The sequence below is a fragment of the Leucoraja erinacea genome, chromosome 3, assembly GCF_028641065.1.
Source record: "Leucoraja erinacea ecotype New England chromosome 3, Leri_hhj_1, whole genome shotgun sequence".
NCBI lineage: Eukaryota > Metazoa > Chordata > Chondrichthyes > Rajiformes > Rajidae > Leucoraja > Leucoraja erinaceus.
In genome coordinates, this window is record NC_073379.1 from 8,799,120 (window position 1) to 8,925,207 (window position 126,088).

At 45.7% G+C, this 126,088-nt stretch overlaps 1 protein-coding gene across 1 annotated transcript; it reads left to right on the plus strand.

The window, feature by feature from the left end:
* Window positions 1-16,176: 16,176 nt before the first annotated feature.
* acsl1a (acyl-CoA synthetase long chain family member 1a) lies at window positions 16,177-121,516 on the plus strand. Its single transcript, XM_055632026.1, has 21 exons — window positions 16,177-16,352; window positions 21,489-21,711; window positions 37,131-37,248; window positions 44,280-44,344; window positions 50,483-50,584; window positions 51,578-51,677; window positions 58,392-58,570; window positions 63,702-63,734; window positions 71,107-71,158; window positions 74,971-75,044; window positions 81,114-81,191; window positions 86,764-86,898; window positions 90,906-91,040; window positions 95,407-95,502; window positions 97,574-97,646; window positions 109,205-109,293; window positions 111,640-111,756; window positions 114,665-114,808; window positions 115,806-115,907; window positions 118,417-118,488; window positions 120,827-121,516. Exons 2-21 carry the CDS (start codon window positions 21,517-21,519, stop codon window positions 120,965-120,967), a joined length of 2,100 nt encoding a protein of 699 aa, XP_055488001.1. The 5' UTR covers window positions 16,177-16,352; window positions 21,489-21,516; the 3' UTR covers window positions 120,968-121,516.
* The last annotated feature ends 4,572 nt before the right edge of the window (window positions 121,517-126,088 follow it).

The following is a 126,088-nucleotide window of genomic DNA, read 5'->3' on the forward strand; positions in this document are numbered from 1 at the left end:
AGAGGGTGGTGGAGGCCGGTTCTCTGGATGCTTTCAAGAGAGAGCTAGATAGGGCTCTTAAAAATAGCGATCAGCGGATATGGGGAGAATGCAGGAAGGGGGTACTGATTGTGGATGATCAGCCATGATCACATTGAATGGCGGTGCTGGCCCGAAGGGCTAAATGGCCTACTCCTGCACCTATTGTCTGTTGATAGTGTTAATGTGCGGGGATCGCTGGTCGGTGAACTGAAAGCCCTGTTTCAGCGCTGTACCTGTAAACTAAACTAAAGCTTCAGACTGGTTGCACGAGTGGTGAGGGAGCTGGGCGAGTGGGAGTGATGGGTAATAGGTGGACACAGGCGTGGGGGGGTGGGGGGGGGGGATTGTTTGAAAGGCAGATGATTGGAACAAATATCAGAAGTTAATGGGCCTGTCCCACTTGGCGATTTTTTTTAGGCAACTGCCGGCGACTGTCATAGTCGTAGCAGGTCACCGAAAAAAAACCAACGTCATCCTGGCGACAACCTACAACAGCACCTATGACAGGGAGAAGTCAAGCTACGCTCATTGGCGTCCCGCAAGCCCCCCACACCCACTGTCGCCAAAAAGAAACGCCGGTTTTCAACATGTTGAAAGTCCCGCGGCCATTAGCCGCGCGGCGACCAGAAATACGCTAGGACTGAAAAGCGGTCTCCCTTTTTTGCGCGACTGAGTCGGGAGACGCTTCTTCCCGACGACAACACCGGCGAACAGGTCGGGTCTGTGGCGGCACACTAGTCGCCATATGTAGACAAAAAATAATTGCCTGCAGAGAAAGTTGCCTACGCAAGCTACGGACCCAAAAGTCGCCACCTAAGTTTGGGACAGGCCCACTTTTTTTAAGACGACTCCCGGAAGGCGTGAGACAGAATGATTAAAGAGTTGCAGAGCCAGAAGCTTTCAACTCATTGTTTAGTCAGTGATGTGCGGTGTACAAGACCCTGGCGGATGTTGGCAAGACGCCATTCTTGAACCTGGAGATCACAATTATATCTGTTCTCCTACATATGTGAAGTAGCACCCTGGCCACTCCCACTTCTCCCCTCTCCCATCAGGCAAAAGGTATAGAAATTGTGAGACGCTGACATCAATTCTAGATGGAGGGAGTACTTTGAAGATCTAAATCACACCGCCTCATTTGATAGGAATGTGATCAACAACATTCCAAAGCAGCCCGCTGACGACTCCCTAAGCAGATTACCATCACTTGAAGAAGTCAAGGAAGCCATCAAAACCTTGAAAAACAACAATGCAGCTGGGCTCGACGCAATACTACCAGCCGAGGTCTACAAAATTGGAGGTAACCTGCCTCATTACCAACTGCACCAACTTCTCATCAAGATCTGGATAAATGGAAGACGTACCAAGAGACTTTAGAGACTCACTAATCGCTACCATCTACAAAAGGAAAGGCGATCAAACTGACTGCGGAAACTATTGTGGAATTTCCTCTTTTATGCCCCTGTCCCACTTAGGAAACCTGAACGGAAACCTCTGGAGACCTTGTGCCCCACCCAAGGTTTCCGTGAGGTTCCCGGAGGCTTTGGTCACTCCCCCTAATGGCCGAAAGTGGTTTCTGCGTCGTCGAGGCTTCTTCTATGTTCCTGCGACTATTTCAATAAAACCAAAACCGGCCTCGACTAAAAATCGGTTGCCGTTTGGTCGGTCAGTGGAGTGCGGTTGCTGTTTACTTACAGGCAGTCGAAGGCAATCTCCTTCGCTGACTGGCCATTTTGATTGGCTCATTGGAGTTTTCAGCAACCATGATCACATTGAATGGCGGTGCTGAAGGGCCGAATGGCCTACTCCTGCACCTATTGCCCATTGTCTATTGTCCATTGTGTGTAGGTTATGTGCGGGGATCGGTGGTCGGTACGGACTCGGTGGGCTTGTTTCGGCGCTGTATCTCTAAACTAAACTAAACTGAATTAAAGCAGTCACTATTTCATATTTCTGTCAGATGAACAATGACATTCTTACTTGCAGCAGCGCAACAGAACAGGACTTGAGGGGCCGAAGGGCCTGTTTCCACGTTGTACCTCTAAATAGACAATAGGTGCCAGGAGTAGGCCAATCGGCCCTTCGAACCAATCAATGTGATCATGGCTGAACATCCACAATCAGTACCTTGTTCCTGACTTCTCTCCATAATCCCTTAACTCTGTTTATCTCTCTAACTCTAAACCAAGCGAAACCAAAGTGGGAGCGCACTTTGTCGGCAGTGTTTACCGGGAGCCATGTGTAAATAGTGCGCGGTGCAATGGCAAACTATTCCAACTCGGTCTATCAGCTCTCTTTGTTTATTCATTCAGCTGTGGCTGTGTCTCCACTGCGCGCACACACGAGCACACAAAACAATGGCCAGGCATCCTCGCTGATCTTTGCCATCGCAGAACGAAGTTCATTGTGAGTTCTTTGGAGCAGAGTGGGAGGAGGCAGCTGCCTGCTTGGCCCGCAGCCAGAGAGACAATTAAGTGGCTGCTTTCAAGGTTACTATAGGGCAGAGGATCTGGTTTCAATTCTTATACTCAAGATGTGTAATGCACCTCGGGGAGTTAACAGCGCCGTCCGCACGTGTCACCAGAACCACACTGTCCAGAAACTATAATCTTCAAGATTTTATTGTTGGGCTGTATGACATCGAGTTAACACAAATAAATTAGCTGGCACCCTGTTTAATATTCTGAATTCATCAGACATATTCTTCCATTGTGTCTTAACCGTGGCTTATGAAAGTGTCTCTTGACACCTGAACGAAACACGTTTCCACCTCCGTCCCGTTAATGTGGATGGGGGTGTGCGTGCCGCCTCCCCCCCCCCCCCCCCCCCCCCCCGTCCTCCCGTAGGCCAGCTCAAGGGATCACCGTTTAATATATTGGATCGAGGAGAAGCAAAGGTGAATTTTATGCACTTTGAAAAAATATATTAATTTTGTCTCTTTCATCGAGGCGTGCAAAATGTCGAAAAAAATATCTGGAAATATGGTTTGAAACTGTGGACATTTTAGCATTTAAATAACAACACTCGGTTACTCTCTGACTTGTTTGGAACATTATTGTGAAGGGCCTGTCCCACTGTACGAGGTAATTCAAGAGTTCTCCCGAGCTCTCCCCTGATTCGAGCTGGTGTAATGTACGTAGCGGGTACGTGGGGGCTCGTACGAGTAAAAAGTAACAATTTTTTTTCATCACGAGTATTTTTTTTTACTCGTGGACATTTCTCACATTGTTGAAAAAAACGTCACGCGTTTACCGGATTTCCCGAGTACCTGCCGTTTCTCGTACGAGCCGCTACGTGACATCCATGAGCTCCTATGTACCCGCTATGTACATTACACCAGCTCGAATCGGGGAGAACTCTTGAATTACCTCGCACAGTGGGACAGGCCCTTTACTTTGTTGGAACTCTGTACAGACAGCACCTGTAGTCAGGATTGAACCTGGGTCTCTGGCGCTGTGAGGCAGCAACTCCACTGCTGTGCCACCTTGCAAGACACTAGTTTTTACTAAGTTGTGTCCGTTCCCCAGTCTTTATATTGAGGAATTATCGTCTCTTTCGAGATTAACATAAAAGTGCTGGAGTAACTCAGCTGGGCAGGCATCACCTCTGGACAAAATGAACAGGTGACGTTTCGGGTTGGGGCTCTTCTTCAGACCATGATCGCTTTGAATCCTGGACTGAGTTACATTCGGTACAGGATCTGACATCATATTAGATAAATATTGATTAAAGGACTGCCGATTAGGAGACAAAGGGAAATGTGTTTTTTTATTTATCTCAAATCCCTGTCCCACGGTTTCGAGTTCATTCTAAGAGCTCTCCCGAGTTTGCCCTGATTCGACCTCGGAGATTTATGGTAATGGCCACTCGTCGGTACTCGGGGCTCTCGTGGACATTTTTCAACATGTTAAAAAATCTTCACGAGACTTCCCGTACTTGCCTGCCGTTAGCGAGTCTTCCCAAGTACCTGCTGTTAGCGTTACGAGCCACTCAGAGACGTCCCCGAGCTCCGACGTACCCGCTACGTTCATTCTCTGTGCTTACCCCGAGTTTGATTTTTTTTAAACTCGGGAGAGCTCTTGAATGAACTCGTACAGTGGGACAGGACTATTAGTTGAATTTGATTTTTCTCAATATAATCTCCTATGTAGGACCTTATCAAATGCTTTCTGAAAGTCCAGATACACTACATCCACTGGCTCTCCCATGTCCATTTTACTTGTTACATACTCAAAAAATTACACCGAAGATAGACACAAAAAGCTGGAGTAACTCGGCGGCTCAGGCTAGCATCTCTGGAGTAAAGGAATAGGTGACATTTCGGATCGAAACCCTTCCACAAACTGAGAGTCAGGGGAGAGGGAAATGGGAGACATGAAAAGATACATAGAAGAAACGAATGAAAGATATGCAAAAAAGCAACGATGAGCAAGGAAAGGTGGAGCCCACAATGGTCCATTGCTGGCTGTGGGGGAGGGGATAATGTGTGAAACTCAGCAAGACGGCAGTGAAACTCGTACGATTACCAGGGTGGGGTAGGGATGGAACAAGTTGGTTCTGGACGTAAATTCTTGTGATCTTGAAACATGAGATAACATGCAGCCTGAACTAAGAGTTTGGCCCGAAGGATATTTGTATGTTAAGCGGAATACACGCAGTTTGTTTTTAAGTTTTAAAGTTATTAAAGAATAATGCAATTAAATTCCTGATTCCTGAAAGGTATTTAGAGTTGGGTGTGGAAAGTAAGTAAGTAAGTAAGTAAGTTTATTGGCCAAGTATTCACATACAAGGAACTTGCCTTGGTGCTCTGCCCACAAGTAACAACATGACATACAGTGACAGTTACGAATGACTCAAAAAACACTAGACATTAATGATAATAAAACATTAATGATAAAACACCATTGATCAAGCATGTGAACCAACAAAATACCAGATCAAAGGGAGGCTACAGATTTTTGGCTGTTGAGTAGAACAACTACTCGTGGCCGATGTTTATGAGTACCTCGCTCGTGAAAGTAACCTTTGTAGGGTCTCACAGACGACGCAAACGAACAAACACATACAAAACAGCAAGGAGCAGTACACCGTGGCTGCCATCGTCAGCAGCCAGCAGCAGCAGCAGCAGCAGCAGCAGCAGCAGCAGCAGCAGCAGCAGCAGCAGCTACACTGCAACTAATGTGAGAGATGTCCCAATAACATTTCAGCTTCTAAAAACCCCGGCCCACTTAGGCAATTTTTTTCGGTGACTACAGGCGACCAGGCTGTCGCCACATGGTCGCGGAGTGACACCTGTATGGCCGTGAGTCGTCTCCTCAAGTCGGCTGAAGAGTCGTAACGTTTTTCTGGTCACCGCTGGATTTTGAAATGTTCAAAACTTTTCACCGACGGTGGGCTTGTCACAGCTTGTCTTCTCCTGACGTAGGTGCTGTCGTAGGTTGTCGCCAGGATGACGTTGGTTGTCGCCAGTTCTGACTTCGATGAATTCCATTGGCGACTACCTACGTCAACCGTCTGACAGCGACAGGCACCGGCGACTGAATCGTCTTCAGTTGTCGCCGACGGGGTCGTTGCTTGTCGCGGGTGGACGTAGGTTGACGTTGGTTGGCGCCTGTGTGGTCGTAGTTTGTCGCTTGTGTGGTTGTAGGTGGACGTCTTAATGGGTCGCCGGTTGTCGGTAGCTTGCCGTCGACTAGGTGGTAGGTTGTTGTAGCTTGTCGTAGACATTGTTGGGGGTGAGTGGGGGGGGGGGGGTCATGTAGCCACCTTTTCGGTGACCTGCTACGACTGTGACAGTCGCTGGCAGTCGCCTCAGTGGGACAGGCCCATAATATTGCTTTTGGGTGCTGTTCAACTTGCCTTCTTTATTATCATTGGCACGGGATGAGATAATTCTCTATTCTCTGTGTGGAGTTTGCATGTTCTCCCTGTGACCGACCGAGTGGATTTTCTCCAGGTGCTCCTCTTTCCTCCCATATCCCAATAATATTCAGTTTGGTGGGATTTTGGCGACACAAATATAACAGCATGAAGAAGAGTGGCAGATTCTGGGGGGAGTTGATGAGAATGTGGGGAAAATTAAACAACAAGATTATCGTAGGATTTGTGTAAATGAGTGGTAGATGGGTGGCCCACCAAGTCCGCGCTGACCATCGATCGCCCATTCACATTAGTTCCATGTAGTCCTGTTTTCTCATCCACTCCCTACACACCAATATACGGATGGCCAATTAACCGACAAACCGGCACAGCCTGTCTGTGGAATTCTCTGCCTCAGAGGGCGGTGGAGGCCGGTTCTCTGGATGCTTTCAAGAGAGAGCTAGATAGGGCTCTTAAAAGTGGCGGAGTCAGGGGATATGGGGAGAAGGGAGGAACGGGGTACTGATTGGGGATGATCAGCCATGATCACGTTGAATGGCGGTGCTGGCTCGAAGGGCCGAATGGCCTCCTCCTGCACATATTGTCTATTGTCCATTGAAACAGGAAGAGACCCACATGGTCACAGGGAGGATGTGCAAATTCACATGGTCAGATCAGCTATGATTCGATGGTACAGTAGACTTGATGGGCCGAATGGCCTACTTCTGTGCCTATGACCTATACAGACAGCACCAGAGGTCAGGATCGAACCTGGGTCTCAGGTGCTGTGAGTCAATGGAGCATTGATGTACAGCATTTAATCTTGGAGTGACTGGTTTTAAGATTCGGCCTTCATCAAACATACAACAGTGAAGCAAAATCCTCTGGCAAAGGAGGCTTTCTGCAAAATGCCTTGTGGCACAGTGGTGCAGTGGCAGAGTTGCCGTCTCACAACGCCAGAGACCCGACTTTGTTCCTGACTACGGGCGTTGTAGTCAGAATCATTTTCTGGTCAGGCCGGGGTGAGTTCCCCCCGCACACGAGTACCATGTAATCAATCCCGTGCTATCTGCTCCATGGTCTGATAGTCGGCGACTAAACCGTCTCCCCCACCTGGTTTGCCGGGTGAGGAGGGGGCTGTGGACCCCCAGCAGGACCAAAACAGCACGGCCATCCACACTTCAGTAGAAGTTGCGATCACTGTCGTACACGGCATTGTAAGGAATGATGATAAAGCACACACACACACAGAGCAGAATCCTATACTTCCAGCGGCGGAAGTCCGCAGGAACTGGAGGGCAGAGATGTGTGGTGCGTCCGTCACCGTTCCTGTAGGAAACCAGCGCCACTGCATCGCTAATGTTTTCAACGATGATGATGATGACGACGGTGCTGTCTGTACGGAGTTTGTACGTTGCCCCCATGACCTGGTGGGTTTTCTCCGGGTGCTCTGGTTTCCTCCCACACTCCAAAGATGTACAAGTTTGTCGGTAAATTGACTTCTGTAAATTGTCCCTTGTGTGTAGCGTTGGTGTGATTGCTGGTTGGCCTGGACCTGGTGGGCCGAAGGGCCTGTTTCCACACCGTATCTCTATAATGTAAAAAAAAACTTTATGGCCTTAAAATTGGAGCTGGATGACAGCAGGTTGTTTGCAACTTTGAGATTGTATCATATAACCATATAACCATATAACCATATAACAATTACAGCACGGAAACAGGCCATCTCGGCACTTCTAGTCCGTGCCGAACACGTATTCTCCCCTAGTCCCATACACCTGCGCTCAGACCATAACCCTCCATTCCTTTCCCGCCCATATAACTATCCAATTTATTTTTAAATGATAAAAACGAACCTGCCTCCACCACCTTCACTGGAAGCTCATTCCACACAGCCACCACTCTCTGAGTAAAGAAGTTCCCCCTAATGTTACCCCTAAACTTCTGTCCCTTAATTCTCAAGTAATGTTCTCTTGTTTGAATCTTCCCTACTCTCAGTGGGAAAAGCTTATCCACGTCAACTCTGTCTATCCCTCTCATCATTTTAAAGACCTCTATCAAGTCCCCCCTTAACCTTCTGCGCTCCAAAGAATAAAGACCTAACTTGTTCAACCTTTCTCTGTAACTTAGTTGCTGAAACCCAGGCAACATTCTAGTAAACCTCCTCTGTACTCTCTCGATTTTGTTGACATCCTTCCTATAATTAGGCGACCAAAATTGTACACCATACTCCAGAATTGGCCTCACCAATGCCTTGTACAATTTTAACATTACATCCCAACTTCTATAATCAATGCTCTGATTTATAAAGCCCAGCACACCAAACGCTGTCTTTACCACCCTATCTACATGAGCTTCCACTTTCAGGGAACTGTGCACAGTTATTCCCAGATCCCTCTGTTCACCTGCATTCTTCAATTCCCTACCATTTACCATGTACGTCCTATTTTGATTTGTCCTGCCAAGGTGTAGCACCTCACACTTATCAGCATTAAACTCCATCTGCCATATTTCAGTCCACTCTTCCAACTGGCATAAATCTCTCTGGAGACTTTGAAAATCTACTTCATTATCCACAACCCCACCTACCTTAGTATCATCTGCATACTTACTAATCCAATTTACCACACCATCATCCAGATCATTGATTACATGACAAACAACAGTGGACCCAACACAGATCCCTGTGGCACCCCACTAGTCACTGGCCTCCAACCTGACAAACAACCATTCACCATTACTCTCTGGCATCTCCCATTCAGCCACTGTTGAATCCATCTTGCTACTCCACCATTATTACCCAACCATTGAACCTTCTTAACCAACCTTCCATGAGGAACCTTGTCAAAGGCCTTACTGAAGTCCATTTATACAACATCCACTGCTTTATCCTCGTCAATTTCCCGAGTAACCTCTTCAAAAAATTCAAGAAGATTTGTCAAACATGACCTTCCAGGCACAAATCCATGTTGACTGTTCCTAATCAGACCCTGTTTATCCAGATGCTTATATATATTATCTCTAAGTATCCTTTCCATTAATTTGCCCACCACTGACGTCAAACTAACAGGTCTATAATTGCTAGGTTCACTCTTAGAACCCTTTTTAAACAATGGAACAACATGCGCAGTACGCCAATCCTCCGGCTCTATTCCCATTTCTAATGACATTTGAAATATTTCTGTCATAGCCCCTGCTATTTCTACACTAACTTCCCTCAATGTCCTAGGGAATATCCTGTCCGGACCTGGAGACTTATCCACTTTTATATTTCTCAAAAGCGTCAGTACTTCCTCTTCTTTGAATCTCATAGTTTCCATAGCTACTCTACTTGTTTCCCTTACCTCACATAATTCAATATCCTTCTCCTTGGTGAATACCGAAGAAAAGAAATTGTTCACTATCTCCCCCATCTCTTTTGGCTCTGCAGATAGCTGTTCTCTGCATATCACTGCTCATCTTTTGTATTAATCAATGTGCTTCCTCTCTTTGTGCTGTTCCATTTTGCTACGCTATCGTGAAACGCCATGTTACTTATCTACCTATTGATTATGTTTCTTGCTCACACGCCGTACATAATGTAAGCTGGAGTCCAACAGATCCTGACACAGAAACATAGAAACCTAGAAACATAGATAATAGGTGCAGGAGTAGGCCATTCAGCCCTTCGAGCCAGCACCGCCATTCATTGTGATCATGGCTGATCATCCTCACTCAATAACCCGTTCCTGCCTTCTCCCCATATCCCCTGACTCCACTATCTTTCAGAGCCCGCTCTAGCTATCTTGAAAGTATCCAGAGAACCGGACTCCACCGCCCTCTGAGGCAGAGAATTCCACAGACTCACAACTCTCTGTGTGAAAAAGTGTTTCCTCATCTCCGTTCTAAATGGCTTACCCCTTATTCTTAAACTGTGGCCCCTGGTTCTGGACTCCCCCAACATCAGGAACATGTTTCCTGCCTCTAGCGTGTCCAAAACCTGAATAATCTTATAAGGGGCCCCAGGCAAATTTTCTATCTCTTTCAGATTTCGAGCACCTGTCATATTTTGCAATGTAGACAAAAATGCTGGAGAAACTCAGTGGGTGCGGCAGCATCTATGGACTAATGGAGCGAAAGAAACCCTTCTTCAGACTTGAACTTTATTTCGCCTTCCATCACAGTGAGGAACGTGTAGGAGTCACTGTGGTGGATGTTCATGTTAAAATGTGTTTTTGAATGATCTGTTGCTTTTAATTGTATGACTGACCTGGCCAACGAAATTCCTCGTATGTTGCAAAACATACTTGGCGAATAAAGTGTGATTCTGAAACTGGAGCATCCGGAAATAACACAATCTCAAAACAGACAAACTAGGGTTGCCAACTGCCCCGTATGCATGCACGTAACAGAGGGTGGTATTCTCTGTCTCAGAGGGCGGTGGAGGCTGGTTCTCTGGATACTTTCAAGAGAGTCCTAGACGAAGCTCTTAAAGATAGCGGAGTCAGGGGATATGGGGAGAAGGCAGGAATGGGGTACTGATTGGGGATGATCAGCCATGATCACATTGAATGGTGGTGCTGACTCGAAGGTCGAAATGGCCTACTCCTGCACCTATTGTCTATTGTATTAGCCGGACATCCTGTATATTGGGCTAAATTGGTTTAGAAACATAGAAACATATATCTGTGCCAATAAACGTGTTAGAAGTGATTTTTAAATGGAAATAGTTTAGTTTAGTCTAGAGATACAGGCCCCCAGGCCCACCAAGTCCACGCCAACCAGTGATCCCTGCACACTAACACTATCCTGGGCGCACTAGGGATAATTTACAACTTTACCAAGCCAATTAACCTACAAACCTGCACGTCTTTGGAGCGTGGGAGGAAACCCTAGCACCCAGAGAAAACCCACGGACTATCCTTGATCAGACAATGCTGGCTTTACCTTGCACTAAACGTTTTTCCCTTATCGTGTATCTATACACTGTAAGCGCCGAGATTGTAATCAAGGGTTGGCTTTCTGTTGGCTGGTTAGTACGCAACAAAAGCTTTTCACTGTACCTGTGACACGTGACAATAAATTAAGCTGTTCAACGCGGGTCACGGGGAGAACGTACAAACTCTGCACAGATAGCACCCATACAGGATCGCACCCGGGTCTCCTGCATTGTAAAGCAGCAACTCTACCGCTGCGCCACCATGCCACCCTTATCTATGTGGAATGATTCTTTAAAATCAATTTTGTTCATCAGGTTTGTAGGCTAAGTGGCTTGGTAAAATTGAAAATTGTGCCAAGTTTGTGCGTAGGATTGGGTTAGTGTGCGGGGATCGCTGGTCGGCGCGGGCTCGGTGGGCCAAAGGGCCTGTTTCCACGCTGTATCTCCAAACTGAATAAACAAAACATTGGGGAAAATGCTGGAAATCTAACAACGAAATTCCGAAGTCAATGACAATCTGGGAAAGTTTGGGAGCGTCATTGGTAAAACAGATACCTGCAATTAAATCTCTGGGTTTCTGGCTAGGACTTCATGAGAACAAGAAAGCAAGCTTTTGATCAGAACTTGAGACTAGCTATTTCTTGCTTTGCTTGTTGTCCAGGAAATAATTGAATAGAGGGCAAGCAAATGTAATAAAATGTAACAAAGCACAATCATGGTCTGTGTCTCCAACTGTGGAAATCGGAGATTCTCCTACAGCACAGTAAATTTTGAGCAAAGATGAAAAAGTGGACTCTGCTTGGAATAACATGGTTAAATGTGACTTGCATAAACATGCGTTGAGATAAGCAGCTTGAAATTTACTGATGTACAGTAAAACGACATGGGCTACATCAGTCTGATGAAGGGTTTCGGCCCGAAACTTTGCCTATTTCCTTTGCTCCATATATGCTGCTGCACCCGCTGAGTTTCTCCAGCACTTTTGTAGCAATGTTACAACATTTTGAGATTTAAAAAATGAAGTCTGCAATTTATCTCATCAGTTAAGCATAAAAAGAAGTTTAATTTGACACCTAATTCACTTTCATACCTTCAGTATTTAAAAAGTTATGGCCATTTTCATACTCAGAAATTAGCATCTTATTCCCTATTGCTTTTCCATTGACTTAACACAAAAGCTGTGATCGAGGACAGTCAAAAGCCCATAACTTTCTTAAAAATTAAGAGAACTGAATGAAATTTGCAGTTATTATAGATTGAAGCATCCTGAAACAAATATGAAACAATCATACTTGTATGACCTAAAATTAAAGCATATAATTAGTTAGTTACCTAATTGTAGCTAATTACAAAATTCAATTACTAGATCTAAACATCTATCCATTTCTTAAGAAAATGTTAACGTTTTTAAATAACCTAAGTGTCCAAATAACGTTCACACAAGAATTCACAATATAACATGATTTTGAAATCTCATTGTCATGAATTTGTAGGCCAAATGGAAGGAATTTAACGTTTAATTCCCATAAATTAATGGGTTTTTAAATCATCTTGCGAGTGGGTTTTTGTGGAACGCGATCGATTGGAGCGTTGCAGTTGCAGTGAATTTGAACCCCATATCAGCAGGAAAAACACTGCCGGTTCTTATGATTCGCCTCCTGTTAGGGTCTGCCATGCTGGACAGGTCGAAGGGTAGAGGCGAGACGAAGAGTGATCCACTGGTCCTCCAGGTTGGAGGTTGAGCGCAGGGCTAACAACCCTGTCTTGTAAAACAAATATGTTACGGAAACAGCAACTGAAGGAATCAACACTACTGAGTGGAGGTCCTTCGTTGCTGCCCTACATGCCAGGACGCATAATAAGCAGTAAGTAAGTTACATTGATGGAGGCGCGGACGCGGAACTCATTGAGGTGGGGACGGAGGTGAGGTCTCTGTTGAGTTACATTGAAGTACTTTGATTTGATAGAGCTGCCGCCTCGTAGCGCCAGAGACCCGGGATCGATCCTGACTACCGGTGCTTTCTGTGCGGAGTTTGCACGTTCACCCCGTGACCACCTGGGTTTTCTCCGGTTTCCTCTCACATTCCAAAGACGTGGAGGTTTTTCAAGGTTAATTGGCTTCAGTAAAGATTGTAAATCGACCCGAGTGTGTAGGATAGTGCTAGTGTGCGCGGATCGCTGGTCGGCGTGGACTCGGTGGGCCGAAGGAACTGTTTCCATGCTGTATCACTAAACTAAACTAAAGTATATTGAAATGCATCAGGCTTAAAAACCTAGCTCCTACATAAAGTTTTTAAATGGTTTTTTTTGTTAGTCATAGTGATACAGCATGGAATCAGGGCCCTTTGCCCAACTCGTCCTTGCTGGCCAAGATGTTCATCCCATTTTCCCTCATTAGATATCTCTTTGAACCTTTCCTATCAAGGTAGCTGTCCAAATATATTGTAAAAGTCGTTATTGTACCTGCCTCAAACCTCAAACAAAAGGAGTAAGCCATTTAGAACGGAGACGAGGAAACACTTTTTCTCACAGAGAGTGGTGAGTGTGGAATTCTCCGTCTCAGAAGGTGGTGGAGGCAGGTTCTCTGGATGCTTTCAAGAGAGAGCTAGATAGGGCTCTTAAAAATAGCGGAGTCAGGGGATATGGGGTGAAGGCAGGAACGGGGTACTGATTGGGGATGATCAGCCATGATCACATAGAATGGCGGTGCTGGCTCGAAGGGCCGAATGGCCTACTCCTGCACCTATTGTCTATTGCCTATTGTCTATTTCTTCTGTCAGCTCATTCCATATTTGTGCCAGCCTCTGAAAATGTCACCCCCTCAGGTTCCTATTAAATCTTTTTCCTCTCACTTTAAACCTATGCCCTCTAGTTACTGATTCCCCTTAAGCCTGGAGAAAAGATTGCGTGCATTCACCTGATGTTGGGGGTGTCTAGAACCAGGGGCCACCGTTTAAGAATAAGGGGTTGGCCATTTAGAACGGCGATGTGGAAACACTTTGTCACACACAAGGTTGTGAGTCTGTGGAATTCTCTGCCTCAGAAGGCGGTGGATGCTTTCAAGAGAGAGTTAGATAGAGCTCTTAAAGATAGCGGAGTCGAGGGGATATGGGGTGAAGGCAGGAACGGGGTACTGTTTGTGCGTGATGAGCCATGATTACATTGAATGGCGGTGCTGGCTCGAACGGTCGAACGGCCTACTCCTGCACCTATTGTCTATTCTCTATTCACCGCCATTCAATGTGATCATGGCTGATCATCCCTAATCAGTGCCCCGTTCCTGCTTTTTCCCCATATCCCCTGACTCCGCTATCTTTAAGAGCCCTATCTAGCTCTCTCTTGAAAGTATCCAGCGAACCGGCCTCCACCGACCTCTGAGGCAGAGAATTCCACAGACTCACCACTCTCTGTGTGAAGAAGTGTTTCCTCGTCTCCGTTCTAAATGGCTTACTCCTTATTCTTAAACTGTGTGGCCCCTGGTTCTGGACTCCCCCCAACATCGGGAACATTTTTCCTGCATCTAGCCTGTCCAATCCTTTAAGAGCTTTATATGTTTCTATATTCCTTTGTCGTGTTGCAATGCAAGCAACTCTTTAACATGCTACAGTGTTACACAATCATCCTCACTCCTGGAGTATTTCTGCCATTATCACGTTTTGTACTCTAACCTTTGCATATCCCACTGTATCTTATCACTCAGACTAGCTTTAACCAACTAAGGGCATGGAATTTTACATCTATTTCACTTGAATTATAACTATTTTTGTGATTCTTGGATACAAGATTCTTAATATACTCTTTATTCTTAATATACCTGTAGAATTTCTTGGCATTTCTCTTTACCTTGCCTGCCAGCTCAATTGCATATCTAGAGGGAAATTGCCAATGATTATTGCAGTACCTTTGTTTACAAGCCCCTTTATTTACCGATTTGTACTTTGTCCAACTTTGTAGCTGCTGTTAAGAGTCAAAACAGTACAGAACAGGAACTGGCCCTTCGGCCCACAATGTCCATGCCGAACTAATCCCTCCGTTCTTGTACATCCATGTGTCTGTCTAAAAGCCTTTTAAACGCCACCAGGGTATCTGCCTCTGCCAGCATTTCTGGCATCACCTTCCATGCGCCCATCAGTCCGTGAAAATACTTGGCCCTCACATAAGGTTGCCAACTGTCCCGTATTAGCCGGGACGTCCCGTATATTGGGCTAAATAGGTTTGTCCCGTACGGGACCGCCCTTGTCCCGTATTTGACTGCAACTATTCGGGTCGAGGGAACTGTTGGGTCGGAGCGCCGCGTCCGGCCCCGACGTAGTGCAGCCCATGGAGTGCAGCAGCAGTAGCGCCTCGCCCGTGGCCCCGTCAGTCGGCAGCCCGGCCAGCTGTCCGACCTTCGGACCTTCGCTCACCGCCGACCACCACGACCCCTCCTTCTCATGGCCGATCATCGATTCATAAGTTGGATGGGGTGCCGGACATTGCGTGCGATATCGCGCGGCCCGGGCCAGAACTCCTCAGCTGGCCCGCCGGCTGGGCTTTGTGTACAGTCCAGCACCCGGGCCAACTCATCATTCACCCAGCCACGGCCGACGGTCAACGAATTGCCGTCGGGAATTTGTCCCGTATTTTGACCGTATGTCCCTTATTTGGGAGTGAGAAAGTTGGCGACCCTAACGAGAAACTCAGCGGGTGCAGCAGCATCTATGGAGCGAAGGAAATAGGCAGCAAGTTTAGTTGCAGTACGCGTCGTGTTCAATAGCCTTCAAGGCGCGGCGCAGCGGACATTTTGATTAGTACGGGTGTCAGGGGTTATGGGGAGAATGGGGTTAAGAGGGAAAGATTGATCAGCCAGGATTGAATGGCGGAGTAGACTTGATGGGCCGAATGGCCTAATTCTGCTCCTATCACTTATGAACATCCATGCGACTTACAATCGAAGGGTGAGAGCTGCCCTGTAATAACTTAATCAAAGATAGTAAACCACTTGAATACTTTCTCCCTACTCATCAGTCACTTCCTTTGTCCTCACAGTGAACCAGGTCTCTAATGAGTAAAGGGTGATTGGGGCCGTTTACTTGAGAGCAACTTGAGCCATCAGTAAACTTTAAAGAGCTGCTCTCCTACGGTGTCTCGTTTCAGCCCTGCCAACTAAGGCTGCAGTTTGAGGACTTTCACCTTTGTCCCAGTGAACTGAGAGTGCGGGGCTCAACGTAACTGATTCTTTTCCTGGATCCTGGCTGCGGAAAACAAAAGCAGCTGATAGAACAGGTTTCGCTGCCCCTGCACTTGAGTAGGGTTTTTGCACGGCAGCGTGGCGTAAGTTTCGGAAGCGTTCCTCTCGTTAGTAAGTGTCCGAGCACTTCTTCCGTTTCTATCTGTTGTTTTTTTTTTTTTTTTTTTAATTCTTTATTCTTAACTTGGAGTTATTGAAGCCACGTGGACGTGAATGCAGAGTTGATCATCTGGAATAGTGCCATTTGTCCACCTGTTAATATTAGCCTCAAGCACACCACGTATTTCAGCGACGTGGAAACAAATTGTCCTGCTACCGACTGGTGTAAGTAACGCCTGGACGTGTGCAATTAGATACATTGAATTGCAGAATCGGTTCCCTTGCATTATCTCCTAATATTAACACACAATAGTTAACCTGCAGAATGACCTTTGTAAATAACAAACCTCACGATGTGACAGCATGGAAAAACTTAGCTGAGTACACAGTGGTCGATTTTTTTTAAAAGATTGTACCTGGTTTTCGGAATCATTGTAAGCTTCGGATAATCTGTTGCTCGGTAGTTTTACAGCGCACAGGTCAGTCTTTCTTCTGCTACTTTTCCGATTGATTAGTGCTGACATGAGCTCTGGTAATTTCAATCTTTTTTATTTTTGACATTGAGCCTGATGTCGACGGACACACCAGACAAAGTTTTTAATTGTGTGAGCGGAGCTGATCTTTGGAATGATTCTTTTTGGTGTTTCAGAAGTTGGCCGTGAAAAGCAGTTTAGTTACAGAGATAAGGGCCTGTCCCACTTGGCGGTGTTTTATTTCCGGCAACTGCCGGCGGCTGTCATAGTGGTAGCGGGTCGCCAAAGAGACCGGCGGCAACCTTCGTCATTCCTGGCGACAACCTACGTCAGGAGAAGGCCAGCCACGCTCATTGGCGTCAAACCCAACGTCGGGGAAAAATTCTCAACATGTTGAAAGTTTAGCGGGAACCAGAAAGACGCTACGACTTTTTGCACGACTGAGGAGATGACTCCCGTCGACCACCGGCGAACATGTGGCGACAAACTAGTCGCCTGTAGTTGCCTAAAAAATCACCTAAGTGGGACAGGCCCATATAGACACTAAAAGCTCTGGGGATCTGCCGGCCGCGGGGTGTGGTCGACCTGTCCGGGCGTTGGCGTTGCGGCCATCCCGACCAGGGTGCTTGACCAGCGGGCCGTCCGTAGCAGCGACTACGGAGGATCAGTGCCCCGACCACGGGTGAACAAGGGAGGAGGAGGGGGGGGAGGACTGAACTGTATTGCCTTCCACCACAGTGAAGAATGCTGTGGTGGATGTCTGTGTTGAATTATGTTGTGTATTGTGTCCTTTTTTAATTGTAACGCTGCATGGTCAATTTCATTTCACTGCACCTTATGGTGCATGTGACAAATACATTTGAACTTGAACTTCAAGCTGGAGTAACTCAGCGGGGATAGGCAGCATCTCTGGAGAGACGGAATGGGTGATGTTTCGGGTCGAGACCCTTCTGCAGACACAGTTACAGAGATGCTGCCTGTCCCACTGAGTTACTCCAGTTTTTTGTGTCTATCTTCGTTACAGAGACTACTGTGGAGCTTACTTTGTAGAAGACTGTGAAAGCCCTGTTCCACTGTAAGAGTTCATTCACGAGTTCTCTGGAGTTTGCCCTGATTCGAACTCGGAGATTTACGGCTCGTAGGTACTCGGGGCTCTCGTGGACATCTTTCAACATGTTGAAAAATCTTCAAGAGTCTTCACGAGCTTACCGCGTTTCCCGAGTACCTGCCGTTAACGTTACGAGCCGCTAAGAGACGTCCCGAGCTCCATGTACCCGCTACGTACATTCTACGTGCTTCCACGAGTTTGATTTTTTTTTTAAACTTTGGAGAGCTCTTGAATGAACTCGTACAGTGGGACAGGGCTTTTAGATGAACTCAAACAGGGATATTATAACAGAACATTTGATGCATTGCACTGATTGCAGATGTTGGGGGCACTTTTAAATAAACTTTATTGAACTCGCTGGTCACATTATCAATGTTTATTTCCACCTCTTATTAGAATAACGCCTTGTATATAATTTATTTCCTTACTCTGGAGTTTAGAAGGATGAGAGGGAATCTTATTGAAACATATAAAATTATTAAGGGTTTGGACACGCTAGAGGCGGGAAACATGTTCCCGATGTTGGGAAGTCCAGAACTAGGGGCCACAGTTTAAATAGGTAAGCTATTTAGAACGGAGAAGAGGAATCACTTTTTCACACAGGGAGTTGTGAGTCTGTGGAATTCTCTGCCTCAGAGAATTCCACGGTGGAGGCTGGTTCTCTGGATACTTTCAAGAGAGAGCTAGATAGGGCTCTTAAAGATAGCGGAGTCAGGGGATATGGGGAGAAGGAACGGAGTACTGATTGGGGATGATCAGCCATGATCACATTGAATGGCGGTGCTGGCTCGAAGGGCTGAATGGCCTACTCCTGCACCTATTGTCTATTGCCCAATTCTCCAGTGACTAGATCAGACTGAAAAAATGCAAACGGTAGGAAGAAACTGCAGATGCGGGTTCATACCGAAGACACACACAAAATGTTGGAGTAACTCAGCGGGTCTGGCAACATCTCTGGAGAGAAGGAATAAGTGACATTTCGGGTCGAGACCTTTCATCAGAGTGGTCACATCAATATACAATCATGTGTCGTTATGTGAATGATATCCCCACACGGAAACTTAAATGCAGAACTATCTTGGTCAAAAAGATCCCTTGTTTTCTTTTGAAAGTCCACATTGATCAGTGTTGCTAGTTGTATCAACAATGGTGGTGGCAATTTAAATTCTACTCTAATCTATGAATATGCAGGCAATGGAGTCACATTTTGGCTCGTGCAGAGTGGTAACAGGCCCTTCAGCCCAACTCGTCCATGCCGACGAAGATGCCCCATCTGCACTAGTCTCACCTGCCTGCGTTTGGTCCATATCCTTCTAAACCTATCCCATTCTTGTACCCGTCGTAATTGTTCCATAAACGTTGCTTCAGCTGCCTCCTCCGACAGCTTGCTCCATACACCCACCACACTTTGCGTGTCAAACTTTACCACTCAGATTCCTATTAAATCTTTCCCCCCCCCCCCCATCACCGTAAACCTATGTCCTCTAGATCTCGATTCCCCTCCTCTGGGCAAGAGATGCAGTGCATCCTATCTGCCCCATCCATGATATTGTACAGCACTTACTCAATTTGCATTACTTCGGAAGTAAGTAAGTAAGTAATTTTTATTTATATAGCACATAGAAATCAAATCATGCCGAAGCCAAAGTGCTTTACAGAGAAAGAAATTTGATCACCATACATCCACAAAAAATAAAAAAATAAAAAAATACACAATACACTGTAGGATTCAACATGAACGTTCCCCCAACAGATTCAACACTTTCCACTGTGATGGAAGGAAGCAAAAAGGCCAGTCCTCCTCCTCCTCCTAGTCCACCCGAGGTCGGGGACTATTTGAAGGTTTTTTTTTGCTGGTAATGGGATATACGTTCCCTTTTCCCAGAGGTAGTTGAGGCAACAATTAAAAATACATTTTTTAGACATGTACATGGGTCAGAAATGTTTAGAGGGACGTGGGCCAATGCCTGTAAGTGGGACTAGTGCAGATGAGGCATGGGCTTATTTGGGCCGAAGGGCCTGAATGTGTGTTTGTGTAACTGTATGTCTCATTGCAAGGTTTTTACAAATTCATTTTCAATTCCTCTAGATATGATCTCAAAGAAAGTAAATTACATTTCTCCTTGATTTTTCTCAATAAGGGCCCCAACCCGAAACGTTACCTCTCCTTGTTCTCCAGAGATGCATAGAAACAGAGAAAAATAGGTGCAGGAGTGGGCCATTCGGCCCTTCATGGCTCATCATCTAAAATCAGTACCCCGTTCCTGCTTGTTTCCAATAACCCTTGATTCCTTTAGTCCTAAGAGCAAACTCTTTCTTGAAAACATCCAGTGAATTGGCCTCCACTGCCTTCTGTAAGTGAAGAATTTTTTCTTCATCTCATTCCTAAATGGCCTACCATTTATTCTTAAACTGTGACCCCTTGTTCTGGACTCCCCCAACATCGGGAACATTTTTCCTGCATCTACCCTGTCCAATCATAGAAACATAGAAAATAGGTGCAGGAGGAGAACATTCGGCCCTTCGAGCCAGCACCGCCATTCATTGTGATCATGGCTGATCATCCGCAATCAATAACCCGTGCCTGCCTTCTCCCCATATCCCTTGATTCCACTAGCCCCTAGAGCTCTATCTAACTCTCTCTTCATTCCATCCAGTTTTTTGGCCTCCATTGCCCTCTGTGGCAGGGAATTCCACAAATTCACAACTCTATGGGTGAAAATGTTTTTTCTCACCTCAGTCTTAAATGGCCTCCCCTTTATTCTAAGACTGTGGCCCCTGGTTCAGGACTCTCCCAACATTGGGAACATTTTTCCTGCATCTAGCTTGTTCAGTCCTTTTATAAATTTTATACATTTCTATAAGATCCCTTAAGAATGTTATGTTTCTATAAGAATCCCTCTCATCCTTCTAAATCCCTTGCATCCAGAGATGCTTCCTGACCCACTGGAGTTACTCCAGCACTTTGTGTCTTTTTTTGTGTATTAACCGGCATCTCCAGTTCGTTGTTTCTACGTGGTAATGCAAACATCGCAGAACAAATCTAGCCTAAGTGTCATCTGAGGACAAACACAAAACGATGGAGTGACTCAGCGGGTCAGGCAGCATCTCTGGAGAGAAGGAATGGGTGACGTTTCAGGTCGAGACCCTTCTTCAGACTGAGAGTCAGGGGACAGGGAAACGAGAGATATCGACGGCGATATAGAACAAAGAAATGAAAGATATGCAAAAAAGTAATGATGATCAAGGAACGGCCCATTGTCAGCTGTGGGTTAAGTGAAAATGAGGTAGAGACAATGAAACTGACCAGGATGCCAGTGAGAGTTATACAATGACTAGGGTAGGGGAGGGTGAGAGAGTCGATATTCATACCGCTGGGTTGTATGTCATCTATGGACACACACAGTAACTCTGCGGGTCAGGTGGATTCTCTGGAGAATAGCGCAACCCGAATCTTCGCCTATCCATGTTCTTTGTTTTGCAAACCAGCATCTGCAGTTCCTTGGTACACAAAAATGCTGGAGAAACTCAGCGGGTGCAGCAGCATCTATGGAACTAAGGAAATAGGCAACGTTACGGGCCGAAACCCTTCTTCAGTCTGAAGAAGGGTTTCGGCCCGAAACGTTTCCTATTTCCTTTGCTCCATAGATGCTGCTGCACCCGCTGATTTTCTCCAGCATTTTTGTGTACCTTCAATTTTCCAGCATCTGCAGTTCCTTCTTAAACAATCTGCAGTAACTTGGTGACTAAACGTGACCTTGTGTCCACTCTGTTTTCCAGGCCACAGAAGTGAAGGACCACTCGGACAATGCAAACTGTGGATCTGATGACGCACCTCCGAATGCCAGAATTAGGGGAGTTCCAGCAGTACTTGCGGGCTGTACCGACGTACTCGATATTAGGGATTGGCACCATTGCAGCCCTGACAATGTACTGGTACACCTCAAAACCCAAGGCACAGATACCACCTTGCGACCTGTCCATGCAGTCCATCGAAGTTGATGTAAGGTTTGAATACTCTGATGCTTTTCACAATCTCGTGAAGGTGGCAATTATCCGAATTGATAACTGATTCTTGTTCGTCAGGAGAATTTGCTTTCAAACCAAACCAAAAGACGAGAGTAGCCTGCAAATACTGGAAATCTCAAATTACAGCAGAAAATGCTGGGAAACCACTGTCTCAGCCTCTATCTTTCTTCTTCCCATCCCCACACCCCCCACATCAGTCTGAAGAAGGGTCTCGACCCAAAACGTTACCTATTCCTTCGCTCCATAGATGCTGCCTCACCCGTTGAGTTTCTCCAGCATTTGTGTCTACCTTCAATTTTTCCAGCATTAATCATTTTGTCCACTCCGCTGCGAAATCTCCTCAAGGTATGCCTGCTTTGAAGAAGTTCTTCTACTCTCTCCGAAGACGGTTTAACAACCCCCTCTCTCACCGCCTCCCCTCTGTGATTCCCCCTTCCCTCCAACTCCACGACCACATCTTAACCCAGACCCGTTACCACAACCACGTTTGCTTTCTCAGGTTTTGCCTGCGCCCAACACCTCCGCTCGGTTCGCAATAACCAACCTGATCTCCCGGTGGCTCACCACTTCAACTCCCCCTCCCATTCCCAATCTGACCTTTCTGTCCTGGGCCTCCTCCATGGCCAGAATGAGTCCCACCATAAATTGGAGGAGCAGCACCTCATATTTCACTTGGGTAGTTTACACCCCAGCGGTATGAACATTGACTTCTCCAATTTCAGGTAGTCCCTTGCTTTCTCCCTCCTTCCCCTCCCCTTCCCTGCTCTCCCACAGCCCACTGTCTCCGCCTCTTCCTTGCTTCTTCCCGCCCCCCCCCACCCCCACATCAGTCTGAAGAAGGGTCTCGACCCGAAACGTCGCCTATTTCCTTCGCTCCATAGATGCTGCCTCACCCTCTGAGTTTCTCTAGCATTTTTGTCTACCTTCGATTTTTCCAGCATCTGCAGTTCGTTCTTGAACAGAAATACTCCAGAGGTCAGTTTTGATGAAAACATTAAACCTGAAGTATTAATTGTTTCCGTCTATTCCACTGCCTGACCTAATGGGTTTTTTCCCCAGCATTTTGTGCTTCTTTTAGTTTAGTTTAGTTTAGTTTAGTTTAGTTTAGTTTAGTTTAGTTTAGTTTAGTTTAGAGATACAAAGCGGAAACAGACCCTTAGGCCCACCGAGTCCGTGCCGACCAGCGATCACCCCGTACACTAGCACTATCCTACACACACTCGGGACAACTTACAATTTTTGCCCCTCACCTTAGAATCCTCTGGTTCATAATTCACCTACTCTGAGTGAAAGACTCTGTGCATCTACCCTCTCTATTCTCCTCATGGTTGTATACACCTCTATAAGATCACCCTTCATCCTCCTGCGTTCCAAGGAATAGAGACCTAGCCTGCTCAACCCCTTCCTATAGCTCAGGCCCTCAAGTCCTGGCAACATCTGAGTAAATCTTCTACGCAAACTTTCCGGTTTAACAACATCGTTCACATACCAGGGGGACCAAAACTGAACAAAATACTCCAAATGTAGCAATCACAATCACAATAAAACTTTATTAGCCAAGTATGTTTTGCAACATACGAGAAATTTCATTTGCCAAGTCAGTCATACAAATAAAAAGCAACGGAACACACAAAACACATTTTAACATAAACATCCACCACAGTGACTCCACCACATTCCTCACTGTGATGGAAGGCGAAGAAAAGTTCAATCTCTTCCCTTTGCTCTCCCGTTGTCGGGGACCTTGAGCCCTCCGTTGACGGGAAGATCTCCGCTGCCCTAGCCGGCGGCGTTTTGGGCCCTCCGCGTCGGGGCGATCAGCTCCTGCACCAGGGGGATATCAGTTCCCCCGCGCACGGGTGATCGGACCCCGCGTCGGGGCTGGTCGAACATCTGCGTTCTCCCGAACTACCGACTAGCCTCTCCCGAGACTGAGAGCTCTTGACGGTAAGTCCGCAGGTTGGAACGATCCCAGGCAAGGGATCGGCTCCGATGTTAAGTCCGCGCCACGCGGTGGGGCCCAAGGTCAGTCCGAGGAGGACTGCAGCTCCGTCGATGATAGGCCGCAGAGCGACTGGAGACACGACCCGTCTCCAGCAAGATAAGAAACTGAAAACAACTTTTCCCCGACCCCCCCCAGCCCCCCCACGTAATAACAAACCGGAGAACATTTACACAGACTTATAAAATGCACTAAAAATTAAAAAATTAAAAAACAAACAGACTGTTGGCGGGGCTGCCAATCGATCAGCACCCCCTGGTGGTGGTAGTGCACAACTATAACATAACATCCCAACTTCTATATTCAGTAGGTTACACAAAAAAGCTGGAGAAACTCAGCGGGTGCAGCATCATCTATGGAGCGAAGGAAATAGGCAACGTTTCGGGCCGAAACCCTCCTTGATTCAGTACGCTGACTGATGAAGGCCAATGTGGCCAAAGTCGTCTTGACCACCGTATCTCCTGTTATGCCACTTTCAAGGAAACTTAAATGACCAGCACCATATTTATTTTCAACATGACCCTACTTTGTGTAACTCTATTCTCTCCATATTATTCCCGTCAGCTGCTTCCAAAGTGTCCTCTGCCAAACTCCATTTCTGATTGTGTAGGAAGGAACTGTAGATGCTGGTTGACACCAAAGATAAACACAAAATGCTGGTGTAACTGCAGAGAAGCAATGGGAGACGTTTCGGGTCGACACCCTTCTTCAGACCCGAAACGTCACCCATTCCTTCTAGCCCGAGTTGCTCCAGCATTTTGTGTCTCTCTGCTTCTGCCGCTACTTTTAATAGTATTGGGAGATCCATTTGCTGGCCACATTTTGCCTAGCGGTATTCTCCGAGTTCCCCTTTTGGAATGTATGAGTCATTAGGCATATTTTGCTTCCTGTCCCGCAGTATTTGGTTTGTGAGTACGAACAAACCCGGGCAGTTCGGTGGGGGGGGGGGGGGGGGGGGGGGGGGGGGGGGGGGTAGGAGTAGGGTGGGTGATCCGGGTTGCGGATGAAATGGCGGGGAGTTATCCCTCCACCTCTTCATCATTGTTCTACTTCATATTCATTTTTCCGCAGAGACCGCTCCCGCCGTAACTCCCTGGTCAACTCGTCCCTTCCCACCCAAACCACTCCCTCCCCTGGTACTTTCCCTTGCATCTGCAGGAAATGCTGCACTTGTCGCTTTACCTCCCCCCCTCGACTCCATCCAAGGACCCAAGCAGTCTTTCCAGGTGAGGCAGAGGTTCACCTGCACCTACCCCCAACCTCATCTATTGCATCCGCTGCTCTAGGTGTCAGCTGCTCTACATCGGTGAGACCAAGTGTAGGCTTGCCGATCGCTTCGCCCAACACCTACCTTCAGTTCGCAATAACCAACCTGATCTCCCGATGGCTCAGCACTTCAATCCCATTCTGAATCCGACCGTTCTGTCCTGGGCCTCCTCCATGGCCAGAGTGAGTCCCACCACAAATTGGAGGAGCAGCATCTCATATTTCGCTTGGGCAGTTTACACCCCAGCGGTATGAACATTGACTTCTCCAATTTCAGGTAGTCCTTGCTTTCTCCCTCCTTCCCCTCCCCTTCCCAGCTCTCCCACCAGACCACTGTCTCCGCCTCTTCCTTTCTTCTTCAATTCAATTCAATTCAATTCAACTTTATTGTCATTGCACAAATACGAGTACATGTATAACGAAATGCAGTTTAGCGTCTGGTCATAGTGCAAGATAGTAGAAATAAAAATACTGGTTAAACAATGTGTGCACTGTGGATGTATTAAACTGGTACATAGGCAAATAAATGTATACAAATGGGAGAGTATAAAAGATAGCTGCTAGCGACGGGGACTGTGAGTTCAGCAGTGTAATGGTGTTATTGAAAAAGCTGTTCCTCAGCCTGCTTGTGCGAGACCCGAGGCTCCTGATGGGAGGAGGGCAAATAGTCCATGGTTAGGGTGAGAGGGGTCCTTGATGATTCCCCCCCCGCTCCCCCCACCCCCACATCAGTCTGAAGAAGGGTCTTGACCCGAAACGTCACCTATTCCTTCGCCCAATAGATGCTGCCTCACCCGCTGAGTTTCTCCAGCATTTTTGTCTACCTTCGATTTTTCCAGCATCTGCTGGAAATTTCTTAAACATTTCTACTTCATTCCAGTCACTCGAGAACTCTAGCATTGGAGAGCAGGAGGATGAGGGGTGCTTTTATAGAGGTGTATACAATCATGAGAGGATTTTATAGGGTCTTCTTCTTTCATGTCCGTCTTCCATGTTCCAAATGTTGACATCGCTGTCATCGTCCGTCCTGAAAAGGACGCGGCCTCGGGCGACAATCAGTGGGAGCCATCACTTGTTGCAATAGATGACGGTGGTGGCAGAATTAGCTCGGGATACTTCTAGTTACCAGCCCCACGACGTGGAAGCTACTGCTCAAGGGGCCGTATTGTAGGGTAACTGCACAGAATCTTTTACCCAGAATCGAGAATCAAGGTTTAAGGTGAGGGGGGAAAAGATTTAACAGGAACTTGAGCGGTAACATTTTCATATGAAGGGTGTTGGGCATGTGGAACGAGCTGCCAGAGGAGGTAGTTGAGGCTGGGACTATGGCAATGTTTAAGAAACATTTAGACAGGTACATGGATAGGACAGGTCTAGGGGGATATCGGCCAAACGCGGGCAGGTGGAACTAGTGCAGATGGGGCATGTTGGTGGGCACGGACAAGTTGGGCACATAGACTTGTTTCCACGCTGTGTGACTGTGAAATCTGAAGTATGCAACAACAAAAAAAAGTGTTAAGAGTATGCCCTCTTTATAGATATGCCTGTTATTTATTAGTCTGCACTAGTCCCACCTGTCTGCGTTTGGCCCATATCCCTCTAAACCTGTCCTATCCTTGTACCTTGGAAGAAAACAGTTCTGATTGTCTACATTTAATCTATCTCTAATCGGACCTTATTTGACTTTACCTTACACTAAACGTGATTCCCTTTATTATGTATTTGTACACCATGGATGACTGCTTAGCGCACAACAAAAGCTTTTCACTGTACCTCGGCACACGTGACAATAAACTAAACAATCCTCTTATGGTATAAGAGGAACTGCTAAAATGAAATGAGACAGGATGTCATGTAAAGATACTTAGACTCAAAACTATGATCTGTTTTTAAAAGCAGTGTTCGTCTCGACTGAGGAAGGGTCTCTACCCGAAACGTTACCTATTCCTTCGTTCCATAGATGCTGCCTCACCAGCTGAGTTATTCCAGCATTTTATGTCTGTCATATTGATCATGTTTAGGAAGGAACTGCAGATGCTGGAAAAATCGAAGGCAGGCAAAAATTCTGGAGAGCTGTTCAAAAGACTCAGCGGGTGAGGCAGCATCTATGGAGCGAAGGAATAGGCGACGTTTCAGGTCAAGACCCTTCTTCAGACTGATGTGGGGATGGGGTGGGGCAGGGGGGGGGGGGTGAGGGGGAGGGCGGGGGAAGAAATAAAAAGAGGCTGAGACAGTGGGCTGTGGGACGGCTGGGATGGGGAGGGGAAGGTGGGGGAAAGCAAGGATTACCTGAAATTGGAGTAGTCAATGTTCATACCGCTGGGGTGTAAACGACCCAAGCGAAATATGAGGTTCTGCTCCTCCAATTTGGGTCGACCCAAAACGTCACCTATTCCTTCGCTCCATGGATGCTGCCTTAAGAGCCTGTCCCACTGTACGAGGTAATTCAAGAGTTCTCCCCGAGTTTCCCCTGATTCGAACTCGGAGAATTACGGTAATAGCCGCTCGTAGGTACTCGGGGCTCTCGTGGACATTTTTCAACATGTTGAAAAAGCTTCACGAGCTTACCGCGTTTCCCGAGTACCTGCCGTTAGCGTTACGAGACGTACCCGCTACGTACATTCTACGTACTTACCACGAGTTTGATTTTTTTTTAAACTCGGGAGAGCTCTTGGGTAAACTCGTACAGTGGGACAGGGGCTGCACCCTCTGAGTTTCTCCAGCATTTTATATCAACCTTCACATTGATCATGATATTTTCCTTTCATGTTAACACTCGTTTACAGTCCAACTTTGTTGTTCCATAGCTTTTACAACTGAATGTGTTTGCACAGCTGAACAATGCATGGCGAGGCTTTGCTTTATTCCGTCATTGTGTTGGTTCAGTTGCTGTTTGTACCGTCCCACTAATTTTAATTTAATCCTCTATCGCACTATGGATTATACCCAACGTCCGCTGATCAGAAAAACAATTGAAAGAAAGGCGCACTGTATAACAAACCTATTAATTATTACTTAAAAAATTGCAATGCAACCGATATTTTTAAATAAGGACCCTTGATGGATCTTATTACGTTGAACTTCAAGTTACCTAACAGTGAAAGATTTCACTGGGATGTATAGGTAAACAAATCCTTAATGATCCATTTATGTGATATACATTTCCAACTCGCAGATCAGCTCTTGGTTTGAATATATATAGATATGAAATACCAGCAAATGTGGGAGTTTCAAAGAGCATGGAGTACAATGCGGACAGTCGGTAATGAGATATTGTATATAGAATAACCACCGACACTTCACCCTGCCTCGGGAAAGCAGCCAACATAATCAAAGCGTAATTCTGGATTAAAACACAAATAGGTAAATGACTCCTTCTCTCCAGAGATGCTGCCTGTCCCGGCTGAGTTACTCCAGCAGTTTGTGTCTCGAATCACCGACTTGTCCAACCCTGGTCATTCCTTCTCCCCACTCCCGTCCGGCAGAAGGTACAGAAGCTTGAAAGCGCGCACCACCAGACTCAGGAACAGCTTCTTCCCCCATGCTGCGAGTATGAGTCAAGGGCAAACTCGGCAGAGGTCGCCAATTAGGTCATGAAAGTGGAACAGGGGCTTTAATCTCCTCTGGACCCTCTCCAGAGCCAGCACATCCTTCCTCAGATTATGGTGCCCGTAAACTGCTCACAACACCTGGCTGTGTTGCTGGATAACTGCTGGGAAGAAACTGAACCTGAATCTGCGGCTTTTCATTGCACTCTGGCACACCTGACATTAATAAACCTAAACAATGCAAATGGCTTTAAAATTCAGCCTCCAACTCCCCTATTGATTTCACCTGTTTTGGAAATTAAGTGCAGGTGGTTTAACAACTTTGTACATCGTAAGATTGAATTCCAACCTTTAGTTTCCTTTCACTGATTTTCCACCCCATTAAACTTCTATCCGTTTCTCATACTTCTCTGTTTTTACTCAGCCAGGAACAACCTAGCCCTTATTGAGTCAATAATGGCCCTCACAACAAACCCCAGTAATCCCAATCCCACCCATTCCCCTGTAGTCCATTCTCTCTCGAATACCCACAATCTCCGCCCTGATTCACCTGTAAGGTGAGAGGGGCGAGGTTTAATAGTAACTTTATCCATGCTGTGGGTGGGTGGGTTCATGGACTCAGCTGCCAGAGGAGGTAGTTGAAGCAGCAACAATCTTAGGCCCCCTTTTGGTCATGGCTGACCATGGGTGTCTCCAGGGTGCTATTCCCTATATGGAGGACGCCTGTGTGTGACTTTGTTTAACGTGGGGAGACTGGTGCACAGACAGCCACCCCACGGTCCTTGACAGATCTGGGTCAGGATCCAGTGGCATGGAGTCCAAGACGACCGGAGACCCTTTCCTGCTCCAGCCTTCATCCGCCTTCCCAGCCGTTGTGACGCTCCACTAAGGTCAGCCATCGTCCTCCGCCTGTTCCACTGTTGAGGTCTTGGTTGGATTGCTCTTTGTCAGAGACCTCCCCCTCGACCTTACCGCCATGGGTGGCCCTACCAGGAGCATAGATAGCTCCAGACGGCATCGCTCTCAGGATCTCAGGTCCACACAAGCTTCTCCACAATGACAAGGTGACAATCCACAGGGAAGGGCGGCAGCAATAGCAACAGTTAAAGGGCACTAGGGCAGGTACATAGATGGGAAAGGCTTATGGGCATAATGGGACTAGCTTAGATGGCGCATCTTGGTTGGCACGAATGAGTTGGGCTGAAGGGCCTGTTTCCCTGCTGTACTATTGAGCCAAATAACTGCTTTCTTGACATTCGCATACATGCATCTACGCTGTGACTCGATAAATGGGACTAACGGATGGGTCATCTTGATCTGCATGGACGAGCGCGGCTGAAGGGCCTGTTTCCATGTTGTATGACTCGGAAAGCTGTCCAGGGTCTGAGCTTCCAGAGGAGCATGGATGAAGCTCAGCAGACATCGTACTGGAGTTGGGCGTTTCAATGCCAGCGTGTGGAGATAGATGGGGGCTCCGCCAGAGCCCAGCCTGTGAATGTGGAGCAGAACAACAGACGGCCAACCATGTCATCTCTGGGTGCCCGCTCTACCACCCACCAAACGGAGCTCAGGGCCCGGCAGACATTGACGCAGAGACAACAACCTGGCTGCTCAACACCTCTAACTATTTCTTTGGTTTATATTACATTCGCAAGAAGAAGAAGACTCCATCACCAATCTGCCTCCAATAGGGTCATTTACAATATGCCCAGGGGGAGTTGAGAGGCAAATAGAGTACCTGGGGAAACCTAAATGGTCGCAAGGAGAGCCCACATGGACAGCACCCAAGAACAGGATCAAAGCTGGGTCATTGGAGCTCGGACAACAACAGCACTACCTGCCGCATACTGCTGCGTACAGAACCTTCACATGAATGCTTCAATGGTTCTTTATTTTGTCACATGTGCGGAGGTACAGTGAAATTCCTCTTTGTATACAGTTCAGTACAAGTATCACCACACAGTAAACAATAGACAATAGGTGCAGGAGTAGGCCATTCGGCCCCTCGAGCCAGCATCGGCATTCAATGTGATCATGGCTGATCATCCCCAATCAGTACCCCGCTGCTATCTTCTCCCCTGACTCCGCTAACTTTACGAGCTCTGTCTAGCCCTCTCTTGAAAGCATACAGAGAACCGCCCTCTGTGGCAGAGAATTCCACAGACTCACAACTCTCTGTGTGCAAAATGTTTTTCCTCACCTCCGTTCTAAATGGATTACCTCTTATTTTTAAACTGTGACCCCTGGTTCTGGACTCCCCCAACATCTGGAACGTGTCATCCTTCCAAATTCCAGAGTATACAAGCCCAGCGGCTCCATTCTCTCAGCATATGACAGTCCCGCCTTCCCGGTAATTAATCTTGTGAACCTACGTTGCACTCCCTCAATAGCAAGAATGTCCTTCCTCAAATTGAGAGACCAAAACTATACACATAAGCACTTAGATACATCTTCGATAGGCTTCTAAGACACAGTACAAATGTATAGCAGTAGTAAACTGAGACAGTGTAGAGTCGCCAGATTTGGTGCCAAATTAATTGATGCCGTTTTTAATTCAAGTTTTCTCAGAAGTTATTAAAAAAACCATGGAAGATGTTCCCGTGGAGATGGAACAATAGCTCCTCTCTACAATTTAGTCCACGACTCAGTCATTGTTGCTTTGTTGCAGACTCTTTGCAAGAGACATTTGTCTGGCAGAGATTATCGGGAGCACAGAACATCCTGAGTATGAAGAGCACTTAGCTTAGTCCAGATACGACCTTGGTAAAGCCATCAAAAGGGACTTCTGCTCCAAGCTGGAGGATGAGACGGATGTTCGGCAACTGTGGCGGAGCTTGAATGCCGTCACCTCCTACTAGGTGAAATCAGGAGGCAGCTCAAATGTCAGCGAAGCATCACTCCCTTGACGAGCACAATGCGTTTTATGCACGCGTTGATACAACTTCAAACAAACTATGAACTACAACAGCCTATTGCACTTTATCTGTGTATTTATGTGTGTGTATATATATTCTATGGTATATGGACACACTGATCTGATCTGTATTTATGCCTAAAATATTCTGTTTTGCTGCAGAAAGCAAAAATGTCATTGTCCTATCTGGGACACATGACAATAAACTCTCTTGACTCTTGACTTGAGATACAGCATGGAAACAGGCCCTTCGGCCTACTGTGTCCACGCCAACCAGTGATCACCCATCCACACTATGTTCTATAGACAATAGACAATGGGCGCAGGAGTAGGCCATTCGGCCCTTCAAGCCAGCACCACCATTCAATGTGATCATGGCTGATCATCCACAATCAGTACCCCGTTCCTGCTTTCTCCCCATATCTCCTGACTCCGCTATCTTTAAGAGCCCTATCTAGCTCTCTCTTGAAAGTATCCTGAGAACCGGCCTCCACCGCCCTCTGAGGCGGAGAATTCCACAGACTCACAACTCTCTACGTTATCCCACTATCTCATCCACTCCCATACACACTAGGGGGCATTTTTACATGGGCAAACCTTCTGACCCACACATTTTTGGGATGTGGGAAGAAACTGGAGCACTCAAAGGAAACCCACGTAGTAACAGGGAGAACATGCAAACACCGGACTGAGTTAAAAGATCGGTTGCTTTTGATTATTCTCTTTGGAGAGAATCATTTCTACAGCTTTGTTTGCAGTGAACTGACAGGTGGACTTGATAGTTATGTAGAAAGCTTACAAAGGCTATTAGTGGAAGAGTAGCTATTGTGTACAGTGAAGTTCTGATTGATTGAAAGTAATGGCCCTGTCCCACGGTACGAGTTCATTCAAGAGCTCTCCCGAGTTTAAAAAAACATCAAACTCGTGGTAAGCACGTAGAATGAACGTAGCGGGTACGTCGGAGCTCGGGGACGTCTCTTAGCGGCTCGTAACGCTAACGGCAGGTACTCGGAAAACACGGTAAGCTCGGACAGACTCGTGAAGAATTTTCAACATGTCCACGAGAGCCCCGAGTACCCACGAGCAGCCATTACAGTAAATCTCCGAGTTCGAATCAGGGCAAACTCGGGAGAACTCTTTGAATGAACTCGTACAGTAGGACAGGGCTTTAACTGCATGGAGACAGGCTCTTTGGCCCACCTAGTTCATGCCGACCATCGATCACCCGTTCACATTAGTTCCATATTATCCCACTTTCTCATCCACTCCCTACACACTGGGGACAATTTACAGAGTTCAATTTACCGACAAACCCACACGTCTTTGAATCGGAAAGCAAGAGCACCCGGACAGGGAGAAGGTGCGAATCCCACAGCCCAGCCCAGTTGAGTATAGGAGCAAAGAGGTCCTTCTGCAGTTGTACAGGGCCCTAGTGAGACCACATCCGGAGTATTGTGTGCAGTTTTGGTCCCCTAATTTGAGGAAGGACATTCTTGCTATTGAAGGAGTGCAGTGTAGGTTCACCAGGTTAATTCCAGGGATGGCGGGACTGTCATATGCTGAGCGAATGGAGCGGCTGGGCTTGTACACTCTGGAATTTACGACGAGAGGGGATCTTATTAAAACATATAAGATTATTAAGGGTTTGGACACGCTAGAGGCAGGAAACATGTTCCCGGTGTTGGGGGAGTCCAGAACCAGGGGCCACTGTTTAAGAATAAGGGGTAAGCCATTTAAAACGGAGATAAGGAAACACTTTTTCACACAGAGAGTTGTGAGTCTGTGGAATTCTCTGCCTCAGAGGGCGTTGGAGGCCGGTTCTCTGGATACTTTAAAGAGAGAGCTAGATAGGGCTCTTGAAGATAGCGGAGTCAGGGGATATGGGGAGAATGCAAGAACGGGATACTGTTTGGGAAGATGATCAGCCATGATCACGTTGAATGCTGGCTCGAAGGGCCGAATGGCCTACTCCTGCACCTATTGTCTATTGTCAGCATCCAACCCGCGTCTCTGGCGCTGTGCGGCAGCAGCTTAACCAGTTGCGCCACCGTGCCGCCATTTATAAGACACCTTTCAGCCGTGGTCACCTGAACAAAGCACAAGTGAGTGGAGTAACTCAATGAGTCAAGCAGTCTCTGTGAAGGGAGGGACACAATGTACTGGAGTAACTCAGCGGGTCAGACAGTATGTTTAAGAAGGAACTGCAGATGCTGGAAAATCGATGGTACACAAAAATGCTGGAGAAACTCAGCGGGTGCAGCAGCATCTATGGAGCAAAGAAAATAAGCAATGTTACGGGCCGAAACTCAGACAGTATCCCTGGAGAACATGGAAAGATGATGTTTCGGGTCGGTGCCCTTCCTCAAACTGGGAAAGACCGTAGCGGGAATGTTGTGTCTGTCCATTTCCCTCCACAGATGCTGCCCGACGTGCTGAGTTCCTCCAGCGCTTTGTGTTTTGCTCAAGGCTCCAGCATCTGCAGTTCCTTGTGTTTCCAGTTGTGGTCACTTCTGTGCCGTGCAATTCTGGGCAGAGAGTTTGAAGCTGCCCTGAAGGGAGGATAGATAGTGAGTGTTAGAGAGGGTGGATATGGGCATGAGAACGTGAATTGGACTGGACTGGAGTATTCCAGCAGAGTGCTGCAGTAACTCAGCGGGTCAGGCAGCATCTCTGGAGAACATGGATAGGTGACGTTTCACAGAGTGCTGGAGTAACTCAGCGGGTCAGGCAGCATCTCTGGAGAACATGGATAGGTGACGTTTCACAGAGTGCTGGAGTAATTCAGCGGGTCAGGCAGCATCTCCAGCATTTTGTGTCTACCTTTTATTTACACACACCATCCTCTATGATAACAGCCAACAATGGCTTCTTTGAAAAGTTGCCAATTTGCTTGTGAGAAAATCATTCTCTGAGTGCAGCAGATTGCATCATTGAATTCCATGCATTTCTGACCCGACTGAACCTATAAAAATAATAGTGCATCTTTGCCTACAGGCAGCCACTTTGTGCCTGCAGTTTTAGAGACTTCGGTGGTTGTTTATCAGCTGGAAACTAAGCACGTCACCATCAACTTTTAGTCACATACCCGTGCCCTTGTCTTCAGGTAAGAGTGGTGGTATCAATGTGGTCAAACTGAACTCGGATCAGTTCATTCAGGTTTAATATTGTCACGTATACCATGAAAAAGCTTTGTTTTGCACATTCTCCAAACATATGGATGGATCATTCGTCCATACAATCAAGTTCATAACTTCTCGAGGCCATTCAGCCCATCAAGTCTACTCCGCCATTCAATCTTGGCTGATCTCTTTCCCTCAACCCCATTCTCCTGCCTTCTCCCCAGGACACCCGTACTAATCATGAATCTGTCAATCTCCGCTTTGAAAATACCAAATGATGGCCTCCACAGCCCTCTGTGGCAGAATTCCACAGATTCACCACTCTCAGACTAAAGAAATTCCAAATCTCCTTCCTTTCTGTCGAATTCTCTGCCTCAGAGGGCGGTGGAGGCCGGTTCTCTGGATGCTTTCAAGAGTGAGTTAGATAGGGCTCTTAAAGATAGCGGAGTCAGGGGATAGGGGGAGAAGGCAGGAACAAGGTACTGATTGTGAATGATCAGCCGTGATCGCATTGAATGACGGTGCTGGCTCGAAGGGCCGAATGGCCTACTCCTGCACCTATTGTCTATTGAATCCTATGTGGAGTATGAATGTTCTCCTCCATGACCATGTAGTTTTCTACCAGTTGCTCTGGTTTGCAACTTTAAAGATGTGACAAGGTTGGCTGCTCTGGAAGGTTAGATCGCATGGGATCCAAGGAGAGATAGCTTAATGGATAGCAAATTGGCTCCATGGAAGGAAGCAGAGAGTGATGGTGGAAGGTTGCTTCTCGTGCTGGAGGCCTGTGACTAGTGGTGTGCCTCAGGGTTCGGTGCCGGGCCTGTTACTGTTTGTCATCTACATCAATGATTTGGATGAGAACACACAGGGCAAGATGGGCAAGTTTGCTGATGACACAAAAGTGGGCGGGTTTGCAGATAGTGAAGTTGGTTGTCAACGATTGCAGCAGGATCTGGATCGATTGGCCAGGTGGGATGAGGAATGGTTGATGGGATTTAATACAGAGATGTGTGAGGTGTTGCATTTTGGGACGTCTAACAAGGGCAGGACCTACACAGTAAATGGTAGGCTTCTGGGTAGTGTTGTCGAGCAGAGGGATCTTGGAGTGCAGGTGCATGGTTCCTTGAAGGTCAAGTCGCAGATAGATAAGGTGGTCAAAAAGGCTTTGGGCACTTTGGCCTTCATTAGTCAGAGTTTTGAGTATAGAAGTTGGGAGGTCATGTTGCAGTTGTATAAGATGTTGGTGAGACCGCATTTAGAATATATGTGTCTAGTTCCGGGCACCATGTTATAGGAAATATATTGTCAAGCTGGAAAGGGTTCAGAGAAGAATAACAAGTATGTTGCCAGGACTAGAGGGTGTGAGCTATAGAGTTGAGTGGGCTGGGTCTCTATTCCATGGAATGCAGGAGAATGAGGGGTGATCTTATAGAGGTATACAAAATCATGAGAGGAATCGATCGGGTAGATGCACAGAGTCTCTTGCCCAGAGTAGGGGAATTGAGGACCAGATGATATGTGAAGTGGAAAAGATTTAATAGGAATCTGAGGGGTAACTTTTTCACACAAAGGGTGGTGGGTGTATGGAACGAGCTGCCAGATGTGGTCATGGAGGCTGGGACTATGCCAGCGTTTAAGAAACAGTTGGACAAGTAAATGGATAAGACCGGTTTGGAGGGATATGGACCAAGCGCAGGCAAGTGGGACATGTTGGCCGGTGTGGGCAAGTTGGGCCTAAGGGCCTGGCTCCACACTGTATGACTCTATGACTCTATGTGCTGTTTGGTCAATGGGCAACTGCAAACTGCCCCATAGTCTAGGTAAGGGACAACAGAATCAAAATGTGGAGTTCACACAAGACTGGATAATTTACGGCTCCAAGTAGAAATAGGACTGATGGGGTTCTTGTGTTGGCGGAAGGCATGGTACATGGTGGGCCTAATGGCATCTTGCTATGCAGTAAATAAGTAACAAAGCAATTCAACAATAAGTAACATCGTGTGACCTTGAGAAAGTTTTTTTATTGCTAAAATGCATCATAATAATTGAACGCCTAACACCAATTCTGCACGGCACGTTGGCGCAGTGGCAGAGTTGCTGCCTTGCAGCGCCGGGGACTTGGGTTCCATCCTGACTACGGGTGCTGTCTGTACGAAGTTTGTACTTTCTCCATGTGACCACACGGGTTTTCTCGAAGTTGCTCCGGTTTCCTCTCACACTCCAAAGACGTACAGGTTTGGAGGTTGTCTTGGTATAGATGTAAATTGTTCCTAGTGTGTGTAGGATAGTGTTAATGTGCGGGAATCGCTGCTCGAAGGGCCTGTTTCCATGCTGTATCTCTGAACTAAATTAAAACGAAACTATATCTTAGTCTAGCTGGGGAATGGTTCTGTTTGAATGATTGTTATTATTCTCCAATTTGATTGTGCTGAATGAATCAATCCAGAACTAGAGTTTAAATGGAATTTTGATGTAGCTTTGCAGTGACATTGTAGGGATATGCATGGAGTATTATAATTACTTGTATGATTTGAATTATTTCAGAACTTTGACCATTCTCGGAAAAGTGTACTGCTTAAAGAAGGTCAAGACCTGATGACGGTCTACTATCAAGAAGTACAAACACTATATGATGTGTTAAAAAGAGGTTTGATTGTATCAGGTTAGTATTGAGAATTGTACAAATCAGGCACGTGCCGTCAGGGTAGGCAGGGTCAGCAATGCCTACCCTGACTAAAATTATAAAATGGTCATCTTTATTACTAAAAGTCTGATCTTGACCACTTCCTGTTGTTCAGTATATTGATTTTAGACAAAACGCTACCACTTACGGCTGTGATTTTTGGCCATCTTATTCAGAGTCCCCCCCCCCCCCTCGCTGCGCACGACAAGAGGATTTTTCCCATCGATGAAAAATAAAAGCGTTACTAGTGTTTAAAAAATGTTGAGATTCTCTCTCCTGAAGGCCACGCACCTTCCAGAGAGGACTATAAAACCCGGCAGTGTGGAGATGCCAGTTCTCTGCAAGATGGGGGAGTGAGAGGTCACAATTCTCAGTCTGAGCTGTGAATAACACATGTCTACAAAACTGTGAGTGGTTTTACTGACCTGTCAGTGCCCTTAATGTGGTTTGAAAATGTAGTTTGAAAATGCAAAAGTGTGTTTTGGTTTGAAAGTGCTAAAGCTGTGTTGCCTTTGGATTTGAAAGTGCTAAAGCAAACTGTGTTGCCTTTGGTTTTGAAAGTGCTAAAGCAAGCTGCCGTGCCTTTGGGTTTGAAAGTGCTAAAGCAAGCTGCCTTGCCTAATTAGAGCTGCCTTGCCTTCTATATAATTAAAAGTCTAATCTTGACCACTTCCTGTTTGCGCTTTATATTAATTTTAGTCAAAACGCTGCCACGTACGGCTGTGATTTTTTTGCCATCTTACTCAGTCCCCATCTGCTCATCAGGTGCCGAGGATTTTTCCCATCGATGAAAAATATAAGAGTTATTAGTGTTTAAAATGTTTTAAGATTCTCTCTCCTGTCAATCACACCATGAAGGCCACGCCCCTTGTGGTGGGAGGGGGGAGGGACTATAAAACCCAGAAGTGTGGGCGTGGCTCAGTCTCTGCAAGATGGGGAGGGAGAGGTCACGACTCGCTGTCTTTAGTGGCTTTGCACCCTGCTTGAAATGGTATGAAACTGCACTTGAATTTGGTGGCCTCGCACCCTGCTTGAAATGGAATTTCAAGGAATAGCCGTGAGTCAACTGCGAGCCTACCAGCCGTGAGTGAGTGAGCTGCCAGCACAACAGGCTTGAGGGACTGAGCCGCCATTCCAATAATCCATTCGACCCACAATATCCATACTAGCCCTCTGGAAACCATTCCCTTCAGCGCCCAACACCCATACTAGCACTCCAGAAAGTGCCACTCCCCCACCCCCACTGGACCACTAATATTGGAATTGGTGGAGAGGTGGAATATTGCATTGGGGGCCAGCCCACCCGTGCGATGCTGGGACCCAACGGGTCCCACTTAGTCCAGTTACTGAATATAAATAGTAAAGGCACGGGAGAATGATGCCTTCCTAAGAGATCGATCTCTTCGGTAGGCATAACTCTCCTGTGCCTTTCATCCGCAGTACATGTAACACACAAAAGTGTGTGCCGCTTGCGTGCCGTCGATGCTGCTTCAAGCCTTCAGTGACAACGGTCTATAAAGGCAGCTGCAATTCTGCCTTTGCACCGTGGACTGCGTGCATGTGCTGCACAGCATTGTACTGCGCATGCGCAGCCCAAGTTCCTTGGTGGGCTTTGCAAACACGGATTGCCATTATCTTGAGAGTGTCTTAAGAAACTAAGGGAGAAGAATGGAGTTTGTGTACAAACGATGTGGCAAGTAAATTACTTTGGGCTACATGTTTTTAAATACTTTATTGAGAGATAAGGCTTTTGAAGACCAATTGCTTTATAAAAGTCGACAGACTGCCCACTGGAGAACAATCTGTGCATGCTCGGTTTTCACGATTTTTTAAACGCCCGACTGACTGCCTACCCTGAGTAATTACTCATGGCAGGCACGTGCTTGGTACAAATCTTTGACATGATGGTTTGGTTCAGTTCGAGATACAGCATCGAAACAGGCTCTTCAGCCCACCGAGGCCACACCGACCACTGAGCAGCCATGCACACTATGTTCTATGTAATCCCACTTTCCCACCCACTCCCAGCGCACTAGGGGGCAATTTACAGAGGGCCGATTAACCTACAAACCAGCATGTCCTTGGGATGTTGGAGGAAACCAGTGCACCCGGTGCTAACGCATAAAGTCCAGCAGGCAGTGAAGAAAGTGAATGGCATGTTGGCCTTTATAACAAGAGGAGTCGAGTATAGGACAAAGAGGTCCTTCTGCAGTTGTACAGGACATTAGTGAGACCACACCTGGAGTATTGTGTGCAGTTTTGGTCCCCTAATTTGAGGAAGGACATTCTTGCTATTGAGGGTGTGCAACATAGGTTTACAAGGGATGGCCGGACTGTCATATTTGTGGATGATCAGCCTTAGATGGATTTAAGAGAGAGTTAGATAGAGCTCTAGGGGCTAGTGGAGTCAAGGGATTTGGGGCTAGTAGAGTCAAGGGAGAAGGCAGGCACAGGTTATTGATAGGGGACGATCAGCAATGATAACAATGAATGGCGGTGCTGGCTCGAAGGGCCGAATGGCCTCCTCCTGCACCTATTTTCGATGTTTCTATACACTGAGAGAATGAAGCACCTGGGCTTGTACACTCTGGAGTTTAGAAGGATGAGAGGGGATCTAGACGCTAGATGAGGGAAACATGTTCCCGATGTTGGGGGAGTCCAGAACCAGGGGCCACAGTTTAAGAATAACGGGTAAGCCATTTAGAACAGAGATGAGGAAACACTTTTTCACACAGAGAGTTATGAGTGTGGAATTCTCTCCCTCAGAGGGCGGTGGAGGCCGGTTCTTAATAAAATCTTAACAAACATACTGATATCTGATCTCCCGGTTGCTAAACACTTTGACTCCCCCTCCCATTCCCACACTGATCTTTCTGTCCTGGGCCTCCTCCATTGTCAGAGTGAGGCCCAGCGCAAATTGGAGGAACAGCAACTCGTATTCCGCTTGGGCAACTTATACCCCAGCGGTATGAACATTGACTTCTCTAACTTCTCTAAGTAACCTTTGCCTTCCCTCTCTCTCCATCCCTCTACCTTCACAGTTCTCCGACCAGTCTGAATGTCCTCGTTTACATTTTATCTCTGTTTGTTTTGATGTTACCTTCTCCTAGCTAACAATGATCCATTCTACATTTTCCATGATCCTCATCCCCTTCGTCTTGTTTTCACACCTTACACACCCACATCTCTATCTCCGTCTCCCCCGATTCAGTCTCAAGAACGCTCAACCCAAAACGTTAATTATACCTTCTCTCCAGAGATGTCGTCTGTGTTACTCCAGCACTTTGTGTTTATCTTTAGTTTAAACCAGCATCTGCAGTTCCTTCATGCAACATACTTATGCAGTACATGAATATGTTTAATTGACTACTGTAAACCTCCACACTGTGGGTTAATGGCAAAGAGCAGTTGATAGGTTGATGTGAGACAGACTAAGTTAAAAGAGCACAGGGAAATGCAACTGGTGTGTTTGCTCCCCTTGATGCTGTTATGGACCCAGTGGTATAAGTATAACATACAATAAGTATAACATATACAGGTGCACAACCTTTTATCTGGTGTTCCGGAAACCGAAAAACTCCGAAAACCGGCCATTTTTTCCAGATGTCGTCTGCGCACCAAAGCTCGCGTTTGGCGCCAAACTTGACCCGAAACGACCCACGGTCAACCCAGGTCTGTACTACTGTAGCGGCTGCCTCCTCCCCGGAGACCGGGAGACGCTTAAACATCTGTAAATCATTGCTTAAATGTTAGTCAGTTAGTTTGGAGGGCTTTTATGTGAAGGGGGGGTGAAGGGGTAAACTTTAATTCTTAGTCCCCTACCTGGTCGGAGAGGCGGGGAGCGGTCAATGCCTTACCGGGTCGCCATGCAGTACGCTCCGCAGCGCTGTGGCCGGTGGGGCAGCGGGCGGCGCCGGTTGTAGCTCCGACCCCGGCAACTCTACCCCTGGCTGCGAGGCACTCCAAGTCCAGCGCGGCCCGCGGCTGGACGCCCCAGCTCCGCGAATGTCGGGAGTCGGCGGCGTCGCAGCGCTGGGATACCAGCGGGGACCGGGCAATGCCTTACCGGGTCGCCGTGCGGCAAGCTCCGGAGCGCTGTGGCCGCCGACCCAACGTTCGCGGAGCGTCGCTGGATTTGGAGCCGCGCAGCCAGGGGTAGAGTTGCCGGAGTCGGAGCTCTAACCGGCGCCACCCGCGGCCGGACGAAGCCCCCAGCTCCGCGAGGTTGGGAGTCGCCGACCAGGTAGGTAGGGGACTAAGAATTAAAGTTTCCCCCTTCACCCCTACTCCACCACCACCACATAAAATCCCTCCAAACTAACTTACTAACATTTATGCAATGATTCTCCCGGTCTCCGGGGAGGAGGCAGCTGCTCCAGACTTTTCAAGCCGCCCGCGCTACCTACCTAATCTACGCTAAAAATCTTCCATTCGGAAATCCGAAAATGTCCGAAATCCGATAAGTGTCTGGTCCCAAGGCTTTCGGATAAAAGGTTGTGCACCTGTACCCATAAGTAGAACATACAATAAGGAGTGAGCAGATGCTGGTTTAAACCGAAGATAGACACAAAAAGCTGGAGTAACTCAGCGGGTCATACATCATCTGTTGAGAAAAGGAATAGGTGGCAGAAATGCTGTCTGACCTGCTGCGTTACTGCAGCGTTTTGTTTCTACGTACAATAAGGAGTTGTGCATGTGGCTTGTTTTTTGTTTTTACATTTTTCCAAGTCAATGATTGCATAATCAATCCAGAATTAGTTTCCCCAAATGATACAAGACTCTGATGCCTGATAATGTTTAAGAAAGAACTGCAGATGCTGGAAAAATCAAAGGTAGACGAAAATGCTGGAGGAACTTCACCCGCTGAGTTTGTGTTGTGGTAATTTTCTTCGGCATCTTTCCTAAAACGTGGTGTCTTGGATTTGGCATCGTCCTCCAGATGAAGGCTGTCAGCGCCTTTAAAAGCTTGGCATGATTTCAGCGGACTTAATAATCATTGTTAGTAGAGTCAAAGATCGACTTTAAAGTTGCAGCGTGGAAACTGGCCCTTCACCCCACTGAGTCCCCGCCGACCAGCAATCGCCCCGCATGCTAGCTCTATCCTACACACTAGGGACAAGTTACAGAAGCCAATTAACATACAAAACTGTATGTCTTTGGGATTGTGGGAGGAAACCGGAGCAAAACCCACGTGGTCACGGGGAGAACGTACAAATTCCGCAGAGGCGGCACCCGTAGTCAGGATCGAACCCGGGACTCCGGCGCTGTAAAGCTGCAACTCTACCGCTGCGCATCTGGGTCGCCCTGTAGCATGCGCTGTCAGATATCTTCCCCTCGTTTCACCGCCAAGTATTTATGGTCCCAGGAGTCTGCATTCCTGCAGCTCCTTTATAATTGCATCATTTAGTTTAAACCGTCTCTTTCCATTCTTCCCACTGGAAATCCATATTTCTCGACATTAAATGTCACCACTGTGTAGCCGTCAACGGCTAACCTATGTTTTCCTGAGCTCAGTTACTGCGCTGGTCATTGCTTGCTGCATGTGTGTTGTGTCATTCTCAAATGAAGAGTCTTTTACCCAAAGTAGGGAGGAATCAAGAATCAGAGGACATAGGTTTAAGGTGAGAGGGGCAAGATTTAATAAGAACATGAGGGACAACATTTTTCACAGCAAGTGGTGGGTATATGGAATTAACTGCCAGAGGAGGTAGTTGAGGCTTTATTTTCATTTAATTTAGAGATATAACGTGGAAAGAGGTCCTTCGGCCCACTGAGAACTCGCTGACCAACGTCCACCCGTAGACTTATTCAATGTTATTCCAGTTTTGCATCCTACAAGAAGGAGGGACAACTTACAGAAGCTAATTGACCTGCAAACTTGCACATCTTTGGAACACCCAGAGAAGACACACGTGGCCACTGGGAGAACATACAAACTCCGTACAGACAGCACCCGTAGTCAGGATCGAACCCGATTCTGTAAGGCAGCAACCCTATCACTGTGCCACTGTGCCGTCCAAATAGGCAGATACGATAACAACATTTAAAAGATATTCGAACTGGTTCAAGGATAGGAAAGGTTCAGAGGGATATGGGCCAAACGTGGGCAAGTAGATGGGGGTACCACGGTCGGCATGGGCAAGTTGGGCCGAAGGGCCTGTTTCTGTGCCGTATGACGCGAGAATATTTTTTCTGAATTCTTTCTGTTCAATGCCTCCCTCGTTTCCCCGTCCCCTCTCTCATCACTAACCCGCACACTCTAACTAAATCATTTGTGAAATGCAAGCGATGTGGAATTTTGTTCTTTTAAAATTCAACAGCTTGCATTTTACAAATGAGTTAGTAAAAGTGTGCGGGTTAGCGATGGTTTGTTTATTAATGTATCTCCAGCTTTGGGCAGCTCAAATACTGGAATGGTATTCAAGCAATGTGAAATATCGCACATAACATAATGATATTAATGTCAAGGAGTCATTTATGTGAATGTTGAGGAAACCAGAGAGATCCTTCACTTGTGGGTGGAAGGCACAACAAAGTTTGGTATTCACAAAGAATTAAGAGGGACATTCCCCAAAACGTTCCTCATTTAGAACTTTTTTACAAATGTGAAATTTCTCAGCCATTGAGGAAGAGCTCTTTAACTGATTGTGGATGATCAGCCATGATCACATTGAATGGTGGTGCTGGCTCAAAGGGCCGATTGACTTACTCCTGCACCTATTGACTATGTATCTATAACTCTGTTACTCTATGACTATTTATGGGCATGTACAAGGAAATGAACAATATGGGCTTGGATATAAAACTTGCATGGTATACATTTATATTATTTTTTAACGTGGCTGATATCCTACAATGATTAGAAATCAAAATTAAACCGGCGCAGTGGCAGGATGGAAGAAAGTAGTTTTTAACATATTCAGATTATTGTGCATTATTTTAAGTGGCTTAGGCAATCAAGAAGAGTTAGAATATTTACATGCAGAGGTTTTTTTTGTTGTATTTTTTAGGTAATGGACCCTGTGTGGGCTGCAGAAAGCCAAATCAACCTTTCCAGTGGATATCCTATCGTGAAGTAAGTAAGCTTGTTCCTTTTAGTAAGAAGATGTTGATGAATAGTGTTGGGCAAATGGTACTAGCTGCCAGAAGAGGTAGTTAAGGCAGGTACTGTGACAGCATTTAAAAGATACCTGGACAGGTACATGGATAGGAACGTTCAGAAGGGTATGGGACAAATGTGGGCAAATGAGTGACATATTGGTTTGGGTCAAATGGGACTAGCCTAGTTGGGACATATTGGACCGAAGTGCCTGTTTCCATGCTGTATGACTCTCTGTGACTCTATGAATGTATGAAAAGTTGAACAATCCAGCTTGCATCGTCTGTAAAGTTCAAGTTCGAGTTCACATTTATTGCCACAGGTACATTGGAATTTGATTTACCACGCAGCCACACAATCAAAAAGAGGACAATACACATTAGAATATAACATGAACATCCACCACAGTGGAATCAACATTCTTCACTGTGGTGGAAGGCAATAACGTTCAGTCAGTCCTCCTCCTTTGTTCATCCGTGGTCGGGGCCATGAACCCTCCGCAGTCACCGCAACGGACGGCCAGATGTACAGGCCGTCTCGTCAGGATGATTGAAACTCCGAAGTCTGCTCGGACGAACACACTCCGTGGCTTGAAGTTCCTGAATCGGAACTTTCCTACCGGAGACCGCAGCTTCAAGATGTTATAGGCCGCAGGCAGGCCGGCGGTCGGAGCTCTTCTCCGGCGATCCCCAGCGAGGGATCCCAGATGGTAAGTCCACGCCCCGCCCATGGCTAGAAGCTCCGCAGACCACGGCCCCACGATGCCAAGGTCACCAGGCCAGCGATCGTAGCACTCCTCTCTGGTGACCCCCGGCAAGGGTTCGCCCCCCCCGCTCGGCGATGGAAAAGTCCACGCTGCGCCCGCTGCTGAAGCTCTGGGCCCAACTCCGGGAAAGGCCGCTCCAATCTATGCTGTTGGGCCACGAGAGGGGAGGTGGAGAAGCGACATAGAAAAGTCACCCCTCCGTGAGGAAGTGACCGAAAAATGGTTTCCCCCCCTTTCTCCCCCACGCAAAACACACTGAGAAACACCCAAAACAAACACTTGGACACACTTTAAAAAAAAAGTCAAAATAACGAACACGCTGCTGGCAGGGCAGCCGACTCGCAGCACCATCGACGGACCAAGCAGTTGTGGGTAAGACTAAGGATAACTTCTAGAAAAGTTTTGTGGAAGTCTGTGGAATGTGGTCTCTGCTTTCTGTCTTGAAGACTCTGGAACAGGACTTTCTGGGTAATCGCCAGAGAAATTGTACAAAAAGAGATGACATTTTGATAATCAGGTTGCTTTAAATGATAATCGTATCTTAATAAACAATAGACAATAGGTGCAGGAGTAGGCCATTCAGCCCTTCGAGCCAGCACTACCCTTCAATGTGATCATCCCCAATCAGTACCCTGTTCCTGCCTTCTCCCCATATCCCCTGACTCCGCAATCTTCAAGAGCCCTATCTAGCTCTCTCTTGAAAGTATCCAGAGAACCGGCCTCCACCGCCCACTGCGGCAGAGAATTCCACAGACTCGCAACTCTCTGTGAGAAAAAGTGTTTACTCATCTCCGTTCTAACAGTGGCCCCTGGTTCTGGACTCCCCCAACATCGGGAACATCTTTTCTGCCTCTAGCGTGTCCAAACCCTGAATAATCTTATATGTTTCAATAAGATGCCCTCTCATCCTTCTAAATTCCAGTGTATAGAAGCCCAGCCGCTCTAGTATCTCGGCATATGATAGTCCCGCCATCCCGGGAATTAACCTTGTAAACCTACGCTGCACTCCCTCAAAAGCCTTGCTGAAGATAGGTGGAGGGGCAGGTGGTGTAGAAAAAGCAGGACTCTGCTGAAGCACTTGGATAGATTGGGAGAGTGGGTAGAGAAGTGGAATACAGCCAAGCAAAGTATGCGGTCATGCATCTTGGTAGTAGGAATAAAGGCATAGGCGATTTTCTAAATGTGGAGACGATTCAGAAATCGGAGGTGCAAAGGGACTTGGGACTGCTGGTGCAGCACTCGTTTTGTTAAGGAGGACTTTGTCGAACTTCTACAGGTGCACAGTAGAGAGCATGCTGACCGGTTGCATCGTGGCTTGATTCGGCAAATTGAGTGCCCAGGACTGAAAAAGACTACAAAAAGTAATAAACACTGCCCAGTCCATCATCGACTCTGACCTCCCTACCATCGAGGGGATCTATTGCAGTCGCTGCCTCAAAAAGGCTGGCAGCATCATCAAGGACCCACACCATCCTGGCCACTCACTCATCTCCCTGCTACCATCAGGTAGAAGGTACAGGAGCCTGAAGACTGCAACGTCCAGGTTCAGGAACAGCTTCGTCCCCACAGCCGTCAGGCTATTGAACTCAACTCATACAAAACTCTGAACATTAATAGCCCAGTATATGTTTATTTGCACTTTATTTATTCATGTGTGTATATATTTATACATTGGTATATGGACACACCGATCTGTTCTGTATTCATGCCTTCTATATTCTGTGGTGCTGAAGCAAAGCAAGAATTTCATTGCCCTATCTGGGACACATGGCAATAAACTTGAACACTTGAACTTGAGGATCCCCAAGAAGTTAAATGGCCCCTGGTTCTGGATTCGCCCAACATTGGGAACATTTTTCCTGCATCTAGCTTGTCCAGTCCTTTTACAATTTTATATGTTTCTGTAAGATCCTCCCTCATCCTTCTAAACTCCAGTGAATACAAGCCTAGTATTTTCAATCTTTCCTCATATGACAGTCCCGCCTTCCCAGGGATCAATCTCGTGAACCTACGCCGCAATACCTCAATCACAAGGATGTCCTTCCTCAAATTAGGAGACCAAAACTACACAATACTCCAGATGTGGTCTTACAACTATACAACTGCAGAAGAACCTCTTTACTCCGATACTGAAATCCTCTTGTTATGAAGGCCAACAGTCCATTAGCTTTCTTCACTGCCTGCTGTACCTGCACACCAATTAGCCTACAAACTTGGAGTGTGGGAGGAAACCGGAGCACCAGGGAAAAACCCACACAGGTCACGGGAGAGCGTATAAACTGTTACAGACATCACCCGTAGTCATGATCGAACCCGGGTCTCTGGCGCTGTGAGGCAGCAACTCTACTGCTATGCCACCCGTATGGAAGGACTGGTCAGAAGCCTGATAACAGGAGCCTCAGGTCACGTACTAGTAGGATGAGGAACAGCTTCTACAACAACACAATCACATTGCTGAACTCGGAGTCCCGCCGATAGATTTCTCTGGTCCCTCCGTCCCCATTGTTTAATTATTCTGTATTTCTTGATTATTCTGTATCTTCTCTCTTTCTATTTTTTTTTTTTTTCCTTATGTACAACTACTACGGACTGACGCAAAACTGCATTTCGTTGTACTCATACTTGTATTTGTGCGATGACATTAAAGTTGAATTGAAAAAAGAAGCTGCTCCTGAGTCTGGTGGTGCGCGCTTTCAAGTTTCTGGATCTTTTGCCCGAGAAGAAGGAATAACCGGGGTGGGACAAGTCTTTGAAGTCTAATGTACACAATGGGGTAGCGGTGAATCGGTCAAATGCAATGGAAAATTGTGTCTTTTCACAGGAACCTTTGGAATAGCATTGTGGAAATTGTTAGCACCCTCTTCTCAGGGGTGAAAATAGCATATATGAATTTGTAGGTCTCAATTTCATAAAATTTCATGAAATGAAGTCTAGATTTTACCATGTGCAAGATACAATGGTCTCCAAAATATGATGTGAAACTTGTAACCATGGAAATTCATGTTGTGGGCATTCATGCATTCATGAGGGATTGATTCATGCTGCCTAGCATCACGGAGCTGGAGGCCTTTGCTCGGGACTGACTTTGAGCCCCACCGTGAGGCAGTGGACTTACCATCGGAGCCTGCGATCCCTTGCCTGGGATCGACGCTCCAACCGGGGCTTGCGGATTTCACCATCGAGGAGCTCGCAGTCTCGGTGAGAGACCGATGTCGGGAAGCTCCAAAGTCGCAGAAGGTTCGACCAGCCCCGACCAGGGGTCCGATCGCCTGGCGCGGGGCAGCTGAGATCCCCCCGGATGCTTGATCGCCCCGATGCGGAGGGCCTGACTGCTGGCTACGGAAGGCCCGAGGCCCCCGAGAACAAAGAAGGGAAGAGATTGAATTTTTTCGCCTTCCATCACAGTGAGGAATGTGGAGGAGTCACTGTGGTGGATGTTCATGTTAAAATGTATTTTGTGTGTCTCATTGCTTTTTTATTGATATGACTGTGTGGTAAATCAAATTCTTCGTATGTTGCAAAACATACTTGGCTGTAAAAGTATGATTAAGATTATGATTATGATGTGATTTTTCTTCCAAGGCTATTAAAGTACCGGGTAGCTGCATTACTAGATAGTTAGAGAAGTGCAGTTGGAAACAGGCTCTTCGGCCCACAGAGTCTATACTAACCCATTCACACTCATCCTACACCAATCTTATCCAGTTTTATTCTCTCCATATTATTACCAAGTCTCCCCAGATTCTACCAGTCACCCATTAAGGGCAATTAACCGACCAATCTTTGGGATGTGGGAGGAAACCAGATCATCCGGACATAACTCACGTGGTCACAGGGAGAATGGGCAAACTCCACACAGAAAGCACCCGAGGTCAGGGTCGAACCTGGATCTCTGGCGCTGTGAGGCAGCAGCTCTACCAGCTGCCCCACTTGTAGTTCGGTTTAGTTTAGTTTATTGTCACTTGTACCAATAGACAATAGACAATAGGTGCAGGAGTAGGCCATTCGGCCCTTCGAGCCAGCACCGCCATTCAATGTGATCATGGCTGATCATCCCCAATCAGTACCCTGTTCCTGCCTTCTCCCCATATCCCCTGACTCCGCTATCTTTAAGAGCCCTATCTAGCTCTCTCTTGAAAGCATCCAGAGAACCGGCCTCCACCGCCCTCTGAGGCAGAGAATTCCACAGACTCACAACTCTCTGTGAGAAAAAGTGTTTCCTCGTCTCAGTTCTAAATGGCTTACCCTGTATTCTTAAACTGTGGCCCCTGGTTCTGGACTCCCCCAACATCGGGAACATGTTTCCTGCCTCTAGCGTGTCCAACCCCTTAACAATCTTATATGTTTCAATGAGATCCCCGAGGTACAATGAAAAGCTTTTTTGTTGCGTGCTAACCAGTATGCAGAAAGACAATACATGATAACAATCGAGCCATTTACAGTGTATAGATAAGGAATGCATGATAAGTGATACAGTGCATGATAAGGAAAAACGTTTGGTGAATGATATAATAATCTGCCACTACACAAGGTAAAGCCAGCATAGACCATTCAAGGATTGTCCGAGGGGCACGGTAGATAGTAGTTCAAACCCAATCTCTAGTAGTTCGAGCCCAATCTCTAGATTCAGTTGCCCAGCTGGTGTAGCTGTGACAAATATAAGTATCAAGGGCCTGTCGCACTGTACAAGGCAACATAGAAACATAGAAACATAGAAATTAGGTGCAGGAGTAGGCCATTCGGCCCTTCGAGCCTGCACCGCCATTCAATATGATCATGGCTGATCATCCAACTCAGTATCCCGTACCTGCCTTCTCTCCATACCCCCTGATCCCCTTAGCCACAAAGGCCACATCTAACTCCCTCTTAAATATAGCCAATGAACTGGCCTCAACTACCCTCTGTGGCAGAGAGTTCCAGAGATTCACCACTCTCTGTGTGAAAAAAGTTCTTCTCATCTCGGTTTTAAAGGATTTCCACCTTATCCTTAAGTTGTGACCCCTTGTCCTGGATTCAATTGTAATTCAAGAGCTCTCCCTAGTTTAAAAAAAAAATCAAACTCGTATGCACGTAGAATGTACGTAGTGGGTACGTCGGAGATCGGGGACATCTCTTAGCGACTTGTAACGCTGACGGAAGGTACTCGGGAAACGCGGTAAGCTCGTGAAGACTCGTGAAGATTTTTCAACGGGTTGAAAAATGTCCACGAGAGCCCTGAGTACCTGCGAGCGGCCATTACCGTAAATCTCCGAGTTCGAATCGGAAAACTCGGGAGAACTCTTGAATTAGCGTGTACAGTGGGACAGCCCCATTACGCTGGCTTTAATGTTTCTCATCTTGTTTTTCAGGTTAGTGAAAGGGCAGAATGTATAGGTTCGGGATTTATACGTCGCGGCTACAAAGGAGGGAATAGTGAATATATAGGAATTTATGCCCAAAACAGACCAGAGGTAAGCACTTAAAAAAAATTTGAGTTCCAATTTTTAGTTCCAATGGTAACTTCCCTTCTTCTACTTCTTCTTCTTCTTGTATTTGAGGCAGCAGAAGTCCGCAGCAGGGTGATGACGTCCGTCGGTGCCCGCCCTAAAATGGGCGCATGCTCCGGGTCTGCGCCGAGCTTCGGCGCTGCTGCTGACTCTGTTTGTTGTCGTTGGCCTGACTGAGGTCAGATGCCAGGGCTCACTACGGGGCGGTCGACAACATGAGCCCCTCAACTTCCCTTTGAGGTGTCCTCTTTAAAACTCACCACAATAAGTCCCATTGATTTGGAGTAGTTTAGTTAGGTTTAGAGATACAGCGGGGAAACAGGCCCTTCGGCCCAACGAGTCCCCGCCGACCAGCAATTCCTGCAAATTACCCTACACACAATAGGGACAATTTTACACTTATACAGTGATACCAAGCCATTTAACCTACAAACCCGCACGTCTTTGGAGTGTGGGAGGAAACAGAAGAACCCGGAGAAAGCCCACGCGGTCACGGTGAGAACGGACAAACTCCGTACAGACAGCACCCGCATTAAAGCTTGTATAGTTCTTGTCATTTAGCTTGGAGGTACAGCACGGAATGAGGCCCTTCGGCCCACCGAGTCTGTGCCAACCTGTGATCCCCGCACATTAACACTATCCCACACACACTGGGGACCAAGCCAATTAATCTTCAATCCTGTACGTCTTTGGGAGTGTGGGAGGAAACCGGGGAACCTGGAGGAAACCCACGCGGGTCACGGGGAGAACGTACAAACTCCGTACAGCCAGCGCCCGTAGTCAGGATCGAACCTGGGTCTCTTGCGCTGTGAAGCAGCAACTCCACCATGCCGCCCACAAGTTTATTTAGTATTTCTTGTGCAAAAGTAAAATGTATCTCTAGTCCTGTGTTATCTCGGTGATAAGTCTGTTGTGTGTTGCTGCAGTGTGTTATGACCTTCTCCCATCCCACCGCAGTGGGTTATTGTTGAACAGGCTTGTTACGCGTTTTCCATGGTCGTTGTGCCACTGTACGATACGCTGGGGATCGAAGCTATTTCCTTTATCATAAACAAAGGTACGTTGACAATAAATAAGTTAAAGGGTCTGTCCCACTTGGGCGACATTTTGGCAGACGGCCTGAAAAGAGGTTGTCGCGGCGTGGTCGGGTCGTGACGCGTGGTGACGCATGTAGTGACGTGTGGGTGTCGCCCTGCCACCCCAGGATTGTGGTATGTTCAAAATCCTCGCGTGTCATCTGCGTGTCAATAGACAATAGGTGCAGGAGTAGGCCATTCGGTCCTTCGAGCCAGCACCGCCATTCAATGTGATCATGGCTGATCATCCTCAATCAGTTCCTGCCTTCTCCCCATATCCCCTGACTCCGTTATTTTTAAGAGTCCTATCTAGCTCTCTCTTGAAAGCATCCAGAGAACCCGCCTCCACCGCCCTCTGAGGCAGCAAATTCCACAGACTCACCACTCTCTGTGAGAAAAAGTGTTTCCTCGTCTCCGTTCTGAATGGCTTACTCCTTATTCATGAGCTGTGGCCCCTGGTTCTGGTCTCCCCCCACATCGGGAACATGTTTCCTGCCTCTAGCGTGTCCAAACCCTTAACAATCTTATATGTTTCAATGAGATACCCTCTCATCCTTCTAAACTCCAGAGCGTACAAGCCCAGCTGCTCCATTCTCTTAGCATATGACAGTCCTGCCATCCCGGGAATTAACCTGGTAAACTACGCTGCACTCCCAATAGCAAGAATGTCCTTAAATTCCTCAAATGCATCATTGCAATTTGTGTTTCTTCTCATGAAGTAAGGCAAGCCTGATCCCATTTCTCTCTTTCTTTTCCAAGTAGCCCTCTGTTGTTTTAAATAAACTATGCAAAGCTGCAGTGTTCATTTCCTTGCTTGTTTCCCTGTCATGCGCTGTTGGAGGAAATCTGTCAGCTCAATTTAACATTCCTAAACTTTTGTGGATTTTGTGGGAAATCTTCACTGCCGAAATGTAAAAAAAATATAAGCATGCCTCAATTTCAATTCAATCTGTAAAACGCAAAGTGCTGCAGGAGCTCAGCAGGTCTGTCAACAACAGTGGAAGGAATAGTTGCACTAAATGCAGGCTGCATTTCAGGTCGGGACTCTTTGCCAATCTGAAAAAAGGACCTGGTGCCAAAATGTTACCTGGCCATTCCCTCCACGGATGCTGCCTGACCCACTGAGTTCCTCCAGCACGACGGTAGACACAAAAATGCTGGAGTAACTCAGCGGGACAGGCAGCATCTCTGGAGAGCAGGAATGGGTGACGATTCGGGTCGATGAGGAGCCCGCGACTGGAGCCCAGGTCGGCACCGCGGAGGCGTGAAGTGGGGCCTCGGCAGCGGTGGTGAAGACTCACGGCGGCAGCGGTGAAGCCTCGCGGCGATGGGGCCTAGGTGGCGGTGAAGCCTCGCGGGTCGACCCGCGGTCGATGAAAGCGTGGAGGACTGCCGTGAGGGGGGAGGGGAAGAACAATGGACAATTTGGGGGGCGGGGGGGGGGGGGGGGGAGGGGGGTCAAAAGGGGGAGCCGGCGTGCTTTGCAACTTTACCACTGGCCGCTGCCTGTATACATTGTGTCTGCAAGCAAAGAATCTCACTGTGCTTAGTCACATGTGACGAGAAAGTATTCCTATTTCCAAGACCCTTCTTCAGACTATATTTGGTCAGTCTATCTTCGGTTTAAACCAGCATCAGCAGTTGCTTCCCACACGAGTTCCTCCAGCACGTTGCGCGTTGATCAAGATTCCAGCATCTGGCGTTTCTCAAGTCTGCACTGTTTCAATGTCATTGTTTCTGTACACGTTTTGGATCCAAGATGGTGCCCAAAGCCAGACGACTCTGTGCTTGGTGGTCCCAGAAGCGAATCTGCAATCACTCGTCACACTGGCTCCACTCTGTCAAATCACTACTCCAAAAGCAGCATTTCTCACTTGGAAGGTAGACAAAAAAATGCTGGAGAAACGCAGCAGCGGGCGAGGCAGCATCTACATCTTCTTAAACATTTCGTACTTGGAAGTGTCTTGAGAGCAGTCTGTGTCACTGTCAATGAAATACTGAAGGTACTGTCGTGTTTGAAGGTGGACAAATCTCCGGGGCCTGATTGGATATATCCGAGGACATTGCGGGAAACTAGAGAGGAAATTGTGGGAGCCCTGGTTGAAATTTACGAGTCGTCCTTAAATACAGGAGTGGTGTCGGAAGACTGGAGGGTGGCAAATGTTGTGCCTCTTTTCAAGAAGGGCTGCAGGGATAATGCTGGGAACTATAGGCCGGTGAGCTTAACATCTGCAGTTGGAAAGTTACTGGAGAGTATTCTGAGAGGTAGGTTACACAGGCATTTGGATGGGCAAGGGGTGATTAGGGACAGTCAGCATGGTTTTGTACGTGGGAGGTCGTGTCTCACAAATCTGATTGATTTTTTTGAAGACGTGACCAAAAAGGTCAGAGGGCAGAGCTGTAGATGTTGTGTACATGGATTTCAGTAAGGCGTTCGACAAGGTTCCGTATGGTAGGCTGCTCTGGAAGGTTAGATCGCATGGGATGTTGCCAGGACTAGAGGGTGTGAGCTATAGGGAGAGGTTGAGTCGGCAGGGCCTCTATTCCATTGAGCGCAAAAGGATGAGGGGTGATCTCATAGAGGTGTACAAAATCATGAGAATAGATTGGATAGATGCACAGAGTCTTTTGCCCAGATTAGGGGAATTGAGGACCAGAGGACATAGGTTCAAGATGAAGGGGAAAAGATTTAATAGGAATCTGAGGGGTAACTTTTTCACATAAAGGGTGGTGGGTGCATGGAACAAGCTGCCAGATGAGGACTATCCCAATGTTTAAGAAACAGTTAGACAGGTACATGGATAGGACAGGTTTGGAGGGATATGGACCAAGCGCAGGCAGGTGGGACTAGTGTAACTGGGACAAGTTGGCCGGCTTGGGCAAGTTGGGCCGAAGGGCCTGTTTCCATACTGTATCACTCTATGACTCTATGTATCCGAACACTGTGGAGAAGAAGGATGGGTGACATTTCTGGGCGGGAATCTTCTTCAGAAACCCTGTCTGAAGAAGGGTTCTGACCCAAAACATCACCCATCCTTCTCCAGAGATGCTGCCTGACCTGCTGAGTTACACCAGCACTTTGTGTCTATCATTGGAATAAACCAGTATCTTCAGGCTATGACAGAAATATTTCAAATGTCATTAGAAACGGGAATAGTGCCCGAGGATTGGTGTACTGCGCATGTTGTTCCATTGTTTAAAAAGGGTTCTAAGAGTAAACCTAGCAATTATAGACCTATTAGTTTGACTTCAGTGGTGGGCAAATGAATGGAAAAAGATACTTAGAGATAATATATATAATCATCTGGATAAACAGGGTCTGATTAGGAACAGTCAACATGGATTTGTGCCTGGAAGGTCATGTTTGACTAATCTTCTTGAATTTTTTGAAGATGTTACTAGGGAAATTAATGAGGGTAAAGCAGTGGATGTTGTGTATATGGACTTCAGTAAGGCCTTTGACAAGGTTCCTCATGGAAGGTTGGTTAAGAAGGTTCAATTGTTGGGTATAAATGCAGGAATAGCAAGATGGATTCAACAGTGGCTGAATGGGCGATGCCAGAGGGTAATGGTGGATGGGTGTTTATCGGGTTGGAGGCAGTGACTAGTGTGGTGCCTCAGGGATCTGTGTTGGGTCCACTGTTGTTTGTCATGTACATCAATGATCCGGAAAAAGGTGTGATACATTGGATTAGTAAGTATGTAGATGATACCAAGATAGGGGGTGTTGTTGATAATGAAGTAGATTTCCAAAGTCTACAGAGAGATTTAGGCCATTTGGAAAAATGGGCTGAAAGATGGCAGATGGAGTTTAATGCTGATAAATGTGAGGTGCTACATCTTGGCAGGACAAATCAAAATAGGACGTACATGGTAAATGGTAGGGAATTGAAGAATACAGTTGAACAGAGGGATCTGGGAATAACCGTGCATAATTCCTTGAAGGTGGAATCTCATATAGATAGGGTGGTAAAGAAAGCTTTTGGTATGCTAGGCTTTATAAATCAGAGCATTGTGTATAGAAGCTGGGATGTAATGTTAAAATTGTACAAGGCATTGGTGAGACCAAATCTGGAGTATGGTGTACAATTTTGGTCGCCCAATTATAGGAAGGATGTCAACAAAATAGAGAGAGTACAGAGGAGATTTACTAGAATGTTGCCTGGGTACTAAGTTACAGAGATAGGTTGAATAAATTAGGTCTTTATTCTCTGGAGCGCAGAAGGTTAAGGGGGGACTTGATAGAGGTCTTTAAAATGATGAGAGGGATAGACAGAGTTGATGTGGACAAGCTTTTCCCTTTGAGAATAGGGAAGATTCAAACAAGAGGACATGACTTCAGAATTAAGGGACAGAGGTTTAGGGGTAACCTGAGGGGGAACTTCTTTACTCAGAGAGTGGTAGCTGTGTGGAATGAGCTTCCAGTGGAAGTGGTGGAGGCAGGTTCGTTGGTATCATTTAAAAATAAATTGGATAGGCATAAGGATGAGAAGGGAATGGAGGGTTATGGTATGAGTGCAGGCAGGTGGGACTAAGGGAAAAAAAATTGTTCGGCATGGACTTGTAGGGCCGAGATGGCTTGTTTCCGTGCTGTAATTGTTATATGGTTCAGTTATTTTCTACACATCTATACACTGTAAATGGCTCGATTGTAATCATGTATTGTCTTTCCATTGACTGGATAGCATACACCAAAAGCTTTTCACTTCATGAATAAGTGTATGAATAAGTTTATTGGCCAAGTATTCACATACAAGGAATTTGCCTTGGTGCTCCACCCACAAGTGACAACATGACATACAGTGACAGTTAGCAATGATTCATAAAATATTAAACATTAATAATAAAACATTATCGAATAAAGATGTGAATTAAATTAAATACCAGAGCAAAAGGAGGCTACAGATTTTTGGATATTGAGTAGAGCTACAACTCGTGGAAAAAAGCTGTTTTTATGTCTGGCTGTGGCAGCTTTGACAGTCCAGAGTCGCCTTCCAGAGGGAAGCGATTCAAAGAGTTTGTGGCCAGGCTGAGAGGGGTCAGAGATGAGCTTCCTGGCCCTTGCAGTGTACAGTTCATCAATGGAGGGAAGGTCGCAGCTCTGCTGATCGGACGATTCGCTGCAGCCTCCGGATGTCGTGCTTAGTGGCTGAGCCAAACCAGACCGTGATGGAGATGTACTTCAGTACACATGACTAAACCAAACTAAACTAAACCAATCTGAACTAAACAGATACAGGAATGAAACAAAAGTGAATCAGAGCATATATTCTTTTAAATAGTTAAAGTCAGTGAGTCATACTGCACGCGCACCGGCCCAAACCTTTCCTATCCACGGAACTCTCCAAATGATTTTTAAATGTTGATTTTGTACGTGGCTCAACTACCTCCTCTGGCAGCTCATTCCTTATACCCACCAAACCCTTGTGGAAAAGGTTGCCCCTCAGGTTCCTATAAAATCTTTCCCCTCTCACCTTATACAACTTTCCAGTTAAAACAATTCAAAACATGAAACTTGACATTCTCCGCTCAGTTTTGTAATAAATCTATTGCTGACCTACAAGAATTATAGGTGACCAACATGGACGAAAATTAGATGAAATATCCCGCACTCTGAAGAAGGGTCCCGACCCAAAACGTCACCTATCCATGTTCCCCAGAGATGCTGCCTGACCCGCTGAGTTACTCCAGCACTCTGTGAAACGTCACCTATCCATGTTCTCCAGAGATGCTGCCTGACCCGCTGAGTTACTCCAGCCCTCTGTGAAACGTCACCTATCCATGTTCTCCACAGATGCTGCCTGATCCGCTGAGTTACTCCAGCACTCTGTGAAACCTCACCTATCCATGTTCTCCAGAGATGCTGCCTGACCCGCTGAGCTACTCCAGCACTTTGTGGCCATCTTTAGCACAAGAAACACGCTGCTTGAAATGGAGGTTGGTTGGCGCTGGAGCAGCGAAGTTATTCAGTTCAGTTTATTGTCATGTTTACCGAGGTACAGTGAAAAGCTTTTGTTGCCAGCTAACCAGTCAGCAGAAACACAATACATGATTACAATCGAGCCATTTACTGTGCACAGGTACATGATAAGTGAATAACGTTTAGTGCAAGGTAAAGCCAGTAAAGTCCGACTAAGGATAGTCCGAGGGTCACCAAAGAGGTAGATAGTAGTTCAGCACTGCTCTCTTGTTGGTGATACAATGGTTCAGCTGCCTAATAATAGCTGGGAAGAAACTGTCCCTGAATCTGGAGGTGTGCGTATGATATAGCGTCATATTCCTTAACACTGATATAAATCTAATAATCCCCCTCCATGACACACTGGTCAACCTGAGGAGCACCTTCAGCAACAGACTGGTGCCACCAGGATGCAGCACAGAACGCCACAGGAGATCCTTCTTCCCTGTGGCTGTCAAACTGTACAACTCTGCCCCCTTCTCTCGTGGGGTAGACTGACTCCCCTACTGCCACCCCCCCTTCCCCCCACCCTAATTTTTCCACACCCCCAATCCTTTCCACTCATCATTTTAATTTCATGTTTCATTTATTTTGTGTTTTATGAATGTTGGCAGATCAATTTCCCTCCTGGGATAAATGAAGATCGATCGTATCGTATATGCAAGGACTGGTTTTAAGGTACTTTGGGGTGATCTCACCATTAAAAAAAATGTCCCACTTTTCTCCTTGCCCGCAGCGGATATGGAAGTAGTAGTCTGCGACACAGCAGGCAGAGCACGCATGCTTCTAAATGGGGTGGAAACTGGGATCACAGCAGAACTCAAGACTATCGTTGTCATGGAATCTTTTGGAGAAGACCTCGTACATCGAGGAATACGACATGAAGTTGAGGTTGTCTCTTTAGCCGAGATAGAGGTGAGATTTATAAAATCAATCCCGTTTTCAAGTGTGCTGACTGCTTGCAGTACATGCACTGTTATTAGTGAAGGGTGCAGAGATCAAGACGTATTTTCCCCATGGTGTCTTTGCTCTGTATTCCCAGTGATGGGTGACGTATCGGGGCTTTGTGTCTCAATGCAAGGAGCATTCATAATAAGGTGGATGAGTTGAATGTGCAGATAGCTATTAATGACTATGATATAGTTGGGATCACGGAGACATGGCTCCAGGGTGACCGAGGCTGGGAGCTGAACATCCAGAGATATTCAATATTCAGGAGGGATAGAGAGAAAGGAAAAGGATGTGGGGTAGCGTTACTGATTAGAGAGGGGAGTAATGCAATGGAAAGGAAGGACATTAGTTTGGAGGATGTGGAATCGGTATGGGTAGAGCTGCGAAACACTAAGGGGCAGAAAACGCTGGTGGGTGTTGTGTACAGGCCACCTAACAGTAGTAGTGAAGTTGGAGATGGTATCAAACAGGAAATTAGAAATGCGTGCGACAAAGGCAAAACAGTTATAATGGGTGACTTCAATCTACATATAGATTGGGTGAATCAAATTGGCAGGGGTGCTGAGGAAGAGGATTTCTTGGAATGTATGCAAGATAGTTATCTAAATCAACATGTAGAGGAACCAACGAGAGAGCAGGCTATTTTAGACTGGGTATTGAGTAATGAGGAAGGGTTAGTTTGCAATCTTGTTATACGTGCCCCCTTGGGCAAGAGTGACCATAATATGGTTGAGTTCTTCATTAGGATGGAGAGTGACATTGTTAATTCAGAAACAATGGTTCTGAATTTAAAGAAAGGTAACTTTGAGGGTATGAGACGTGAATTGGCCAAGATTGACTGGCAATTAATTCTAAAAGGGTTGACGGTGGATATGCAATGGAAGACATTTAAAGACTGCATGGATGAACTACAAAAATTGTTCATCCCAGTTTGGCAAAAGAATAAATCAGGGAAGGTAGTACATCCATGGATAACAAGGGAAATCAAGGATAGTATCAAAGCGAAGGATGATGCGTACAAATTAGCCAGAAAAAGCAGCATACCGGAGGACTGGGAGAAATTCAAAGACCAGCAGAGGAGGACAAAGGGCTTAATTAGGAAAGGAAAAATAGATTATGAAAGAAAACTGGCAGGGAACATAAAAACTGACTGCAAAAGTTTTTATAGATATGTGAAAAGAAAGAGATTAGTTAAAACAAATGTAGGTCCCTTGCAGTCAGAAACAGGTGAGTTGATCATGGGGAACAAGGATATGGCGGACCAATTGAATAACTACTTTGGTTCCGTCTTCACTAAGGAAGACATAAATAATTTGCCGGAAATAGCAGGGGACCGCGGGTCAAAGGAGTTGGAGGAATTGAGTGAAATCCAGGTTAGCCAGGAAGTGGTGTTGGGTAAATTGAATGGATTAAAGGCCGATAAATCCCCAGGGCCAGATAGGCTGCATCCCAGAGTACTTAAGGAAGTAGTTCCAGAAATAGTGGATGCATTAGTAATAATCTTTCAAAACTCTTTAGATTCTGGAGTAGTTCCTGAAGATTGGCGGGTAGCAAACGTAACCCCACTTTTTAAGAAGGGAGGGAGAGAGAAAATGGGGAATTACAGACCAGTTAGTCTAACATCGGTAGTGGGGAAACTGCTAGAGTCAGTTATTAAAGATGGGATAGCAGCACATTTGGAAAGTGGTGAAATCATTGGACAAAGTCAGCATGGATTTACGAAAGGTAAATCATGTCTGACGAATCTTATAGAAATTTTTCGAGGATGTAACTAGTAGCGTGGATAGGGGAGAACCAGTGGATGTGGTGTATCTGGACTTCCAGAAGGCTTTCGACAAGGTCCCACATAAGAGATTAGTATACAAACTTAAAGCACACGGCATTGGGGGTTCAGTATTGATGTGGATAGAGAACTGGCTGGCAAACAGGAAGCAAAGAGTAGGAGTAAACGGGTCCTTTTCACAATGGCAGGCAGTGACTAGTGGGGTATCGCAAGGCTCAGTGCTGGGACCCCAGCTATTTACAATATATATTAATGATCTGGATGAGGGAATTGAAGGCAATATCTCCAAGTTTGCGGATGACACTAAGCTGGGGGACAGTGTTAGCTGTGAGGAGGATGCTAGGAGACTGCAGGGTGACTTGGATAGGCTGGGTGAGTGGGCAAATGGTGGCCGATTTGGAAAGGGGGAGATGCAGCGAGACCTGGGTGTCATGGTACACCAGTCATTGAAAGTAGGCATGCAGGTGCAGCAGGCAGTGAAGAAAACGAATGGTATGTTAGCTTTCATAGCGAAAGGATTTGAGTATAGGAGCAGGGAGGTTCTACTGCAGTTGTACAGGGTCTTGGTGAGACCACACCTGGAGTATTGCGTACAGTTTTGGTCTCCAAATCTGAGGAAGGACATTATTGCCATAGAGGGAGTGCAGAGAAGGTTCACCAGACTGATTCCTGGGATGTCAGGACTGTCTTATGAAGAAAGACTGGATAGACTTGGTTTATACTCTCTAGAATTTAGGAGATTGAGAGGGGCTCTTATAGAAACTTACAAAATTCTTAAGGGGTTGGACAGGCTAGATGCAGGAAGATTGTTCCCGATGTTGGGGAAGTCCAGGACAAGGGGTCACAGCTTAAGGATAAGGGGGAAATCCTTTAAAACCGAGATGAGAAGAACCTTTTTCACACAGAGAGTGGTGAATCTCTGGAACTCTCTGCCGCAGAGGGTAGTCGAGGCCAGTTCATTGGCTATATTTAAGAGGGAGTTAGATGTGGCCCTTGTGGCTAAGGGGATCAGAGGGTATGGAGAGAAGGCAGGTACGGGATACTGAGTTGGATGATCAGCCATGATCATATTGAATGGCGGTGCAGGCTCGAAGGGCCGAATGGCCTACTCCTGCACCTAATGTTTCTATGTTTCTATGAGACCCGACTTCAGTCTGAAGAAGGGTCTCGACCCAAAACGTTACCCATTCCTTCCCTCCAGAGATGTTGCCTGTCCCGCTGAGTTACTCCAACATTTTGTGTCTACCTTCGGTTTAAACCAGCATCTGCAGCTCCTTCCAACCCGAATGAATGAATAAGTTTATTGGACAAGTATTCACATACAAGGAATTTGCCTTGGTGCTCCGCCCACAAGTGACAACATGACATACAGTGACAGTTAGGAATGACACATAAAACATTAAACATTAATAATAATAATAATCATTAATTTCATAATTAAACATTAATACGGGATGTGAGATCCATGTTTCATGTTTTAATTCCAGTTTTATTATCCATGGCAGTGCATATGTCTTTTAAATTCAAGGAAATATTGCTTTTCACCCGACAACATTGACTGAGCTAATCGCTATTTCTGTAACATCTGAGTACTGATATCTGTACAAACAGTTAATGCCTGCAATCCTGGCCATTCCTGTTTCCTCTCTTCCACCTTCTGCAAGAAGATACAGGTGCTTAAAAGTTAGGATATCCAGACTTAGGAACAGCTTCTTCCCCATTGTTATAAGACTCCAGAATCAATCGCCTCTTTCACTCACCCCTCCCCAGAGGTGCTGCACATCATTTTACTCTTTAGACTGTAGACGCACAGCGCGGAAACAGGCCCTTCGGCCCACTGAGTCCCTGCTGACCAACATTCACCCCGTACACTATCAGTATCCTACACACACTAGGGACAATTTACAATTTGCAGAAGCCAATTAACCTACAAACCCGCACGTCTTTGGAGTGAGGGAGGAAACCGGAGCACCCGGAGAAAACCCACACAGGTCACAGGGAGAAGGTACAAACTCCGTACAGACAGCACACGTGGTCAGGATAGAACCCGGGTCTCTGGCGCTGTGAGGCAGCAACTCTACCGCTGCACCACCCCTCCTTTTAATAGAAACCAGGTACAAAGTTTGAAAAGTTTCGTATTAGATTCTCATCAGTTGCTTCACAAAGAAGTTATCAGCACCCTCAACTCTCCTTCATTCAGCGATTATATTATTGTACTTTAATGATTTTCTGCACTATTTTGGAATACTCTACAATCCTGCAGCACTCTGCTGATGTATTATTATTAGAGTCATAGAATGATACAGCACAGAAACAGGCCCTTCGGCCCAACTTGCCAACACGTCCCAGCTGCCCTAGTCCCACCTGCCTGCATTTGGTTCATATCCCTCTAAACCTGTCCTATCCAAGTACCTGTCTAACTGTTTCTTAAACCTTGGGATAGTCGCTGCCTCACCTACCTCCTCTTGTTCCATAGCCCCACCACCCTTTGTGTGAAAAGGTTCCCCCTCAGATTCCTATTTCATTTTTTCCAGTTCACCTTAAACCCATGTCCTCTGGTTCTCGATTCATGTCTTCAGGTCTCCGATTATTGCTTTTATCATTGTATTGATCATCATTGTAGGTATTCTGTTTCCACTGTGAGACAATAGACAATAGGTGCAGGAGTAGGCCATTCGGCCCTTCAAGCCAGCACCGCCATTCAATGTGATCATGGCCTCGTGACATTCTAGAGGCAGGAAACATGTTCCCGATGTTGGGGGAGTCCAGAACCAGGGGCCACAGTTTAAAAATAAGTGGTAAGCCTTTTAGAACGGAGACGAGGAAACACCTCTTCACACAGAGAGTTGTGAGTGTGGAATTCTCTGCCTCAGAGGCCGGTGGAGGACGGTTCTCTGGAAACTTTCAAGAGAGAGTTAGATATGGCTCTTAAAGATAGCGGAGTCAGGGGATTTGGGGAGAAGGCAGCAACGGGCTACTGATTGTGGATGATCAGCCATGATCACATTGAATGGCGGTGCTGGCTCGAAGGGCCGAATGGCCTACTCCTGCACCCATTGTCTATTGTCTGTTTTGTGAACAATAAATTTCATGCACCAGAGACTATATGATAATAAAATAATCCGAATCTGAAACATGTGTTGGATAGGATTCAATACTCAATGCTTGGGGCCAAGCTAATGTATTGGAATGATTGTTGCCGAGGCCAAAGTATGTATTTAATACAACTCGTGTCATCTGAATTGACGTGATTTGCATGCTGGAACCAAATTCAATAATTTGCACATTTATTTTCCCTCTTTTTTCTTGCAGAAATCTGGAAAGGAAAAGAAACATAGGACAAGCGTAAGTGAACCTTGATGGAGACACGAGGATCTGTAGAATGTGGAATCTTGATTAGTAAAGGCGTCCAAGGTTACGAGACGAAGGCTGGAGAATGGGGTTGAGAGGGAAAGGTAGATCAGCCATGATTGAATGGCGAAGTAGACTTCATGGGATCCATATCATTTCACAATAAAATAGGCCAAAGTCAGCATGGCCATGTGAAGGGGAGGTCTAGCTTGACGAATCTGCTGTAATTCTTTGAAGAAGTAAATAGCAGGACAGACATAGGAGAGTCAGTAGATGTTGCTTACCTAGATATTCTGAAAGCCTTTGATAAGGTGTCGAACGTGAGGCTGCTTAGAAAGACCAGTGCCCACGGTATCAATGGGCAGATACTAGCATGGATAGCAGGTTGGCTGGATGGCAGAAGACAAAGAGTGGCAATAAAGGGGGCTGTTTCTGCTCGGCTGCCCGTGACTAGCGGAGTTCCACAGAACTCGGTGCTGGGGCCGCTGCTCTTCATGTTGTATATCAATGATTTGGACGAGGGGATTGAAGGCTTTGTGGCCAGGTTTCCGGATGATACAGAAATAGGTGGAGGGGCAGGTAGTGTAGAGAAAGCAGGGACTCTGCAGAAGGACATGGACAGGTTGGGAGAGTGGGCAGAGAAGTGGCAGATGGAATACAGCGTAGCAAAGTGTGGAGTCATGCATTTTGAATGTAGGAATAAAGGCATAGACTATTTTCTAAGTGAGGTGAGACTCCACAAATCGAAGGTACAAAGGGACTTGGGAGTGCTGGTGCAGGATTCCCAAAAAGTTAATCTGCAAGTTGAATCGGTAGTAAAGAAAGCAAACTTTATTTCAAGAGGGCTTGTATGCAAAACCAGGGGATGTAATGTTGAGTATCTATAAGGCGCTGGTAAGGCCGCATTTGGAATGAGTAGGTTAACCTATGATGAGCTTTTGTCGGCACTGGGACTGCACTCGCTGGAGTTTAGAAGAATGAGGGGGGACCTCAGTGAAACATACAGAATAGTGAAAGGCTTGGATAGAGTGGATGTGGAGAGGATGCTTCCACTAGTGGGAGAGTCTAGGACACTAGAGGTCATGGACTCAGAATTAAAGGACGCTCCTTTAGGAAGGAGATGAGGAGAAATGTATTCAGTCAGAGGGTGGTGAATCTGTGGAATTCATTGTCACAGTAGGCTGTGGGGGTCAAGTCAATGGATATTTTCAAGACAGTGATAGATAGATTCTTGATTAGTACGGATGTCAGTGGTTATGGGGAGAAGGCAGGACAATGGGGTTCGGAGGGAGAGATAGATCAGCCACGATTGAATGGTGGAGTAGACTTGATGGGCCGAATGGCCTAATTCTACTATTCCTTATGACCTTATATGGCTTAATTATTGGCCAACCAAATTTTTCAGGTTTTCTTGACTGATTTGAAGAAGTTTAAGCCATTTAGCCTGAACGGAGATGCTCCGATTTTGCTTTTTGCTCAAAAACACTTTTTCTCACAGAGAGTGGTGAGTCTGTGGTCAGATTGAAATTCTCTGCCTCTTGTGTGTGTGTAGGATAGTGTTAGTGTGCAGGGATTGCTGGTAGGCACAGAGGGCCGAAGGGCCTGTTTCTGTGCTGTGTATCTCTAATCTAAGCTAAACAAAACTAAAACATCAGAGTGCAATTAATTTTATTGTTACTTATCCAGAATAACAATTATTCCACCAAATATTTTCAGGTTTAAGCCATTTAGAACGGAGACGAGGAAACACTTTTTCTCACAGAGAGTGGTGAGTCTTTGGAATTCTCTGCCTCAGAGGGCGGTGGAGGCAGGTTCTTTGGATGCTTTCAAGAGAGAGCTGGATAGGGCTCTTAAAAATAGCAGAGTCAGGGGAGATGGGGAGAAGGCAGGAACGGGGTACTGATTGTGGAAGATCAGCCATGATCACATTGAATGGCAGTGCTGGCTTGAAGGGCTAAATGGCCTACTCCTGCACCTATTGTCTATTGTCTACTGTCTATTGTATGGGCCAAATCCATGTACCTGTCTAAATGTTTCTTAAACGTCGCGATTGTACCAGCCTCATCTACCTCCTCTGGCAGCTTGTTCCATACAGCCACCACCCTTTGTGCGAAAAAGGTACCCCTCAGATTCCTTTTAAATCTTTCCCCCTTCACCTTAAACCTATGTCCTCTGTGCCTCAATTCCCCTCCTCTGGCCAAAAGACTCTTGTGTGTCTACCCGATCTATTCCTCTAATGATTTTATCCACCTCAATAAGATAGAGTCACAGAGTGATACAGCGTGGACACAGGCCTATCAGCCCAACGTCCACACCGCCCAACATGTCTCACCTGCCAGCATTTGATCCATATCCCTCCAAACCTGTTCTATCCAAGATCATCCCTCATCCTCCTGCGCTCGAAGGAATAGAGTCCCAACCTGGTTGGTATGATTATAGAGTCCAAAGGCCAAAGGATGAGGTTACGGAGTACTTAGAAGTTCACGATAAAATAGGCCAAAGTCAGCATGGTTTTGTGAAGGGAAGGTGCTGACGGAAGCTGACGGATCTGCTGCAGTTCTTTGAGGAAGTTAATAGCAGGACAGACAGAGGGGAGCTGCAGAATGTTTTTTACCTAGATTTTCAGAAGGCCTTCGATAAGGTTCCGCACGTCAGGCTGCTAGGGAAGATGAGACCCAATGGTATTAAATGTAAGATTTAATACAATTTAACGTGAAGCGTGTCCCCCTCCCATTGGTACGGAGCTTTTGCATTTTTCAGCTTGAAATTGTGCAATATGGTGCATACTGTAGCAAGTCTTTTAACTTACACTTGAATGCAATAAATATGCTTTAAATTGGATTAGCTGTGAATAAGGTTAGACTAAATGACATTCCTTATTGCATTCCACAGTGGAGCCCAGGCTCTGATTGACACGTGCAGCACATGAATGATCCTAGTGTATTCATGTATGGAAATCAGATTATAATCAAACACTTGGCCCATGTTGGCCAACCTGGGTCTCACTGCACACCTGGTACTACTCCTGACCCTGACTCCAGTTGTATACCTTCTCTCATTCCTGACCCCGAGTCCAGCCTTACACCTGGCCCCCTATTCTACCCTGATCATAGCTGCTTACCTGCTTAGGTTCCCAGTGCTGAACGCTCCCATTGTCCCAGCTTTGACTGCACACCGAGTACTATTCCAGACCTTGACTCTGGATGCACACTTGGTCTTGCTCCTAGCCCCTCTGCACTGACAATATATCTGGCCCACACATAAAGCCCCATATCTGACCCCCTGGACTTAACCTATTACGTTCAAGTCCACAGGTGCTTATCTAATGCAGTAATCTTTTATGGGGCACTTCACAGACCAAATTATGTATAACAACATTTGCTACATCCATTGGCTTCCTTGTTATCTAACATGCTAGTTACTTTGTCAAAGAAGTCATCAATTGGTTGAACACAATTTCTCATCCATAAAATTATACTCACTCAACTGTATAAATATCCTGTTACCATTTCTTTCATTTTCCTAACAAACTGTCCTGAAGTCATTTTCACCCCCAATAATTTCAGTATTTTGCTGTCTTCCTCTCAGCTGGGACTTTTCCAAAATGCAAAGGCCAATAACTATATATTTAAGCAATAATATTCTATTAAATGTGATCATGGGAGTACACAATATTCTCTGTAGTATTCATAACCCAACAATGATAAAAAAAATAATTGATAAAAAAAATAATGATAAAAAATATCTTTGTTTCGATTGTACCTATCTCGGGGCTCGAAATTAGCGGTTGCCCGGTTGCCAATGGCAACCCACAGCCATGTCATTTTGCCCGGCTTGACAAGCACCCAGGAGACCTAGCGTTTAATTCTGATCAGGGGCCCCCTCTCTATCTTTCTCTCTCTCTGTGTCACTCTCCATCTCCGCCCGCTCTCCGTGTCCGTGTCTCGGGTCACCGCCCGCTCCTCGTCCGCCGGCACGGCCGGCCGCCTTGCACATGTGCACTGCCACGGCCAGCACCTATAGCGAGGATCTTTGGCCAGCACATCATCGGCCGTGGTTGTGTGTATGTACCGCCTTGCACATGCGCACTACCACTGCAACTGGTCGGCGTCAGCCACTTTCTTCCTCCCTTTGCATGGTGGGAGATCTGGCTGCCATCGTTGTCCACTCGCCGCGACCGCTGAAAACCAACACATGACTCACTCGCTGGAGCTGGAGTAACTCCCTGGAGTAATTCTTGCTTCTTGGTTTCCTGGTCCTCCAAAAATATTCGAAATGGAATTTAAACAGAATTTAAACACCACCACCAAACTCTAAAAAATAACAGCCTATTGCATTTTATCTGTTTATTTATTGTGTGTATATATATGGTCTATGGTATATAGACACATTGAACTTTTATCTCCTGTTCTGCATTTATGTTCACATATTCTGTTGTGCTGCAACAAGTAAGAATTTCATTGTCCTATCTGGGACACATGATAATAAAAATCTTGACTCTTGACTTGGACTTAAACAATAAAGGGTTATTGGGGAAAAAAAGAGCTACCTTAAATTTAATTGCTTCTGGTTGGGTAACTATAGTAGGGTGAAGACTATTCCATGCTTTAATTGTGCGGTGGAACTCCATAGAGCAGCCAGCATCTCTGGATAGAAGAAATTGGGTGACGTTTCGGGTAGAGATCGTTCTTTAGATTTTCTCTGGAATTGTGTTTTAGTTTAATTTAAACATATAGCGTGGAAACAGGCCCTTCGGCCCACCGAGTCCACACCGACCACCGATCACCCGTACACTACTTCTATCCCATACATTAGCGACGTAAGTCAAGAGTCAAGAGTGCCGGCAGTCACCGAGAAAGTTGGGTAAGTGGGACAGGCCCTTGAGAGGCTCTACAAGGCGCTGGTAAGGTCGCATTTGGAATATTGTGAGCAATTTTGGGCACCATATTTGAGGAAGGAATGACGTGCTGGCTCGGGAGAGGGCCTTGAGCCCTGGCAACATATGTGTAAATCCTCTCTGCCCCCTTTCCAACTTTACATCATCTTTCCTATAACATGTTGACCAGAACTCAGCACAATGCTTTAAATGCGGCCTTATCTACGTCTAAAGGGCCTGTCCCACTTGCCGACTTTTTTTCAGCGACTGCTGGCATCATCGACTGACGTATCAGGTCAGCGAAAGATTTGCGGCGTGATGCAGCGCGATGACGTATTGACGTGCGGTGTTTGTTCAAGTGTCGCAACATTTTTTTTGTCGCTGCTGGATTTTGACATGTTCAAAATCTTTTGGCGACACTGTTATAACGCCAGCAGTCGCCGAAAAAATCACCAAGTTGGCCAGGCCCTTTATACAACTGCATCATGACCTCCCAACTTCTATACTCAATACTCTGACTGATACAAGTTCTTGTTGCCCTTTTCCACGTCCTTAAACCTATGGACAATATTTTTATGCTTTATACAATGTATAGGGTCTTGGTGAGACCACACCTGGAGTATTGCGTGCAGTTTTGGTCTCCAAATCTGAGGAAGGACATTATTGCCATAGAGGGAGTGCAGAGAAGGTTCACCAGACTGATTCCTGGGATGTCAGGACTGTCTTATGAAGAAAGACAGACTTGGTTTATACTCTCTAGAGTTTAGGAGATTGAGAGGGGATCTTATAGAAACTTACAAAATTCTTAAGGGGTTGGACAGGCTAGATGCAGGAAGATTGTTTCCGATGTTGGGGAAGTCCAGGACAAGGGGTCACAGCTTAAGGATAAGGGGGAAATCCTTTAAAACCGAGATGAGGAGAACTTTTTTCACACAGAGAGTGGTGAATCTCTGGAACTCTCTGCCACAGAGGGTAGTTGAGGCCAGTTCATTGGCTATATTTAAGAGGGAGTTAGATGTGGCCCTTGTGGCCAAGGGGATCAGAGGGTATGGAGAAAAGGCAGGTACGGGATACTGAGTTGGATGATCAGCCATGATCATATTAAATGGCGGTGCAGGCTTGAAGGGCCGAATGGCCTACTCCTGCACCTAATTTCTATGTTTCTATGTTTCTATACCTGTAATGAAAGATATGTGGGATGAAAGTCTACCACAAATACATCAATGCTCGTTAAATGTCAGACACTCTTTAATACAATCTAAAGTACTACATAGACTTCACTATTCTAAAACAAAATTAAATAGAATCTTTCCAAATATTTCTCCTATCTGTGACAAATGTCAATATTCAGAAGCTAATTTAACTCATACTTTTGTAAACTGTATAAAAATTTAAAATTTCTGGACGGATATTTTTAAAATTATTTCTGAAGTTGTTAATATTCAATTGGATCCTGATCCAAAACTAATAATATTAGGAATATCAGAACAAAGCCTAAAACTTACAACAAGCCAAAGAAATTTCCTTGATTATAGTATAATAATTGGGAAAAAAATAATATTAAAATTTTGGAAAAACCCAACAACCCCCACAATTAAAATTATGGAAATGTCTGAGACCTTATACTTGAAAAAAATTAAACTTGTCTTAATTGACAAACCAGAATTATTTACTAGAATATGGTCTCCATTTATTGACTTTCTGAAAGGGTAAATTGGTCCAGCACGGAAACTTGACTGGAACTTGAACCCAGGATTGGATGAATAATTACATTTTATAATCTATGGACCTACCTCCAAAATTGTGTTATTGGTAATATCTCTTATTTTTTTCTCTTTTTTCTCCCTCCCTTCTTTTTATAGCTCTATCTTTCAAAAAATCTATTTAAAAAAACTAAACAAATAGTAGCTGTGTTAATATGTAAATGATAAATAAATTGTGTTTTGGTTATGATATGTATATGCTTCTAATAAAAACATTTATTAAAGAGAAAAAAAAAATTGTGCCTCATTTGTTAATATCAATAGACAATAGACAATAGGTGTAGGAGTGGGCCATTCGGCCCTTCGATCCAGCACAGCTATCTCTCCTTGGATCCCATGCGATCTAACCTTCCAGGGCAGCCTACCATGCGGAACCTTGTCACATTTTTAAAGTTGCAAACCAGAGCAACTGGTAGAAAACTACATGGTCATGGAGGAGAACATTCATACTCCACATAGGATTCAATAGACAATAGAGAATAGGTGCAGGAGTAGGCCATTCGGCCCTTCGGGCCAGCACCACCATTCAATGTGATCATGGCTGTTCATCCCCAATCTGTACCCCGTTCCTGCCTTCTCCCCATATCCCTTGACTCCGCTATCTTTAAGAGCTCTATCTAGCTCTCTCTTGAAAGCATCCAGAGAATTGGCCTCCACCGCCTTCTGAGACAGAGAATTTTCTTGTGATAGTTCCCATTTAATAATTTTTTCTTTTCTATCTTTCCAGCCACCAGATCCCAAAGACTTGGCTGTTATATGTTTCACCAGCGGAACCACAGGCAAGTAACTCCAAGGAAACTGTGAGGAGTTTTCGTTTTTTTTTTAGAAATGTACATTCATCTTTCCCCTTGTAAAGGATTAATTTTATTATTTCTCTGGCAGCAACAGAATTGGAGGGCCCAATTCTATTATCACACAAGGGGCGGCACGGTGGCGCAACGGTCGAGTTGCTGCCTCCCAGCGCCAGAGACCCGGGTTCCATCCTGACTACGGGTGCTGTCTATCGGGAGTTTGCACGCTCTCCTTGAGACCGCATGGGTTTTCTCTGGAGGCTCCGCTCTCCACCCACACTCCAAAGACCTACAGGTTTGCAGGTAAATTAGATGCAGCAAAATTGCTAATTATCGCTAGTACGTAGGATAGTGCTAGTGTACAGGGATCGTTATTTGGTGAGCCCAAGGCCTGTTTCCGTGCTGTATCTCTAAACCAAAATAAACTAAAGCATATTCCTCGATCACCCAAATTCGTCTATAGAGATACAGCACGGCAACACAGGCCCTTTGGCCCAACAAGACCATGTCGAGGAGCGATTAGCCTCCTCCACTAGCTCGATTCTACACACTATGGATGATTTTACAATTTCACTGAAGCCAATTGACACAAACCTATACGCCTTTGGAGTGTGGGAGGTAACTGGATCACCCGGAGAAAGCCCACGTGGTCACAGGCAGAAAATTGAAACTCCGTACTAACTGCACCCGTAGTCAGGATTGAACCCGGGTCTCTGGCGCTGTGAGGCATCAACAAGAGAATTTCAGTATAGGAGTAGGGAGGTCCTTCTGCAGTTGTATAGGGCTCTGGTAAGACCATATCTGGAGTATTGTATACAGTTTTGGTCTCCTAATTTGAGGAAGGACATCCTTGTGATTGAGGCAGTGCAGCGTAGGTTCACAAGATTGATCCCTGGGATGGTGGGACTGTCATATGAGGAAAGATTGAAAAGACTAGGCTTGTATTCACTGCAGTTTAGAAGGACGAGGGAGGATCTTATAGAAACATATAAAATTGTAAAAGGACTGGACAAGCTAGATGCAGGAATAATGTTCCCAATGTTGGGTGAGTCCAGAACCAGGGGCCATAGTCTTAGAATAAAGGGGAGGGCATTTAAGACTGAGGTGAAAAAAAACTTTGTCACCCAGAGAGTTTCACCTAGGGAGTTGTGAATTTGTGGAATTCCCTGCCACAGAGGGCAGTGGAGGCCAAATCATTGGATGGATTTAATAGAGAGTTAGATAGAGCTCCCTGGGCTAGTGGAATCAAGGGATATGGGGAGAATGCAGGCACAGGTTTATGATTGGGGACGATCAGCCATGATCACAATGAATGGCGGTGCTGGCACGAAGGGCCGAATGGCCTCCTCCTGCACCTATTTTCTATGTTTCTAATTCTACCGCTGAGCCACTGTGCTGCCCCCAATATTAGTTTTGGGTTGCAAAATATTAAAAAATATACTATATTCAAAACTCCCTGGTCAACTCGTCCCTTCCCACCCAAACCACCCCCTCCCCAGGTACTTTCCCCTGCATCGGCAGGAGATGCAACACCTGTCCCTTTACCTCCTCCCTCGACTCCATCCAAGGATCCAAACAGTCTTTCCAGGTGAGGCAGAGGTTCACTTGCACCTCCTCCAACTTCATCTACTGTGTCTGCTTTCAGGTGTCAACTTCTCTACATCGGCGAGACCAAGCGCAGGCTCGGCGATCGTTTCGCTGAACACCTCCGCTCAGTCCGTCTTAACCTACCTGATCTCCCGGTTGCTCAGCACTTCAACTCCCCCTCCCATTCCCAATCTGACCTTTCCGTCCTGGGCCTCCTCCACTGTCAAAGTGAGGCCCAGCGCAAATTGGAGGAGCAGCACCTCATATTTCGCTTGGGCAGCTTACACCCCAGCGGTATGAACATTGACTTCTCTAACTTCAGATAGCCCTTGCTATCCCCCCTCTCTCCCCTCCCCCATTCCCAGTTCTCCCACCAGTCTTACTGCCTCTGATTACATTCTATATCTGTTCCGCCCACTCCCCTGACATCAGTCTGAAGAAGGGTCTTGACCCAAAACGTCGCCCATTCCTTCTCTCCGGAGATGCTGCCTGTCCCGCTGATTTACTCCAGCATTTTGTGTGTACCTTTGATTTAAACCGGCATTGCAGTTTATTCTTACACATTAAAAATATACTGTATCTCTTCAAGTTCTTTTGAAGCTTACCCCCATTAAATTTATATTTAGGCGCATAGAGCTGTACAACACAGCCTTCAGCCCACCTTGTACAGGCTGATCAAGTAGGTAAATGGGGCTAGTCCCATTTGCCAGTCTTTGGCCCACAGAGCAATCCATATCCATATATCTGGCCAAATATATATTTTAAATGAAACAGGTCCACCACTGATTTTCCAGCATCAATGGAGAGAAGGAATGAGTGACGTTTCCAGTCGAGACCCTTCTTCACACTGATGTCGGGGGGTGGAGGGGGGGTAAACCCTCACCCATTCCTTCTCTCCATAGACGCTGCCTCACCCGCTGAGTTGCTCCAACATTCTGTGCTGGAGCAACTCCAGCATCTGCAGTTCTTTCTCACACACTGATTTTCCAGCAATGGACAATAGGTGCAGGAGTAGGCCATTGGGCCCTTCGAGCCAGCACCGCCATTTAATGTGATCATGGCTGATCATCCCCAATCAGTATCCCGTTCCTGCCTTCTCCCCATATCCCCTGACTCCGCTATCTTTAAGAGACCTATCCAGCTCTCTCTTGAAAGTATCCAGAGAACCGGCCTCCACCGCCCTCTGAGGCAGAGAATTCCACAGACTCACAACTCTCTGGGTGAAGAAGTGTTTCCTCGTCTCCTTTCTAAATGGCTTACCCCTTATTCTTAAACTGTGGCCCCTGGTTCTGGACTCCCCCCCCCCCCCCCCCCCCCCCCTCCCAACATCTGGTGGTCCAGCCCATCCTTTTATCTGGACAAAATCTCCCCCCCACCACCACCACCCCGGAAGTCCCCCCGAAACTGTGGTGCGTAGGCCGGGTGAAGCGGCCGGTCTCGACCTCGCCGGGCTTGCCATGCCGATCGGCAGGTCGACTTTGCCCCCCTGCGGCCGGGTTGAATGCAGGAAGGTCATGGGTCACAGAGTTACACAGCGTGGAAACAGCCCCGTCAACCCAACCTGTCCACACGTGTCCCATCTACACCAGCCCACCTGCCTGCGTTAGGCCCATATCCCTCCACACCTGTCCCATCCATGTACCCTGTCTGAGCGTTTCTTAAACGTTGTGCTAGTACCTGCCTCAATTGCCTCCTCCGTAAGCTCGTTCCATACGCCCACCACCCTTCGCGTGAAAAATGTGCTGGGCGTATGGAACGAGCTTCCAGGTCGACTTTGCCCCCCCCCCCACCCGGTCTTAGGGCCAACGGAATCAAGGGATATGGAGGGCAAAGCAGGAACGGGGTACTGAGTTTGGACGATCAGCAATGATCGTATTAAATGGCGGTGCTGGCTCGAAGGGCCGAATGGCCTACTCCTGCACCTAGTTCTCTATGTGTTCCTATTAAATCTCCCTCCCCCCCCCCTCCTCACCTTAAACTCATGTCCTCTGGTTCTTGGTTCCCCTACTGTGGGCAAGAGACTGTGTGCATCTATCCCTCTTGTGGGGGGACTCTCATGTGCGTGGGATATACTGCCCCATGTGGGTAAGTTGGGCTGAAGGGCCTGGTTCTACGTTGTATGACTCTTTGACTCTATCGGTTTTGATTCTGATGATGGACGGATTGCTGATTTATACGCTGTTAATAAAATGTGATTTCTGTTGCTCTTCCAGGAAAACCCAAAGGGGCAATGCTGACTCATAAAAATATTGTGGCTAATTTCTCTGCTTTTGTGAAAGTTACCGAGGTAAATGTCAAGACGCTTTTATTACGAGTTATATTTATAAGCAGCTTCAGTCTTTGTTGAAGAAGGAACTGCAGATGCTGGAAAAATCGAAGGTAGTCAAAAATGCTGGAGAAACTCAGCGGGTGAGGCAGCGTCTATGGAGCGAAGGAATAAGGGCCTGTCCCACCTGGGCGTCGTTTGCGTGTAATTTACGCGACATCAATTACGCGTCACGACGCATGGTGGCGTAGGCAGGGTCACGCGCGGCGCCCCAGGATTTTGGGATGTACAAAATCTTCGCGCACCATCACGCCCAAGTGGGACAGGCCCTATAGGTGACGTTTCGGGTCGAGATCCTTCTCAAGTCTGAAGAAGGGTCTCAACCCGAAATGTCACCGAAACTGATTCCTGGGATGGCAGGACTTTCATATGAAGAAAGACTGCATAGATTCGGCTTGTACACGCTGGAATTCAGAAGATTGAGGGGGGGGGGGGAAATCTTATAGAAACTTACAAAATTCTTAAGGGGTTGGACAGGCTAGATGCAGGAAGATTGTTCCCGATGTTGGGGAATTCCAGAACAAGGGGTCACAGTTTAAGGATAAGGGGGAAACCTTTTAAGGACCGAGATGAAAAAATCATTTTTCACACAGAGAGTGGTGAATCTGTGGAATTCTCTGCCACAGAGGGTAGTTGAGGCCAGTTCATTGGCTATATTTAAGAGGGAGTTAGATATGGCCCTTGTGGCTAAAGGGATCAGGGGGTATGGAGAGAAGGCAGGGATGGGATACTGAGTTGGATGATCAGCCATGATCATATCGAATATCGGTGCAGGCTCGAAGGGCCGAATGGCCTACGCCCGCACCTATTTTCTATGTTTCTATGTCACGTCTTCCTTCACTCCCTAGTTGCTGCCTCACCCGCTGAGTTTCTCCGGCATTTTTGTCTACCTTCAGTCTTTGTTGAGATCTGCAGGCAATCGTGCTGGTTGATTGTTTCCACTCGTGACAGTTTCAATGCAAACTTTGCTGTCACTTGAGGTGTACAATAGCCAAAGACAAAATCTTTAGGTTGAAATGACTTTATGATGCACAGTACATGGATTGTACGACTCCTTAAACATACGTTACTGTCCCTGAATCTGGAGGTGTGCGCTTTCACACTTCTGTACCTTTTGCTGGATGGGAGAGGGGGGAAGAGGGAGAGCGACTCGTCCTTGATTATGCTGCTGGCCTTGCCGAGGCAGCGTGAGGTATAAATGGAGTCAATGGAAGGGAGGTTGGTTTGTGTGATGGTCTGGGCTGCATCTACAACTCTCTGCAATTTCTTGCTGTCTTGGACGGAGCTGATCCCCAACCAAGCTGTGATGCATCCTGACAGAGTTGACGTGGAAAAGCTTTTCCCACTGAGAGTAGGGAAGATTCAAACAAGGGGACATGACTTGAGAATTAAGGGACTGAAGTTTAGGGGTAACATGAGGGGAACTTCTTTACTCAGAGAGTGGTAGCTGTGTGGAATGAGCTTCCAGTGAAGGTGGTGGAGGCAGGTTCGTTTTTATCATTTAAAAATAAATTGGATAATTATATGGATGGGAAGGGAATGGAGGGTTATGGTCTGAGCGCAGGTATATGGGACTAGGGGAGATTATGTGTTCGGCACGGACTAGAAGGGTCGAGATGGCCTGTTTCCATGCTGTAATTGTTATATGGTTATATGGTTTATATGGTTATATAAAATGCTTTCTATGGTGCATCTGTAGAAGTTGGTGACATGCCGAATAGGACATGCCGAACTTCCTAAGCCTTCTAAGGAAGCCTTGTATGACTAACTTGGTAAATGAAATTCCTTGTATGTTGCAAAACATACTTCACTAATAAAGTATTATTGTGATTGTGATTATGATGGGAAGTAGGGGCATTGGTGTACTCTCTCTTAGTCGTTGCTTCAATACAGGCGGTCCAGAAGAAGTTGTGGTGATATTGACTCCTTGGAATTAGAAGTTTTCAACCATCAGCAAGTCGTGATGTGGCTCCATAGGACGTTCAGGCCGTATTTGGAGTATTGTGTCCAACTCTAAGGACTGTCCCCCTTGGCGATTTTTTTCGGCGACTGCCGGCAATATATTTTGAACCATATCTGCGTGACGCGCAAATGACGCCCAAGTGGAACAGGCCCTTTAGAAAGCAACACAGCAAATTTAAGCGGTGGCAGTGCAACAGTCCACTTGAGTGTGTGTATGGATTTCAAGCTATCGTTCTCAATACTGTTGCAAGCCATGAGGAGAGCTGCATTTATCCAATGGCCTCTGGTGTTCCCAAAGCACCTCGTAGCTAGTGAGCAAACAATGCAAAGTGCTGGAGTAACTCAGCGAGTCAGGCAGCATAAGGTCTTAAGTGACAGGAATAGAATTAGACCATTCGGCCCATCAAGCCTACTCCGCCATTCAATCATGGCCGATCTATCTCTCCCTCCTAACCCCATTCTCCTGCCTTCTCCCCATAACCCCTGACACCCGGACTAATCAAGAATTTATCTATCTCTGCCTTAAAAATATCCACTGACTTGGCCTCCGCAGCATTTTGTGGCAAAGAATTCCACAGATTCACCACCCTCTGACTAAAGAAATTCCTCCTCATCTCTGGAGCAAATCCTGATTCTCTGGAGGACATGGATAGGCAAAGTTTCAGGTCAAGACCCTTCTTCAGACTGACGTCAATTGATAGTCTGTTCTCTGTGATGGAGTCAGAGAGATCGAGAAAGGGGAGAGAGGTGTCACATATAGTCCCAAGTGAATTTGAAGGCGAGAAGCCGGCGTTGAAGTTGGTGTAATGGGCGGGTGCAGGAGGCAGCCTCGACACAGTTGTGGATGTAGCGGAGAAAGAATTGTGGGATGGTGCCAGTGTACATTTAATTTAGTTTGGTTTATTGTTGCATTGTTGTGCATTGTTGCGAGGTACAGTGAAAAGCTGCTCACAAGTTCACAAGGTATAGTAGAATTAGGCCGTTCGGCCCATCGAGTCCACTCGGCCATTCAATTATGGCTGATCTCCGCCTCCTCATCCCATTTTCCTGCCTTCTCCCCATAACCCTTGACACCCGTTCTAATCAAGAATTTGTTGCGTGCTAACCAGTCAGTGGAAAGACAATGCGTGATTACAAGTAAGCCATTAACGGTGTACTGATAAAGGGAATAACATGAATAACGTTTAGTGCAAGATAAAGTCCAATCAAAGATAGTCCGAGAGTCTCTAATGAGGTAGATGGTGGTTCATGACTGCTCTCTGGTTGTGTAGGATGGTTCAGTTTGGAATGTTGGGTGGACATGACCAACAATAATAGCTAATGCCGTATTTTGAAAGTATTTTGATATTTAGTCACTGCTGTCGAACCAAGTGACTGAATGCACAGAAAGAAACGACAAGATACCTTCCAGATTCTCTGTTTTAGAAATATTGATGGAAGGACTAGAGGGTGTCCAGAACACCAGGTCAACTTCCTTTCCCCTCTTCATAACAGTGCCATGCATCTAAGAGAGCAAATGACATCTTGCAATGATCCTACAGTCTTGATGAAGCCTTTAGATTTTTTTTTACATGATGCTACTGAGTTTTCTGTGGCATCAATAGGGATCTTTTTAACACCAGGCAGCTGCATTGGAAGTAAAATTGTGATATTGCATGAATTACAATGACATTTTTGTGCCTCATTTGTGAAAGTTCCCACTTTGAGAGATTGTGTGATTGTTTAATTACCCTTTTGTTATGACAAATGGGCATAATGATAATTAGCAATAGAACATTTGCAACATAATAAACAACATGTGTATGTACAATATATGCATTCAATGTATGTACAATATATACATTCTTGTTGGAAGGTGCCATGGCAATCCAGAGGCAGAATAGACAATAGGTTCAGCCAGCACCGCCATTCAATGTGATCACGGCTGATCATCCACAATCAGTACCCCGTTCTTGCATTCTCCACATATCCCCTGACTCCGCTATCTTTAAGAGCCCTATCCAGCTCTCTCTTGAAAGTATCCAGAGAACCGGCCTCCACCGCCCTCTGAGGCAGAGAATTCCACAGACTCACTACTCTATGTGTGAAGAGTAGTGCATTTCGTTGTCTCTGTACTGTACACTGACAATGACAATTAAAATTGAATCTGAATCTGAATCTGAAGAAGTGTTTCCTCATCTCCATTCTAAATGGCTTCCCCCTTATTCTTAAACTGTGGCCCCTGGTTCTAGACTCTCCCAACATCGGGAACATGTTTCCTGCCTCTAGCGTGTCCAATCGCTTAATTATCTTATATGTTTCAATAAGATGCCCTCTCATCCTTCTAAACTCCAGAGCAGGGGTGGGGAACCTGTAGCCTTAAGGCCGCATGTGGCCTTCTAAGCCATTAAGTGCGGCCTTTTGAATGAAACAAAATTTTGTAGAGCAAATCCTTTTATTTTTGTTAATACGTTTTTGTTCGTCTTTTATCATTTTTATTTTAATCTTAAAAGGAACGTATTTAAAATACCAAAGAGTAAAAGAAGATTCAACAAAATAATCCTCCCCGACTGACGGCCACAATTAAAATATTAGTAAATCATGAGGGCTATTTTAACAAAATAATGTACATTTTGAAGTATTTCTAATTGAAGTTTCTTGGATGCAGCCTTATTAGATTACAGCTAAATTAATGCGGCATTCCAACATGAAAAGGTTCCCTACCCCTGCTCCAGAGTATACAAGCCCAGCCGCTCCATTCTCTCACAATGTACAACATCTTTTGGGAATATAACACGAAACAGTTAACTCTTTCAAGGAACAGATGGATCTATAATTATAACAGCCAGATTATACACCATATTATATTATTTCACAGCTCTGCTGTTTGTAGCTCACATGTAAGTTTTTTTTTCAATATAAAAATAAACGCCCGCTTATCTATAGAATAAGCAAGGCTTTTATATTAGTTTATTATTCTATGACAACTGGTTGGAAAATCTCTTGGACTTTGTTCTGACAATGCAATTAACAAATAATGAACACTGGTGTTATGGTACTTTTCCCTCTTTCCTTTTTTATGCTTTCAGTACAGAAATAGATATATCTGTCTGATTTTTATTTTCTCTTTCCACTCACTTCATTCTTCTCCCCAAATTATGTCGAGTGCGGGTTTTCCGAGTCCAGATGATATTCCTACTCAGGGGTCAGCAGCCTTGTTCTGCGTAGGGGCCGGTACGCATGTCTGTGAGCGGATGGGGGGCCACATCTATCACGTGTACACATGGATCCCGCCGCGGATGGCAGGCATCAAATCACGTGTTCACAGAAGGTAGACAAAACTGCTGGAGAAACTCAGCAGGTGAGGCAGCCTCATGCAATCCTTGCATGTCTCACCCGCTGAGTTTCTCCAGCATTTTTGTCTACCTTCGATTATTTCCAGCATCTGCAGTTCTGTCTTAAACATGTTCACAGAAGGTGTCGGCGGCTTTGCGCAGGATGAGGTACAGCCAGAGCTCGGCCGCGTTCGTGGGCTGGCGCTCGGCGGGCCGGATGATTAAGGGGGAAAAAATCCGCCCGCGGGCCGGATGATTTCGGGTTACGGGCCGCATTCCGCCCGGGGGCCGTAGGTTGCCGAACCCCCTGCTCCAATCTCTTTCTTGCACCTGGATCATATGTTTGAAAAATTGGTGGAGATAGGTGTCTGCGATCGACTTGTAAACATATAGGATTGTTAAGGGCATGGGCACGCTAGAGGCAGGAGACATGTTCCCGATGTTGGGGGAGTCCAGAACCAGGGGCCACAGTTTAAGAAGAAGGAGTAAGCCTTTTAGAACGGAAACAAGGAAACACTTTTTCTCACAGAGAGTGGTGAGTCTGTGGAATTCTCAGGATGCTTTCAAGCTAGACAGGGCTCTAAAAGATATCGGAGTCAGGGGATATGGGGAGATGGCAGGAACGGGGTACTGATTGGGGATGATCAGCCATGATCACATTGAATGGCGGTGCTGGCTCGAAGGGCCAAATGGCCTACTCCTGCACCTATTGTCTATTGTCTATTGTTATGTGTTGTGTGTTATGTATTTACAGGGACAATGGACGGCCTCACCCTCTGATATACACATTTCCTTTTTACCACTTGCACACATGTTTGAGCGTCTGGTACAGGTAAGATACACAATTTCTCAATGTTACGACGTATTTTAATGTTCCGGGTAGTAAAGAGGGCTGGAGGAAGAATTATCTGTTAGAAATATTTTCCCAACAAACGACAGTCATAGCAATTTAGATCCAACTGAATGTTTAATACATGAGAGAGGATCGCACAGAGTACAGGCGTCTGAGTGAGTGTCTCTCCCGAAGCAGCGCCCGAACTCATTCTTTTATACAATGGAGTAAACAAGGATGTATCGACCACAACTTAATCTCATCACGCAGGTACCGGTTTTCCCAACTTAATCTCATCACACAGCGACCACGACTTAATCTCATCACACAGAGTACAAAGTACAAACCCACAGTCAGCACATGATGTCATCCCAAGATAGACTTGCCCAATCATGATTCTTAAAGGTACAGTCCCCAATAACTATAGGAATTAATTTTTATATCATTTTCCCCCTGTTTATACAATTATCAACAATTTATTAATAATGTCCAAAAATTCCTCCGTCCCGAACGCTTCCCCGTTTCCACCACAACATTGCACTTCTCTTGACTTTATGCAATCTGTTCATCCGCGGGAGTCCGTTCAGGCCATGAAGGTATCCCTTAGGTCAATAATAATAATATAATAATCTTATTTATATAGCACATTTTTAGTCAACTTGCATTGACCCCAAAGTGCTTCACATAATTACATTACATTTACACACAGGCAAAGGTGGGTGAAGTGTCTTGCCCCAAGGACACAACGACAGTATGCACTCCAAGCGGGATTCGAACCGGCTACCTTCCGGTCGCCAGCCGAACACTTAGCCCATTGCGCCATCTGTCGTCCCACACAAATGTCCACTTCTTCTTCCTCAATTCCTTTCTGAGGAACCAACTCGTACACCATCTGCATTTTCTTTGTTAGGACTGTTTCTATTAGTCTGTGGGACAACCTTCGAACACAGGGAAATATACAGCATGTTAGTGCAGAAATGACAATATTTTTCCATTTCCCGAACCAGCTTTCTGCCTTTAGTTACATGCAATATTACACATCACATTTGAATTGGCAACAAAGACCAATGTATTAACAAAGCTCCAAATATCATCTTTTGAGGACCTGTGTAGGAACAATTACACCCAGTTGAGAAGTCCTTGGGGGTCCCCGATAACTATAGGAATGAATTTTTATATCATTATCTCATACACGTTCTTACAGTTTTAGCGACTCAGCGGGTCAGGCAACATCTCTGGAGAAAAGAAATAACTGACATTTTGGGGTCAAGACCCTTCTTCAGACCAAGAGTCAGGGGAGAGGGAAACAAGAGATATATGGATGATATAGAGAGATATAGAACGTCAATAGACGATAGGTGCAGTAGGCCATTCGGCCCTTCGAGCCAGCACCGCCATTCAATGAGATCATGGCTGATCATCCCCAATCAGTACCCCGTTCCTGCCTTCTCCCCATAATCCCTGACTCCGCTATCTTCAAGAGCCCTATCTAGCTCTCTCTTGAAAGCCTCCAGAGAACCTGCCTCCACCGCCCTCTGAGGCAGAGAATTCCACAGACTCACCACTCTCTCTGAGAAAAGGTGTTTCCTCGTCTCCGTTCTAAATGGCTTGCCCCTTATTCTTAAACTGTGGCCCCTGGTTCTGGTCTCCCCCAACATTGGGAACATGTTTCCTGCCACTAGCTTGTCCAAGCCCTTAACAATTTTATATGTTTCAATGAGATCCCCATCTCACCCTTCCAAACTCCAGAGTGTACAATCCCAGGTGAATGAAAGGTATGCAACAAAAGTATGCTTATCTTTCATTCCTATGTTCCATATCTCTTTACATCGCCGTCTATATCTCTTGTTTCCCTTTCCGCTGACTCTCAGTCTGAAGAAGTGTCTCAACTCAAACCATCGCCGATTCCTACTCTCCAGAGATGCAGCCTGTCCTGCTGAGCTACTCCAGCATTGTGTGTCTGTCTGTGTCTATTTAAACCAGCATCTGCAGTTTCTTCCTACGCATAACAATTGGAGCAGTTGTTGTAGGAGAAAATATAGGCCATTCAGTCTACTCCATCAGTTTTACGGGGATCCTTAGCATATTATTATAATTATGTTAGAAGAGGTAGTTGAAAGGATATTTACCAGGGCCATTCCTTGGATAACCTGTCAAGAGAGGCTGGGCAGTTTGACTTTAGAGATACAGCGTGTAAACAGGCCCTTCAGCCCACCAAGTCCGCTCCGGCCATCGATCACACATTCACACTAGTTCTATGTTATCCCACTTTCTCACCCACTCCCTATAAAATAGGGGCAGTTTTTGCAGCGACCCAATTGAACTGCGAACCCGCAGATCTTTGGGAGGAAACTTACCACTTGGAAGAAACCCACATGGTCACAGGGAGAAGGTGCAATCTCCATAAAGACAGCAGCTGAGGTCAGCATTGATTCAGGGTCTCTGGCGCTGTGAGACAGCAGCTCCACCTGCCGCGCTGGTACAGTTGGACCGTTCATATACCTAAAATATATTTAGTTTGGCAGGTTCTTCAGATCTTACGGGATAATGCGTTCCACGGCCAATGAATGTCGAAAGGATGAGGGCATGTTTGATTTCAAAGGACAAATTTAACATTAGCAGAACATCGACACAGGGGAACTGCAGATGTCTCGGAAGGAACTGCAAATGCTGGTTTACACCGAAGATAGACACAAAGAATTGGAGTAACTCAGCGGGACAGGCAGCATAACTGGAGAGAAGGAATGGGTGACGTTCTGGGTCGAGACCCTTCCTGAGACAGATGCTGGTTTCTTCAGATTGATGTGGGGGAGAGCAGGAAGAAGAATGGAAGAGGCGGAGACTGTGGGAGAGCTGGGAAGGGGAGGGGAAGGAGGGAGAAAGCAAGGACTACCTGAAATTGGAGAAGTTAATGTTCATAGCGCTGGGGTGTAAACTACCCAAGCGAAATATGAGGTGCTGCTCCTCCAGTTTGCGGTGGGACTCACTCGGGCCATGGACGAGGCCCAGGACAGAAAGTTTGTATTCAGAATGGGAGGGGACGTGCTGAGCCACCGGGAGTTCAGGTTGGTTAGTCTTGGTTAATTTTTCCAGCATCTGCAGTTCTTTCTTAACCAAGTGTAAGGGTGACCGTTGGTCAACGTGGACTCGTCGGGGCGAAGGACACTTGTTTCCACACTGTACCTCTCAACGAAACTAAAAGGTGTCAAAATCATGTGGTTATCTTGCTGGTGGTCCCAATTGGGTCAAAATAAAACAGGAACCTAAAACGACCTTTTGATTCACTTCACCTTTTGCCATCATTTTGTGGGGGGTTTTTTTGGTGGTAGTTTGCACATTTGTAAACAAGTGGAATCATCACTTCCTGCACTAAATGTGAATAAATACAAACTTTTGCTGAAAGGTTTAGCAGAAATACACGGCAGGTTTTGGCAGCCACGGATTGACGAGAAACTGATGTTGAGCCAATACAGCTGGACAGAGGCAGAAACATCTGCTTTTAATCCGAGGCTCAAACAGAAGGTTGTTGTGTGTGTGTGATGACAAATGCTTGTCGAAACTTACAGAAAGCAACAGGGTGAGTGAGAAGCAATTTAAAGGGGTCCATTTTTCAACACAGATGGTAGTCAATATATGGAACGAGCTGCCAGAGGAGACCGTCGGACATCGGGCCATAATTAGGCCTTTTGGCCCATCAAGACTACTCTGACCTCCAATCATGGTTGATCTATCTTTTCCTCTCAACCTCATTCTCCTGCCTTCTCCCCACAACCAAAATGCCCATGTCTTGGCCTCCACAGCTGTCTGAACAAACGCATTCCACAAATTCACCATCCTCTGGCTAAAGAAATTCCCATTCCAAAGGTACATCCTTTTAGCCTGAGGCTGTGGCCTCTGGTTTGAGACACTTCCATTACTGGAAACATCCTCTCCACATCCGCTCTCTCTAGGCCTTTCATTTTCAACAAGCTTAATCCCTCATCCTTCTAAACTCCAGCGAGCGTAGGGCCAGAGAACTTCAAATGCTCCTCACACCCCAAACCCAATCATCTCTGGGATGGGGAGAGGCGCCAGATACCATCGCAACGTTTGGAAGGCATTTGAACACATACTGGGATCGGGACGTAGCTTGAGGGACAGAAGAGTAATGTAGTCTAATGGGATTAATGGAGGGGGGTATCACGGTCAGCATGGATGAGGTGGGCAATAAGGAACCATTTCAATGCTGTACCTTTCCATGAGTGTAAAGGGGCTGTCCCACTGTACGAGTTCAGTCAAGAGTTCTCCCGGGTTTCCCCTGATTCGAACTCGGAGAATTACGGTGACAGCCGCTCATGAGTACTCGGGGCTCTCGTGGACATCTTTCAACATGTTGACAAATGTTCACGAGTCTTCACGAGCTTACCGCGTTTCCCGAGTACCTGCCGTTAGCGTTACGAGCCGCTAAGTGACGTCCCGAGCTCCGACGTACCCGCTACGTACATTCTACATACTTACCACGAGTTTGATTTTTTTTTTAAACTCGGGAGAGCTCTTGGGTAAACTCGTACAGTGGGGACAGGCCCTTTAAAAAATGCACTGAAGGTTTGACTGCTCAGTCTCCGGGGAATTGAAGAGTGAACATTTTGGGATCTACTCATTGCTAGGGTGATTCAACCGGTTAATCCATTGTATTTATCAAGCAACACAAAGAGTCCGAAAGTTTCCATTGTCGATGTTGGGATGTGGTTAATGTGTCTATGCAACATTTTTGCCGTTGCTCCACAGACTGTGGTCCTCTGTCACGGCGGACGGATCGGATTTTTCCAGGGAGACATCAGGCTGCTAATGGATGACATCAAGCTTTTGAAGCCAACAATCATTCCCATCATTGTCTGGAAAAATCCTCCCCGATCCGCTGGCCAAGAGAACTTCTAAACTCCAGCGAGGTAGGGCCAGAGAACTCATGCTCCTCACACCCCAAACCCAATCATCTCTGGGATGGGGAGAGGCGCCAGATACCATCGCAACGTTTGGAAGGCATTTGAACACATACTGGGATCGGGACGTAGCTTGAGGGACAGAAGAGTAATGTAGTCTAATGGGATTAATGGAGGGGGGTATCATGGTCAGCATGGATGAGGTGAGCAATAAGGAGCCATTTCAATGCTGTACCTTTCCATGAGTGTAATGGGGCTGTCCCACTGTATGAGCTAATTCAAGAGTTCTCCAGGGTTTCCCCTGATTGTATTGCCGTTAGCGTTACGAGCCGCTAAGTGACGTCCCGAGCTCCGACGTACCAGCTACGTACATTCTACATACTTACCACGAGTTTGATTTTTTTTTTTAAACTCGGGAGAGCTCTTGGGTAAACTCGTACAGTGGGGACAGGCCCTTTAAAAAATGCACAGAAGGTTTGACTGCTCAGTCTCCGGGGAATTGAAGAGTGAACATTTTGGGATCTACTCATTGCTAGGGTGACTCAGCCAGTTAATCCATTGTATTTATCTAGCAACACAAAGAGTCCGTTTCCATTGTCGATGTTGGGATGTGGTTAATGTATCTATGCAACATTTTTGCCGTTGCTCCACAGACTGTGGTCCTCTGTCACGGCGGACGGATCGGATTTTTCCAGGGAGACATCAGGCTGCTAATGGATGACATCAAGCTTTTGAAGCCAACAATCTTCCCAATTGTTCCCCGCCTGGCCAATAGGTTGTATGATAAGGTAAGCCTGAATTCTTGCACAAACTCTCCGCCCTGTCCCACTTTCACAACCTCTGCCGAGTTTGTCCTTGACTCCTACTCGCAGCATGGCCGTCAATGAGGTCGTAGGAGGTCGTGGGTGGGTCATAGCAGGCTGTGATGCTAGTCGTAGGTACTCGTGGCATCTTTATGCTTTGTATGGAACTGATTTTTAAATTATGTAAAGCACTTTGGGGTCAATGAAAATTAACTATAAATGTGCTATATAAATAAACTTATTATTATTATTATTATTATCAAGCAGGTCGGGGCGTTGTTTCTAGCCTGATGAAAAAAAATGTCCACGAGTAAAAAAGGTCGTGAATTAGTTTGTGAGAGTGGGACAGGCCCTTCTGTTGTCCAGTGTAGTGGAATCAAGAACCAGAGGTCATAGGTTTAAGGTGAGGTGGGGGGTGGATGAAGCTCGTCGAGTAATAGGTGGATACAGGTGAGAGGGGTTTATAAGTTCTAGGAGCAGAATTAGGCCATTCGGCCCATCAAGTCTACTCCGCCATGCAATCATGGCTGATCTATCTTTCCCTCTCAACCCCATTCTCCTGCCTCCTCCTCATAACCCCTGGCACCCGTACTAATCAATAATGTCAATCTCCACCTTAAAAATATCCATTGACTCGATCTTCCCAGCCGTCTGTGGCAATGAATTCCACAGATTCACCACCCTCTGACTAAATAAATTGCTCCTCATCTCCTTTCTAAAAGAACATCCTTTTATTCTGAGGCTACGTCCCCTGGTCCGAGACTCTCCCACTAGAATCTGGGCTTCTTGTTATAGGGAAAATATTGTCAAGCTTGAAAGGGTTCAGAAAAGATTTACGAGGATGTTGCCAGGACTAGAGTAGGGTAGTTGAGGCCAGTTCATTGGCTATATTTAAGAGGGAGTTAGATGTGGCCCTTGTGACTAAGGGGATCAGGGGGTAAGGAGAGAAGGCAGGTACGGGATACTGAGTTGGATGATCAGCCATGATCATATTGAATGGCGGTGCAGGCTCGAAGGGCCGAATGGCCTACTCCTGCACCTAATTTCTATGTTTCTATGTAGAGGGTGTGAGCTATAGGGAGAGGTTGAGTAGGCTGGGTCTCTATTCCTTGGAGCACAGAAGAAAGAGGGGAGATCTTATAGAGGTGTACAAAATCATGAGAGGAATAGATCGGATAGATGCACAGAGTCTTTTGGCCAGAGTAGGGGAATCGAGGACCAGAGGACATAGGTTCAAGGTGAAGGGGTAAAGATTTAATAGGAATCCGAGGGGTAACTTTTTCACACAAAGGGTGGTGGGTGTATGGAACAAGTTGCCAGAGGAGGTGGTTGAGGCTGGGACTATCCCATCGTTAGGCAGGTACATGGACAGGGCAGGTTTGGAGGGATATGGGCCAAGCGCAGGCAAGTGGGATTAGAGTAGCTGGGACATTGTTGGCCGGTGTGGGCAAGTTGGGCTGAAGGGCCTGTTTCCACACTGTATCACTCTATGACTATGACAAATGGAAACATCCTTTTCACATCCACTCTATCCAGGCCTTTCACTATTCCTTTGATATGCAGATGGGTGAACAAAGGCTGGATATTAAAAGGAGACCAAGGAGGGGGTGGGGGGGGGGGGGGGGGGGGGGGGAGATGTGGGGGTTAGTGGAGATATGGGTGTGGGCACAGGAAAGAGAGATGGGAAGGGGGACTGTTATTTCAAATTGGAGAGTTCAATGTTCATACCTGAGTGGAATATGAGGTGTTGTTCCTCCCGTTTGTGTGTGGCCTCACTCTATCAATGTTCCCGATGTTGGGGGAGTCCGCAACCAGGGGCCACAGTTTAAAAATATGGGGCAGGCCATGTAGAACGGAGGTGAGAAAAATCTTTTTCGTCCAGAGAGTTGTGAATCTGTGGAATTCTCTGCCTCAGAGGGCGGTGGAGGCCGGTTCTCTGGATACTTTCAAGAGAGAGTTAAGGGCGTGTCCCACTTTCACGACCTAATTCACAACCTCTGCCGAGTTTGCCAGTGACTCGTACTCGCAGCATGGTCGTCACGAGGGCGTAGGCAGGCCGTGATGCTAGTCGGAGGTACTCGTGGCATCAAGTAGGTCGGGGCGTTTTTCTAGCCTGATGAAAAATGTCCACGAGTAAAAAAGGTCGTGAAAGTGGGACAGGCCCTTTAGATAGAGCTCTAAATGATAGCGGACTCAGGGGATATGGGGAGAAGGCAGGAACAGAGTACTGATTGGGGATGATCAGCCATGATCACAGTGGCACAGCCCATCAAGTCTACACCACCATTCAATCATGGCTGAAGTATTTCCCATTCTCCTGCATTCTACCCCTAACCCCTGACACCCGTATTAATCAATAATCTATCTATCTTTGCCTTTAAAATATCCGTAGACTTGGCCTCCACAGCCTGAATTAATTCCATAGATTCATCAATCTATGTCTCAAGAAAATCATCCTCATTCTTTTAGTCTGAGGTTTTGATCTCTGGTTCTGGACTCTCCCACTAGTGGAAACATCCTGTCCACATCCACTCTATCCAGGTCTTTGACTATTCGGGAAGTTTCAATTAGGTCCGTTTCCCCCCTCCCCTCGTAAACCCTCTCTGGACCTTCCCCAATGACCAGCACATCCTTCCTCAGACATGGGGCACAAAAGTTCAGTTCAGTTTTATTTATTTATAATTGTTTTTGGTGCTAAAAACGAAAGCCTTAAAGTAACCCAACACCTTCACCCTCTGTCCCTGAAAACTTCAAACAAAGCCAGAAATCTTGGGGTTATTATGGATTCAGATTTAAATTCCGACAGTCACATCAAATCAGTAACAAAATCGGCCTACTATCACCTCAAAAACATAGCAAGATTAAGAGGACTCATGTCAGCTCAAGACTTAGAAAAACTTGTACATGCCTTTATTACTAGCAGGCTAGATTATTGTAACGGTCTCCTTGCAGGTCTTCCGAAAAAACACTGTCAGGCAGCTACAGCTTGTTCAGAACGCTGTTGCTAGAGTTCTAACAAAGACCAAAAAATTTGAACACATTACACCAATTCTTAAATCCTTACATTGGCTCCCTGTATGTCAGAGAATTGATTTCAAAATCCTGCTGCTCACCTATAAATCACTACATGGTTTAGGGCCAAAGTATATCACTGACATGCTTCCACTATATAAGCCTTCTAGACCGCGAAGATCTTCTGAGACCAATCTGGTAGTGATTCCCAGAGTAAATACAAAACATGGGAAAGCAGGATTTAGTTACTATGCAACAAATAGCTGGAATAAACTTCCTGAAGATTTAAGACTTGCCTCAACTTTGACCACTTTTAAAACAAGACTGAAAACTTTTATGTTTACTTTAGCTTTCAGCTAAATCTTAACTACATTGCACTTTTAACTTTTGCACTTTTTAGAATGCATTTTTAATTTTGCTTTATTTTCTTTTAATTCTTCTATTTTATTTCATTTTATTATTTCATTTTATTGTATGACATGTTTTTATGTGAAGCACTTTGAGTCTGCCTCGTGTATGAAATGTGCTATATAAATACAGTTGCCTTGCCTTGCCTTGCCTATTTGTGATATGTGGGTTAACACAGGGTCAACGATACAATGAAATGTGTTTGATAAGACAACGGGTCACCTCAGCAATGATATTACAAGGATAAAATTAAGGTTAATAAAAAGTTAAGATAAAAGTGACATTGGTCGGTAAAAGACAACAATAAATAAAATAATCAACATGTATGATGTGTTTATGAGTTCAGAAGCCTGATGGCCTGATGATAAAAACTGTTCTTAAGTCTGGTGGTACGTGCAGCCATGCTCCTGTATCGTCTGCCTGACGGTAACAAGGAGAACAGTCTGCGTGCTGGGTGGCTGTGGTCCTTGATGATGCTGTGTGCCTTCCGCAGGCACCGCCGGTGGAAAGTTTACCGTTTGTCGTAACTTCAGTGACATTTAATGACATTTTTACCTGTCTCTCACTTCCAGATTCACAGCCAGGCCAACGGTTTTTTTAAAAGAAAGATATTGCAATTAGCTTCTTGGAGGAAAATTGCAGAGCTTCACAAAGGGATCATGCGCCGTGACAGCATATGGGACTTCTTGGTCTTTCGTAAAATACAGGCAAGTATCAGCCATGCAATAACCAGTGGTGAAATTCAAAGTGCTTCATAAAACAATGAGTCACGACCCAGCACGGTGCCACCTCTACCTGTTCAACAATAACAACCCAATGGGCAAAGTCCAGGACGACAGCACAGGTGAGACAAAAGGGAGCCGATACATCTTCCAATTCCAGCCACTTGCTAACTCAACGTGTGGGAAGGAACTGCAGATGCTGGTTTATACCGATGAAGCTGGAGTAACTCAACGGGTCAGGCAACATCTCTGGAGAAAAGGAATTGGTGACGTCTCGGGTCGAGACTCTTCTTCTGATGACTGAAGTCTGAAGAAAGGTCTCAACCCGAAACGTCACCTATTCCTTTTCTCCAGAGATGCTGCCCGACCCGCTGAGTTACTCCGGCTTTTTGTGTCTATCTTCGAAGTAATGAATGATATTGGTAATATTTTGATTCCCTTTCAATGTGTAGATTGAATGCGCTTTTGTATGCGAGGTTTTATTGCGAGTGCTACAGTTTTAACGTAGCATTTAATATAGTTTCACTGAACAGTTGATTCTTCTTCTTTTGCTTCTTTGTTTTAAAAGGACAGAGGCATATTAAAGTGGAATTTTAACCGTTTATTTCTCAAGGGAGAGTTATTTTTCGCGCTTGGATTTAGCTCTCAGGGCTAAAGGAAACAAGAGATATGGGGAGAAGGCAGGAACGGGCTACTGATTCTGGATGGTACACAAAAATGCTGGAGAAACTCAGCGGGTGCAGCAGCATCTATGGAGCGAAGGAAATAGGCGACGTTTCTCCATAGATGCTGCTGCACCCGCTGAGTTTCGCCAGCATTTTTGTGTACCTTCGATTTTCCAGCATCTGCAGTTCCTTCTTAAATACTGATTCTGGATGATCTGCCATGATCATATTGAATGGCAGTGCTGGCTCGAAGGGCCGAATGGCCTTTCAGGCACCAATTTTCTATGTTAAGCTCCATAATTTAGAAAGGTTCTTGGCATTTGATTGAGGGCTGGGAAAGGAAAAGCTGGAAAAGCTGGAAAATCTAGAACAATAGTTGAAGATAATTTACACATTGTCGGTGGTGAGATAATGTCTTGATCTCACTTTAGTTCCGTTTAGGCACAGGCCGAGGTACATGGGCTTTTGATGCGTGCTAACCAGTCAACGGAAAGACTATGCATGATTACAATCGAGCCGTCCACAGTGTGGATACGCGATGAAGGGAATAATGTTTAGTGCAAGATAACGTCCGACTAAAGATGGTCTAATGAGGTCGATAGTTTACTCAGGATCACTCTCTAGTTGTTGATAAGATGGTTTAGTCACCTGCCCTTGAGAGAAGCCATACGCTTTTTATACGGTTAAATTGTACTTGTACCTCATAGTTGCCTCTTGTCTATCCTGCTCTCAACTCAAAATCGTGCTCTTAAACTTCAATTCCAGAGTTGATATTGATACATCGGTGTACTCATAGAAACATAGAAAAATAGAAAATAGGTGCAGGAGGAGGCCATTCGGCCCTTCGAGCCACCACCCCATTCATTGTGATCATGGCTGATCATCCCCTATCAATAACCCGTGCCTGCCGTCTCCCCATATCCCTTGACTCCACCAGCCCCTAGAGCTCGATCTAACTCTCTCTTAAATCCATCCAGTGATTTGGCCTCCACTGCCCTCTGTGGCAGGGAATTCCACAAATTCACAACTCTCTGGGAGAAAAAGTTTTTTTCTCACCTCAGTCTTAAATGGCCTCCCCTTTATTCTAAGACTGTGGCCCCTGGTTCTAACTTTGCCCTTAACAGTCTAACAGTGGCAGATTCAGTAACATTACTGCGACACTATGCTATTTGAGTGCCTCAGCTGCTCCCCCTATGGGTGAAACCGCTGGGTTGTTGTCACATTTCAGAAAAGAATCCTTGTTAGTTAACTTTGAGAGTTTCTCAACTTTGAGAACCATGTAAGTTTTTTTCTTTCGTGCCCGTCGTCTATGTTTTAAATGTTTGCCCAGGCTCTTGCACGGTAGACAGCCTTCTCGTTTGCCATCGCTAGATCTTATAGGCTGTATTGTTCACCAAGAAGTGGCCATCTTAGTAGGCATGGCGTGGATTGTACAGATGTTCCACATTCACATTGTGTGTCTGCCACATCTGCATAGCCCCATTTGCCCATGTTGGTCTTGCATCGGCCCATCCCTGTATGAAGCCTATTGAGCGACTTCCAGGTCTTCCAGTCACACTGTGACCAGGTAGTAGCTGTTCCTTGGTTGCGATTGGCATCTTCACGTGGTGATAGTTTTCACTGCGATTCTTGTCCCACAAGGCTTGTCTGGTTGCCTGAGGAGACTGTGACAGTGGCTGGAATAGCACTTCCTCGACATCAGCCATTTTGGGGCTGGGTGATGGGAGTGACAGGATGGGAGTGAGTGGAGACTAAAGCCATCTATACTCACATGGTGGGCAGAGATATTGTGATCATTTAGTGCCCTTGTGGAATTTGATTTAGTCAATTATAGAGCGATCTAGTCATCTAGTCTTGATCTAGCCATCTTATGGCAGTGTATAAAAATCTTATTGAGGTGTATAAAATCATGAAAGGAATAGATCAAGTAGACGCACTTCGATTTTCCAGCATCTGCAGGTCTTTCTAAAGCACAGAGTCTATGCCCAGAATAGGGGAACCGAGAAACAGAGTTCAAGGTGAAGGGGGGAAAGACTTTTTAGGAATCTGACGGGTAATTTTTTCACACAAAGGGTAGGTGGGTGTACGGAACAAGCTGCAAGAGGAGGTAATTGAGGCAGGGACTATCACAAATTTTAAGAAGCAATTGGACGGGTACATGGATAGGGCGGGTTTAGAGGGATATGGGCCAAACACAAGCAATTGGGACTAGTGCAGATGGGACATGTTGATCGTCGTGGACAAGTTGGGCCGAAGGGCCTGTTTCCACGCTGTATGACTCTAATTAGTTTGGTTTATTGTCAGATGTACCGAGGTACACTGAAAAGCTTTTTTGTTGCATGCTATCCGGTCAGCAGAAAGACTTATCAGCAGAATAGATTAGTAAATAGATTTATCAGCAGAAAAAGGGAACTGCAGGTGCTGATTTACAAATAAAGATACAAAGTTTTGGAGTAACTCAGCGGGTCAGGCAGCATCTCTGAAGAACATGGATAGGTGATGCTTCGGGTCGGGACCCTTTTTCAGACTCAAGAAGAGTTCCGACCCAAAACCACCTATCCATGTTCTCCAGAGATTGATGCCTAACCTGTTGAGTTACGCCAGCTCTTTGTGTCTTTTTTATAGATTTATCAGTGATTGGAAAGTGATGGTTGGTATCAGATTCTCCAGGTTGATAGAATGGAGCTGCTGGGCTTGTACACTCTGGAATTTAGAAGGATAAGAGGGGATCTTGTTGAAATACATAAGATTATTAAGGGTTTGGACACGCTAGAGGCAGGAAACATGTTCCCGATGTTGGGGGAATCCAGAACCAGGGGCCACAGTTTAAGAATAAGGGGTAAGCCATTTAGAATGGAGATGAGGAAACACTTTTTCACACAGAGAGTTGTGAGTCTGTGGAATTCACCGCCTCAGAAGGCAGTGGAGGCCGATTCTCTGGATGCTTTCAAGAGACGGTTAGATAGGGCTCTTAAAGATAGATAGGAGTCAGGGGATATGGGGAGAAGGCAGGAACGGGGTACTGATTGTGGATGATCAGCCATGATCACAGTGAATGGCGGTGCTGGCTCGAAGGGCCGAATGGCCTACTCCTGCACCTGTTGTCTATTGTCTATTGACCCAAATAATGTTGCAAGTGGCATTTAAATTGCATCTTTCATGGTCCAAGGATGTCTCATGTGTTTTCATGGTCTAAAGATGTCTCATGAACACCTCTAGATTCAGACGTAGACAAAAATGCTGGAGAAACTCAGCGGGTGAGGCAGCATCCATGGAGCCAAGGAATAGGTGACGTTTCGGGTCGAGACCCTTCTTCAGACTGATTCAGACAGAACGTCCAGATTCAGAGACAGTTTCTTCCCAGCTGTTATCAGGCAACTGAATCATCCTACCACAACCAGAGAGCAGTGGTGGACTACTATCTACCTCATTGGAGACCCTTGGTCTATCAATATCGGACTTTACTGGATTTTATCTTGCTCTAAAAGTTTTCCCCTTTATCATATATCTGTACGCTGTGGACGGCTCGATTGTAATCATGTATTGTCTTTCCGCGGACTGGTTAGCACGCAACAAAAGCTTTTCACAGTACCTCGGTACACGTGACAATGGACTAAACTAACTAACTAACTAACTAACTAACTAACTAACTAACTAACTAACTCACAAATCTGTTTTGTCCACAGGACAGTCTGGGTGGTCAGGTAAAATTGATGGTGATTGGAGCTGCTCCGGTATCTGATACTGTCCTTGACTTTGTCAGGGCGGCTATGGGCTGTCAGGTAAGCTGCATTAAAAATGTCTTTACACAATTATTTTTTTTATTAATTTGTCTTTTGCACGTGAAATATGAGCGCGAATTATGGAAGAAAGCACAGCGACTTTGAGCGTCATTGGGTCAGCATCAGCATAGCGGTCCTGGTGGCACAGCGGTAGAGTTGCTGCCTTACAGCGAATGCAGCGGCAGAGACCCGGGTTCGATCCCGACTACGGGTGCCGTCTGTACGGAGTTTGTACGTTCTCCCCGTGACCTGCGTGGTGGTTTTCTCCGAGATCTTCGGTTTCCCCCCCACACTCCAAAGACGTACAGGTTTGTAGGTAAATTGGATTGGTAAAAGTGAAAAAAGATTGTCTCTAGTGAGTGTAGGATGGTGTTAATGTGCGGGGATCGCTGGTCGGCGCGGACTCGGTGGGCCGAAGGACCTGTTTCCGCGCTGTATCTCAACTAAAAAAAAATCACGGGACGGTTGTCCAAATGTCCACTATCTGGCCAAATCAAACCCTCTTCTCTTTTCATGTTGATACAGTCTGTAATTGAAACATAAACAATAGGTGCAGGAGTAGGGCATTTGGCCCTTCGAGCCAACACCGCCATTCAATATTTCTCCCCATATCCCTTGATTCCATTAACCCTAAGGGCTCTATCTAACTCTCTTGAATACATTCAGTGAATCCGGTGATAGCCCTACCATAGAGTCATAGAGCACGGAAACAGGCCCTTTGGCCCAACTTGTCCATGTCGACTAAGATGCACCATCTTTATTAGAACCACCTGCCCACATTTATCCCCTATCCCTCTAAACATTTCCTATCCATGTGCATGTCCAAATATCTTTTAAATGTCAATATAGTATCCACCTCAATTACCTCCTCTGGCAGAACATTCCATATAGCCACCACCCTCCATGTGAAAAGGTTCTCCCTCAGTTTCCCCGATCACCTTAAACCTCTGTCCCCTGGTCTTGATTTGCCCACTCAGGGTAAAACCCAAACCTCATTAATAACCTATCATTAACTTATGCTGTCAGAGAACATTTTGGATTGGATATAATAGGCAATGGACAATAGGTGCAGGAGTAGGCCATTCGGCCCTTCAAGCCAGCACCCCCATTCACTATGATCATGGCTGATCATCCACAATCAGTACCCAGTTCCTGCCTTCTCCCCATATCCCTTGATTCCGCTATCTTTAAGAGCTCTATGTAACTCTCTCTTGAAAGCATCCTGAGAACTGGCCTCCCCTGCCTTCTGAGGCAGAGAATTCCACAGATTCACAACTCTCTGGGTAAAAATGTTTTTCTTCGTCTCCGTTCTAAATGGCCCACCCCTTTTTCTTAAACTGTGGCCCCTGGTTCTGGACTCCCCCAACATCGGGAACATGTTTCCTGCCTCTAGAGTGTCCAGTCCCTTAATAATCTTATATCTTTCAATAAGATTCCCTCTCTTGCTTCTAAATTCCGGAGTATACAAGCCAGTGTGCATAATGATACCATCTGTATAAATCAAAATTAATTGATTGCAGTTTCATTGTACCCAAGAAGCTAATCTATTCCATGCCACTAATGAGACAGTGCATCATCTTACAGTATCTGTTGGTAGTATTCCTTTAATTCATTTTAATATTTTATTCACCTCAAAATGTCCCCTCTATACTAGTCCCACCTGCCTGCGTTTGGCCCATATCCCTCCAAACATGTCCCATCCATGATTCTGTCTAAATGTTTCTTAAACGTTGTGATAATACCAGCCTCAACTACCTCCTGCGACGGCTCGTTCCATACACCCACCACCCTTTGTGCGAAAAAGTTACCCCTCGGGTTCCAGTTAAATCTCCCCTTAAGCCTACGTCATGTGGTTGTCGATTCCCCTCCTCTGGGCAAGAAACTCTGTGTGCATCTATCCCTCTCATGGTCGTATACACCTCTATAAGATCACCCCTATACTCTGTGGAGATGTTGCCTGACCTGCTGAGTTACTCAAGCACTTTGTGTTTTGCTCAATTCTTTTCAATGCTTTTACTTGATCTGGGATAACTTTTTAAATTCAATAAGCTGTAGACTTTTGTCTTTACAGTTCTATGAAGGATTCGGGCAAACGGAATGCACGGCGGGTTGCTCAATGACCATTCCTGGAGATTGGTCCGCAGGTAAGGTATACATCCAACCAAGTGTTGAGGTTGAATTGAATTGAATTTCCTTTATTGTCATTCAAACAATAGTTTGAAATAAATTGCGTACCTTGCAGTCATGACAGAAAAAAAGCAACAAAACACACAATGAACACAGTTTAACACAAACATCCATCACAGTGAATCTCCAGGCACCTGTAATGGAAGGCAAAAAGTCTTATCTCTTCCTTGCTTGTTCTCCCGCTGCGTTGAGGCAATCGAGGCTCTCGATGTTGAAGCTCCCGCCGGGTGATGGTAAGTCCCGCGGCCGATTCCACGCTCCGCGAACGTGCCGATTCAAACTCCGCGGCCCGGGGCGGACGAAGCTGCCACCCTCCCAGTCCAGCGGACAAAGCTGTTGTTGCGGGAGCTCCCGGGAATTGGTCACCAACCTGGGACCTGCGAGCTCCCAATGTTACCGTCCTCAGGGCCCGCGGCCGAAGCCTCCGAAGTCGGGTCGCAGCCGCAGCTCCGCGATGGTAAGTCCACGGGCTCCGCCACCGGAGCCCCCAAGGTCGATTCCAGTTGGAGGCCATGATATTAGGCCTCACCGCAGACGGTGCTGGAGATATGACAAGGAAAGGTCGCATCCCCGTTGAAGGAAGAGGTTTCAAAAAAGTTTCCCCCCAGCACATACACAACGAAAAATAAACTAAAACTTACATCTAACAAAACAAAAGAAAACATAAAAAAGGAAAAGACAGACGGACTGCAGGCGAGCCGCAACTGCTTGGCAGCACCAACACTTCTGGAAACCGGTTCAAAGCTTTGGTTTGTTATAAGAAACCTGAAGGCCAAAATTGACTTGATTCACTCAGCATCGGGGCCCCATCTACTGCCCCACCCCTGCCCACTGCACTTGCCTAGAAACCTTCACCAGGGCAACCCAGGCATTTTCTCCAAAGTAGATGGAACATTATTCATATGTCAAAGAAACTAAGGAAATGCTACACCTGTCGCTTTACCTCCCCCCTCCACTCCATTCAAGGACCCAAGCAGTCGTTCCAGGTGCGGCAGAGGTTCACCTGCACCTCCTCCAACCTCATCTATTGCATCCACTGCTCTAGATGTCAACTGCTCTACATCGGTGAGACCAAGCGCAGGCTCGGCGATCGCTTCGCCCAACACCTCCGCTCAGTTCGCACTAACCAACCTGATCTCCATGTGGCTCAGCACTTCAACTCCCCCTCCCATTCTGAATCCAACCTTTCTGTCCTGGGCCTCCTCCATGGCCACAATGAGTCCCACTGCAAATTGGAGGAGCAGCACCTCATATTTCGCTTGTAGACAAAAATGCTGGAGAAACTCAGCGGGTGAGGCAGCATCTATGGAGCGAAGGAGTAGGTAACGTTCGGGTGGAGACCCTTCTTCAGACTGATGGAGGGGAAGGGGCGGGAAGAAGAAGGGAAGATGCGGAGACAGTGGGCTGTGGGAGAGCTTGGAAGGGGAGGGGAAGGAGGGAGAAAGCAGGGACTACCTGAAATTGTAGTTTACACCCCCAGCGGTATGAGCATTGACTTCTCCAATTTCAGGTGCACCTTGGCCTGCACCTTTGACCTCCACATACACTTTATTTAACTTTGCAAGGAATGGAAAGGCTGTGGAGATTAGTTTAATTTGACATCACGTTTGGCACAGACAATTGTGGGCTGAATGGCCTGTCCCTGTACTGTCCTATGGTCCATGAACACAAACCTTCTCCAGTTATTGTGACCTTGAGCTGACCCTTACTGCAACATATTCCGTCAGGCTGTGGAGACCAAGTCGTTGGGTATTATTAAGGAGGAGCTTGACAGATTCTTGATTAGTAACGGTGTCAAGGATTATGGGGCGAAAGCAGGAGAATGGGGCTGGGAGGGAAAGATAGGTCAGCCATGATTGATTGGCGGAGTAGACTCGATGGGCCGAATGGCCTGATTCTCCTCGTATGACTTGCATACATTTCTTTGTTGCCTGCTCACAACTCATTCATCAGTGTGAAAAATATCCATCTTCTAGATGCGCTGGGACGCATCCTCGGTGATGTGACCTGGGGTCATCGGGTGTTTCGGGCCTCACAACATCAGACACCCTCGCCCAGGTGACCCAGCCGGGGTTGATCAGGCCCCGACTTGCATCCCAGAGGCAACCGCCCACGGATCAGCCATCTTAGTAACCACTCTGCAGGGGTTGGGAGACTCTAGTGTGTGTAGGGACTGGGCTCTGTGGGGGTGAGTCCCGGCCAGGCTCCTCCTGCATCTCACCAGGTTCAAGGCCTGTGCGTGCTCTGCACCACTTTCTCCTTCTCCGAGCATTTCATTCTCGCCGGATGGATTTTTAGGCCACGGTGGTTCATTTGGCCTTTCCGTAGCTTTATTGGGTGACTTTCTCACAAAAGAACCAGACTGGGGTGCTAACCCGGAGTATATATGACAATTTATTTTATCAAGTGAAAACGGGGTACCAACTCGTGGATTCATGGTAGACTTCCTCAAGAATATAGACACATAATGTTGGAGTAACTCAGCAGGTCAGACAGCACCTCTGGAGAAAAGGAATAGGTGATGTATCGGGTCGAGACACTTCTTCAAACATCAGACGAGACCCTTCCTCAAGAATATATATAATTGGATCTCCAGCCTGAATAATTAAAATTATTTTACCAAGTCAGTTTTGAGGGAGTAGAGATAAATATTTCATATGAAAAAAATAAGATAAGGACAGCACGGTGGCGCAGAGGCAAAGTTGCTGCCTTACAATGCTTACAGTAGCAGAGACCCAGGTTCGATCCCGACTATGGGTGCTGTCTGTACGGAGTTTGTACGCTCTTAGGTCTAAGGTAATCAAGGGATATGGGGGAAAAAGCCGGAACAGGGCACTGATTTTGGGCGAGTCCAGAACCAGGGGCCACAGTCTTAAAATAAAGGGGAGGCCATTTAAGACTGAGGTGAGAAAAAACGTTGTCACCCAGAGAGTTGAGAATCTGTGGAATTCCCTGCCACAGAGGGCAGTGGAGGCCAAATCACTGGATGGATTTAAGAGAGAGTTAGATAGAGCTCTAGGGGCTAGTGGAATCAAGGGATATGGGGAGAAGGCAGGCACGGGTTATTGATTGGGGATGATCACAATGAATGGCGGTGCAGGCTCGAAGGGCCGAATGGCCCCCTCCTGCACCTATTTTCTATGTTTCTATAAAGTCAAGAGGCAGTGTAGAATCAGGGGAGCATGGATGGGTGACATTTTTGGTCAGGATTGAACCTCTGGCGCTGTGAGGCAGCACCTCTACTAGCTCCGGCTTTGTACCGCCCTGAAAAAATCAAAACTGTAATGGCAGAGCAGGTGTGAGGGGCTGAATGGCCTGCTTGGCATGATAAAGTGGTTTTAGTGAAATGGACTGATATTCAATCTTAAGAGGAAGTCAGCACAGCCATAGTTAATTTCCAGTGAGTAATTGGACCTTTTAGCGTAAGCCGTTTAGAACGGAGACGAGGAAAAACCTTTTCACACAGAGAGTTGTGAGTCGGTGGAATTCTCTGCCTCATAAGGCGATGGAGGCTGGGTCTCGGGATGCTTTCAAGAGAGAGTTAGATCGAGCTCTTAAAGATAGCGGAGTCAATTGATATGCGGAGAAGGCAGGAACGGGGTACTGATTGTGGAAGATCAGCCATGATCACAGTGAATGGCGGTGCTGGCTCGAAGGGCCGAATGGCCTACTCCTGCCCCTATTGTCTATTGTCTTTATTACATTTAATTTGCCAGCGTGATGTGAAGTATCGGTAATGTTCCACAATTTTAATAATATTTGATACTGGATCGGTTGCTTGGTTGAATCATTATGGAACATGCTGTTTCTTTAAAGTTATTTGATCCAAATTCTACGCTGAAAATGAGGATTTTCTTTGGTGTTTGCTCCAATTTTGGCATCTGAGGATTTTGCAGTTGTCACTTAATTGTTTGTAAAACATGCGGATGTTTTAGATCGGGTTTCTCCTTTGTTAGTTGAGTTGATGAACTGGGTCATTAAAAGTTAATTGTGTTATGTGATCGGGACATTATTTCACTTTGAATACAGAAACGTTGGTTTCTCAGTATTAGTTTCTGACGTTGCTGCCAGCGCTGTATTTTTAGCTTTAACTCAACAGTGACATATTGTTTTTTATAGATTTCTGACAAACAGTACATATTTATTTTGTGAGCTGAGATGAAAGCCACTGGTTTAATTCACTTGTGACGTGTGAAGCTGTTGCTATGAATTGGCTGGATATGTTACAGAGGAGAACTAATTCCAGTCATAGAAACATAGAAATTAGGTGCAGGAGTAGGCCATTCGGCCCTTCGAGCCTGCATCGCCATTCAATATGATCATGGCTGATCATCCAACTCAGTATCCCGTACCCGCCTTCTCTCCATACCCTCTGATCCCCCTAGCCACAAGGGCCACATCTAACTCCCTCTTAAATATAGCCAATGAACTGGCCTCGACTACCCTCCGTGGCAGAGAGTTCCAGAGATTCACCACTCTCTGTGTGAAATAAGTTCTTCTCATCTCGGTTTTAAAGGATTTCCCCCTTATCCTTAAGCTTTGACCCCTTGTCCTGGACTTCCCCAACATCGGGAGCAAACTTCCTGCATCTAGCCTGTCCAACCCCTTAAGAATTTTGTAAGTTTCTATTGGATCCCCTCTCAATCTCCTAAATTCTAGAGAGTATAAACCAAGTCTATCCAGTCTTTCTTCATAAGACAGTCCCGACATCCCAGGAATCAGTCTGGTGAACCTTCTCTGCACTCCCTCTATGGCAATAATGTCCTTCCTCAGATTTGGAGACCAAAACTGTACGCAATACTCCAGGTGTGGTCTCGCCAAGACCCTGTACAACTGCAGTAGAACCTCCCTGCTCCTATACTCAAAACAACATGCTGGAGTAACTCAGCGGGACAGGCAGCATCTCTAGAGAGAAGGAATGGATGACGTTTCTTCAGACTGATGTCAGGGCAGGGGGAGATACATAGATAACGAAGTGTAAGGTGTGAAAATAGGACAATGGGAATAGAGATCAAGGAAAATGTAGAATAGTCGTCAATTTTATTTTTCTATAGCACATTTAAAAACAAGTCTCGTTGACCAAAGTGCTTTACATCAGTGCAAGTACTAAAGGGCCTGTCCCATGAGCATGCGACTCCATGCGGCAAGCGCGACCTAACGTGGTCGCTTGAGCCGTAAGGCCTCGCGGGGGCCGGTCCCACTTCGATCGCTGGAGTTGTGTGGAGCTGGTCCCGACATCGCGCGTGTCTCCGAAAAACTGACCGCGTTCAAAAATTCCGCGCAGCAACGGCCTGCCGGCCCGCAGCCACCTCAACCCCGTATGCAGCGCTCTCGACGGGCGTGCGCAGTGCCTCGACGCCGTACGCAGCATCTTGACACCGTACGTCACGCGCGGACTTCGCTCGAACTTCATGTCACTCACTCGACCTCCGCGCGGCCCCCGCTTCCAGTTTTGTCGCGCTCGCCGCTGCTGGTGGGACCGGCCCTGTACGGGGATCACTCGACCTCCGCACGGCCCCCGCTTCCGGTTTGGTAGCGCTTGCCGCATGCAGGTCGCACGCTCGTGGGACAGGCCCTTAACGTGCTACAAACAGTGGTACATAGATCTAACAATACATACATAAATACGCACATACAGCGCTCCCTCAGAGGATCTCAAGAAACGCTTGTGAGTAGAAAGAAGTTTTAAGTCCACCACTTAAAAGAGTCAATGGAGGGGGCAGTTCTGATGAGAAGAGGGATGCTGTTCCACAGTCTAGGAGCTGCAACCGCAAAAGCGCGGTTGCCCCTGAGCTTATGCCTGGACCGCGGGATGGTCAGTAACCCCAAGTCGGCCGATCTGAGGGACCTGGAGGTAGAATGGTGGGTTAGCAGATTGCTGATGTAGGTGGGAGCAAGCCCGTCAAGGGCTTTGTAAACATAAAGGAGGAGCTTGAAATTGATTCTGAACCGCACTGGGAGCCAGTGGAGAGAGGCCAGAATCGGGGTGATGTGGTCCCTTTTTCGGGCGCCCGTCAGAAGTCTCGCTGCGGCGTTTTGGACAAATTGCAGGCGGGACAGGGAAGATTGGCTGATGCCAGTGTGTAGGGAGTTGCAGTAATCAAGGCGGGAGGAGATGAATGTGTGGATGATCTTTTTAAGTTTGTGAAATTGGAGGAATTGTTTTATTTTAGCTATCGTGCGAAGATTACCACGGCATTGACTTGTTTGTCAAACTTAAAAATGGAGTCAAATATCACGCCAAGGTTTTTGACGTGAGGTTTGAGTAAGGGGGTAAGGCTTCCAAGGCTGCCTGCTATCATTTTGATGGAAACCGAGGGGCCGAGTAGGATAACCTCAGACTTGCTCTCGTTTAGTTGGAGGAAGTTCTGGGCCATCCAACACTTTATATCCTCGAGGCAATGCATAAGGCTGAGTAGAATAGATGGTGGTTAGCTGGGAGTTAGCTGCTTTTTTAAATCTCTGTTCAGAGCAAACAGAGATAAAATGTAGTTGGGTTTAAACCAGCATCTGCAGTTCCTTCCTACACTAATTCCAGTCAGGTTATCTGAAAGATTTAGAACAACCAGTTATACGGAAGTCAGACAAAAAAAGCTGGAGTAACTCAGCAGGATAAGGACAGTCTGGAGAAAAGGAATGATTAGGTCGCCCAAGTGGGACAGCCCCTTTACTCCAGCATTTTGTGTCTATCCTACTCATATGGAAGTGGCAGACATCCTCTCTAAATTCAGACATGTCCGCTGAGTAGAATTGCTGCTTTCCACCGCGCTCATCCCCAAAGAGAATTCCCCTCAATAGATAATAGACAGTAGGTGCAAGAGTAGGCTATTCGGCCCTTCGAGCCAGCACCAACATTCAATATGATCATGGCTGATCATCTCCAATCAGTACCCTGTTCCTGCCTTCTCCCCATATCCCCTGACTCCACTATTTTTAAGAGCTCTATCTAGCTCTCTCTTGAAAGCATCCAGAGAACCTGCCTCCACCTCCCTCTGAGGCAGAGAATTCCACAGACTCACAACTCTCTGTGAGAAAAAGTGTTTCCTTGTCTCCGTTCTAAATGGCTTACCCCTTATTCTTAAACTGTGGCCCCTGGTTCTGGACTCCCCCAACATCGGGAACATGTTTCCTGCCTCTAGCGCAGTGGTTCCCAACCTTTTTTTGGCCATGCCCCACCTAATCACCTCTAAAATCCTGATGCCCCCCCCCCCCCCCATGTGGTGATATATAATTCTTATCATTTAAAAAGTGAACTCCGTTTCAGCTGAAGAAGCTTAAAACGCCAATACCTTGGTTTAAACAAGCTTCAAAAGAACATGGCATCCATGAAAAAGAAAAATGAAATAAACAAAAGATAGTTAAAGTTCTGAGCAAGAAATTACTAAAAATAAAATAATAATAATGATAAATATGATAATAAAAGAGTATTCACAGGTAATAAAGAGAGAGAAAATTTATATATTAGAATATTGAAATATTTGTGGATTGTCTCATACGAAAACAGCAAATAAAGTTTCAAAACATATAATAGAGAGGTTCTCCCATGACCTCGCGCGCTTCGTGCGACGTGCATGAAGAGCGATGGCGCGGTGATTAATAACTACACAATAAAGATCTTTTTTACCCCAAAAAAATTATTTACTCAAAATAACATCTGAAACACAATCTACATATGTTTACCTGATGGAAAATCCTAAAAAATAAAATCGAAAATTTGGACCCAGACCTCCTCAGTCGCGCTCAATTGCCCCCCTTAAAAATCAAATTGCCCCCCTGTGGGGCGTACGCCCCACGTTGGGAACCACTGCTCTAGCGTGTCCAAACCCTTAACAATTTTCAGATCAGCCTTCTTCCAGAAGTAATTTGCCCATCAATATCGAACTTCAAACCGCAACACAGTACGGAAAAACAACCAAAGTATATTTACCTTCTAATTTATTTTCCTTCCTTCTCTTTATTTAAATTGAGTTTAAAGATACAGCATGGGAACAGGTCCTCCAGCCCACTGAGCCCATACCAACCATTAATCACCCGTTCCCCCGAGTTCTACGCTTTCCTACTTTCTCATCCATTCCCTGCACACCAGAGGCAATTTTACAAACTCGCACGGCTATGTGGATAATGGAACCAGCGTTGATGAGTTATCTTGGTTGGCATGGACAAGTTTGGACAAAGAGTCCATGAATCGGTCTGAGAAATGTGGGCGGAAACTAGAGCACCTGGAGGAAACCCACATGGTCACAGGGAGGACATGCAAACTCCACGCAGACAGCACCCGAGGTCAGGATCAGACCCGGGTCTCTCGCGCATTGAGGCAGCTGATCTTATAAAAGTATTTAACAACCACATGAGTGAAGAATACCTCATTTAAATTTTTTTTTTTTTTTAAAGCATCCCTTTATTTTAGAAGGTAGACAAAAATGCTGGAGAAACTCAGCGGGTGAGGCAGCATCTATGGAGCGAAGGAATAGGCGACGTTTCGGGTAGAGACCCTTCTTCAGACTGATGTGGGGGTGGAGGGGGGCGGGAAGAAGAAAGGAAGAGGCGGAGACAGTGGGCTGTGGGAGAGCTGGGAAGGGGAGGGGAAAGAAGGAGAAAGCAAGGACTACCTGAAATTGGAGAAGTCAATGTTCATACCGCTGGGGTGTAAACTACCCAAGCGGAATATGAGGTGCTGCTTCTCCAATTTACGGTGGGATTCACTCTGGCCATGGAGGAGGCCCAGGACAGAAAGGTCGGATATGGAATGGGAGGGGGAGTTGAAGTGCTGAGTCACCGGGAGATCAGGTTGGTTATTGCGAACAGAGCGGAGGTGTTGGGCGAAGCGATCGCCCAGCCTGTGCTTGGTCTCACCGATGTAGATCAGCTGACACCTAGAGCAGCGGATGCAATAGATGAGGTTGCAGGAGGTGCAGGTGAAACTTTGCCGCAACTGGAAAGACTGCTTGGGTCCTTGGATGGAGTCAAGGGGGGAGGTAAAGCGACATTTATTTATATAAACCTTTAATTTCGAACTGCTTTATGGAATTTGCTGGATTATTTCTATCACTAAGAAAGGCAGTATCGTCAAAGATCTTATAGCGAAGCAAGATAGGCTACTCCTGCTAAATGCAATGGACTGACGTGTAGTACGCTATGGAGGGGATCATGGGCATTTTCCACGCCCATTTTAGCAACCTGAGCCTACCTAACCCGACCCGACTCGCACTGTAATCAATGTTGCGGGGCAACAGTTTGTGTGGGTTAGATTCATAAATCTGTCAGTTCAAACTTCTTGTCAAGAATAAAATTTGATTCGGGTAATTGTCTTTTTTAATGTTTTTTAAATCATTTCTTTTTAAATGGCTCACAAGCAGTGTTTGAGTTGATTTTGTAGTAACCGGAACCGACCCGACTCGTAGGGTGATTGACAGGGGGGGGGACTTTTTGTGCGTGATTATAGGGTTAGATTCATAATTCTGTTAGTTCATAATTCTGTTGATTCTTGTTAAGGAATAAAATGTTTATAAACACACATACATGAAAATTATATAAATGTATATAACACACACAATTATATTTCTTCTAATCCAATAATGAACTTTATTTCAGACTAGACAAGGGACATTAAATAAGAAACATTGTAAATAAGAAACATTGTCTTGGGGCACTCTCTCTCCTCGCTGCCCCGGGCCCCGCACTCTCTCCCCGCTGCCCCGCACTCTCTCTCCCCCTGCCCCGCTGCCCCGGGCCCCGCACTCTCTCTCCCCGCTGCCCCGGGCCCCGCACTCCTTCTCCCCGCTGCGGATCCAATCTTTGGCCGGAAGCAAGAAGGCGGGAGCAAGATGCGGAACAAGATGGCGGAGTCAGGTTGCTAAAATGTGTCCTATAATCACCCATGAATCCGCCCATGAGCGTACCTCACTTTTGCGTGAGAGTAACCCATCTTGCTTCGCTATAAGATCTTTGGTATCGTGGGGCAGATGGTAGAGCTGCTGCCTCACATTGCTAATGAAGAAGGGTCTTGACCCGAAAAGTCGCCTATCCCCTCTCTCCATAGAGTTCCTGCAGCATTTTGTAACTCCCTTCAATCCTAGCCTTCCTGGACCAGCTGCCAGAATTCTGGAACATGAGTTCATCTCTATGTCTTTGTCTATCTCCCACCAAGCTGGATAGGGAGTGATTCAATTGATTAGAACTATAGAGCTATTCTAGCTATAGAGCGGAAACAGGTCCTTCGGCCCAGAGCGTCCAAGCTGTTCTAGGTTCCCCATCCAAGGAAGTCCCGTTTGCCAATTTCCACTGCACTATTAACAGTGGTCATAACTAGAATGTCACAAGAACTATCTGGGTCACTGATGACCTACAGGGAAGTAAATAAATCCCCCCCCCCCCCAAGCCTGACGGCCTTTTCAGCTCGGGGGCGGTTAGCAATGGGCATTACATGCTGATATTTCCAGCAATTCCCATGTCGACGTTCTGTGAAGGAGAGGAGCAGCTGGTGGAGCCACTGCCTCACAGCGCCAGAGACCCCGGTTCGATCCTGATCTCGGGTGCTGCTGGTGTGGAGTTTGCACGTTCTCCCTGTGACCATGTGGGTTTCCTCTGGGTGCGCCGGTTTCCTTCCGCATCCCACAGAGACGTGTGGGTTTGTAGGTGAATTAGCCTCTGTAAATTGCCCCCTAGTGTGTAGGGAGTGGATGAGAAAGTGGGATAACGTTGAACTAGTGTGAAAGTGATCGATGGTCGGTGTGGACTCAGTGGGCCATAAGGCCTGTTTCCATGCTGTATCTCTAAATCAAAACTATTCACCAACAACTATAAAGCAGTGCTGAACAACTATCCACCTCATTGGAGACCCTCGGACTATCATTGACTGGACTTTACTGGCATTATCTTGCACTAACCTTTATTCCCTTTATCCTGTATCTGTACATTGTAGATCGATCGTTCGATTGAATGAATGAATGAATGAATAAGTTTATTGGCCAAGTATTCACATACAAGGAATTTGCCTTGGTGCTCTGCCCACAAGTGACAACATGACATACAGTGACTGTTAGGAATAACACATAAAATATTAAACATTAATTATAAAACATTCTTGATTAAACAAGTGAAGTGAATAAAGTGCCAGAGCAAAAGGAGGCTACAGATTTTTGGTTATTGGTTTTTGGTAGAGCTACTACTCGTGGAAAAAAAGCTGTTTTTATGTCTGGCTGTGGCAGCTTTGACAATCCGGAGTCGCCTTCCAGAGGGAAGTGATTCAAAGTATTGTCTTTGTAATTGTATCGTAATCATGTATTGTAATCAAAAGTGTTGTAATCATGTATTGTCTTTCCGCTGACTGGTTGGCACGCAACAAAGCACCTCAGTAGACGTGACAAGAAACTAAACTCAAACTCAAAACCAAATATCAAATTCATGCTAAAATGCCAAAGAAAGTCAATTTTCCTACACAAATTCGTCTTGGTTAGTTAGATAGATTGCGAGTATTTTAATCTATTGAAAGATGGATCTTCTGTTTCATTGGCAGGTCACGTTGGGGCACCAATGCCTTGTAATCTGGTTAAACTTATTGATGTACATGAAATGAATTATTTTTCTGCTAATGGGGAAGGTGAGGTAAGTGGTAATGTTTTTCACGCCAAAATATCAGCATATTATAAGCAATTAGTTTTCAATCTAACTAATTAGGGCGGCACGGTGGCGCAGCAGTAGAGTCACTGTCTTACAGAGCCAGTGACATGGGTTCGATCATGACTACAGGTTCTGTCTGTCTGGAGTTTGTACGTTCTCCCCGTGACCTGCGTGCGTTTTCTCCGGGATCACCGTTTTTTTTTCGACTGGGCTTATATTCACTGGGATTTTGAAGGATGAAAGAGGATCTTATAGAAACATATAAAATTCTTAAAGGATTGGACAGGCTAGATGCAGGAAAAATGTTCCTCATGTTGGGGGAGTCCAGAACCAGGGGTCACAGGGGTTTAAGAATATAGGGTAGGCCATTCAGGACTGAGATGAGGAAAAAAAGGCAGTGGAGGCCAATTCACTGGATGTTTTCAAGAGGGAGCTAGGTTTAGCTCTTCGGGCTAATGGAATCAAGGGATATGGGGAAAACAAGATCGGGTACTGATTTTAGATGATCAGCCATGATCATATTGAATGGCAGTGCTGGCACGAAGGGCCGAATGGCCTTCCTCCTGCACCAATTTTTCTATATTTCTATATTTCCTCCCACACTCCAAAGACGTACAGGTTTGTAGGCTAATTGGCTTGGTATAATTGTAAATTGTCCACACTGTGTGTAGGATGGCGTTAGTGTACGGGGATTGGAGGTTGGCGCCGACTCGGTCTGCCGAAGGTCACTGAATTTCTAAACTAATCTAAACGAAAACTATCGGGCTAACAATGTGGCTAACAAGGTAAACATTAATTCTTTAGAAACAACGAACTGCGGATGCTGGTTTGTACCAAAGATAGACACAAAGTGCTAGAGTAACTCAGCGGGTCAGGCAGCATCTCTGGAGGAAAAGGATAGGTGACATTTTAGGTACAGTACATGGATACATAGACAATAGGTGCAGGAGTTGGCCATTCAGCCCTTCGAGCCAGCACCACCATGCAATGTGATCCTGGCTGATCAGTACCCCGTTCCTGCCTTCTTCCCATAACTCTTGATTCCGCTAGCCCTAAGAGCACTATCTAACTTTTGAATCCAATGAATCGGCCTCCACTGCCTTCCGAGGCAGAGAATTCCACAAATTCACAACTCTCTGGGTGAAAAAGTTTTTCCTCATCTCAGATCTAAATGGCCTACCCCATATTCTTGAACTGTGGCCCCTGGACTTCCCCAACAATAGACAATAGACATTAGACAATAGGTGCAGGAGTAGGCCATTTGGCCCTTCGAGCCAGCACCTCCATTCAATGTGATCATGGCTGATCATCCCCAATCAGTACCCCGTTCCTGCCTTCTCCCCATATCCTCTGACTCCGCTATCTTTAAGATCCCTATCTAGCTCTCTCTTGAAAGCATCCAGAGAATCCGCCTCCACCGCCCTCTGAGGCAGAGAATTCCACAGACTCACCACTCTCTGTGAGAAAAAGTGTTTCCTCGTCTCTGTTCTAAATGGCTTACTCCTTATTCTTAAACTGTGGCCCCTGGTTCTGGACTCCCCCAACATCGGGAACATGTTTCCTGCCTCCGGCGTGTCCAAGCCCTTAACAATCTTATATGTTTCAATAAGATGCCCTCTCATCCTTCTGAACTCCAGAGTGTACAAGCCCAGCTGCTCCATTCTCTCAGCATATGACAGTCCCGCCATCCTGAGAATTAACCTTGTAAACCTACGCTGCACTCCCTCAATAGCAAGAATGTTCTTCCTCCAATTAGGGGACCAAGACTGCACACAATACTCCAGGTGTGGTCTCACTGGGGCTCTGTACAAATGCAGAAGGACCTCTTTGCTCCTATATTTGATTCCTATTGTTATAAAGGCCAACATGCCATTCGCATTCTTCACTGCCTGCTGTACCTGAATGCTTACTTTCATAGACTGATGTACAAGAACCCCCAAATCCCATTGTACTTCCCCTTTTCCCAAATTGACGCCATATAGATAATAATCAGCCCTCCTGTTTTTGCTACCAAAGTGGATAACCTCACATTTATCCGCATTAAACTTCATCTGCCATGCATCTGCCCACTCCCCCAACCTGTCCAAGTCAACCTGCATTCTCATAGCATCCTCCTCAAAGTTCACACTGCCACCCAGCTTTGTGTCCAACATCAGGAACATGTTTCCTGCATCGAGAGTGTCCAATCCCTTCATAATTTAATATCCATCTCGAGTCAGGACCCTTCGCCAGACTTAAAGTAGGGGGTGGTGTGGACTTCAAGCTGCAAGGTAATATATGCAGGTCTTTAGGAAAACTTGACAATTGGAAAATTTGTGTTTAATCTTTCAGGTGTGTGTAAAGGGACCAAACGTTTTTTCTGGTTACCTAAAAGATCCCGAGAGAACAGGGGAAGTTCTGGATGAAACTCGTTGGTTGTACACAGGGGATATCGGAAAGTGGCTGCCTGTAAGAACAACCTATTTCAATTATCATTTAATGCCTAAGTGAAATTGCATTGTTATAGAACGGAAATACCCACAATTAATGGGTACAAAAACAGGGATGTAATGCTGAGGCTCTAAGTGGCACTGGTAAGGCAGCATTTGTATTGTGATCAATTTTGGGCACCATATCTGAGGAAGGATATTCTGGCTCTGGAGAGGGTCCAGAGGAGGTTTACAAGAATGATCGCAGGGATTAGTAGATTAACCTATGATGAGCATTTGTGTAATTATGTTCCTAGAGCTAACCCCCTTAAGGGCCTGTCCCACTGTACGAGGTAATTTACGAGCTCTCCCGAGTTTTCCTCTGATTCGAACTGGGAGTACGTGGATTCGAACGTAGGAGTTTGTGGATGTCTTGTAGCGGCTCGTAATACTAACGGTAGGTACTTGGGACATCCGGTAACTCGTGACGTTTTTTCATCCCTGCAAAAAATGTCCACGAGTAACAAACATACTCGTGATGAAAAAAATAGTTGCTTTTTATACCTACCGTTAGCATTACGAGCCGCTACAAGACATCCACGAACTCCGCTACGGACATTCTCCGAGTTTGAATCAGGGGAAAACTCGGGAGAACTCGTGAATTACCTCGTACAGTGGGACAGGGGCTTAAGTCCAGTTCAGTAAAACACCGAGTCAAGCACTAGACCACTAGACTTTTATTTTATGACCCAATAACAAATTCCCTATACGATACCTAGCCACACCACGGGATCGATCCTTGTCTCTTCAGCCTCGTGCAAGCAGATACTTCCAAAAGGTTACGCAGTCCCAAGCGCTCCTCCAGAAGAACGACAACAAACCTCATGGGGGTTACCTTTTATAGGTCATCGAACCCTGTGGGGCTGATCTACAAGGGGGGGGGGGGGGGGGGGGGGTGGGGGGAGGGGGAGGTGGGTGGCCTTACAAACCAGTCACAGACGTCGATTACATTAATGTGTTATTGACAGTTCCCCACTCCAATTACCAAGCATCCCATTGCATTGTTTCTACAGAAGCTTCTGGAAGGAAGTCAATCAATCAAGTAATGCAACATTCTCCTGGGGAGTATAAACAATTCAAACAAGGCTTCACACTTCAGCCAATCATCAATCCGTAACACAAACACCTTGCAACATTATTAACTGTATTTACAATCCTTCTGCAGCCAACCTATCATGCTAATGCACGTGCAACGCCTTTGGATTTCTCTGCAAAGCACTCATACATTTTAACAATAGAGCGGACATCTGGACTTTACCTTATCTGATAGTTCAATCTAGGACCTAGACTAGCTGGCGCCAATTTGCAGCTTTCAGTTTTGCACAGAAATTGACCAAACAGGTTTTGCAGATGCAATGATCCTCCATTTTATATAACTCTATTTTGGCCAACATTAACATTTGCACTGGGCCTGTACTCGCTAGAGTTTAGAAGAATGAGGGGAGACCTCATTGAAACATACAGAATAGTGAAATGGGTTGGATAGAGTGGATGTGGAGAGGATGGTTCCACTAGTGGGAGCGTCTAGGACTAGAGGTGTAGGATAGTGCTAGTGTACGGGATGATCGGCGCAGACTCGGTGGGCGAAGGGCCTGTTTCTTTAAAGTCTAAAACTCTAAAGCAGAAATACCCAGAGTTAATCATATTCTTGTAAACATTAGAAAACGGAATTAAGATTTTTTTCTCTTATTTTATTTGCCTTCATTTCAAGAAAGGATATATTTTTATTATGGTACTCCACGTTGTTTTAGAGTTATGGGGATGTTTACAAGCTGCACAATACCTAATATGGTTATACAATTATTCTATTTCTGATTATTAGATATTATATGTGTTTACAGGCCTGTAAAACTGTAGGCTTCTCCGTGGATTGTCACCTTGTCGTGGTGGAGAAGCTTGTGTGGACCTGAGATCCTGAGAGCGATGCCGTCTGGAGCTATCTATGCTCCTGGTAGGGCCACCCATGACCGTAAGGTCGAGGGGGATATCTCTGACAAAGAGCAATCCAACCAAGACCTCAACGGTGGAACAGGCGGAGGACGATGGCTGACCTTAGTGGAGCGTCACAACGGCTGGGAAGGCGGATGAAGGCTGCAGCAGAAAAGGGTCTCCGGTCGTCTTGGACTCCATGCCACTGGATCCTGACCCAGATCTGTCAAGAACCGTGTGGTGGCTGTCTGACAATAGACAACAGTTGCAGGAGTAGGCCATTCGGCCCTTCGAGCCAGCACGACCATTCAATGTGATCATGGCTGATCATCCCTAATCAGTACCTCGTTCCTGCCTTCTCTCCATACCTTAACTCCGCTATCCCTAAGAGCTCTATCTAACTCTCTCTTGAAAGCATTCAGAGAACCAGCCTCCACTGCCCTCTGAGGCAGAGAATTCCCCAGACTCACAACTCTCTGTGTGAAAAAGTGTTTCCTCATCTCCGTTCTAAATGTCTTAGCCCTTATTCTTAAACTATGGCTTAAACTATTCTTAAACTATGTGCACCACGTTAAACAAAGTGACACACACGCGGACAGTCATACTCATTTCGAGTGACTGCCGATGATGAAAACTGCAGCGAGTGACTATTTCATTGATCCATTGACGTTACATTGATCACGTGACTCTCGGCTGTCTGGGACCTCGTCTCTGTTGGCCCATTCTGATACTGCAGTCATTTTCCCAGTGTGATCTCAGATTGCAAGGACTTGTGTGAGGGGTGCCGGTGAGGTGGTCGTAGCGGGGCAGAATGCTAAATGTTTTAAACTTAAAAACCATCATTTGTTTCTGTTTCAGGTTCCTGCACCTGCAGTTTGATTCATTTTCCGACTGCGTATCTGCCTCTAATAAAGAAACAAATAGTTGAATCATGTTGTGTTTTGTTTTTTAAATGACAGAATGGCACTCTGAAGATAATCGATAGAAAGAAGCACATATTCAAACTGGCACAGGGAGAATACATTGCCCCGGAAAAAATTGAAAACATCTATGTGCGATGTGAGCTAATTGCCCAGGTGTTCGTACATGGTGATGGTCTGCAGGTAATTCTAATCTGTTGCAGAGGCCAGTGAAGTTACATAACTTTCCCGTCCCTTTAAACGCATATCCATGTCTCAATAACATTAGACCATAGGACATAGGAGCAGAATTAGGCCATTCGGCCCATCGAGTCTGCTCCGTCGTTCAATCATGGCTGATCTATTTTTCCCTCTTAACCCCATTCTTCTGCCGTTTTCCCGTAACTTTTGACACCCTTATGCCCCTGTCCCACTTACGAAACCTGAACGGAAACCTCTGGAGACTTTGCGCCCCACCCAAGGTTTCCATGCGGTTTTCGGAGGTTGCAGGTGGTTGCCGGAGGTTGCAGGTAGTGGAAGCAGGTAGGGAGACTGACAAAAACCTCCGGGAACCTCTGGGAACCGCACGGAAACCTTGGGTGGGGCGCAAAGTCTCCTGAGGTTTCTGTTCAGGTTTCCTAAGTGAGACAGGGGCATAAAAGGGCTTTCCCACTTGCTGATTATTTTTCCGGTGACTGCCGGCGTCATTGACTGACCAGGGTCGCCGAAAGATTTTGAACAGTTCAAAATCCAGCGGCGACAATAAAAAATGTTGCGACGTCTGCGGAAACACCGCGCGTCGATACGTCGTCACGCCGCAACTTTTTCGGTGACCTGATAAGTCAGTCAGTGATGCCGACAGTCGCCAAAAAAAATCGCCATGTGGGACAAGCCCTTAACTGTTCAGGAAGGTATCAAACTCCGCTTTAAAAATACCATACGACTTGGCCTAAACAGCCATCTGCGGCAATGAATTCCACAGATACACCACTCTTTAGCCAAAGAAATTCCTTCTCATCTCCATTGTAAAGGTATGTCCTTGTATTCTGAGGCTGTATCCTCTTGTCTTAGACTCTCCAACTACTGGAAACATCCTCTCCACACACACACCTAGTGTTAGGCAAACTAACTCACCATGTTGTATTATTAATTGCCTAATAATGAAATTGTGGAATTCACAGGTACAATTCTTATATTGCAGGCCTTTCTGGTAGGAATTGTGGTACCTGATCCCGAAGTGGTACCTGAGTGGGCAAACAAGTGGAACCTCAAAGGATCATATGAAGAGTTATGTAAAAGCCAGGCAAGTCTCGTGAACTAAATAAACTGTTTGGGCATTGAGTTCATTGAAATGCAAAAAACTGCATGCAACTATTATCATTCCCGTTCATATGAAATGATAGCAGCTATTTGAAAAAGCAGTTCATTTTTTTTTTTTTTTTTTTTTTTTTTTATTTTATTTTATTAGAAGTTACCACAAAACAGTACAGTGGAACCTAATTTTAGGTGCCAACTATGTAATACCGTAATCCATTCTATGTACAACCTCTAGTTTTATGTTATGAAAAAGAAGTAAGCAAGACAAGAAAAAGAAAACAATAGAAAGAGGAAAAAGTGGAAAAATAGATAGTAGAGAGTAGAAAAACGTGAAGTGTGTATATAAAAAATAAAAAGGAAGAGAGAAAGTGGAAAGTAGAAATAGAAGAGAAGGCCCCTTAAAAGAGAATTTTTCAAATCTGTATTCGGAGATGTAGATCTATCCGCGTCATGAACTGAAATCAGCAATCTTTACGGTACCGCTGCATCACATGATTCCAAAAAGTCGATGAAAGAAGACCAACTCCTTAAGAATTGGTCATATTTATCTATTAGTCGGAGTCTCATTTCGTCAAGGCGTGCTATGTCCATCATATTCCTAATCCACATTTTAACAGTTGGTATGGTTGTATTTTTCCAAAATTTAAGTATCAATTTCTTTCCAATTATTAACCCATAATTAAAAAAAACATTTTGATCTTTATTTAAATTGGTATCTTCTCCTATTATTCCAAATATAATCCATTCCGTTTTGGGTTCTATTCTTGACTTGAAAAGCTTTGTAAATATATCAAATATATCACTCCAAAATTTATTCAACCTTGTACATCCTACAAATGAATGTGTTATATTAGCGTTTTGAAACAAACATTTATCGCATCTGGGAGAGACGTTTGGATAAAATTTATTCAACCTCGTTTTTGAATAATATAATCTATGTAATAATTTGAATTGAATTAAATTATGTCTTGCATTAATAGAACAGTTATGTGTATTCATCAAATACTTTTTCCATCTATCCTTCGAGATCTTTACCATTAGCTCATGTTCCCAATCTTCCCTTAATGCTTCTGTTGAGGGTGATTCTCTATTTAATATATTATTATAAAAAAAATTATAAAAAGCAGTTCATGTTACAATTATTCACTTCTGTTGATTCACTGTTCAGACAATGATGGAATGGTAATGGTAGATGGGGGTGTGTTGCATTGTTAACCAAAGCTATCCCATCGCATCTCACTGCTTTATCATGATGGGAATGCTGTTGGTTTTGCTACTTTGCACATAGTAAGAGCCCAGAAACAGGTGATATGATAAATGAAAGTAGACAAAAAAATGCTGGAGAAACTCAGCGGGTGAGGCAGCATCTACGGAGAGAAGGAATAGGTGACGTTTCGGATCGAGACCCTCAGAATGGTTTCGACCCGAAACTTCGCCTATTCCTTCTCTCCATAGATGCTGCCTCGCCCGCTGAGTTTCTCCAGCATTTTTTGTCTACTTTCAACTTTTCCAGCATCTGCAGTTCCTTCTTAAACGATATGTTAAACAAATATGCTTTGGTAGCAGACAAAAATGCTGGAGAAACTCAGCGGGTGAGGCAGCGTCTATGGAGCGAAGTAAATAGGCAAAGTTTCGGGTCGAGACCCTTCTTCAGACTGATGTGAGGGGGGGGCGGGAAGAAGAAAGGAAGAGGCGGAGACAATGGGCTGAGGGAGAGCTGGGAAGGGGAGGGGAAAGCAGACACTATCTGAAATTGGAGGTCAATGTTCATACCGCTGGGGTGTAAACTGCCCAAGCGAAGTATGTTTTGGTGGTGGTGGATATGACGTAAATGTCGATCAGGGCATCAGTGGTCCTCTATGACACTCCCAAATAATGTTATCAATAAGCTTTCAAACCCATTCTTAATGGTGTTTGAAAGGTGCCACCTCCAAACATGCAGTCCCAAAGGATCATATATGTATAGAAAGGAGCTGCAGATGCTGGTTAATACTGAAGATGGACACAAAGTGCTGCTGTAACCCAGCAGGTCAGGCACTATGCCTGTGGAGAAATCTGATATTTTTCTCCATAGATGCTGCCTGACCCGCTGAGTTACTCTGGCATCTCATGTCTAGCGTTGAAGAATCAGCCTGGGTGGTGTGCTCATGGAAATCTAAACGTAAGAATCATTGAGCCAAGCTGTAGGTTTAGTTGTACCATAGGACCATTAGACATAGAAGCAGAGTCTAGCCCATCTTCTTCTTCTTGCGTATGGCGTGCGCAGCTTAAAGTTGTAGGACAACTTGTTCTATTTGATTGTGCACGCCAGGTTGATTGCATTCGTTGAAATAGGGCGGACTACATGAAGGTTGCAATCTCCCACCCCCTCCAGCCCATCAAATCTACTGCACTGTTCAAAATCTACTGCACTGTTCAATCATGACTGATTTATTTTTCCCTCTTGCCTTTTGAATTTTTCTGTTTATTAATTTGCTCTTTTATTTTCTATCTAGGCTTTAAAGGATGCTATTTTAGCAAATATGCTAAAAGTTGGGAAAGAAGCTGGGCTGAAAACATTTGAACAAGTAAGCATGTGATTGTTTCATTGGGCATGACATGCTTTTATCCATAATTTCCTTTTTTGTTGCTTTAAGGAGCCACTTTGTGATGAATCATAGTCAAAATATTATAGTGTTATACAGGATGGAAAACAAGCCCAACTTGTCCATGCAGATCAAATGTGCAGGAAGGAACTGCAGATGCTGGTTTACACTGAAAATAGACACGAAATGCTGGAGTAACTCAGCGGGCAAGGCAGCATCTTTGGAAAATAGGACTAGGTGATGTTTCTGTCTGAGACCTCTCAGTCAGAAGAAGGGTCTTGACCCGAAACATCACCCATTCCTTTCGTCCAGAGATGCCGCCTGCTGAGTTACTCCAGCGTTTTGTGTCTATCTTCCATGGAGATCAAATGCCTACCTCTGTAAGTCCCATGCAGACTAAATGAAGACAAAGTGCTGGAGTAACTCAGCGGGTCAGTCTGCATCTCTGGAAAACATGGATGGGTGATGCTTTGGGTCGGGAGTCTTCTGCAGTCTGAAGAAGAAGGGCCTCGACCCAAAATGTCACCTATCCATGTTCACCAAAGATGCTGCCTGACCTGCTGAGTTACTCCAGCACTCTGTGTCTTTTCTTTTTGTAAAGCAGCACCTGCAGGTCCTTGTATCTCCCATGTGCCTACACTTAGTTCATGTCCTTCCACGCCTTTCCCATCCATAAAGCTGTCCAAATATCTTTGCCCCACCTCTGCCACTTTCCCCAGCAGCTCGTTCCATCTACTTGGCATTCTCTGAGTGAAAGGCTTGTTCCTCAGGCTTCCCCTACACCTTGTGCAGCGTAGGTAGGTTCACAAGGCTAATTGTGCAGCGTCAGTTCACAAGGTTAATACCCAGGATGGCTGGATTGTCATATGTTGCTGGAATGGAGCGGCTGGGCCTGTACACTCTGGACAATCCTGGTCCGAGAACACTAATGCAATTATCAAGAAAGCACATCAGCGCCTCTACTTCCTGGAAAGATTACGGAGAGTCGGTTTGTCAAGGAGGACTCTCTCTAACTTCTACAGGTGCACAGTAGAGAGCATGCTGACCGGTTGCATCGTGGCTTGGTTCGGCAACTTGAGCGCCCTGGAGAGGAAAAGACTACAAAAAGTAGTAAACACTGCCCAGTCCATCATCGGCTCTGACCTTCCTTCCATCGAGGGGATCTATCACAGTCGCTGCCTTAAAAAGGCTGGCAGTATCATCAAAGACCCACACCATCCTGGCCACAAACTCATCTTCCTGCTACCTTCAGGTAGAAGGTACAGGAGCCTGAAGACTGCAACAACCAGGTTCAGGAATAGCTACTTCCCGACAGCCATCAGGCTATTTAACCTGGCTCGGACAAAACTCTGATTATTAATAACCCATTATCTGTTATTTGCATTTTATCAGTTTATTCATGTGTGTATATATCTATACAATGGTATATGGACACACTGATCTGTTTTGTAGTAAATGCCTACTATGTTCTGTGTGCTGAAGCAAAGCAAGAATTTCATTGTTTTGTCAGGGACACATGACAATAAACTCACTTGAAGGATGAGAGGGTATCTTATTGAAACAAATAAGATTATTAAGGGATTGGACATGCTCGAGGCGGGAAACATGTTCCCAATGTTGGGGGGGGTCCAGAACCAGGGGCCGCAGTTGGGAATGATGGTTTGCGGTGGAAGGAAGGATGTAAAATGTCGGAATTAACTGAACAGAAATGTAGGAGTGTCAACTTAAACTTATGGTTAGAACATTATTCCCTGGTCTCTTCTTATCGAGTCCACATGACAAGATTAAAAATTGTTCAGTCACAGCATCTGAACACACTCCTTGGCATCTACATACAATGGCATCTTGCGCTTCCTATGTTTCTTATGTGTAATGGTGGAAAGATTGGTGGACGCTCGTCCTTGATTATGCTGCTGGCCTTGCTGAGGCAGCGTGAGATATAAAAGGAGTCAATGGAAGGGAGGTTGGTTTGTGTGATGGTCTGGGCTGCGTCCACAATTCGCAGCCATTTTTTGCGGTCTTGGATGGAGCTGTTCCCAAACCAAGTTGTGTTCTGCCACTGTGCTGCCCCTCAATGTACATGTACCTCTGCCGATAATTTGGAGATTGGGATTGTATCGTGAAACAGATGACATAAATGGTGAGCCCAAGGCATGAGAGCAAATATTTGTGAATTGAATTAGACTAATTGAAGTTTTAATTTCCATATTTTTGCTGCTATTTGGATCCTTAGCACAATTTACATCACAAATTTATACTAAAACTAAATTGTCAAAATGACCCAATATTTTTAATAATGTGCTCATTTCTATTTGAACAGGTGAAGGACATTCATCTCTATCCCGAGATGCTGACTGTTGAAAATGGCCTTCTGACCCCAACATTCAAGACCAAGAGATTGGAAATGAGAAAATTCTTTCATAAACAAATTGCTGAACTTTATGCACAAAATGCTGTATAAATCAGTGCACATTTTCAAAGCAAAACTAATTAATGTCTTGTTCATTTGATAATAATAACTGATGCTTTGCAATGATCTATCAGAATATATATACATAAATATATTCCTATTTTGTACAACAAGCCTTATGAGCCAAAAAAAAAATATCACAGCATATCACTTGAAGTATATTTGTTGATTTCCAAAAAAAGCCTTATATTTGAAGATCTCATCTCTCCCATGGGGCCATGGCAGAGCAAACTTGAAATGAAACGGGAGCACAACTTAAGTTGCACTTAGATGTAAGGATGTACAGTTGTCACAAAATGCACTATTGAATAACATTCTTTTTATATCTATGTCTGCTGCAACTGTTGCACAAATGTCTCAAAATGAAATGAAAATTAATACTGAAAGCTTTAACAAGATTACATATTTAATTTATATCTCCCCGAGGTTTGATATTTGATTATGTTTAAAAGGCTTGCCATTGTAGATGTTTTTGTATACAAAACCAAAAGAGAACTTTGCAAAATTGTCAGTAAAATAAAAATAAAAGGTACATTTTCTGTATTTTTGTACATTACTGCTCGAAACACCACTCGTCGCTCATCCAAAGCTGACTTGCTGTACGGATGCTGTCACCGTATGTGAACTGCTGTTTGACCTAACTTGCTGCACACTAAGGAAAGACACAGAGTGCTGGAGTAACTCAGCGGGTCAGGCAGCATCTGTGGAGAACATGGATAAGTGACGTTTCACAGAGTGCTGGAGTAACTCAGAGGTCAGGCAGCATCTGTGGAGAACACGTTTCACAGAGTGCTGGAGTAACTCAGCAGGTCAGGCAGCATCTGTGGAGAACATGGATAAGTGACGTTTCACAGAGTGCTGGAGTAACTCAGCAGGTCAGGCAGCATCTCTGGAGAACATGGATAGGTGACGTTCTGGTTGGGACCCTTCTTCAGGCTCTTCACCAGTCCATGTTCTCCAGGGATTCTGGCTAACCTACTGAGTTACTCCAGCATTTTGTATCTTTCCTTGGTAAACCAGCATCTGCCCTTCCTTGTTTCTATATTTTGCCGCACACTAAATTAGTCTTCACAACCAGTTTTAATCATGTACAGCTGGCGGCCTAGATGGCATATTCTGAACGTTGGCAATCATACAATCGCTAAGTGAAGGTTGGTGCAAATGAGGATCACTAACCCTGGACTTTCTTTCCCTCATTTGGGAACATGCAGCATATTCCATTGTCTAGTGCATTGCATAATGAGAACACAAAATAGTTCCGTTTAGTTTATTGCCACATGTACCTCGGTACAGTGAAAAGCTTTTTTTGCGCGCTAGCCAGTCAGGGTAAAGACAGTACATGATTACAATCGAGCCATTTACAGTGTGTAAGGGATATGGGAATATCGTTTAGTGCAAGGCAAAGCCAGTAAAGTCAGATGAAAGATAGTCCGGGGTCACCAATGAGGCAGATGGTAGTAGGTGGACCTTGTTCACCCCCCTTATCATTAGTGAACGGACTTTAATTGGGTCAACTTGCCAGTCCACGCGCTTCGCCGCCGCAGCTTGCTAGAGTCTGGCCAACTCACAAGCAGTGTCCTCCAGCTCAGTCATCCACCTCTGCTCGGTCGTCCATCCACATCCACTTCTGGACGTCTCCACTGCTTCTGAAAGAGTCAGTGGGTGCTCTTTTAATTTATCAATTTTGTCTTTTAGGTTTTTTACTTCTTGTTCCTTTCGTGTAAGATTGTCATGTTGAGATTTAACTATTGACAGTAACAGCCAGAGTGCCATTTTGTGGCTCCCCTTTTCCTCGGCGAACCCGCTCTCTTTTAACTGTGCCAATATATTATGTCCAAGGTTAATTCCCGGGATGGCGGGACTGTCATATGTTGAGAGGATGGAGCAACTGGGCTTGTACACTCTGGAGTTTATAAGGATGAGAGGGGATCTCAGTGAAACATATAAGATTGCTAAGGGCTTGGACACACTAGAGGCAGGAAACATGTTCCCGATGTTGGGGGAGTCCAGAACCAGGGGCTACAGTTTAAGAATAAGGAGTAAGCCATTTAGAACGGAGACAAGGAAACACTTTTTCTCACAGAGAGTGGTGAGTCTGTGGAATTCTCTGCCTCAGAGGGTGGTGGAGGCAGGTTCTCTGGATGATTTCAAGAGAGAGCTAGATAGGGCTCTTAAAAATAGCGGAGTCAGGGGACATGGGGAGAAGGCAGGAACGGGGTACTGATTGCGGATGATCAGCCATGATCACATTGAATGGCGGTGCTGGCTCGAAGGGCCGAATGGCCTACTCCTGCACCTATTGTCTATTGACGAGACAATTTACAAATTACAGAAGCCAATTAACTTGCAAATCTGTATGCCTTTAGAGTGTGGGAGGAAACTGGAGCACATAGAGATAACCCATGCTGTCATGGGGAGAACGTACAAACTCCGTACAGACAGCATCGTGATTCAGGATCAAACCCTGGTTTCTGGCGCTGTAATGCAGCAACTCTACCGCTGCAACACGGTGCTGTCCCGATATATGATGGTCCTTCATATGATGGTGTTCGCTATCATTTTACATTCCATTTGCACCTCTTCATCCAATGAAGCAGCCCGTCTTGAATTAGATTGCAAGACCTAGATAGACTGAGAGGTGGTGTCGAGTAAATGCTAGAAAAAGTTCCAACCATGATTATCTCAACAAGATAAAGTCTAAACCCCTGCCCTTGACTATAAACATCCCAAGGTTCACTGTTAACCAGAAGCTCAACTGGATCATCCACTTTAATATTTTGACTGAAAGGTGGTCAGAGGTTGGGCATATTGTGGCGGGTGACACTAAAAGCTTGGCTCAATCTACAACGAATAAGTCATGAAGGTAAAGAACTGCTGATTTGCAACGGTGCAGGTTCAGGGACATCAAAACTCTTGACAAGGCAATGTAACTGACTTCTTGGGCACCCAATTAACCATTTCCTCAACATTAATTCTTTCCACTACTGACACATAGTGGCAGCTGTGTGCCATCTACAAAATCCACCCTCCCGGCCCATTTGACAGATCCTCGCAAACCTATGACGTCTCCCAGCATGGAATAAGGGCAGCAGGGGAACGAGAAAGGATGCACCTACAGTAAACACCCATCCTGATTAGGAAATTTGTTGCTGTTCCTTCATGGTTCGGTCTAAATTCAACATTGTGAATTAAACTTCATAGAATCTAATTCAGATAAAAGTGAAGTGTTGCATTTTGGGAAGTTAAACTTGGGCAGGACCTTCACAGTGAATGGTAAGGCCTTGACAGTGTTGTCAAACAGAGGGAAAAATAGATCAGCAATGGTTGAATGGCCCAATTCTGCTCCTATGTCTTATGAGCCAGGAGTACGCACATAGTTCCCTGAAAGTAGTGTCGCAGCAGAGAGGGCAGTGAAGAAGGCTTTTGGCATGTTGTCCTTCATCAATAAGACAAATTAGTATAGAAGTTAGATCATTACATTCTAGTTGTACAGAACATTGATGTGACCACACTTTGGGTTTAGTTTTGATCGCCCAGTCTTAGGAAAGATGCCATTTAGCTGGAAAGAGTGAAGAGAAGATTTATGAGGATGTTGCCAGGACTTGAGAGCTGAGCTATAGATTGGACAATCTAGGAATTTATTCCTTGGAGCACAATTAGATTGAGAGGTGGTCTTATAGAGGTGTATTAAAGCAAGAAGCAGATGCAAAGGTTCTTTTACCCAGGGTAGGGGAATTGAGAATTAGGGAACATAGGTTTAAGGAGAAAGATTTAATAGGAACCTTAGGGGCAATGTTTTTATTCAGAGGGTGGTGGGTATATAGAACGAACTGCCAGAGGAGGTGGTCAGGGCAGGTGCTATAACAACATTTTAAAATCATTTGGGCACGTACATGGATGGGAAAGATTTAGAGGGGTATTGGGTAAACGGGTAAATGGGGCATCTTGGTCAGCATGGGCAAGTGGAACTCCCTGCCAAACATCATGGTGGTAGTAACTTCACTAGAGGGACTGTGGTGCTCAAAAAGGCCTTATCTCAAGGGGAAATAGATGAACAGATAGATGACCAGGTCAGATGGACACCACGCGACAACCATTACACAAAATGATTTTGTGTATTCTGATGCCATTTTTGGAAACTTGTCGTCAGTGTGCTATCTTTTCTACATTTGTTGTTGATACTATGTCAGTCATGAACCCAATAAACTGCTTGTAAAGGAATTTGAAATTTGACCCCATGTGTCATATTTTTGTGTGCAGCTTTGTAAATGTATAAATATATTTATATATATGCATATATTTATATGTATATAATTATATATATAATTGCCTTAATGGTTTAATGTACATCATCTGACAAATAAAATAGAGAGTGATGGTGATGCTTTAAATCAAAGTTGCTTCTGATCTATGAGAAGGAAATTTATTTATCTCCAACTTGCCTCCCACACACAGGCACACGCAAACACACATTCATATAAATATATATATATGTTAAATTTAATTTTGTGCACAGTGTGTGTTAAAGCAATAGGGAGGTTTCACGGCAGTCGGGTCACGACCCATGACCCGTACTGTTGCTACGCTACTCCAAATGGAGTACACGCGATGAACTGCAGGTAGGCACTTACCATTGTTTCCAGCGTAGCGGGCCCGTTAAAACCCGCTGAAATTGTCGATGTTTGCGCTGTAAATAATTATGGAAATCGGGATAAGCGTGTGAGACATTTATCCTACTTCAGAATTCCAAAAGTGAGGAGAAATGACGGTAGATAGAAGCGAGAGCTGAAGGGACAACAACAGCCAGAGTGCTTGGCGAACATTGGCCGTTTGCTCACTGCATTTCATCAACTAAGGCATTATTTGTGTTTTTTCTTGATTCCTTTGGCATCTAAAAAGTTTCAGAAGTGATAAATCTGGCTGTAAATGTTTTAAATCCGCCCATGGTTCCCAAGTGGGTTTTTACATACAAAATGAAAACGCATCTGAAGAAAAATTTACAGCCAGATTTATTACTTCTGAGAATTTTTAGATACCAAAGGAATCAAGAAAAAACACAAATAATGCCTTACTGTTGATGAAATGCAGTGAGCAAACGCGATAATTCCCAAT

What these genes read in the sequence shown, in the direction of transcription:
- acsl1a (XM_055632026.1), top strand. Translation starts at nt 21,517, where the DNA reads ATGCAAACTGTGGATCTGATGACGCACCTCCGAATGCCAGAATTAGGG. An exon ending in TTCCTTTATCATAAACAAAG is followed by an intron (nt 51,678 to 58,391) that starts GTACGTTGACAA and finishes CCTTGCCCGCAG; the next exon opens with CGGATATGGAAGTAGTAGTC. An exon ending in CTTTTGTGAAAGTTACCGAG is followed by an intron (nt 75,045 to 81,113) that starts GTAAATGTCAAG and finishes ATGTATTTACAG; the next exon opens with GGACAATGGACGGCCTCACC.